At 43.0% G+C, this 133120-nt stretch overlaps 1 protein-coding gene across 1 annotated transcript; it reads left to right on the top strand.

The window, feature by feature from the left end:
• The first annotated feature begins 32438 nt into the window (after positions 1 to 32438).
• Positions 32439 to 97461, top strand: LOC135215097 (protein farnesyltransferase/geranylgeranyltransferase type-1 subunit alpha-like). Its single transcript, XM_064249563.1, has 2 exons — positions 32439 to 32605; positions 96981 to 97461. The coding sequence occupies exons 1-2, from the start codon at positions 32479 to 32481 to the stop codon at positions 97133 to 97135; spliced, it is 282 nt and encodes a 93-aa protein (XP_064105633.1). The 5' UTR covers positions 32439 to 32478; the 3' UTR covers positions 97136 to 97461.
• Positions 97462 to 133120: the final 35659 nt, after the last annotated feature.

Below are 133120 nucleotides of genomic sequence, written 5' to 3'. Positions count from 1 at the left end.
GGTCCTTCCGGACAGGTGCAGTCGGGCCGTGTTGCTTCGGCAATAGCCCCGGCTCCGGCCTGGATGGAGGACCTGACGACTGTCCTGCGTGAGCTGACGAAGAAGAGGAAGGTGTCATCTTCATCGTCTGCTACTGCCTCTTCCCCTTCGACTTCTAAGGCCCATAAGCCGAAGAAGAAGAAGCTGCCTCCCCCCCCTAAGAAGTCTCCTTTGGGAACTTCTAAGGGCCCGTCCCACCCCGGTGGGACGGGGGGTCCTTCTGCTGGTCCTCCTGCTCCTTCGGGAGCGGGGCCCGTCTCCCCTTCCGTAAGGAAGAGATAGACGGGGACAAGAGGAGTATCGGTTAGCTCTGGTACTTCCTCGCCTGGTGCTAGCGGCGATGCCGCTACGCTAGGTTCCGGCTCGGTCTCTCGTTCGCGGGAGATCCCGAGTGTACGCTCTCCCTCGGGAGACCATGCAGCCAAAGTTTCGGCGCCAGAGTTCGCTCAGCGCCAAGACCGCGGCATGGAGCAGAAGGCTGGTGAGAGCCGCTCAGGTGACTCTCGCCAGGCCAGCGGCCGCTCTCGCAGCGACCAGCTGGTAACCCGGGTTTCCCCCCTAAGAAGACTCCTTCGGGAACTTCTAAGGGCTCGTTCCACGCCATGGGACGGGGGGGTTCTTCTGCCGGTCCTCCTGCTCTTTCGGGAACAGGGTCTCCTCTTCCACAAGGAAGAAGAAGACGGGGACCAGAGGCGTACCGACTACCACCGGTATTTCCTCGCCTGGTGTTTGCGGCGCTGCCGCTACGCCAGGTTCCGGCTCGGTCTCTCGTTCGCGAGAAATTCCGAGTATACGATCTCCCGCGGGAGAGCGTATAGCCAAAATTTTGGCGCCAGAGTTCGCTCGGCGCCAGGACCGCGGCACGGAGCAGAAGCTGGTGAGAGCTGCTCATGTGACTCTCGCCAGGCCAGCGGCCGCTCTTGCAGCGACCAGCTGGTAACCCTGGTAGACGTGACGGTCTCTGACCAGCCACGGGCTGAGGTTGGGAGTAGGTCCCCCGACCATCGGTACCCAGCCTTGGCTGGTACCGAGCGGTTTGACGCGCCTTGAGGACGCTCACCGTCTCACTGTCTGCGAAAACGAGCTCTGCAGGTCACCTGACCGCCGCTCCCACAGGGACTGCGCGGATAGGGCGACCAGCAGCAGCTCGTCTGACGCATGGGACCGGGGTCGACGTGCTCAGTCGAGCCGCTCGCCACAGGTGAGCAGCACGGCCAGGCCTGCAGATCGATTTCCACCGCGGGTTGGTGATCGGCTGCAGCCCCCCACGTACGCTGGTCCTGCCAGCAAGCGGGGGGGGGAGCGTCAGGTCTGTCTCTCCATTACCTTAAACTTCCTCGGGGTACGCCGGGAAGAGCGAGGTAGCTAGGAGTGATCGTGAGAGGTGCGCCGCTCACGATCCCGTCACGACGCCGCATGTGCCACGTATGGTCTTAGGACCAGCCAGGACGTACGCGCAAGTGATTGGAGGCGACCGTCAGGGGGGAGGGGGTAGCGTCAGGTCTGTCTCTTCGATACTTTCAACTTCCTCGGCATACGCCAGGAAGAGCGAGGTATATAGGAGTGATCGTGAGAGATGCGCCGCTCACGATCCCGTCACGACGCCGCACGTGCCAGGTATGGTCTTAGGACCAGCCAGGACGTACGCGCAAGTGATTGGAGGCAACCATCAGGGATCTGTTGCTGGTCCTTCTTCTGAAGGAGGAGGGTCTTGGCAGCTGCTCTTGTTGGAGGGACTGGACGGTCCTACTCCTCAAGACGCTGTAATTCCGAGATTCAGAGTAACTTTGCCCAGGTTATTGCACTGATTGCGTCAGCACAACGACCTGGGGAAGGATCGCCAGCTCCACGGCTCAAGTCGTTCTCGAGCCCGAGTAGGGACCAGACTGACGGTGGGCTTGCCGCGATAAGGAGCTTCTCGACTCGGTTCTGAACCAGGAGAGCCTCTCGTCTCCGGACGAGAAGGCTCGCTCAGGTCTAGCCGGTCGGGCAAGCTACTTCCCCTCCTCTGCCGCGACAGCGGCGTTTTTTCGGAGTATTGCAGCTCTCTCTCTCTCTCTCTCTCTCTCTCTCTCTCTCTCTCTCTCTCTCTCTCGCTCTCTCTTCTCTCGTCTCTCTCTCTCTCTCTTCTCTCTCTCTCTGCTCTCCCTCCCCTTCCGTCCTCCTGAGAGGTTTCGATCTCGACGAGGACTGGAATGAGTCAGAGGACGGTTTTGGCTCTCCTGTCAGGTGTCGATCAGCCCCACCCAGACGAAGTGGTGGCAGATGCTTACCTACAACACGAGTTCCTGACCCTCCTCGGGGGGGGAGGGGGGTGGGAGGAAGGCCATCGCCGCAAGGCAATGGCTGCTCCTACTCTTCTCCAACTGCTAGTTCATTGGGAGGCGAGCGAGTATCCAATTCCTCCCCCCATTCCCTCTTTCCTTATGGCTACGAGGGAAATGGGAGGGATCCTACAGAGATTTCTCTGTAGGATCCCCACGTTGGGGACGTGCGCTACCGGGGGACCTTCGGGTCCTACCTGATGTAAGTCCCGGTCGTTGAGGAGGGATCCTGCCCCATTCTCGATTTCTACGGGAATCGAGAGGACCACCAGCCGATATCGTTTGACGAATTCGGTGGGTTCGCAGAGTGCTTAGAATTTCTACGGGAATTTCTAGCGCATTCAGAGTGTTCGAGTTTTTTACGATCTCCAAACACTTAGGCGAGACCACGGTCCAAAGTGAGCGAGACGAGAATCCCCGATAATTGTTACACGATAATCGGGAACCTCGCCTATGCTCGAATTCCTGGAATTTCTAGCATTGGGAAGAAGACTGCTGCTGAAAGAAAGACTATCTCACAGTAGGCGACAACCTGGAATAGAGAACGGACGGGAACATCCAGTTTGGCTTGAACTATCATCTTAGTTATTCTGTTCACCATTGAAGCTTTCCTTCGAGGAAGACTTCTCCTTCACTCTCTTTGATAGAGATCGAAGGTGGTCGATCTCCAATCCTTATTTTGTTTTCTTGAAGGAAAGAATTTAGGATGGAGATCGTTGTTCAGAATCCTACAAATATACTACGTATATTAACCTCGCGACATGATTCTGCTAAGCAGTTGAATTGTCCGAGGGGTAGGCGCATATCCTAGTTACTCTACGGATTGCGACTTAGACGAGGAGTATTCTAATTGAACTGCAACTCGGGGTTGCCTGCAACCTCCCAGGAGTTTCCAGTTTCAATTTTATTATACTTATGGTTTTGTCACGACAACACCATTCAGCTTTTGTATTTACCGAAATTCGTTTCGCCCAAATATAATTGCTCGAGCATATCTTTTTATGCTTGGTGGTTCTAGCCGAACGCATTCCTTGGAAAGGATTACTTGGCAACTCAGGATGAGGAGTCAGCGACAGCTACTGAGTATTGAATTGCCCGAGGCATTTCAGTACCAGTTACCGCTTCTAGATGCACGGTTGGTTATGTCTTTCTCCCCTGCTTTGATTGAATACCAACCATATCTCTGCCCAAAAATCACGGACTTAAGTCTCTGATTAACGGGGATTCTCGCATACATGAATGACCATCTACTGCTGTGACGCTCGAATTCATCGCCTTCAGTATTGCGAGAGTTTACAATAGAGATATCTCTTCGACTTTCATCTTTCTGTTTACCGCACGGTAACAGAATTCTGTAATAGTCTCTTGCTGCATCGCACTGCGATAATGCGAATGATTTTTGCGGAATCTGAGTTTGTCCTCAAAATATCTCTTATTCGTAGGTGTGCAATTATTCATTGTTCACCCCGGATTAGCAGATGTATTGAAAGACATCGCCTACTCCACACCTGCCAGCTCTACTTCCAAAACGTTCAGCCATGAGAAGCGTTCTTCAGCGGCTCTCCCCTGTGTTTCATTACTGAAAGAACGCCCCTCTTTCATTGCAACTACGACTTCTCACCGGACAGCAATGAAATAGCGGTTAGCGTTTTCAGTCATTTGTAAGCACAGGTTATGAATCTTGAGAATCCTTCTCTCGATTCGTCTGTGAAGACGTAGGTTGCATTCAATGTCTACCTTCGTCTTCAACGGCACATAGTTTTGTTTCTCCTTAGCTAAGATTCAACAACTATGAGAATGTCTTGCCTTCAGGGACCTCGGTCTCTATAAGGCAATTGACTTTCGCCTGTTGGGCACATGCCTTAAGAGAATAATCACCTCACCGTCCGGCATAGGTGACATACAAATACACTATTTGTTTGGTCTCTAGGCATAACCCTTTAAAGTGCGAAAGTCACGTGACTTACTCGGATGCTTGAACAACTTGCCTCCTACCGAACGCAGTCAGTCGGCAGCTGTCAGAGCGCCCGAGTCAGTTACGAACTACGCTGTTGACTTAGTTCGGTTGTTACAGAGCAATCAGTACTTCGTCTTAATAGCTTGTCACAGTACCCATACCATCGACACCCACCATTGAGTGTCGGTGTCCTATCCACTACCGAGAACTTCGCTGCATGGGGATAGGAGGATGCGAGACTCTTCGTTGCAGATGGACAGACCAGTATGGGTACCGGACATCACCAAAGTCGAGAAGAGGGATAGGTCATGCGACTATTCCCTTCTTTTCCTCTGAGGAACTGCATGACTTCTCCTGCGAAGTCAAGCATCCAGGGGATGGGGATCCGTGACGCTCGATTTCGTACCGAACTTCGTAGCGAAGACTCAGAACCCTTCGGTCCCTGACAATCGGTTCGAGTCGTTCACAATCCCTTCCCTAATGGACTTCACCGCCTTCGATGCGAAGGAGATGCTGCTTTGTCCGCAAGAACTTTTCCGTGGCGCAGGTACTGAAGGCAGGGGTCTGGTCCAACCAGACCACATGCACCTCCTTCTACCTTCGGGATATTGCCCACAGGTCCTTGGATCTTTTTCCTTTGGACCCGTGGTGGCTGCTCAACACGTTGTGTAGCGAACCCAGACCCTCGCAGGCTGAACAGCATCGAGTCCTGGTGTGACCGTAAGAAAGGATGAGTGAATGAGAGTGTGACTGGCTCCTCTTCCCATCTTTTTCTTCCCCTCTACCTGTGGGTAGAGGGACACGGTCGTCACCCTGCTGGATAAGGACAAGATGCAGGTGAGCTACTCAACAGAGCCCCATCCTATCCCTTTCACTAGGGATAGGAGCGTATATCCACCACTTCCTCCAACAAGAGGGAGGAAGTGGATGCCAGCTTGAGACAACCCATAATTTTATGATTGTCTCTTGCAAACAGGAACAAGTTCTTGCTTGCTGGTACGAAGAGATACGCTTGCCTCTCTCTTAGTACTTGGCCCAGAGGCCTGACCATTGATCCTGCGGTGCACACCCCGATCAATCGGACAGAGGCTTGGATCCCTCCCTCGCTCTTACGACCAGGGAGGCATTCCAGGGATGGACGAACACCAGTCTGTTCATCAAAAGACTCAGATTCCTCCCACCAAGAAGTGAGTCTTCCTATTGTTAAAGGACCGATGGTTTGTATTACGTATCGGAACAAATGACAATTTGTCGAAAATTGCATTTTTCCTAACTATACAAACCTGAGGTCCTTTACATATAGTCCCTCCTCATGCCACCCCTCACTCTGCGTATTTTGCATGGGCCAAAAGCAAAAGTGATTTGTTTACCTCCTAGCCGCGCGACTGTCGGACAAGCAGTTAACTACCGTTCTCCCCTTGTTCGAAGCTTACGACCGTTCCAGCTGCCGCTAGCTACTTCCTATTGTTAAAGGACCTCAGGTTTGTATAGTTAGGAAAAATGCAATTTTCGACAAATTGTCATTTTTCGCTTGCCTCTCTCTTAGTACGCTTGCCTCTCTCTTAGTACTTGGCCCAGAGGCCTGACCATTGATCCTGCGGTGCACACCCCGATCAATCGGACAGAGGCTTGGATCCCTCCCTCGCTCTTACGACCAGGGAGGCATTCCAGGGATGGACGAACACCAGTCTGTTCATCAAAGACTCAGATTCCTCCCACCAAGAAGTGAGTCTTCCTATTGTTAAAGGACCGATGGTTTGTATTACGTATCAGAACAAATGACAATTTGTCGAAAATTGCATTTTTCCTAACTATACAAACCTGAGGTCCTTTACATATAGTCCCTCCTCATGCCACCCCTCACTCTGCGTATTTTGCATGGGCCAAAAGCAAAAGTGATTTGTTTACCTCCTAGCCGCGCGACTGTCGGACAAGCAGTTAACTACCGTTCTCCCCTTGTTCGAAGCTTACGACCGTTCCAGCTGCCGCTAGCTACTTCCTATTGTTAAAGGACCTCAGGTTTGTATAGTTAGGAAAAATGCAATTTTCGACAAATTGTCATTTTTCGTCCTCCGAGGCGCCCTCCCCGCGCAAGGGGTGGAGCGTTCTGAGAGACTCGCGTCCTTTGAAAAGGACTTTTCTGAGTGAGGACGCTTCACGTCCTCTCTCACCGTTATCGTTGCGGTCTTCACCTGCGTCGTATGACGCGTTTCCTCCGCAGAAGAGAGGTAGGACGTCATCTGAGGATGACGCTGAGAAGCGCTTCTTTCGCGCTTCGGAGAGGCAGGTAGCTGTACCTGTGAGAAGGAAGGAGGCGTCCCCTCGCCCCTCGTCTTCTCGCAGGTTCAGCCCTTCACCTCCTCTAGTTTCTTCACCAACGAAGAATATTCTTGTGTCTCTTCAAGACCAATTGTCAGCTTTAATGGCTCAAAAGACTCGCCCAGCAGCAGTCGAGCCTAAGCGTAGGAAGGACGTCAGGCTGCCTGTCAAGAGGACGAAGCAGTCCCCTTCTCCGTCTCCTCGTTCGTCTCTGTCTCCGCTTGCTTCTCCGTCGGAGCTTCCTCGATCTCGTTCTACTTGTAGGAAGTCTCGTGGACAGGACGCTTTTCTTCCCTCTTGACGTCCTAATCAGGCCGCGCGTCAGCGGCAGGACGCCTTGGAGGACGCTTTTGAGGACGCTCGGCAGGACGCTTTTGAGGACGCTCGTCGGGACGTTTTGCTAGACGCTTTGCCTTTTGAGAAGGCTTTCGAGAGCGCCCAGAAGGACGCTTTGAAAGCGAAAGCTAGACGCTTTAGCGGGAAGCGTAAGGACGCTTCTCTAGAGCGAGTTAGAGTAGCCTCTCTTGACGCCCAGCGCTGTCAAGACGCTCTTCGTTCTTCAAGCACTAAGGATCGACAGAAGGTCGGTCGCATTGAAGAAGCTGCTACACCGGAACATGGCAAAGTGGCTTCACCTCTCGAAGATACGAGTCTCCTTCTACCTAGACGACTGGCTCATACGGTCGTCGTCGAGAGCAAGGTGTCTGGAGGACCTTCAGACCACGTTACAGTTGACGAAGGCCTTAGGCCTCCTGGTCAATTCCGAAAAGTCCCATCTGACCCCGACACAGTCCATCATGTATCTGGGGATTCAGTGGCTTTTCGGGCTTTTCCGTCGCTAGAACGTCAGCGGAAAGGCTTAGGAAAAGTGTCAGCCTTCTTAGAGAAAGAAAAATGCTCGGCGAAGGAATGGATGAGTCTGCTGGGGATCATTTCATCGCTGGAGAAGTTTGTTTCTCTAGGGAGGCTGCACCTCAGGCTGCTCAAGTTTTTCTTAGTGGAAAACTGGCAAAACAAAGAAAACCTAGAAGAAATTTTGAGAATCTCTCCGTTGGTCAAGAACCACCTAGAGTGGTGGCTCGATCCCATCAAGATTTCGAAAGGAGTGTCCCTCTGTCTTCGGAGCCCCGACCTAGTGTTATTTACAGACGCGTCCATGACAGGCTGGGGAGCAACTCTGGAAAAGGAGGAAGTGTCAGGCCTCTAGAGAGAGGAACAGAGGCCTTGGCACATCAACCTCAAGGAATTGGAGGCAATTTGCTTGGCCCTTCTAGCCTTCCAGGGACGAGTCATAGGCCAAGTTGTCCAGATTAACTCGGACAGCACCACGGCCCTTTCTTATATCAAGAAACAGGGAGGGACACACTCTCGATCTCTCTTCAAAATAGTGAGAGAGATCCTGCTCTGGACGGAAGAGAGAAACATAACTCTCCTAACAAGATTCCTTTCAGGAGCCCAAAACGTCCGTGCGGACCTTCTCAGCCGTCGGAGTCAATTGATTGCAACAGAATGGACTCTGCACATAGAGGTCTGCCAAAAGTTATGGAGACTTTGGGGACGACCATTAGTGGACCTCTTCGCGACTTCGAAAACGAAGAGACTTCCTCTTTACTGCTCTCCTGTCATCGACCCGGAAGCAGTAGCTGTAGACGGCATGCTATTGGATTGGACGGGGATGGATGTATACGCCTTCCCCCCGTTCAAACTCCTGGGAGAAGTAACCAGGAAGTTGGCAGCTTCGGAAGGAACAAGGATGACACTGGTCGCCCCATTCTGGCCGGCAAGCGATTGGTTCACAGAGGTCATGTCTCTGCTGGTGGACTTCCCAAGAACCCTACCAGAAAGAATCGATCTTCTCAAACAGCCCCACTTCGAGAGGTATCACCAAAACCCCTTCGCTCTGAGTCTGACTGCATTCAGACTATCAAAAAATTGGCCAGAGCGAGAGGTTTTTCAAAGGCAGTGGCAAAAGCTATTGCCAACGCAAGAAGACCTTCCTCTCGGGCTGTTTACCAGTCGAAGTGGGCTGTCTTTAGAAGATGGTGTAGGAAGGAAGGCATTTCCTCCTCCAAGACCTCTGTGAGCCAAATCGCTGATTTCCTTTTTCATCTAAGGAATGTGGACAAGCTTGCGGTATCAACAATTAGAGGATACAAGAGTATGCTATCAACAGTCTTACGGCATAGGGGCGTAGACTTGACTAACGATAGGGATCTTCATGATCTTCTGAGATCCTTCGAAACATCAAAAGTTCCCACAGCTTAAGACTCCTTGTGGAACTTAGACATAGTTCTGAAGTTCTTAATGGCAAGCCCCTTCGAACCTTTGCACGCGGCCTCGCTAAAGGACTTAACGAGAAAGGCTCTCTTTCTAACCACCCTAGCCACAGCAAAGAGGGTTAGTGAGGTTCAAGCCATTAGCAAAAATGTGGGATTTAGGGGACACCATGCAGTTTGTTTCTGAGTCCTTCCTGTTTAGCTAAAAATGAGAATCCGTCCAATCCCTGGCCCAAGAGCTTTGATATCAAGGGATCAGCAGGGATCATTGGACAAGAGCCAGAGAGAGTCCTGTGCCCTGTCAGGGCTCTAAAATTTTATCTGGATAGAACAAAACAAAGTAGAGGTCAGTCGGACAATCTATGGTGTTCCGTGAAAGGGCCTGTGTTACCAATGTCTGAGAACGCCTTAGCGTTCTTTTTGAGAAGCACCATCAGGGAGGCCCATTCGTCCTGCCCAGATAATGATCTGAAACTTCTAAAAGTCAATGCTAACGAAGTTAGAGCTGTCGCAACTTCAATGGCATTTCAGAAAAATATGGCGCTCGGTGAAATTCTGATCACCACCTTTTGGCGAAGCAACTCTGTGTTCGCTTCACACTACCTCAGGGATGTGAAAGTGACATATGAGAACTGCTATTTGCTTGGACCATACATATCCGCAGATTCAGTTTTGGGTACGGGAAGCAGCACGAATCCTATCCTTTAGAAAATGGATAGGTGTGCTTTTTAATTATGGTTTGGTTTTTTGGTTGTATCGTCGACCGCTGGAGGCAGACTTCTCTTTATTTAGCCTTAAAGTTTCGGGGACTAACTTTTACTAGGCTAGGTCAGGTGGTGGTTTTTATTTTTGCTTCGTTGCCCATAGAGTATGGTCAATATGGTCTAGACACATTGTGGTCACGCCCCCGTTGTCAGATCATCTAGAACGCGCCAGCTATTCAGGTCACATCCATGCTGGAGACTCTAGTAAAGCAAAAGCAGACTTGGGTGACAGTAATCACGAAGTCAGCTACGCTAACAGGTAAGGAACCAAGATGTCTATCATCTGCATGTAAATTGTTTCCCAAAATCCTTTTATTCTGTCCCTCCCCACCTCCAATGGTGGGAATCAGCTATATATATATATATATCTGGCAGGTAAGTGTCATGAACAAAATGATATTCTTATGATACAATAAAGTTTGTTCATACCTACCTGGCAGATATATATATATATAATCAAATACCTGCCCAACCTTCCCTCGGGGACAGTGGCATTAGAAAATCTGAATAGAAGATGGGAATGGTTCCTGATACCCGCCTCCCAGCGGCGGGAATGGGTACTAACCACCTGGCCGACCACTGCGTGTGCCGGGAGTTTTGAAATTCTGTCGGACTTCGGAGAATACAGCTATATATATATATATATATATATATATATATATATATATATATATATATATATATATATATATATATATATATATATATATATATATATATCTATCTGCCAGGTAAGTATGAACAAACTTTATTGTATCATAGCAATATCATTTTTGTTAGAAGAAGACGACGAAGAGTACACTTCGATAATTTTTAAAATAAATAGTAAAACATCAATATTTTACATATTTATGATGATTAATTTGAAAATATTCGTTATTGAAAAAGTAACTCGATTCTGACTCAAATTCAAGTAATTATTTTTTGGAATTAGAACAATCTTTTAAGTCCTGTATTATGACGTCACGACATCTTGACTTTCGTACCTATTGTAAATAATTGCTTTACTCAACTTTCTTGCAGAACAGTTTACCAGTTATTCATGCAGGTTATCAGCTCTTCATGTAATTGGTATAATCGTAATGCGCATATATATCTTTATTATTTACTTTTTGGATATATGAAGATGTTTTACTGCCGGATTATCGCCGTAGTGTGACGCAATCGTTTTCAGTCCCTGGGCCTCTGTTTTCGCACCATAAGAAATTATGGGGCTGAATTTGCAATGACCAAAAAGTCGTTAAAAGAGGAAAGTTAGCATTGAGGGGCATATGTTTTGATTGAGAAAAATACAATTTTATACATTCAACTTACCTGTCAGATATATACTTAGCTATTTGACTCTGTCGTCCGACAGAAATTCGAATTTCGCGCACACGCTACCGGTAGGTCAGGTGATCTACTTACCTGCCGCTGGGTGGCAGGACTAGGAACCATTCCCATGTTCTATCATATTTTTTCTGTCGGCCATACTGGCAACATCGTTGTGGGTATCTCCGGCTGGATTCGTATTTTGCATCGCAATTGATCTTCGTTTGGACTTCTCGGTGACGTATTTGCATTGATTGTACTGGCATACGCGATTGTGGACCGTTTATTGGATTTGATTTGGATTGTTCAACATGATGTCTAATTCTGGAAGTGTGGTGAGAATGTGTGTGAATGTGGGGTGTAAAGTTAGGATGCCAAAGGCATCGGTTGATCCTCATACTATTTGTAAGAAATGCAGGATGTATGAATGTTCTTTTGATAACACTTGTAATGAATGCAAGGATTTGAGTGCGGAAGAATGGAAATCTCTAACTTCATATTTGAAGAAGTTGGAAAGAGACAGGGTGAGGAGGTCTTCTTCCAAAGCCTTGCCTAGTTCTGTATCTAGCGGGGTTATCAGTAATGTTATACCCTCTTCTCCTTTTACTGCCCCATCTAATGTAGTTTCTGCTCCTTTAATAGAACCAACAGATTCGGCATCAGAGATTGCTAATCTAAAAGCCGCCCTTCGAAAAATGGAAACCAAAATGGCGGCCATTGAAGGTAAGCAGTGTGAGTTAAGTGCTGTGGATAGTGATATAAGTGTCCCCAGTGCTGTGGAGGGGGCGTCTGATTGTCTCCACAACGCTCCCAGGCCCAGAGGAGAAGGAATGTCAAAAGCCGTAAGGAGGTTGTGGAGGATCCCCAACAGTCAGACGTCCCTTCGGCTTTTTCTGTTTCGCCACAGAATGCCAGAGAACGCTACAGAAAAAGCGTTCTTCGAGAGTGTTTCTCCTCTTCGGAGAATTCTTCTCCTAAAAGAGGTTGGAGATTGGCGGATCTTTCTCGCCCCCTGAAAAGATGTTGGGATGAGCCCAGGATTACATCGAGTCCTGAACGTTTTCAAGAGGATGATCCTACGGTAATTAAGAAGGCAAAGAATGTGCTTCCTTCCCCCACAGACTTGTGGGAACCGGTAAAAGACCAATCTTCTAGTCCTCTGGTGGACAAGAATGTGGAAACGAATAGAATCCTTCGTACCATGCAGGATTCCATCACTTCTCTTGTGGGAGTTCTTTCAAGAGACCCTCCTAGAAGGAAAGACGCTTTCCTGCCTATAAAGAAGTCTAGGCTGTCGAGGGGTCAGATTCGCCATCAAGATTTGTCATCTTCGGACTTGGAATCGGATTCGTCAGCCTTACATAGACCGAGCAAGATCCGTTCTCCTGTCAGGCGCAAGGCGCCAGCCAGGCGCGAGTCTCCAGTCAGACGTGAGATGCCAGCCAGGCGTGAAGCGTCAGCCAGGCGCGAAGAACCTACCAGGCGCGAGACGCCAGACAAGAGCGTCGAGCTTTCTAAGCGCGAGACGTCAGCCAGGCGCGTGACGCCAGTTTGGCGCGAGGCGCCAAACAGGCGCGAGGATCCTGTCAGGCGTGAGACGCCAGCCAGACGCGTGACGCCTCCCAGGAGCGAGGCGCCAGCCAGGCGTGAGGATACTGCTGGGCGCGAGACGTTAGCCAGGCGCGTGACGCCAGTTTTGCGAGAGGCGCCATCCTGACAGGCGCGAGACGCCAGCCAGACGCGTGACGCCTCCAAGGAATGAGGCACCAGCCAGGCGCGAGCAGCCTACCAAGCGCGAGGCGCCGACTAGGCGTGAGCCAGTCAGGCGCGAAGCGTCTACTAGTTGTAAGGACGTTGACGTACTTAGTCCTTCCCCTACTAGAAGCTTTTCTCCTAGAGAGCCTACTTCTCATGATAGAGAATCGATCAGGAGAGAGCGATCCCCGTCTATCCTTGGCCTTGAAGAGGTTTCTGAAGAAGAAGTCTCTACCAACGAGGGACTTTCTAATTACAAAGTCTTAGCCTCGTTACTTCTCAAGGAATTTGGGGACTCTCTTAGTCCTGCTGCTCCTCCTTCACCGAGATCGCTGTTTTCGAGTACGAAAACGCCGAAATCCTCTGCTTTCTTAAAGATGAAGCCTGCGATTACAATGAGGAAGGCCCTCCAGTCTTTGGATTCCTGGCTTTTGTCGAAGAAGGAGACTCTTAGAACAGTTTATTGCTCTCCTCCCTCCAAGCTGACAGGGAGGAGAGGAATATGGTATAAGACGGAAGAAGCTATGGGCTTGATGCTCCCCTCTTCTGCAGATTCAGATTTCTCTAGCTTAGTAGAGTCAGTTAGAAGACAGTCTCTAAATTCTGCAAAGGCTTCTTGGAGTATGTCTGAATTAGATCAGCACCTTAAGGGAATATTCCACGTATTAGAAGTTTTTAACTTCTTGGATTGGTCCCTTGGGGTGCTGGCTAAAAAGACAAGTGAGCCAGATTTTCTTGATCCGGAAACCTTACACAGTGTCCTATCTTGTATGGATAAGGCTGTGCAAGATGGTTCTTGTGAGTTAGCTGCCCTGTTCGGATCAGGAGTGGTAAAGAAAAAGATCTCTTTACAGTTCTTTCTGACAAAAGGAGGTTTCTTCCTTCACAGAGGTCCGCCCTGCTTTTCGCACCTTTGTCAGAGCATCTGTTTCCTTCGCCTTTAGTGAAGGATATTTCGAGATCCCTTTCGGAAAAGGCAACGCAGGATCTTCTAGTGCAATCCACGAAGAAGAATAGACCTGCAATTCCTATTCAGAAGAAGGTTTCTCGTACTCCAGTGGTGCCCTTTCGTGGAGCGTCCTCGACTCGACCTACTACGAAGAGAAAGCCCTTCGACAAGCGAGGAAGGTCTTCCTTCCGCTCTTTTAAAAAGAGCAAGTAGCAGCCATGTCCTCCAAGCACAGGTAGGGGCCAGACTTCAACACTTTGTGGAGGCCTGGTCCTTAAGAGAAGCAGATCCCTGGACTCTGTCTGTTCTACAGAAGGGTTACATCATTCCCTTCGTAGACAGACCTCCTTTAGCAACATCTCCGAAGGATTTGTCGACGAGATACAAGGACCTTGGACTGAGAGAGAGACTCCTGCAGACGGTGGTGTCGATGAGGGACAAGAATGCAATAGAGTTAGTGCGGGATCCATTCTCCCCGGGGCTTTACAACCGCCTTTTCTTAGTACCAAAGGCTTCGGGGGGATGGAGACCCGTTCTGGATGTAAGCATCCTGAACCGGTACGTGGAGAAAAAGAAGTTCTCCATGGAAACTTCAGCTTCGGTTCTGTCAGCCCTACGTCAGGGAGATTGGATGGTCTCCCTGGACCTTCAGGATGCTTACTTTCACGTTCCGATTCACCCATCGTCAAGAAAATACCTCAGATTTGTAGTACAAGGACAAATCTTCCAGTTCAGGGCCTTGTGCTTCGGCCTATCAACTGCTCCTCAGGTATTTACGTATCTGATGAGGAACGTGGCCAAATGGCTTCATTTAGAAGGGATCAACATCTCTATGTATCTCGACGATTGGCTAATCCGGGCCAAGTCGGAGAAACTATGTTTGGAGGACCTACAGACTACTTTGAACCTGACAAGGACGTTAGGATTACTCGTGAACCTTGAGAAATCTCAGATGGTCCCCAGCCAGAACTTAGTTTATTTGGGGATTCGGATGGATTCTCGGGGTTTTTGGGCTTTTCCTTCTCAGGAAAGAATTGCTCGGGGCTTACAGAAAGTCTCAAGCTTCTTAGAGAAAGAACGGAGTTCAGTGAGGGAATGGTTAAGCCTTCTGGGAACCCTTTTCTCACTAGAACAGTTCATTTCTCTAGGAAGACTCCACCTATGCCCTCTTCAGTTCTTCTTAAGAAGAATTTGGAGTTGGAAGAACGGGCAACTTTCAGACACTTTCGGAATTCCTCTGGAAGTGAAGAATCATCTAAATTGGTGGCTGATACCCTTGGAAAAGAACGAGGGCTTGTCTCTAAAGGTTCGGAACCCAAACCTAATCTTGTTCTCAGACGCTTCAGAGAAGGGATGGGGAGCGACTTTAGGGACAAAAGAAGTATCAGGCCAATGGAGGAAGGATCAACAAGACTGGCATATAAACTCCAAAGAACTTTTTGCTGTTCTCCTAGCCCTAAAAGCCTTCAAAACAGAAGTAATAGGTCAAGTGGTACAGGTCAACGCGGACAACACCACAACGTTGGCCTATAACAGGAAACAAGGGGGGACTCACTCTTTTTCTCTGTTCCAGATAACAAAAGAGCTGTTATATTGGATGAAAGACAAGAATGTGACTCTCCTCACAAGATTCGTGAAAGGAGAGAAAAATGTCAGAGCAGACAGGCTAAGCAGGTTAAACCAAGTGCTCCCCACAGAGTGGACCCTTCACATTCAGGTTTGTCAATCTCTGTGGTCCCTGTGGGGCAGTCTCAAATAGACCTATTTGCCACCTTCCTATCCAGAAGGATAGAGAACTTCTGCTCCTTAGTGGAAGACCCGAGAGCTATAGCGGTGGATGCCATGCTGCTGGACTGGGCAGGCCTAGAATCCTACGCCTTTCCCCCCTTCAAAATGTTAGGAGTGGTTTTAAAAAAGTTTGTGGCGTCAAAAGGGATGAGACTAACACTCGTCGCCCCCTTTTGGCCGTCTCAAGATTGGTTCACAGAGGTTCAGGAATGGACGGTGGACTTCCCAAGATCTCTTCCACACAGGAGAGATCTTCTCAAACAACCCCATTTCGAGAGGTACCATCAAAACCTCCCCGCTCTCGCTCTGACTGCCTTTCGACTATCGAAAGACTTGTCAGAGCGAGAGGCTTTTCAAACAAAGCTTCGAAAGCAATTGCTAGGGCCCGAAGATCCTCAACTATTCGGGTCTACCAATCCAAATGGGATGTTTTCAGAAGATGGTGTAAGAAGAATAAACTGTCCTCCTCCGATACCTCTGTGACCAACATTGCTGATTTTTTTATTTTCCTTAGGGAGGAATCTCCATTATCAGTTTCAACCATTTTAAGGGTTATCGGAGTATGCTCTCTGCTGTTTTTCGAAACAGAGTTTTGAAGATAGCAGAAGATAAGGATCTCCACGACCTTATTAGATCATTTGAAACCTCAAAAACCATTTCTCCTCATACTCCGAACTGGAACTTGGATGTGGTTCTAAAATTCCTGTCGTCAAATAGATTTGAGCCTCCTCACAACGCGTCGTTTAGGGATCTAACGAGAAAATTTATTTTCTTGTTGTCCTTAGCGACTGCGAAAAGAATTAGTGAAATACACGCTCTAGATTCTCGAGTAGGATTTAAGAGTGATGCGGCAATTTGTTCTTTCCAGACTCTGTTTCTGGCCAAGAACGAGAACCCTTCAGAACCCTGGCCAAAGAGTTTTGAAGTTAAAGGACTTTCAAATCTCGCAGGAGAGGAATTGGAAAGATCATTATGTCCAGTTAGAGCCCTGAAGTTTTATCTAAAGAAGAAGAACGAACTCAGGGGATGTAAACAAAGCCTGTGGTGTGCAGTTCGGGATCCTAGTAGACCCATGTCAAAAAATGCGTTAGCATTTTTTGTTAGGAGCATTATTACTGATGCTCATAGTAACTGCACTGAGGACTCTTTCAGGACTCTCCGAGTGAAGGCTCATGAGGTTAGAGCTGTGGCCACTTCATTAGCTTTTCATAAGAACATGTCTTTAAAAGACATTGTGGATGCGACTTACTGGAGGTGTGATTCAGTGTTCGCATCGCACTACCTTAAGGACGTTAAAGTGACATATGAAAAGTGTTTCTCTCTGGGTCCTTTTGTATCAGCGGATACAGTGCTGGGGCTGGGAACACATAACGATCCTTAAGAAAATTTTGTATTTGGTATTTTAATTTTTTATGGTACATAGATCTACCTTGTGAGATGGTTGTTGGTTTTCTGCTGACTAGAATGCTTGTTGTCGCACGGCGTACCTTGCGTTGGGTCAGTAGGGAATCAAGAGACGTCTTACTGGCTAGATTGTACAAATATTTTTTTTTTTTTTTATTTTTTTTTGTACTTTTAAGTGTACGAATGTTTGTGATTCGAGTTTGTGGTTGTTTGCAAGGAGTTAGGGGATAACTTCTTGCAATCTTAGAACTAACATGGTTAGGTTAAGGTGATCGGGATCGGTGTTGTGCTCCTTGTATAAGGTTCTTGTCAAGTAAGTGGATAAGCACCCATTGACATAGTCCTTCCAGGCTCTGCCGAGTAAGCGGATAAGACCCCTTTAAGGGCAGACCTACAAGAACTCTTAGCCATAGATCAATATCTCGCTGAGGCTCTTGAGACTGACTAGACTCCTGGATTGTATTCATGAAGTCTTCAGTCTAAACAGGTAGGAACCAAGGTTTTATTTATTTATTACCTACAACGATTGTTGTGATTCCTGTTTGAATCTGTATTTAGCTGTCTCTGACCCACCTCCAATGGTGTGAATCAGCTAAGTATATATCTGACAGGTAAGTTGAATGTATAAAAATGATATTGTTATGATACAATAAAGTTTTATACATACTTACCTGGCAGATATATACGATTTATACCCACCCTACCTCCCCTCAGGAGACAGGCGGTATAGAAAAAATATGATAGAACATGGGAATGGTTCCTAGTCCTGCCACCCAGCAGCGGCAGGTAAGTAGATCACCTGACCTACCGGTAGCGTGTGCGCGAAATTCGAATTTCTGTCGGACGACGAAGTCAAATAGCTAAGTATATATCTGCCAGGTAAGTATGTATAAAACTTTATTGTATCATAACAATATCATATTTATTCAATAGATAGCTTGTAAAAACTACTTGATTACAAAAAACTTGATTGACAACTAAGCAGCATACCTACTATGGGTTTCAGAGACAGTGCAAGCACGTTTTTGGGCAATACCTATTTCTGTAACGAACTCGTATCAGAACGAGATTTTGCTATAGTGCATTACACCCAGTGCCGTAATTTATAAGGGTATCGCGAATCACTAATCGTAAAGAATAACGACACTTGTCCTTGTACCAAGAGACAAAAACTCCATTATACAGAAATGGATACGAACATGGGTATAAAGCTCCACCTACCCTCTCCCCCCCCTCCACCGCCACCCCTTTCCTTCTTCGTTCCTTCGCCTTCCTTTCTCTCTCTCTCTCTCTCTCTCTCTCTCTCTCTCTCTCTCTCTCTCTCTCTCTCTGTTGCCATTCGGTATGTTGACCCTCCAAACTGGGTGAAATTAGGCTATGTATTGGAAGTATATATACATAAATATTAAAGCAATTTTATCATTATTGCATTACTATGACAACTAGAATTCATGGAAACAGATTATAATAATGAAACGGCGTATGTGTGAAGCCTCCACTAATGTGGCAACAATGATTTTGCCATTCTTAGCATGCAAACATTAAAGGTTACTTTTGTACATGAACTTTCCTGTCAGATATATACTTAGCTATAGCCTCCAACGTTCCCAACAGAATTTCAAATCTCGCGGCACACGCGACAGGTAGGTCAGGTGGTCTACCTTACCCGCAGCTGGGTGGCGGGAGTATGAACCAATCCCATCTTCTATTCAGATTTTCTCTGTCGCCGGGAACGACAACAACTGTTGTGGTTTCCTCTTGATAGATATTTTCGATTCTCGCTTGCCTGGAGATCATTTTGGATTTTTTGGTGACGTATTCGTTCTGTTTGGCTTGGCATACGCTGTTTGTGGACCGTTTTTTGACTTTGCGCTGGATTTTGCTTGAATCATGTCTGATTTGGATACAGTAATTAAGACTCCTGTTATGTTTAGGGTATGGTCGGTTGAAGGGTGTAAGGTGAGGTTGCTGAAAGCTTCGGTTGACCCTCACACTGTGTGTATGAAATGCAGGGGGAATGAGTGCTCGTTTAGTAACCCATGTAAGGAATGTGAGGGGCTGAATGAGGATGAATATAAGGCTCTTTCTTCCTACATAAGGAAGTTGGAGAGAGATAGAGTTTGCAAAGCTTCCTCTAGAAGCTCGAGTAGGTCTAGAGTTAGCGAGTTAGAATCTGACCTTAACCTTGATGTAGAAGTAGAACCTCCTTCCCAGGTTGCAACCCCTGCTCCCCGCGCCGAAGCCGAAGATTCGTCTTCGGAGGCGGCGGCTTTGAAGGCTACGATTCATAATATGGAGTTGAAGATTTGCTTATTAGAGCAAGGTAAGAGTGGCAGTGTTAGTGATCAGTGCAGTGCCCCCAGCCTGCACAATGCGTACCCAATTGACCCAATACGTATTTATGTAAGTTCAATGGCAGTGTTGCTAAACTAACTCATTTCACGCTAGATCTGGAGTTTTCAGATTTAATCTAGCACCATTGTTTTCCAATTTGCACGGTCGCGCAATCCTAGAGATTTTTATGATTATCTAACGTGAAATTTGGTGTGTTATCGAAGGTAATGAACAAATTATTAATAATATATTAACACAGTGGTGCTTAAAAATCTGCCCTGACGCCAATTTTATAAAAACAACTGTCACATGTGTGACACACCTTTGAATGTCTTTGAGACAAACCCTAAGGCTATAATTATAAGATTATAGGGGTTGTTTTTCATTTCCAGGTACTGCTTAAATCTCCTTCCTACATCTGCCCTACCCTTGATCTCTCTCTCTTTTCTACATCTTACAGTTATCCAAGCGAGAGTTTTTTTTTATGGGATAACATAGGCCCTCCAATTGCTTTTTCATCTGGAAAATATTTATTTTGTATACAATTGCCTTTCTCGGCTGTGAAGTTGATGTCTATCCGTGGCTGTGAGATGACCAGGAATGACATGTAAGTCAGTGTCAAAGTAACTACACTTCAGTCAGACCAAAACTTTGTTGCCATATCGTATTCAAGCAATACATATTCCGTTATTGTTTCCTATCTATCATTTTGTGAGAGAGAGAGAGATGGGTGTACGTATACGATTGTTTATTTTCTCAGTTGCCAAACTCACTGTTATGCTTTATTTCATATTATCTTGCTCACCAATTTATACCTACGATATTTTTATTCAATTCATTACATTAAGATTTAAGGAATGTCTAATAAACAGAATAACCTTATAATTATGAAATATCCTTGTACGAATAGTAAACACATAAAAATTCGCATCCGCGAATAGCCGGGAATGACCGCGAATAATTATATGTTCCACTGAGAACCCTGCGAATGGGCGAGTCCTTCCGCGAATAATTTCTAGATAGGTTCCAAAGAAAAATCCGCGAATCAGTGAGTCCGCGAATCCGGAGAATGCAAATACGGGGGGCCCACTGTATATACGCTTCCCCCTCCTCTCCTCGTGGCGCTCCGTATACGTTACGTGATGTTCGCTCTACTGCGAAACAGGATGTTGTTCAGCTTGACGCCTGGCAAGCTGCTTTGCATAGTCAAGCAGCTCGCCAAGACGCCCCTCGCTCGTCCCTAAGGGACGCTCCGAACCAGTGTCATCACTGGTTCGGCAGCTAAGCTGGACGCCAAGCGTGACGTTTTTCTTGACGCTCGCCTGGACGCCAGGCGTGACGTTTTTATGGATGCTCAGCTTGTCGCTTCTCTGCAAGCTCATCAGGACGCCAGGCGTGACGCTTGGCTGGACGCTCATCTGGACGCTCAGCGTGACGCTTCTCTGGACGCTCGTCAAGACGCCAGGCGTGACGCTTTGCTGGACGCTCGTCTGGACGCTCAGCGTGACGCTTTTCTGGACGCTCGGCAGTATGCCCAGCGTGACGCTTTTCTGGATGCTTGGTAGGACGCTCAGCATGACGCTTTTCTGGACGCTCGTCAAGACGCCCAGCATGACGCTTTCTGGACGCTCTTCACATTTGTGGACGCCCATCAGGACGCCCAGCATGACGCTTTTCTGCACGCTTTTGTGGACGCTCTTCAGTACGCTCCTCAGGAAGCTCCTTTATCGGACACTCTTCAGAACGCTCCGCAGGACGTTCCTTTACCGGAACTTTGCAAAGTTTCGGAGTTGGCTATTAAACATTTCCGACTTTCGTCCCTACTTCAAGTAGAAAACCCCCTTTTACGAGAGGAGCCTCAGAGTTTGATTGCTTCGCGGTCTGTTAAGGACCCTTCTCCTGTTCCCGTAAAGGAGATAGAGTCCTGGAGCTACTCACAACCTACGAATGAAGAAGAGACTACTTCGTCATCATCTTCATCTTTCAAGGTGTCGACCTGCCTTCTATAAGACTTGTTTGCTGACAAGTTTCGGCCCTCGGTCCCTTGCTCTCCTCTCTCGCTGTTGGTTTCCTAAACACTTTCAGATCTGCACCACCATCTGAAAGGGCTGTTCAGGACGATGGATATTTTTAACTCCTAGATTGGTGTTTCAGAGCCCTGGACCTGCAGTCTCGGGGACCTGACTCTCTTCTCCAGAATAACTATCCAACCTGCATGGATAAGGTAGTCAGGTTGGTTCTGATGAGATGGCATCTAGAAGGAGACTTTAGTAATTTTGAACATCTAATTGAAGCAGTTTTCGGTGTCATAAAACTCCTCTTCTGCGTTCTGGAAGCTGCTGCCATAGGGAAACCTTCGGGTCCTACCCACCGTAAGCCCAGTCTCTGAGCAGGAATCCTGCCCCTTCCTCGATTTCTACGGGAATCGGGAAGACTATATGCTCAAATTCCTAGATTACTTTCTGTCATATACGTGGCTTCCCCCCATTGACAAGATACTAAACGTTTTGTCAGGTAGTGGGTAAGACCCCATTGACAAAATATATAAACTTTGTCACGTAAATGTGTTAGTTCCCATTGACAAAGATCCCAATAACATTCTATCGCTACTTCGCGAAGGCTCGTCGGGCAAAGAGACTTGTAGACTATGTCCATGAAGTCTTATGTCCGATATCATAAGAAGCTTGAGTTGTCCTCGTCGGTTCTCGGTTCTCATTTGAGGATCTCCTTCGATTAATACTAATTCGTTCTCTTGGCTAAGAGAACGAAGACAGTCGATTTCCATTCTGTCCCTCCCTCGGCGAGGAAAGGATGTAGTAGGGAGGTAGCTGTCCAAGTGTCTACAATACTCTACGTTTTGTTCATGAAACTTACCTGTCAGATATATATATATCTGCCAGGTAAGTATGAACAAACGTTATTATTACTATCAAGCGATTGTATGGTTCAAGTTATTTACGCATACTGTAGTTACCCCTACGGAGGACAACCGAGAGGACGGTTATTCTTATTGCATTTAATCAGGAGTTGCAGGTTTCCCTTTTAGATATTTAAGGTATTGTTACGAAAATACTAATTCAGCCTTTTATATTTAGCAAATTCCGTTTCGTTAAATATACCAGCTTGAGAGTTTTCTTTCTGCTTGGTGATGATAACAAACCTATTCATTCGTAGAATGGAATAACTGGCAACTCAGGCAGAGTAGTGCGAGACGGCAAACGTACACTGCTGTCACTAGAGCCAGCTCAGTTCCAGCTGGTTGTCTGCCGTGCGCGGTCGGTTACGTCTCTCTCTCTCGTGCGGGATTGACTGACTAACCGTATCTCTGCCCTACAATCACGGACTTTAGCCTCGGGTTGAGGGGAATTCTAGCATGCATGAATGAACATCTTCGCTTTGCGAGAATTTTTTCAACAGAGATATATATTAGACCTTTTCGGTTCTGTTTACCGCAAGGTAAGAGAATTCTGTACGAGTCTACAGCGGCATAGCACTATAATAATGCACACCTGCTTAAGCAAATCGCAGCCTTATTAGGGAAGGAAACATGCTCGGTGAGGGAATGAATGAGTCTGCTGGGGACCATTTCCTCGCTGGAGAAGTTTGTTTCCCTGAATAGACTGCAATTCACAACTCTAGTTTTTCCTGCCGGAAAACTGGAATAGCATCGAAGATCTAAAAATGATTCTGAACATCTCTCAAAGTCAAGGATCACCTAAGAGGATAGCGAGACTGTGCCAAGGATCTGGAGAGGGGTACAGATGTCCTGGCTCATAATCTCATAGAGTTAGAAGCAATTCGGTTGACTCTCCAGTTCTTCTAAAAACGAGTTGTTTACCCAGTGGTCCAGATCAACTCGGACAATTCCACAGCTCTCGCATATCTCAAGAAGTATCGAGAAACACTCTCTCGGTCCCTGTTCGAGTTAACGAGATAGAGCCTGTTTTGAGAACAAGCACGGAACGTAACGATCCTCAAGAGGTTCATTGCACGTTGGCAGAACGTCCGTGCGTATCGTCTTGATCGACTGCAGCGAATACTTACGTCCGAGTAGAATCTTCGCTTAGAAGTATATCGGGGTTTGTGGAGACTTTAATGGCGTCCTGTGACATATCTCTTCGCAATGTTGAAGACAAAGAGGCTTCCTCTAGACTGCTCCCTTATTTTCGATCCAGGAGCGGTAGCAATATACGCCATCCTATGGGATTGAACGGGGATGGATGTTTAGTCTCTTTCCCCTATTCAAACTCTTAGGAGAAGTAATAAGATAATTTCTGGCGTCAGAGGGAGCGAGCATGGCGCTGATCGCTCCATGTTGGCCTTCGAGAGACTGGATTCACAGAGGTCACGTCCTTCCTAGCGCACTTTCCAAGGACCCTTCCCGAGAGAGTCGCTCTACTCTAACAGCCCCACTTCGAGAGGTACCACAAAACCTCTCCGTTCCGAGTCTGACTCCATTCAGACTATAGAGAAGTTGATCGGAGCGAGAGGCTTTTCAAGACTACTGGCAAGTGCTATTGCCAAGGCAAAGAAGACCTTCCTATTTTGCAGTGTACCAACCGGAGTGGGCCATTTTTGCAGATGGGGCAGGAAGATTGGCTTTTCCTCCACCTCGGCCTCTGTGAATTAAATTGCCGTCTTGCCTTTCCGTCTGAGGAATGTGGATAAGCTGGCAGTCCCGTCTATTAAAGGATACAGAAGTATGTTGTCGACGACCTTTAGACTCGGAGATTTGGCAAAGCCCGTCACGATCTTTGAGGTCTGTTGAAATCTCGAAACTGTATAGTTTGAAGCTTCCGACATGGGACTTAGACGTAGTCTAGAAGTTCCTGATGTCGAAGTCTTTCGAACCTCTCCTTTCTGCGAACTTAAAGCTCGTGACCAGAAAGGTTTATTATTATTTCTAACCGCTATAGCTACGGCAAAGAGGGTTAGTGAGGTTTAAGCCATCAGCGGACATATTGGCTTTAGAGAACATAATGCGGTGTGTTCTCTAAGCCCTTCATTCTTGACTAAGAATGGAAACCCGTCTAACCCTTGGCCCAGAAGCTTGGCGATCAAGGGGATGGCACAAATTATTGGGCAAGATCCAGAGAGAGTCCTGTGCCCTGTCAGGGCTCTCAAGTTTTATCCAGATAAAACTAAGGAAAGTCGAGGTCCTTCGGACAATCTGCGGTGTTCTGTAAAAAGGCCAGACTTGTCCATGTCAAAGAACGCCCTGGCGTTCTTTTTAAAGAGCTTTTTCAAAGAGGCTCATTCGTCATTTTTGGACAAGGATTTGAAACTTTTAAAGTAAATGCTCACGAGGTGAGGGCGCGGCCTCGGAGGCATTTCTAAAGAGCATGGCACTCAGTAACATCCTGAGTGCCACGTTTTAGCGAAGCAACTCTGTGTTCGCTTCACAATACTTGCGTGGGGGCAAGGGATGTAAAGACGACATATCGGATCTGCTGCTCGCTAGGGCCATACGTGTCCGCAGACACAATCTTAGGGGCAAGAAGTACCACTCATCCTATCCTATGGAAAATGGTTAGGAAGAGCTGTTAACTATAGTTGTTGGGTCGGCCGCAAGTGGCGGACTTCTCAATTCTTAAGCCTTAGTTAAACATCCTTAACTTTGGCTAGGTGGGTCAGGTGGTGATATATATTACTTCTTAGCCCTCATGGTATGGTCAATATGGTCTAGTCACATTGTGGTCATACTCCCGTTGACAGATCATCTAGAACTCACCAGCTATACAGGTCACTACCTTGCTGGTGACCCTAGTAAAGCAAAAGCCGACTTGGGTGACAGTAATCACGAAGTCAGCTATGCTAACAGGTATGGAACCAAGATGTCAATCATCTGCATGCAATTAGTTTCCTAAATCATTCTATTCTGTCCCTTCCCACCTCCAAAGGTGGGATTCAGCTATAGTATATATATCTGACAGGTAAGTTTCATGAACAAAATGATATTGTTATGATACAATAAAGTTTGTTCATACTTACCTGGCAGATATATATTATCAAGTACCCACCCACCTCCCCTCAGGGGACAGTGGCACTAGAAAATCTGAATAGAAAATGGGAATGGTTCCTAATACCCGCCTCCCAGCGGTGGGAATGGGTACTAACCACCTGGCCGACCACTGCGTGTGTTGTAAGTTTTGAAATTCTGTCGGACTTCGGAGAATACAGCTTTACGTATATATATCTGCCAGGTAAGTATGAACAAACTTTATTGTTTCATAACAATATCATTGTCATGTAGAATACAACAAAAAACAACCCATGGTTGTAGCTTTTATCAGTTTTGAAATATTTTCATATAAGTAACGATGTGCCAAAATTTCAACATTCGGTCAACTTTGACTCTACCGAAATGGTAGAAAAAACGCAGTTGTAAGCTAAAACTCTTACAATATAGTAATATTCAATCATTTAGCTTTATTTTTCAACAAATTGGAAGTCTCTAGCACAATATTTCGATTTATGGTGAATTTATGGAAACAACTTTTTCCTTACGTCCGCGCGGTAACTCTTCTGAAAAAATCATAAATTTTTTCGTACGATTGACATGTTTGCACCGTTTTATATTAGCCGTTACATAAAGTTTTATATATGAAAATGTGCGCAATTACATGTAGAATACAACAAAAAATAACCCTACAGTCTAGTAATATTCAATCAATTACCTTCATTTTGCAACAAACGGGAAGTCTCTAGCACAATATTTTGATTTATGGTGAATTTTTGAAAACAACTTTTGTTCATGAAACTTACCTGTCAGATATATATATATAGCTGTATTTTCCGAAGTCCGACAGAATTTAAAAACTTACGACACACATTTGGCTACTTAAGTATCCTTATTGATTTTTTGGTATTTTGACTTTGGAACGGTGGCTAGGCATACATTACTTGTGGAATTAATTGGATTTTGGCTTGATTTCTCTTAAAACTAAGATGTCTAGGTCTAGTTTGGCTAGCACCAGGTTTTGTAGTAGAAGTGAATGTAGAGGTAGGCTACTGAAAGCATCGGTAGACCCGCATACATTGTGGAAGAGTTGTAGGGGGCATGATTGTTTGTATGAGAATCGCTGCAAGGAGTGTGAATGTCTTTCGGATTTTGCGTGGAAGGCGTATGAGACCTATCTTCGTAAGCTTGAGTGTGATAGGTTGAGGAGGTCTTCCTCCAGGAGCGTTTCAGGTAAACGTCAGGAAATTCAGGTTTCTCCTAATAACCCTCCTCAAGGAGTGCTTTTCTTCTTCCGAGGCTTCCTCCCCGCGTAAGGGGTGGAGCTCGCAGTCAGATTCACGCCCATTGAAAAGGAGCGTTTGTGAACGGGACGCTTCACGTCCTGGGATATCTCCCGATCGACAATCTTCGCCTGATAGTGCCTTCGCGGCCTTCCCGCTGCAGAAGAGGAGTAGGGCGTCATCAGATGATGACTCCTTCGAGCGCCCCAGTCGCTCCAGAGGTCTCTCAGTGGCGGTTCCTGTGAGAAGGAAGAAGGCGTCCCCTCGCCTCTCGCCTTCTCACAGGATCAGCCCCTCTCCTGAGAGGGAGTCTTCTCCTACTGAGAGGATTCTTCGCTCGTTACAGCAGCAGCTTGCTTGTGTGATTTCTAAGAGAGAGACGCAACCACGTCGCCGAAGGAAGGATGACAGGCTGCCCGTCAAGAGATCTAGACAGTCTCCCTCTCCGTCTCCTCGCTCGTCTCTCTCTCCTGTATCATCGCCTTCTAGAGTTCGTACGGCTCCCCAGCGGTTCTCTAGAGGGCGCGAAGATGTTGCTTCGCGCTCTTCGCTTAAAGCGGTTTTACCTGCTCGTAAGCTTGACACCTGTCGAAAGCGTGACGCTTTTTTGGACGCTTCTGTTCAAGCTCAGCATGATCTTGACGCTCGGCCGGACGCCAGGCGAGTGCCAGTGGCCGCCAAGAGTGCGCCAGTGGACGCCAAGCGCGCGCCAGCGGACGCCAGGTGCGCTAGTGGACGGCAATCGTGCGCTAGTAGAAGCCAGGAGTGCGCCAGTGGATGCCAGGCGCGTGCCATTTGACGCTCGGGTGGACGCGGATGTGGATGCTCGTTGACGCCTGCGTGTGTTTGAGGACTCTCTTCAAGATTCTTCACGCCTTCAAGAGGTGCACCGTGTTCCGACTTCGCCTTTACCTGCTCAGGAGTCTGCTGTGCCTTCGACTTCGCAGCAACGTTCCAGTTTGAAACTTGGACCTGAGGGTCTTGTATCGGCTCTACTTCCTCCGACTTCACCTGTGTCGGAAGGTGAGGTGAGCGGGGCTTCAGAAGAGGCTGATGATGAGCAACCGCTGGCTCCTGTCTCTTCAGACTACCAGGTCTTGACCCGCCTTCTTCAGTCTGCTTTCGGGGACACCTTTCAACCTGCAGCTCCTCGCTCTCCCCCCTCTCAACTTTCGTCTTCTAAGATCAACAAAGTCTCGGGGTTTGTGAGGATGGAGAAGTCCCTTTCGACTAAGAGGGCTTTTCGTAAAGTCCACAACTGGATGGAGAGAAGGAAGGCTCAAGGAAAGACCTCTTTTGCTCTTCCGCCTTCCAGGCTGCTAAGTCAGTCTCTCCCTTGCAAAAGGCAGAGTTGCTCTTTGCTCCTCTTTCCGAACATCTCTTCCCCCAGGCTATGGTTAAGGACCTTGCTACTAGTCTCCAGGAAAAAGCTACGCAGGATCTCCTCGCCCAGTCGTCTCGGAGAACTGCGAACCCTTCGACTTCGGGAGTTTCGATTCCTAAGAAATCGAAGCCCTTTCGAGGTGGATCTTCCTCGAGACCGGCCCCTCGAGGAAGAGGCACTTCCAGAGGCAGAGCCCCTGCGCTTACAAAGGGCAAGAAATGAAACAGAAGTCCTTCAGTCACCGGTAGGAGCCAGGCTTCGGCTGTTTGCGCAAGCCTGGAGAGAAAGAGGTGCAGACAAATTGTCACTGGACATCTTGGATAAGGGTACCGGATCCCGTTCCTAAAATCACCCCCGCTGTCTACGACACCCAGGGATATGTCACCCTCGTACCGGGGGGAAAAACAACAAGTTCTTTTCGATCTGCTCGATCAGATGATCGAAAAAGAAGCAGTTGAACAGGTCTTCGACCTGGAATCCCCAGGGTTTTACAATCGACTGTTCCTGGTGCCAAAGCAGTCGGGAGGATGGTGACCGGTCCTAGATGTCAGCAGCCTCAACCTCTTTGTCATCAAGCAGAGGTTCATGATGGAGACGCCTCAGTCAGTGCTTGGGGCTTTAAGATCGGGGGATTGGATGGTGTCACTAGATCTCCAGGACGCATATTTTCATGTCCCCATCCATCCCCAGTCAAGAAAGTACCTGCGGTTTGTCCTGAAGGGGAAGGTTTTTCAATTCAGGGCACTCTGTTTCGGACTGAGCACAGCACCGATGGTCTTCACCTTTTTGATGAAGAACATTGCGAGATGGCTTCATCTTTCGAAAGTCAGGATCTCTCTCTACCTGGACGACTGGCTCATTCGAGCCTCCTCGAAAGCCCGGTGTCAGGAGGACCTTCACACGACTTTGTCTTTAACAAAGTCCCTGGGACTTCTGGTAAACTTCAAAAAGTCACATCTGACCCCTTCTCAGTCCATCGTCTATCTGGGGATTCAGATGGACTCAGTGGCTTTTCGGGCTTTTCCGTCCCAGGGGCGACAACAACAATGCCTCAGCAAAGTGTCAGCCTTTCTGGGGAAAGAATCATGCTCGGTGAGGGAATGGATGAGTCTGCTGGGGACCATTTCCTCGCTGGAGAAGTTTGTTTCCCTAGGGAGGTTGCACCTCAGACCTCTTCAGTTCTTCCTGTCGAACAACTGGAAGCACGAGAACGACCTGGAAGCGGTCTTGAAGTTATCAGAAGAGGTGAAAGAACACCTAAGATGGTGGTCCGATCCGTTGAAGCTTGCAGAGGGAGTTTCCCTCAAACTTCAGAGCCCCGACCTAGTGTTGTTCTCCGACGCGTCTTCCACGGGGTGGGGAGTGACACTAGGGGGGAAGGAAGTGTCAGGCACCTGGAGAGGGGAACAGGTGTCCTGGCACATAAACCTCAAGGAACTGGCAGCAGTTCATCTTGCGCTCCAGTTTTTTCAGGACGAAGTCTCCCACAGGATTGTGCAGATCAACTCGGACAACACCACAGCTCTGACATACCTCAAGAAACAGGGAGGAACCCACTCCCAGTCACTGTTCTACCTTGAAAAGGAAATCCTGTTGTGGGCGAGGGCACACGACGTCACTATCCTGACGAGGTTCGTCTCAGGAGTAGAAAACGTACATGCAGACCTCCTCAGTCGGCAAGGTCAGCTGCTGCCGACGGAATGGACCCTTCACCAGGACATATGCCAGAGGCTGTGGAAGTTGTGGGGATGTCCTCTCGTGGACATCTTCGCAACTTCGAGAACAAAGAGACTTCCACTGTACTGCTCACCGGTTCTAGACCCAGGAGCAGTGGCAGTAGACGCCTTTCTCTGGGACTGGACGGGACTAGACCTGTGCGCCTTTCCCCCGTTCAAGATCCTTAGGGGAAGTAATGAGAAAATTCGCAGCACCAGAAGGAGCGAGGATGACACTAATCGCCCCCTTCTGGCCTGCGACCGACTGGTTCACAGAGGTCATGTCCTTCGTAGTAGACGTTCCGAGGACTCTGCCCCCAAGGACAGATCTACTCAAACAGCCCCACTTCGAGAGGTACCACAAAAACCTCCCCGCTCTGAGTCTGACTGCGTTCAGACTATCCAGAAGTTGGCCAGAGCGAGAGGTTTTTCAAGACCTGTGGCAAGAGCGATCGCCACTGCAAGGAGAGCTTCCTCTCTTGCAGTGTACCAATCCAAGTGGGCTGTTTTCAGAAGTTGGTGCAGAAAGAAGGGCATTTCCTCCACCTCAACCTCTGTGAACCAGATAGCGGACTTCCTCCTCTACTTGAGGAAAGAAGTAAAATTGGCGGTGCCGACGATAAAGGGCTACAAGAGTGTGCTGTCGGTAGTCTTTCGGCATAGAGGGCTGGATATGGCCAATAACAGAGACCTTCATGATCTCCTAAGGTCTTTTGAGACTACGAAAGTACCATCTTGGAACTTAGACGTAGTTCTTAAGTTCCTTATGTCCAGCCATTTCGAACCGCTTCACACGGCTTCGCTTAGGAACCTGACTAGAAAAACGGTTTTCCTAACTGCTCTGGCGACGGCGAAGAGGGTTAGCGAGATCCAGGCTATAAGCAAGCATATTTGGTTTAAGAACCACAATGCCGTTTGTTCTTTGAGCCCGACGTTCTTGGCAAAGAACGAAAACCCTTCCAACCCTTGGCCTAAGACATTCGAAATTAAGGGTTTGGCAGAAATCGTGGGTCGAGAACCAGAGAGAGTCCTGTGCTCTGTCAGGGCTCTCAAATTCTACTTAGAAAAGACGAAGGACTGTAGAGGACCTTCTGGTAACTTGTGGTGCTCTGTCAAGAAGCCAGATCTTCCCATGTCTTAATCTTCTTGAGAGATACCATTAAAGAAGCTCATTCCTCGTGCAGTGATAGTGATATGAAGCTTTTAAAAGTGAACGCCCACGAAGTGAGGGCTATTTCGACCTCGGTAGCTTTTCACAAAAATATGGCACTCGGTCAGTGACATTTTGAGTGCCACCTTTTGGCGGAGCAACTCGGTGTTCGCTTCACACTACCTGCGGGAGGTGAAAGCAACATACGAACATTGCTATTTGCTTGGACCATACGTCGCCGCAGACACGGTTTTGGGGGCAGGAGGTAGCACTCATCCTATCCTTTAGTGGTTAGGTGAGTTTTTTAATATTGTGTGTTTTTGGTTGTGGGGTTGACCGCCTGAGGCGGATCTCCCTTCCTTTAGCCTAATTTAGTGGGACTAACCTTTGGTAGACTAGGCCAGGTGGTGTTTTTATTGCTTTGTTGCCCTCATTGTATGGTCAATGATCTAGTCACGTGGTCACGCCCCCTTTGACAGATCATCTAGAGCGCACCAGCTGTACAGGTCACTACCTTGCTGGCAACTCTAGTAAAGCAGAAGCAGACTTGGGTGACAGTAATCACGGAGTCAGCTATGCTAACAGGTAAAGAACCAAGATATCAATCATCTGCATGCATATGTTTCCTAAAAATTCGATTCTGTCTCTTCCCACCACCAAAGGTGGGATTCAGCTATAGTATATATATCTGACAGGTAAGTTTCATGAACAAAATGATATTGTAATGATACAATAAAGTTTGTTCATACTTACCTGGCAGATATATATAGTATTCAAAGTACCCACCCACATCCCCTCAGGAGACAGTGGAAATAAAGATATGAATAGAAAATGGGAATGGTTCCTGATACCTGCCTCCCAGCGGCGGGAATGGGTACTAACCACCTGACTCCCACTACGTGTGTCGTAAGTTTTTTAAATTCTGTCGGACTTTGGAAAATACAGCTATATATATATCTGCCAGGTAAGTATGAACAAACTTTATTGTATCATTGCAATATCATTTTTTTTATGTCCGCGCGTTACGAATTCATGCATCATATTGTGATAATATTCTCTCTATGTTGCTTTGATCATTTTACAGTTTGTTATATACCAAAATCATCGCAATTTAGTGTACAATACGTACAACGAAAAAATAATTATAACTCATTAGCTTTAACCGTTTTGCTCACAGCGCGATTTGTATACAATTATATATGAAATTTTTTTTTGTGCTGTCATATATTCCAATATTTATATATGATAATGATATTTTTTTTCATTTCTGATGTTTGCATACCAAACTTCAGGCATTGACAAAAAAAGGAGCCAAAATGAACCCTTAATCTTAAAAATTAAGCGTGCTGTGATTTTTTGAAAACTTTTTTCCGCTTCGGCGCTCACTCGCGAACGCCGGCGGCATAAGGGAGACACTTTTGGAAATGCTGGCTCAGCGTTTAAGGGCTAATTAAATTTGTTTCAATTTTTTTAACACTTCAATGGAACTATGGTTAAATTGTGGTTGGTCATAATCAAGATGTATAGATCCCACAAATGATAGTAAGCAGTTTGAGTGAGGAATACCAGCTACATATTATGACGGCTGTTGAGACCAATTTCAGTTGATTGGTTATGTGATTCTCTTGTGTTTCCATTTCAATTTATGACAAGCCTACAGTAGTATGGTTATGCAAATGTGTGAGCTTACTCTTAAATTTGTGAGTACCATATTTAGTAATTACTACTAAATTTGAGTATAAAATCATTGTTTTTACAGTTGCAGCCATGGGTTCCAATGATGTTGAAGAACCATGGGTGTTTTACAGGGATCGTGAAGAATGGACTGATGTTACTCCAGTGCCACAAGATGATGGTCCATTTGCAGTTGTAAGGATAGCATATAGTGAAGCTTGTAAGTCTTTATAGTTTTCCTGGAACTTTTAACACAAAATTGTTATGCAGTTTAATGTATTCCTTAAGATTAAAACTGAACCAGTTTTTGTTACCCTTAAAATTTTTTCATACAATAGTGCTAGCGATAAAAAAATTTTCCTTTGTAAAATTTTTGATGGCCATACATAGTAAAATTTTTTATGTCCATACATAGTAATGCCATAGTTTTTATGAGTTTTTGGCATGAGTTTGACTATTTTGGCATTCATTGTTTGTTTGGAATTGCAAACCAGAGAATATTCCTCAGTGCAATCTGTAATTTGCCAATGAGCTTTGTAACTAGGCAGTTAATTGGTGGTAAGAGTGTGTGTGTGGGGAAAGACTCCCATTTACCTGCTATTACAAAGCACTTTTTGTACATGAACTTCCCTGTCAGATATATACTTAGCTATAGTCTCCGACGTTCTCGACAGAATTTCAAATCTCGCGGCACATGTGACAGGTAGGTCAGGTGGTCTACCTTACCCGCCGCTGGGTGGCGGGTGTACGAACCAATCCCCCTTGCTTGTCAGATTTTTCTCTGTCGCGGGAACGATAACAACTGTTGTCTGTTCCTCTCGATAGTTTTTCGATTCTCGCTTGCCTGGAGTTAATTTGGACTTCTTTTGGCGACGTATTCGCTCGGTTTGGCTTGGCATACGCTAATTGTGGACCGTTTTGATTTTGATTTTGATTTTCTTTAACAATATCTGACCTAGATTCAGTAGCTAAAACTTCTGTTTTGTTTAGGGTTTGTGTGATTGAAGGATGTAAGGTGAGGTTGCCGAAAGCTTCGGTTGACCCTCACACGGTTTGCATGAAATGCAGGGGGAATGAATGTTCTTTTGCTAAGCCTTGTAGTGAATGTAAGGTGTTGAATGAAGAAGAATATAAGGCTCTCTCTTCTTATGTTAGGAAGTTGGAACGTGATAGAGTACGTAAGGCTTCCTCTAGAAGTTCTAGTAGGTCTAGAATGAGTGAGTTGGATGTGGATCCTAATACTAATGTAGAAGTAGAACCTTCTCTCCAAGTTGCAGCCCCTGCTCCCCGCACCGAAGCCGAAGATTCGTCTTCGGAGGTGGCGGCTTTAAGAGCCATGATTCTATCTATGGATCAGAAGATTCGTCAGTTGGAAGGTAAGGAGAGTGTTAGTGATCAGTGCAGTGTCCCCAGTGTTGTGGAAGGTGCGTCTGACCGGCTCCTTAGTGCCTCTAGGCCTAGACCTCTTCCAGACTCCCAGTTCCAGTAGAGTAGGAAAGTCGAAAGCCGCAAGAGGGCTAGGGAGAACCCCCACCAGTCAGGCGTCCCCTCGGCAGATCCTGAAGTACGCTCTCAGGCTGCCTCGGATCGCTACAAGAAGGAGCTCCTACGCCAATGCTTCTCCTCTTCGTCGTCTCCCTCTCCGAAGAGAGGTTGGAACTCCCCGGATGCGTCGCGCCCATTGAAGAGGACTTGGAAGGCTCCCTGCAGTCCTTTGGCTTCTAGTCCAGAGGTTTTCCCGGAAGAATTGTCGTTGGAGGCGAAGAAACCCAAGAGATCCTGCGATCGTTCTTCTTCTCGCGCCCCTTGTTCTGCGCCTGGTTCCGAGGAAGAACAGCAAGATTCGCTTACTAGAGTACTTGCGGGACTTCAAGCTCAGATCACGGCGCTGGCAGACTCTCTAGCCTTTAGATCGCGTAGGAAGAAAGACGTTTCTCTTCCGATCAAGAGATCTAGGCGCCGCTCTTCAGAGGATCGTTCTCCTCTTTTTAGGCGGTCTCCTTCATATGGGGAGTTTTCGTATGAAGGTAGGGGCTCACATGAGCGCCCCCACTCTCCTGGCTCTCTTTCGGCTTCAAGGCGCCAAACATCAGTCGGACGCTCTATGGAGAAAGAAGTTTTTTCTCCAGATTGGATTCCCGCTTCCGGTAAGCACTCTGCGCCTGCACATCACGCTATTTCTTCGACTCCCTCGCGTGGGACTTCTCCTCAGCAGCCTCAAGAACCTAGAAGGCGCCCTTCTACAAGTAGGCGTTCTTCTTCTGGATGTCGCTCTCCTCGAGTTTCGGATAGACGTTTTTCTCCTGATCGTGACTTCTCTCCCTACAGACGTCAAGAGTCTGGTAGGAGCCGTGCGCCTGATAGGCGTCCAGCTGTTAGCCGCTCCCCGCAAGGCAGGCGCCAAGAGCCTACTGCACGTCGATCTCCTAGTAGGCGCTCGTCGCTTTTAAGGCGTCCTACTCCTGATTATTCTCCTCGGGGGAGACAACAAGAGTCTTTTAAGCGCCCTTCTCCGTGTAGGCGCTCTCCCTCTTCTAGACGCACTACTCCTGACCGTTCGTCTCTTGGTAGGCACCAAGAACCTCGCAAGCGCCCTTCTCCAATAGGCTTCTCGTAGCTTTGAAGCGCCCTTCTCCTGATTGTATCCACTTTGTCAGAGGTCAAGAAGTCTCGCAAGCAGCCTTCTCCTAGTAGGGCTTTTCTTTTCCCCTCCTTCCAGTCGAACTTCCGTTGATCGTGCTCAACTGGACAAGAATAGAGAGCCGCGCAAGCGCTCTGCTCCCGATAGGCGCTCTTCTCCTGGCAGTCCCCCTGATCCCAACTCCTTGACGAGGTGGGGGGCTTAGGGATCCACTGCAGAGAGAGTATGCCCCTTTACGCCTACTCTCTCTGCTGTGGATCCAACTGAACATTGGGACCTTTAACTCCTTTACTCCTCCTCCTTATAAATTTTCCCCTTTTCCTTCTTCTTCTTTTGTTGACGACCCTGGCATGGTTTTGGACTATTGAATTGACAGCTCTTTTAACTTGATGGAGGGTGGAGTTGGATGGCATGCCTCTCCACCCGTAAAACTAGAGTACCTGACGGATGGCATGCCTCTCCACCCGTAAAACTAGAGTACCTGACGTGGTTGAGCGAGGGGAAATTTTTAAGTCAAGCCATGCCCACAATGCTGGGTCCGATCTCATGGGACTGACGACCCTTAAGGCACTGTGGGTATGGCGTATATCCAGGTGAGGGACCCAGGGCAGTTACCAGTGTGTGTAACGGCATTGCCCCTCCCCCGGTTTGGGGCCTCCTGGTGAGAGGGACTCATCCTGGATGAAATTTTTTATTACTATATATGGAGAAAAAAATTAACCTCACAACGACTTATGGCATGGCAATGGACTGTTCTCAGGATAACTCAAATAATGAAAATCAGAGTGGTATTAAGACATTATTACCATACAATAAACCCAAAAGAAATAGATATCGCCAGGACCCAACCTTGATTCACTTTGATTCTCTCTTTGGGGAGTCAAACTGGTCAAGGTTTTTGAACTTAGAAGCTGACAAAGATATATCTTTATTAAAATTAGAAAATTACCTATTGAATCGATGCCCATCGCAAGAGATGAGCATAAGACAAATTAAAAAAAAAGGGAATGGTTGGTTGAAACAACACCAAAACCAATCGGAAAATTATCAATGTATAAAAAATATAGATAACATAAATATTAAAGGTTACAAGGCATGATACAATGAACAGTGTGCAAGGCACAGTAGTAGTACCAAATCTTGAGGATGAAACATTAGCTAGATTAATACTTTTAGATTCATTAAAGAAAAGGTACAATAATGTTGAAGACTGCGAAGTATATGAGGTCCCAAGCAGGAAAGACAAAAGTCAAACTATCAAAATAGCCAAGATAAAGTTCAGTGGCCAAACCTTACCCTTAAAATTAAAATGCTAGGATTAAATAGGGAACTAAGACCTTATGTTCCTAAACCTATGCAATGCAAGAACTGTTGCAAATATGGTCATACAGCAATTAAGTGCAGGAATATTTATAGATGTGCCTTTTGCAGCTCGCAGGACCATAAAACACGCTGGGACTGTGGCCAACCCAAATGCGTAAATTGTGGATTAGAACATCATGCCAGATCTAAATTGTGTGCGTTCTATATCTACAATACAGGAACTTAAATTACTACAAGAACGAACTGGAATGACGATAAGAGAAGCAAAGTTAGAACTGAAAGTGAGAGGATTAAATGACCCAGCTAAGAAATTTAGGTATGCAGACACCTCAAAGTCAAGCAATACCAGAACTGAGACAAATGATAATAATAGAAATAAAGAAATGCCACCACAAAAAATACAAGATGAAAAGAACTCTTCAAACATACATAATATTACGACTGTGGAAAATCGATTTAGCTCTTTATCGGAAATTGAAATAGATAATGACATAGAGGAAAACAAAGAAGAATTAAAATCACAAGAATGTGAAAAAACAGATAATACTACTCGAAAGAGGCAACTGGATAAGACCCCACCTAATTCCACCAAACAAGTCTGTAAAAAGATAAATAACCCACCAATCTCGCCGAAAGCTAAAGTTCAGAAACAAAACACTAATATTCCACTGTCTCCCATAGTAACAATAGTACCTCTAGGAACCGAATCACAAAATTCAGATGAAATGGAAAACCAAAATACAGGTCACTACAGTGAAAACGAAGAAATTCAACCATCACCAATTATAGGCGCCACAGGAAAAAACAAGAAACAACAACAAACTGAGAAACATGAAGATACATGCGCTGCAGTAAATGCTTTATAGCAATGTGCCACAAAAATAAGACTATAACTACTAAAGACAGCCTAACCAAACACCATAAGAAATTTCATGAGAATAGGAGTAAGGAAAAAACAAACATCAAATCTCATGAAGAAGGTTGTACGTATGTGTATTGAACACTTAGAATATTACAAAGAGAAACACATCAGTGTTGTAGATAATATTCTAAAGAAAATCAAAATGGAAAAATCAAATCAAGATAGTAAAAAGTAACAGTTAGCGAAAAGTAAGATTCAAACTACAACAAAAAATGAATCAAGACCTACAAAAATACAAATTAACTTATAAAAAATTTTAAGAAAATATCAGCTTTAATAATCTAGGGTAATTTGACCACTTATATTACACCATTCAATCTTTATATAATTCAATGGAATATAAATGGATTATTAACAAGAATGCACTTAGGGGAAGTCCAACGACTTATTAGCGAACATGAACCATGATTATATGTATACACACATAGGAAAACGTGTTCCAAAAATAGGTAAATATCTATTAGCTACAACATCACAGGAAAATGAAAATAATTTAGGAACAGCAATATATGTCCATAATAAATTATATACGACAAATTAGATATAGATTACACTGAAATTGCAAATTTCAGCAATAACAGTGAAAAATAGAAATAATGTGTTTGATATAATTAACTTATACAATCAGCCTAATAAAAAGTATGATTTAAACAAATTACAGAAAATAATAAAAGAGTTTAAGAATCCAATATTAATTGTAGGAGATTTCAATGCGCATAACTCAATATGGGACTATAACAACATTACTCCAGATAAAGATGGAGCAAAAATAGAAAACTTAATGAACGCTAATAATCTTTGTTGTCTGAATGACAGCGAAGTAAATACATATTATTCCAGAACCCATGGAACATTTTCCACAGTAGATGGTCACCCTTTGTTCAACAAATATAGTTGACAGACTAGATGGAACTATATGTGATGATTACACTGAATTGCAAATTTCAGCAATAACAGTGAAAATAAGAAAAAAATATAATTGTGTTTTTTTTTGATAGGGATATAATTGAACCTTCTTTAATACAATCCAGCCTAATAAAAAAGTATGGAATTTAAACAAAAAAGTTACAGAAAAATCAATAAAAGAGTTTTTTTAAGAATCCAAATATTTAATTTGTTAGGAGAATTTTTCCAATGCGCATAACTCAATATGGGACTATAACAACATTACTCCAGATAAAGATGGAGCAAAATATAAAAACTTAATGAACGCTGAATAATCTTTGTTGTCTGAAATGACAGCGAAGTTAAATACATATTATTCCAGGAACCCATGGACATTTTCCACAGTAGATGTCACCCTTTGTTCAACAAATATAGTTGACAGACTAGATTGGAATATATGTGATGATTACACTGAATTGCAAATTTCAGCAATAACAGTGAAAATAGAAAATAATGTGTTTGATATAATTAACTTATACAATCAGCCTAATAAAAAGTATGATTTAAACAAATTACAGAAAATAATAAAATAGTTTAAGAATCCAATATAATTGTAGGAGATTTCAATGCGCATAACTCAATATGGGACTATAACAACATTACTCCAGATAAAGATGGAGCAAAAATAGAAACTTAATGAACGCTAATAATCTTGTTGTCTGAATGACAGCGAAGTAAATACATATTATTCCAGAACCCATGGAACATTTTCCACAGTAGATGTCACCCTTTGTTCAACAAATATAGTTGACAGACTAGATTGGAATATATGTGATGACTCCTACTCAAGTGACCATTTTCCCATAATAATATCCTTATTAAATAATGAACCAAAACCATATTCTCCACATTACAACATGCAAAAAGCAGATTGGACATTTTTTACTTTCATACCGATAAAATACCGCCTATGATTATTTGAGAAATCACAATGAGACGAACGATTTCATTGTGTCCTTCATTAAAAAGGCAGCAGACAAAGCTATTCCTCATTCAAAAACCCCATAATAAAAAACTTAAAGTCCCCTGGTGTCAGATGATCTAACTGAATTAGTACGAGAAAAACACTCTCTAGCAAGAAGGTTAGATACTCTAAACAGAAGATTCAATAAAGTTTAATAAATCAAAACCATTCACAGAAGAAAATATATTAAAATGACAATTTTACTATTAGAAATAGATGTATTAAAACCTTTATATAATAAAATATCAGCCAAATTTAGAAAAGAAGTAATAAAAGGTAAAATAATATCTTGGAGGTCCTATGTGTCAGAAATAACAAGCGAAACATCCATTCAAAAAGTCTGGAAAAAATTATTCAGAAAAATAAATGGAACAAACATTAGACCACCCAGACAAGCTATATTAGATAATGGAAATAAAATTTTAGATCCCTTCGAAATAAGTAACATACTTGGGGCAAGTTTTGCCAAAATAAGTAGTGACGAAAATCTAGACAAACATTTGAAAAAAGTAAAAAACAAAGCAGAGTCTATTATACTTAATTTTGAGACAAAGGAAGATATATATTATAATAAAAAGTTCAATATGGAAGAGTTAGAATATGCTCTCTTGAACAGTAATAATCTGCCCCTGGAGGAGATGATGTTTGCTTTGAGATGATTTGCCACCTAGCACCTTTGGCAAAATCATACTTATTAAAATTTTTAACATCATTTATGGCTCCAGAACTTGTTTCCAGACAAATGGCAAAATGCAATAATAATTCCTATACCCAAACCAGGAAAAGATGACTAGTAATGTGAATAATTATAGACCTATCTCATTAACAAGTTTGTATATGCAAGTTATTGGAGAAAATGGTAAATGCACGACTTACATGGCACATTCGTGAAATAAAAATTTTAAGTCCTACACAGTTGGTTCACAACGTAATAGGTCTACATTAGATTCTCTGTGTAGTTTGGAAGACCATATACGTAGAGGATTTGAAAGTAAACAAATTACAATAGCTGTCTTTTTTGACATTCAAAAGGCATACGACACTACATGGAGGTATGCAATATTAAAATCTTTACATAATAATAACATCCGCGGCCATCTTCCTAAATTTATTAAAAACTTTATGACTGACCGCACTTTTCAGGTGAGAATAGATAATGTTTTTTCACGTATTTCCACTTGAAAATGGAGTAGCCACAAGGTAGCGTCCTTAGTGGTACTTTGTTCACATTGGCAATTAACAACATCAGATAACATGCTACCGGTGGAATTAAGAGTAATTGTGGATATGGATGATTTTGCAATATATACACAGCATCACGCATAAAACATGCAGAAAGAATGATTAATAAAACTATAATAAAAATAGATGAGTGGGCCTCATCAGTAGGATTTAGATTTTCCATAGAAAAAACCCAAGCAGTCATTTTTTATAAAAGTAAAATTTGGAAAAAAGGTGAAGAAGCAGAATTAAAAATGAGAAACCATAATATAACAATTAGCCAAACTGCAAAATTTTTACACATGCAACTTACCCGGCAGATATATACTTAGCTTATGTCTCTGACGTCCGACAGAATTCAAAACTCGCGGCACACGCTACAGGTAGGTCAGGTGATCACCCCCTACCGCCGCTGGGTGCGGTACTAGGAATCATTCCCGTTTTTCTGACAGAATTTTTCTGTCGCCGGTGCTGACAACAACTTTGTTGGTAGCTCCTGCTTAGAATTTCTTGCTTGCTTCGCCGAGGATTATTTGGGAAGTATTTGATCTTTGGTTGTTGGCATACGCTGTGTTTTGGATTTAGTTGGTTAATATGTCCGATTTAACACCTGGAACTCTGTTTAGAGTATGTGTAAATGAGGGAGACAAGGTGAGGTTGCCTAAGCTACTTTGGACCCTCACACTGTTTGTGTAAAATGTAGGGGGAGGGATTGTTCGGTTAAGGATACATGTGATGTATGTGAGAGCTTAACTGAATTACAATGGAAAGAACTAACTTCGTATGTTAGAAAGTTAGAAAAGGATAGGATTAGAAAAGCTTCAGCTAGAAGTTCAAGTAGATCCTGTTCTGCGGAACAGGATAGTATTTCTAACCCTGCAGTAGCTTCGCCATCTTCCTTTTTGGTTTCAGCTCCTTCCCCCCGCAGCAAACCCGCAGATGTGTCTGCTGAGAGAGCCGCTGTGGAAGCTTCAATCCGCAATTTGCAACAGCAATTGCGAGATATAAACCAAGGTAAGGGTGAAGTGTCTAAGGTCAGTGATAAGTGCAGTGTCCCCAGGTGCAGTGGAGGGGGCGTCTGACCGACTCCGCATCGCTCCTAGGCCTAGACCTCTTTTCAGGGACTCCCATGACCAGGGGAGGGAGGAATGTCTTTGAAAAGCCGCTAATGGGGGATGTAGAGTATCCCACCCAACCGGTCAGGGCGTCCCTTCAGCAGGTCCTGTAGACTCGTCCCAGGCTGCTATAGAGAGCTATAGGAAAAGCCTCTTAAGGAAGTGTTTTTCCGACTCTGATTCGTCCTCTCCTAAACGAGGATGGAGCTCATCTTCCAAATCGCGCCCTCTCAAGAGAGCCTGGAAACCTCCAGGAGAAGGCGCTCTTGACTCCAGCCCGGAGCCTTTTCCGGAGTATTCTCCTGCCCCTAAGAAGGCTATGAAGGATCAGGAATCCTCTCCAGAAGGGATTCGGTCCTCTACTAAGAGATTCCTGTTGGACCTCCAAGAGAATCTCTCTTCTTTAGTAGGCGCAAGGAGCCTTCTCGCAGGAAGGACGCCTCTCTTCCAGTCAAGAGGTCTGTTAGGAAGGAGGAGTATAATAGGCGATCTTCTCCCAGTAAGAAACCTATTTCACCCCAAGAGTAGACGACTCCTTTGAAACTTCGTCGAGACAGGGAAGATGGTATTCTCCGCGTAGAAGCTCTGAGGATAGGAGTCATAGCGCAAAGCGCCAAGAAGTAGGCGCTAGATTCTCTCCTTGTAGGAGTAAGGAGAAAGTCTCCTTGCGAGAAGACAGCGATCGGTTCGTATCTGTTGAACGATCTCCTAGGAGTAGGATCTCCTCTGCAAGTGGAAGGAAGGAACGAGAGCGCTCTGCTCAGAGAGATAGAAGCGAGAAAGGCTCTCCTTCTAAGGATGATTTTTCTAGAAGGCGCCAACGTTCGATAGGACTCCTGGATGATCGAATCTCGTTAAGTTACTCGAGACCTTATGATAGGCTTTCTTCAAGGGAGTCAAGCGCCTCTCCTAGCAGGTTCCAAGATTCTACGAAGAACCTAAACAGGGGTTCGCTCCCTACTCCTGGAAGAGTATCTAGAATGGACGCTTACCGTTCTCCTAGCAGGCGTCAAGAGCCTGAAAGGAGCCTAATCGTGGATCTGCGCCCTACTCCTGTAAGACGATCAAGAGTAGGCGCAAGCTCTTCTCCTCAAAGGCAGCAAGAGCCTAAAACGAGCCTTTCCAGGGATTTGCGCCCTAATCCTGGAAGATCAGGAGTAGGCTCTGACGGCCCTCTCCCGTAAGATTCAGGAGCCTGAAAGGAGCCTTTTGTCAGGCGCGCTGCGCCCTACTCCTAAGAGTCACAGAAGAGTAGCCGCAAGCGGGCCCTCTCCTCACAGGCACCAAGAGCCTGAAAGGATCCTGACTTTGGATTCGCGCCCTACTCATAGTAGGCGCTCGAGAATTAGGAAACGAGATGTTTCTCCGGATAGGCGCAATAGCCTATGAGGCAGGCTCTAGATCCTCCCCGCCTCGAGGTATCAGAACCTGGGAGCGGAGAAAAGCGGAGTTTTGTTCGTTACCGAGGAAACATATCTCGGGTATTGAACTGGCGGCTTCTTCTGACGAGCTCTTGAAGGATAAGAGTCGCATACCTGCCAGGACTTCTTCACCTAAGAAGTCTCCCTCTCCGAATGTAACCTTGGAGGAAGTCTCAGAGGAGAAGACGAAAGAAGTAGGAGTCTCGATTATAAGAGACTTTCTGCATTACTTCTTCAGGAGCTTTGGGGACTCGCTGTGTTTCGGGCTGATCCCTCCTTCTCCGGGATCTCTGCTATCGAGTACTAAGTTGGCAAAATCCCCCTCTTTTGTCAAGATGCGGCCAACTCTATCTATGAGAAAGGCCATCAAGAATCTGGAGAACTGGCTCCTGGTTAAGAAGGAGCAGGTAAGACGGTGTTTTTGTGTCCTCCGTCTAGATTGACAGGTAAGCCGGGTGTCTGGTACGACACGAAGGAACCCATGGGGTTAGGCCTTCCGGCTTCCGCAAACGCGGATTTTTCTGCTCTAAGTAGAATCATCTAGAAGATGCTCTCTATTTCTTTCGGCTAAAGCGTCTTGGGGAATGTGCGAGATGGACCATTTACTCAAGGGTCTATTTCGCACACTAGAAGTCTTCAACTTCATGGATTGGGCCTTAGGAGCTCTAGCCAACAAAAGAGCGCAAGATCCGGAGTTTGTGACTATGGAGGTGTTATCAAGTGTCCTTTCATGCTTGGACAAGGCAGTCATGGATGGATCCACAGAAGTAGCATCTCTCTTTGGAGCAGGAGTGCTCAAAAAGAGATCAGTTTACAGCTCGTTTTCTCTTCCAAGTCTGTTTCGCCCTACAGAGAGCCTCTTTGCTTTTTTCCCACTCTCGGAATACCTTTTTCCTCAGGAGACAGTGAGGGACATTTCTAGATCACTGTCGGAGAAAGCTACGCAGGATCTTCTTGCTCAGTCCGCCAAGAGTCTTAAAATCCTGCTGTGCCGCTGGTTAAATTTATCTGAAGAGAAGAGGGAACAGCGAATAAAAGTGTCTTTCCAACAGCCCTTTCGAGGAAGAACAACCTCAACACCGCACCTAAGAGTAGGAGGCCGTTCAAGAGAGGACGATCTTCTCGAAGACCATTCTCGAAGCCGCAGTGAGACAGGAGTCCTCCAGACTCCAGTAGGAGCCAGACTTTTGAGGTTCGCGAAAGTCTGGCTCAGAGAGGGGCGGACAACTGGTCCCTCTCGATCCTCGATAGAAGGAAATACCTGATCCCCTTCAGGGAAAAACCGCCCTTAACCTCCACTCCAAGGGAGTTAGCGGCAAGATACAGAGATCCTTTAAAAAACCAAGCCACTATTACTCTGGTGCAAACAGATGCTAGAAAAGAAGGCTATAGAAATGGTTATTAGACATTCATTCTCCAGGATTTTACAATCGCCTCTTTCTGGTACCAAAAGCCTCGGGGGAGTGGAGACCAGTGCTGGACGTAAGCGCTCTGAATCACTTTGTGATCAAAACAACGTTCACGATGGAGACGACGTCGTCAGTTTCTTTCAGCGCTAAGGCAAGGAATTGGATGGTGTCATTGGATCTGCAAGATGCCTACTTTCATGTACCCATCCATCCCTCGTCCAGAAGGTATCTAAGATTTATGATACAGGGCCAAGTATTTCAGTTTCGCGCCCTTTGTTTCGGTCTGTCCACAGCTCCCAAGTTTTCACGGGATTGATGAAAAATGTAGCACATTGGCTACATTTAAAATAAGGAATAAGGATATCGCTGTATCTCGACGATTGGTTTAATTCGCTCGCATCCAGGGATCAGTGTCTGGAGGACCTAAGGTCGACGTTGGACTTGACTCAGTCTCTGGGACTGTTAGTGAACCTCGGGAAATCCCAGATGGATCCCCAGCAAAGCATTGTCTATCTGGGGATTCTGATGGATTCTCGGGGTTTTCAAGTGTTTCCGTCCATAGAAAGACAGGAACGGTGCATTCTAAAAGTGAAGACCTTCCTAGAGAAAGAACAATGTTCCGCGAGGGAATGGATGAGTCTTCTGGGGACCCTCTCCTCGTTGGAACAGTTCGTTTCTCTAGGGAGGCTTCACATAAGACCTCTTCAATTCTTCTTGAAGGAGAATTGGGACCAGAAGAATCAGGATCTGTGGGAATCTTTTCCTCTGTCCAGAGGTATAAAGGAAAGCCTCAGCTGGTGGTTAGAACCAGGCAGACTGAACGAGGGACTATCGCTGCAGTTACCGAACCCCTCCCTAGTGTTGTTTACAGACGCATCGGAGACGGGATGGGGGGCGACGTTGGGTCCGAGAGAAAGTGTCAGGCACCTGGAGTGGGAACAGGTGTCCTGGCACATCAACGAGAAAGATTAGTAGGCAGTGCATCTAGCTCTCAGGCAGTGGGAAGCCCAAGTCGCGAACTCAGTGTTGCAGGTAAATTCGGACAACAGACAGCTCTAGCCTACATAAGAAACAGGGGGGGAGACTCACTCCCTCTCACTGTACAAGAAGGCGAAAGAGCTTCTATGGTCAAAGGAGCGGAACATCACACTCTTGACGAGGTTTATACAAGGCGAGAAAAACGTCAGAGCAGACTTGTTGAGCAGGAGAGATCAAGTCATTTCCACGGAGTGGACTCTACACTCAGAGGGTCTGCAATCAAATTTGGAGCCTATGGGGAAGGTCAAACATAGACCTGTTTGCAACTCATTGGAATGCCAGGCGGAGAACTACTGCTCTCCGATTTCAGATCCAAGAGCAGTAGCGATAGACGGCCTCCTCCTAAATTGGGAAGGAATAGACGGCTACGCTTTTCCTCCTTTCAAGATCATAGGAAACGTCATAAGGAAGTTTGTTCTGACGAAAGGGAGCGAAATTGACCCTAATCGCCCCATTTTGGCCAGCTCAAGAGTGGTTTCACAGAGGTATTGGAATGGATGATAGATTTTCCAAGGTACCTTCCTTTACGGAACGATCTTCTCAGACAGCCCCACTTCGACAGATACCACAAGAAAACCTCCCCGCGTCGGTCTGACTGCCTTCAGACTGTCGAAGGACTCGTCAGAGCGAAGGGGTTTTCACGCGCGGCTGCAAAGGCAATTGCAAGGGCCAGGAGACCGTCAACTATACGCGTGTACCAGTCGAAGTGGGAAGTGTTCCGAAGGTGGGCCAGGAATCAGAATGTATCCTCTTCCAGTACCTCTGTGACAGGAAATAGCAGATTTCCATATTATATCTGAGACTAAAATGTAACCTTGCAGTCTCGACTATAAAAGGGTTATAAAGTATGCTTCTTTGGTGTTTTAGACATACAGGACTAAACATCACGGATGACAAAGAGTTTTACCACATTTGATTAAATCATTTGGAGACTTCGAAGTCCAAGACAGCCAGACCACCCAGCTGGAACCTGGATTGGTACTAAGGTTTCTCATGTCAGAGAAATGTGAACCTCCCAATAACTCATCGTTTAGAGACTTGACTAGAAAATCGATTTTCCTCTTTGCATTAGCATCAGCTAAAAGGATAAGTTGAACTCCAGGCTTTAGAAGGCACAGTGGGCTTCAGGAAGGATTCTGCAGTGTGTTCATTTAACCCCCTATTTTTTAGCAAAAAATGAGAATCCTTCTAAGCCTTGGCCAAGGGACGTTTGAAGTTAAAGGATTTGACTTCCCTGGTAGGAGAGAGATAGAGAGAACCTTGTGTCCGGTGTAAGGATCCTCAAGTTCTATCTAGAGGAAAAAAGGAAAAACAAATGGGAGGAAACTCAGAGAGCCTTTGGTGCTCGGTAAGAGATCCGGAGAAGAACGATGTCAAAGAATGCACAGGCATTCTTTATCAGAGAGATTATTAAAGAAGCACATATTGCCTGTGAAGAGGAATATCTCGGGCAGCTGAGAGTTAAAGCGCATGAGGTCAGAGCCGTAGCAACCTCATTAGCTTTCCACAAGAATATGTCGATAAACGACTTAATTGGATCCGACATATTGGAGATGCAATTCTGTGTTTGCGTCTAACTATTTGAGAGATGTACGTTGTAACTTATGATAAGTGCTTCTCTCTCGGACCTTACGTGTCTGCGGATTCGGTGCTGGGACAGGGGGCTGAAACCAATCTAGCTTAGTTTAGATAGATTAGGAATTTTAATCTTGTGGTGTTGTTTTTATGGTCGATTGAAAGTGGTCAGGGAAAAGTACCACTTTCAATTCGTAGTGTATACAAGTAGTGTGGTCAGGTGGTCGAGATTGGTTGTTTTCATGCTCCTTGTAATGTTTTGGACCTAGGCTCTGTCTTGTAAGAGGGTTAGTCCCCGTTGATACGACAAAGGTGAAGGCTCTACCATGTAAGTGGGATAGGCCCCATTGGTACGATCCAAATAAGGCTCTGTTGAGTAAGCGGGCTAGCCCCCATTGACATGATCCAGAAGTTCTCAGTGACAGGTCTCATCCTCACTGGAACTCTTGAGGCAAGCAGACTCATAGACAGTACTCATGAAGTCTTCTGCCCAATAAGGTAGGAATCAAGGTATTTAAGTTTATTTATAGTACCTACAACAAAAGTTGTTTTCCCTGTTTTTTGAATTGCTATTCATATTGAGTAACTATCTCTTACCCTCCGCCTCCAAGGGTGCCAATCAGCTAAGTATATACTGCCGGGTAAGTTGCATGTGTAAAAATGAAATTGTTAAGATACAATAAAGTTTTACACATACTTACCTGGCAGATATATACGTTTAATGGCCCACCCATCCTCCCCTCAGGAGATAGGGGGAAGAAAAATTCTGTCAGAAAACGGGAATGATTCCTATTACAGGTAAGTATGTGTAAAACTTTATTGTATCTTAACAATTTCATTTTTAGGTTTGATATTTGATGCACACCTCAACTGGAAAGCCCATATAACTTACATAAAATCGAAATGCAAAAGAGCATTAAACCTAATTAAAAAAACTCTCTCACACAAATTGGGGAGCTGATAGACATACTCTTACTATACTTTATAAAGCAACAGTGCTATCAATTATTGATTATGGAAGTGAAATATACGGGTCAGCTTCAGAAGCAGCACTGAAAATATTATACCCAATTCACAACGAAGGCCTAAGAATATGCACAGGAGCATTTAGATCCTCACCAGTCTCCTCTGTACAAGTTGAATGTGGCGAACTGCCACTATCCCTCCACAGAGAATTCATAACCTTGAAAAGTGCATTAAGAATCAAAGCAAGTGATTCACCAACTAAAAGTCTATTTGAGTTAAGGGATGTCTTTATAAACAATCATTCACCACCTTTCCCAATTAGAGCTAATAGACTGTTAGAGTCATTAAATATAAATATACAAGTACCTCCAATAGTAAGTTACCACCACCCCATTGGACTATGATTTAAGTAAAGACTTGCACTCACTTGAAATATTTATCAAAAAGTTCCGTATATACCCCAGAACACCATAAACAAAAAACCATAGAACATATAAGACAAAAAAGTTCACATTATGCAATATATACCGACGGGTCCAAATCGCAACATGGCGTAGGATATGCAGCTATATCGCAGAACAAAACATATCAATTTCTTTACCCAATCATGCCCTCAGTCTTCACAGCAGAGTTGTGTGCATTTAAAGTAGCTATCAAATTATAAAGCAAACTTCAATTAATAATTTTGTGATTTTTAGTGACTCGAGAAGTGCCATAGAAGCTCTTCAGAATTACAATCCAAAAAATAATATTGTACAGCAAATTCAATTTGAACTCCACAAATTATATAAAAATAAAAAGCAAAAATATTGAAATATGTTGGATCCCTGCTCATGTGGGGATAAAGAGGAAATGAAGAGGCTGATAAAGCAGCTAAAGAAGCAGTCCAAATGATAAAATAAAGCAAATGTAAACATCCCCACCAGTGATTATATAAGATATATAAAAACAATAATTGTAAATAAATGGCAAAACGTATGGGCTGAAGAGCCTGAAAATAATAAATTAAACAAAACAAATAAAACAGGATGTTAACAAATGGAGTTCGGCAGTAAAATCAAAGAGAGAGACATGCTCAAGTAATCCTGACACGCCTCCGTATAGGCCACACTCGTCTGACAGCCGGGCACTTGATGAGCAACCCACGCGACCCTGCTCCAGAGTGTTCAGAGTGCAAGGAGGTTGGTAACAGTTCAGGGGACATGTCTTGTCGCGAGTGTCCCAAAAAGTATGACCAGCAGAGACTGTCAACTTTTGGAAATAAAACATAAAAGAAATTTTGACAGAATCTTTTACATTTTCAGTAGTTCCAATTTTGACTTTTCTGAGGAACTGTAATTTAATTGATAAAATATAAGTTTTTTTTAGTGAATTTTAAAACAAAATTTCAAAAATTTAAAACTTAATTCCGAATTTTAATATACCGTTTTAGTATGTATGTAAGAGAACATGAGTAAATGTATTTATTGTGTGTGTGTTCTAGTATGAAAGCGTTTGCCTTTGTGCAATTTTTTTTATTTATCCTGAATGACCAATTTGGTCCCAGTTCTGGCCTAAGGGCTAGACCTGGCATTTTATCTAATCCTTCGGGCCAGCCCTAGGAGAGCTGAAAATCAGCTCAGTGGTCTGGTAAAACTACTTTTATAATAATAATAATCTCCTGGCAGCCGCTCGCCTCAGGATAGGCGCACAGAGTCTGGTAGGCGCTCGCCTCCTCGTAAGCGTCCTGTGGATGTATCCAGGTCTTCTCGGGGTAGGAGCCCTACCTCTCCTTCAGCTGAGATTCCGTCTACCTCGAAGAGGGAGTCTCATTGTAGACAATCCAGATCTTCTCATCGTTCTCCTGTGGATTTGAGCTCTTCTTCTTGAAAAGAGGGCGCTCTCCAACCTCTCGCTCAGCTCGTACTAGGACCCCTTCGTCACCTAAGGATCTTCCGCGAAAAAAAAAAAAAAAGAAAAATCCTCGACAAGACGTACTAGACGGTTCTGATGAGGAACCGAACACTTCTGCTGCTGTGTCTTCTTACAAGAAGCTTACAGAGCTGCTCTTGCAAGTATTTGGGGATTCCCTTACTCCTACGGCTCCTCCTTCTCCTCACTCACTTTTTTCAACGGCGAAGACAGCGAAGAGTTCTTCTTGTGTGAGGATGAAGCCAACTCTTTCGATGAAGAAGGCACTGAGGAGTTTTGGTTCATGGATGGCTTCCAAAGAAGAAGCAGGGAAAACGATGTTTGCTTTCCCTCCTTCGAAGTTATCAGGACGCGCTGGTTTCTGGTACGAAACAGGAGAGTCCTTGGGATTGGGTCTACCGTCTTCGGCTGATTCTGATTTTTCGGCGCTGGTAGATTCCACGAGGAGAGCTGCCCTTAACTCTGCAAAGACGACTTGGGCAATGAATGAAGTAGACCACATGCTGAAAGGCATGTTCAGGGTGCTGGAGGTCTTTAACTTCCTTGATTGGACGTTGGGAGTCCTGGCCAAGAAGATTGAAGTGCCAGAGTCTTTTTCTCCGGAGGATCTCATGTGTGTTTTGTCTTGTATGGACAAGTCTGTAAGAGACGGAGTGAGTGAAATCGCCTCCCTGTATGGGGCCGGGATCGTGAAGAAGAGGTCCGTTTATTGTGCTTTCTTAACGAAGTCTGTCTCCCACGCCCAGAGGTCTTCTTTGCTGTTTGCTCCTCTGTCCGCTCAGTTGTTCCCTAAACATCTAGTTCAGGACATTTCTAGATCGCTTTCGGCTAAAGCCACCCAGGACCTTTTGGCCCAGTCGGCAAGAAAACCTCGCCCTTCCTTCCCTACCAAGGCTAAGAAGGAGAAGTCAAGTGCTCGAGAACCCTTTCGAGGGGCTTCTTCCTCCAGAACCTCTACGTTTAGAGGTCGTAGGCCTTCAAGAAGAGGTAAGACTTTCGCCAAGTCAGTCAAAGACCCCCAAATAACCTTGCAAGTCCTTCAAACAACGGTGGGCGCCACAGACTCTTAGGATTTGCGGAAGTCTGGGCCCAGAAAGGTGCGGATCCTTGGACCCTTTCAATTTTGAGGAGAGGTTACCTCATCCCTTTCGTCACAAGACCTCCCTTGACGACCACCCCAAGGGAGTTGACGGGCAGGTACAGAGACCCCATCATGAATCAAGCTCTCCATGTAGCAGTAGAACAGATGCTGGAGAAGGAGGCTATCGAACTAGTGACAGACCATCGTTCATCAGGCTTTCTACAACCGCCTTTTCCTTTTCCTATTGTTCCAAAGTCCTCAGGGGATGGAGACCGGTGCTTTGGATGTAAGCGCCCTGAACTTCTTCGTAGAAATAGAATAAGTTCACGATGGAAGCCACCTTCATCAGTGCTGGCAGCACTCGTTCTCTAGTGGGACTGGATGGTTTCCTTGGATTTGCAGGACGCTTACTTCCATGTACCGATCCATCCTTCCTCGAGGAAGTTTCTTAGATTCATGATGGGGGGGAAAATTTTTCAGTTCAGGGCTCTGTGTTTCGGCCTCTCGACGGCCCTCTCAAGTGTTCACGGGGATCTTGAGAAACGTAGCTCAATGGCTTCATTTGAAAGGGTGAGGATATCCATGTACCTCGACGATTGGCTGATAAGGGCCAATTCAGAAGATCGTTGTTTGAAGGACTTGCAAGTAACACTAGAATTGACGAAGGCGTTGGGACTTCTCGTCAATTTCAAGAAGTCGTCGCTAATTCCCGAACAAGAGTGTGTGTATCTCGGGATACAGATGAACTCTCTGAGTTTTCGGGCTTTTCCCTCTCAGGAAAGGATAGCCCGAGGATTCGAGAGAGTAACAACCTTCTTAGGGAAAGAAGTATGCACAGCAAGGGAGTGGATGAGTCTGCTGGGGACGCTCTCCTCGCTGGAGCAATTCGTTTCCCTAGGAAGGTTGCACCTGAGACCGCTCCAATTCTTTCTTCATCAGAATTGGAGTCGTCGTTCTCAGGATTTGACGTTCTCCCTGTCGTTATCCCAGGAAGTCAAGAAACATCTCATATGGTGGACAGATCCCAACCTCTTTGCGAAGGGACTGTCTCTTCAATCCCAGACCCCCAACCTAGTGTTGTTCTCCGACGCGTCGGACACGGGGTGGGGGCGGACCTGGGGACCAACGAGGGTGTCAGGTACCTGGGTGGGGGACCAGGTAGCCTGGCACATCAACAGAAAGGAGTTGATGGCTGTGTGGTTGGCTCTGAAAGCTTTCGAGCCCAAAGTCAGAAGATCGGTAGTGCAGGTCAACGCGGACAACACTACAGCTCTGGCATATATCAGAAAACAAGGGGGGACGCATTCAAAAAAAAAAAAAAATTCTCCCTGTACGAGACAGCAAGAGACCTTCTTCTGTGGGCAGAAGAAAGGGGAATCAAGCTTCTCACCAGGTTTGTGCAGGGAGAAAGGAATGTAAGAGTAGATCTCCTCAGCAGGAAAGATCAGGTCCTTCCCACAGAGTGAACCCTTCATTTGGATGTATGCCAGAGCCTGTAGAAGTTGTGGGGCAGGCCACACACACACCTCTTTGCCACGTTGAAAAACAAGAGACTGGATCCTTACTGCTCTCCGATATCGGATCCAGAGGCATTAGCAATAGATGCTCTTCTACTAGACTGGAGCGGACTCGACGTCTACGCGGTTTGTTTTCCCCCCCTTCAAGATCCTGGGGCTAACTATCAAGAAATTCGTAGAGTCCGATTCAACGAGAATGATCTTAATCGCTCCCTTTTGGCCGGCCCAAGAATGGTTCACAGAGGTACTGGAATGGTTAGTGGACCTTCCAAGATCGCTCCCGCTAAGAAGCGATCTACTCAGACAGCCCCACTTCGACAGGTACCACAAAAATCTCCTCGCTCTCAGTCTGACTGGCTTCAGACTGTCCAAAGTCTGGTCAGAGCGAAAGGCTTTTCAGCAACAGCTGCTAAAGCAATCGCAAGAGCGAGGAGACCTTCCACCTTGCGTGTATACCAGTCAAAGTGGGATGTCTTCAGACGATGGTGCCAGAGGAAGAACATTTCCTCTTCCAGTACCTCTGTGACCCAAATTGCAGATTTCCTAATTTTTCTCAATTGCAGTTTTCGACTATATCTGACGAGTTAAAGTTGACCGAATATCAAATTTTTTTATATATTTTTTTATATGCAATTATTTCGGAAATTAGAAAAGCTACAACCTTCAAATATTTTTCCTTTTATTCTACATGAAATTGCGCACATTTTCATATATAAAACTCTATGAAATGCCTAATATGAAACGGAGCAAATATTCCGAGAATGGGACGTACGCATTTCGGAGATTTGTGGCGGAGAATCCGCGCGCAGAGGGAAGGAAAGTTTTTTTTTTAAATTCACCATAAATCTAAACTTGTGCTAGAGACTTCGAATTTGTTTCAAGATGAAGATAAATGACTGAATATTACTAGACTGTAAGAGTTTTAGCTTACAATTGCATTTTTCGACCATTTCGGTAGAGTCAAAGTTGACCGAACGTGGTTTTTTTTCTATTTATCGTGATTTATACGCAAATATTTAATAAATGAAAAAAGCTACAACCTTCAGTTATTTTTTGTTGTATTCTACATGAAATTGCGCACATTTTCATATATAAAACTTTATGTAACGGCTAATTTAAAATGGTTCAAACATTACCACAATCGCACGTATGATTTTTTTGGAAGAGTTACCGCACCGACGTAAAGAAAATGTTATTTTTTTCATAAATTCACCATAAATCGAAATATTGTGCTAGAGACTTCCAATTTGTTGCAAAATGAAGGTAAATGATTGAATATTACTAGAATATAAGCGTTTTAGCTTACAATTGCATTTTTCGACCCTTTCGGTAGAGTCAAAGTTGACCGAAGGTTGAAAATTTGTCACTTATCATTTTTTATATGAAAATATTTCAAAATTGATAGAAGCTACAACCATGGGTTGTTTTTTAGTTGTATTGTGCATGAAATTGCGCACATTTCCATATATAAAACTTTATGTAACGGCTAATTTTAAAATGGTGCAAACGTTACCACAATCGCATGTATAATTTTTTTCGGAAGAGTTACCGCGCGGACGTAAGGAAAAAGTTTTTTCATAAATTCACCATAAATCAAAATATCGTGCTAGAGACTTCCAATTAGTTGCAAAATGAAGGTAAATGATTGAATATTACTAAAATATAAGAGTTTTAGCTTACAATTGCGTTTTTCGACCATTTCAGTAGAGTCAAAGTTGACCTAAGGTTGAAATTTTGTCACTTATCGTTATTTATATAAAAATATCTCAAAACTGATAAAAGCTACAATCATGAATGTTTTTTTGTTGTATTCTACATAAAAATGCGCACATTTTCATATATAATACTCCATGTAACAGCTAATTTAAAATGTTACAAAAATTATGTCAAAGTGACGAAAACATTTCCGAGATGAGTCACAGATACTTTTTAGTGCGGCAAAAAAGGAATTCGCGCTTGCGCGCCTGCGTAACGATTGTAAACAAAACAACACCTTGATCCATGAACTTCCAGCATCCCCCAAGGCGCGTGATTCAAGAGTTTTAGGCTGGTAGGCCTAAAAGTATTTTTCCGCGAATTTTTAAAAAAACTTTTGTATGTCGACGTAAAATACGTCCAGTCGGCACCCGAGAGACAAAAAATGTCGACGTAAAATACGTCCAGTCGGCGTTTAAGGGTTAATAGTTCTTTGAAGACCGTTTACAATGTCTTAGAGGTTCTGGGAGAGAAATATGCAAAAACTAAGGCTGAAAAGTGTAATGACATTATACGAAAGTTCTTGTCTTTTCAACTGACAAATCAGAGAGTTGCGAGAAATTTCTAGATAAGTTCGAAAGTTTGATGGCTTAAATATCTAGGGAAAAAATAAATACCTGTCTTAATTACGTAATGAGTTTGTTAATGATAAAGGCAGCTTATGAAGGAGGAAAAATAACAACGGATGAAAAGACCCACCTCAAAGAAGTTATTGAAGATGAGTTGGAAAGGAAACCTGTTGATGAAGAAAATGTTGTTCATAAATTGAAGATGGAATTTAGAAAGCTAAAAATAGAAAACAATAGAGATTCGATGGCTGTTAAATCTTTTGACAGCTCTTCTACGTTTTACATGGATAATAGAAGTCATTACCAGAATTGGAAGGAGTTTAAAGAATCACCAAACTTCAACAGGTATAGGAGGTCCACTTCGAATCTTGGATATTGGAGAACAGAATCTGGTAACTATAGAAGAGGACCTTCCAGAACGCATTCTAGATCGTCTTCAAGAACGCCTTTTAGATCATATTAAAAAACGTGTAATAATTCTGCAGGAAGGTTCGATAGATCACCTAACTTTAGATCGCAGTCAGATAAGAAAGTTGATGAAAGATTAAAAAATCTTGAACAAAGCTGTAAGAAGCTTATGAAAGAAATGAATGAATTAAAAGAATTGATAAAGAATGCAAATAATGTCAGATTTGTGTCCGAAGAAAACAAGGAGGTATTGATTGGTCGTACTATGGAAGTGCACTTCACAAAAAAAGTTGAAGAAGTGGAAGCTATGATTGTTGACACTGGGTGTCCGAAAACTCTCGTAGGAAGGGAATGGTTGAATAGATATCTCAGTTCAAATAACATAACGAAAGGATTTGCTAAGTAAGTCATGTTCTCAGGATTTTAGATTTGGAGATGGACCGGTTATTCACAGCACAGAAATAATTAAGTCTTCCAGTTTCATGGAAAGAAAAAGATACTGAAGATGGTTTTGTGAAAATGTTGGTGGATGCATATGGAACGTAGATATAATGAATAATAATGTCATGGTCATTAATTTCCACAAGTCAAGAAGATTTCAATTATACGACACTGATGGAGGACATCAAGCTTTACAATTATATAAATGTGGCACATGGACAACGGACGAAACAGTTTTCTTTATAAAAAAGGAATAAGAAGTACAAATTTATAGTAAAGTCAAGAAAATCCATGAGGTAACCAACCATAAAGGAGAAGAACAGTTAATTTGGGTGTATAGAAATGCTAATTTACTGAATGCTGAGATCAGGAAAATTATAAAAAGAGTTGTAATGAACTGTAAAGTTTGTCAAAAATTTAAAAGATCTTTGGGAAGGCCGAAAGTAGTAATCCCAAAAGTAACTGATTTTAATCAGATTGTTACCATTGATTTGAAACAGAATGGAAGTAAATACATACTTTGGATGGTCTGCTCGTTCATAAGGTTTCTTCTGGTGTAGTAATTTCAAACAAGCGAATGGAAACTATAGTTGATGCTTTGAATAATGGCTGGAATTGGTGGTTTGGTTTTCCTTCAGTTGGCTTTTGGGCTGATAATGGAACTGAATTTCAGAATGAGGGGTTAAATGAATGTGCTAGTAAGGTTGGCTTTACTGTAAAATTTGGTCCACCATGCTCTCCTTGGAGTAAAGGATTAAAATGAGAGAAACCATCATTCAGCCGATATTACAGTGAACAGGATGTTAGACGCAGACAAAAAGATGGATTTAAAAATGGCAGTAAATATGGCAGCATGGACACACAATACAAATGTGAATATTCTTGGAAACGAACCTATGAGATTGGTGACTGGGAAATCAGTTATTTTTCCAGAAATTTCAATTGGAAATCTAGCCACAGAAAGTTTATTTGATAGTGAAGCAGTGTAAAAATTATGGAAAGGCACCATGAGATAACTAAAAAATTTAGGGAAAAAGGATATGGAAGTAAGTTGATTATGGCTTCCAAAGTGAGAAAAGGTAGCTTTAATGACATAAAATACAATGAGGGGGATCTTGTATTTTATCAGGAGAAAAATAATAAAAGCTGGTCTGGTCCTGTAAAAGTATTTTGTCATAGGAACAGAGATGTTTTTATTTGGACAAATGGTGATTTGAAAAAGGTTGCCGATTGTAAAGTACAGCCTTTACAGATTATATGCTCGTGAAGACGACAATAACGAGAGGCTGAATAACAAAGTCTCTGACAGTAGTCAGGAGAAATATGAAAAAAAAAAGAAAATTCCATTTTTGAAGAGAAAGACGAAGTAAAAGATGATTTAAGAAGAAACACGAGATCTCAGTCTAGAAAGGTTGAATTTTTAGAAGAGGCAGAAGATGAGGACAAAATGTACAGTGTTCCTCCCGTATTCGCGGGGGATGTGTACCAGACACCCCCGCGAATAGTTAAAACCTGCGAATAGTTAAAACCACCACTAAAAATGCTTATAACTGCCTATCTTGAAAGTTCAGATGCCAAATGTATACTTTTAATAACATCCTACTTCAAATATACCTAAAATTACTAACCTATTACGGCATTAATCTTTGAGGTTATATATTAATATCATTTTAAAGTCATCTTAAACATTTTACCATTAAAAATATATACCTACAGCAAATAACAGAGAGAGAGAGAGAGAGAGAGAGAGAGAGAGAGAGAGAGAGAGAGAGAGAGACCAATGAATGGCAACATCATATATTTGACCCTCAAGAGTGAAATTTTGAATTATTTCTGAGACAGAGAGAATAATAATGGAGAGAGAGAGAGAATAACTCCTAGACTCCGCTTCCTCCCCTCCACCAATTCGTATATCAAACTCATTTACTTCCCCGCCCATGTTCCTCCACGTGGATAAAAAGACTGGGAATCGCTATTTTTAATTAATCTTATTAATATTTGAAAATTAGTTATAAGGTAAATCATTTATTTACACTACAAAACAAATAAACATACGTGAGAGAGAGAGAGAGAGTGTTATTGTTACTGTTTAATCTCATTAAACGTAAATATTATTGTAAACTAGTACTGTATATTATTATTTTACCATAAAATGTAGTAATGTCCTTAAAGATATACTTATACATACACTTCCAGCCCAAACAGAGGGCGAGAGTTACCACTAGCGCATGCTAGTATCTCGTGTGGAGAGAGAGAGAGAGAGAGAGAGAGAGAGAGAGAGAGAGAGAGAGAGAGGGTTGTCCTTATTTAAAAGAGTGAAATGGATAGATTATTGTACTTCTTTAAAATACTATCACATGTGAATTTTGAGATTAGTTATATTATTATTATTATTATTATTATTATTATTTATTATTTTTTTTTTTTGCTCTATCACAGTCCTCCAATTCGACTGGGTGGTATTTATAGTGTGGGGTTCCGGGTTTGCATCCTGCCATCCTAAGCATGAGGCCCGGAGGTACTTCAGCCTCCTAGTTTTTCCTAGATTCCTTTTCAAGGATCTTGGGATCGTGCCTAGTGCTCCTATGATTATGGGTACGATTTCCACTGGCATATCCCATATCCTTCTTATTTCTATTTTCAGATCTTGATACTTATCCATTTTTTTCCCTTTCTTTCTCTGTAACTCTGGTGTCCCATGTATTGCGACATCAATGAGTGATACTTTCTTCTTGACTTTGTCAATCAACGTCACGTCTGGTCTGTTTGCACGTATCACCCTATCCGTCCTGATACCATAGTCCCAGAGGATCTTTGTGTGATCGTTTTCTATCACTCCCTCAGGTTGGTGCTCGTACCACTTATTACTGCAAGGTAGCTGATGTTTATTATTATTATTATTATTATTATTGCAAAAGTATTAATAAACATACACATGTACCATATAAATTATCTCATATCAGCAAAAGAGAAAGAGAGAGAGAGAATTTCAATGATCCGTAGATGATGGCAACACTGGATTTGACAGTTGGAACCCAGCCAACCAAGCTGGCTACGTAACAAGACACAGGGTTAAATGCATTTTCTTTTATTCTTACATAATTCTTTTTATTTATAAACTAAAATCTTGCTAATTCACTTTAGTATTTTTTTTAATGAATTTATATTATTGCAGTTTACATTAATATTGATATTTGAAAATTAGTAAATCATCATCCAAAAAACATACATCGCTTTAAGAGAGAGAGAGAGAGAGAGAGAGAGAGAGAGAGAGAGAGAGAGAGGAGAGAGAGAGAGATTATCGTAGTATTTGTAAAATACTTTCACATATGATTTTTATAATTACAGTTATTATTATTATTATTATTATTATTATTATTATTATTATTATTTTGAAAATATTAATAAACATATTACGCATATATGTACCATAAAAATCTCTCATCTCAGTAAAAGAGAGAGAGAGAGAGAGAGAGAGAGAGAGAGAGAGAGAGAGAGAGAGAGAGAGAGAGAGAGAGAGGGGGGGGGGGGTGGAAATTTCATGAGCACTGATGGCAGCAACAAATCAGCTCCTTCCCCTCCGGTCACTTAACTTGATACGTATATCTGAGTTTTAGTACCTGGAGTTAGAAAAAGAATCTGACTAAAATCTTACTAATTCACTATGGTATTTTCTTTAATGAATTGATATTATTGATGTATAAATTAATATTAATATTTGAAAATAGTAAATCATTTATTTATCATACAAAAAACATACATCTTTGTAGGAGAGAGAGAGAGAGAGAGAGAGAGAGAGAGAGAGAGAGAGAGAGAGAGAGAGAGAGAGAGAGAATTATTATTTTTATTATGTGATATCATTTAAACTTATTAAACTTACTAATACAGTATTAATCAAAATTAATATTTGAAAATTAGTAAATAATTTTTGTATCATAAAAATGTATTTAGTCATGAAAATAAACATCAAAATACACTAATTAGTGATTATTTTCGTCGGAAAATTCCGCGAATGGGCGAGTCCATCCGCGAATAATTTCTAGATAGGTTCCAAAGAAAAATCCGCGAATCCGGAGAACGCGAATACGGGGGGAGCACTGTACAAGGAAATTAGTAACTATGCGGAAGAGAAGAAGAAATGTAATAACGGAACCATTGATTTTGTTGACAAGAAGGATGATGCTATAGGTGCATATTGGATGAAGTCAGAAATGGCTGAATGTTTTGACTTTGATAATACAGTATATGTTAAGTATCATAAGTTGCCTGAAGTGCTTATAGCTAAAGAAAATGAATATGAAAATCTCACTGAGTACAATACTTTTGAAGAGGTGAAAGATGATGGACAACAGAGAATCAGCAATAGGTGGGTAATTACAAATAAAGAAAAACATGATGGTAAAAAAAGTTATTATATAGCCAGACTGGTTGCCAGAGGCTTCCAGGAAGAATGTAAACCTCAAGCTGATTCTCCCACAGCTATGAAAGAAAGTGTTAAAATATTTTTTAGCCATGGCAGTAAACGAAAAGTTTGATCTTCAGTCCATTGATATTAGGGCTGCCTTCTTACAATCAAGAGGCTTGGATCGAGAGGTCTTTATTGAACCTCCGAAAGACTTCAAGAAAGAAGGTGTACTTTGGAAATTGAAGAAGCCTTTGTACCGACTTGATGATACCAGCAGGAAGTTTTGGCTTAGAATAAGGATATTTTTAAGCACGAAGGATTGAAGAATGTGAGTGGCGATGAAGCATTGTGCTATCAGTATGAGGAAAATAATCTTATAGGAATGGTCATTACCCATGTTGATGATTTTAGCATTGTAGGAACAGAAAGATTTGTTAATGATATCATAGAAAAGATTAAGAGTGATTTAAGAGTGTCAAAGGTTGAGAAGAATGTATTTAGATTTACTGGTATAGATATACACAAATCAGAAAACGAGATTGTGATATCGATGTAGGATTATGCAAATAGTATTGAAGAGATACAAGATATATGTAAAGCCAGTTCTGATGATGTGTTGACAAAACAAGAAATGAAAGTCTTTCGAAAGTATGCTGGTAAAATAGGCTGGCTGGCTGGCTGTGAATACTAGACAAGATTTATCGATAACTGCTCTACTAATGTCAATGAAGAATAATGATGCGAAGATAGATCTTAAGCGAGTAAATCATGTTGTTAGGAGAGTTCATAGCAAACCAAATAAAGTCATGTTTTCAAGAATTGGTAATAAAGACGATCTCGTTGTATTTGGTCTGGGAGACGCTTTGTATCGGACTGATAACTAAAGCATTGGAGGAAATCTTGTTTTATTGGGATCAAAGGAAACATACAATGCGGTACCTATCTTTTGGAAATCAAAGTTAATACAAAAGGTGTGTCACTCTGCAAAGGCAGCTGAAACTAGGAATTTGTCTAAACTGGTTGATGATTCCGTATTCTTTCCTAAACAACTTGGACAGTTGCTCTTTGGAAAAACTCTTAAAGACTCAGTAACTCTTCCTGTCATATTGTTCACTGATTCTAGGCCTTTGTTGGATCGATAGGTAGTACAAAACAGGTGGAGGAGCGTTTACTTCAAAATACCATTACAGATTTGAAGGAAAACTTGGAAGATAATTCTGTGGACTCCTACAGCTGGCTCGATACGAAAGATATGATAGCAGATATTTTGACAAAGGAATGTAAAGATAACAAAGAAGTTCATAATATTTTTCTCAGAAATAAATTTTGTCGTGCTTAAAATAAAAAAAATATTGTCTTGTGTTGATGGAGAAATTCGCATTATAAAAGGGATTTTGATGAAGGAAAAATCTATTTCTGGGCGAGAGACCTGTGCCGCCCAGTGAAATGCATCCATTAATTACTTTCACCATATGAATTTTGATGAACTTAAAAAATATACAGGCTGGAAATCCTCAGCAGTTTTTAAATGCCACTATTTAAAACCCTTGGAAGCCCTAAAATTTGCAACAGTGGCAGCAGGGAACGTGGTTCCTCCTGAAAATTATGAACCATAATTATAATGTCTTGTATTTACTTTTTCACTTTCTCCTACCTGCCTTACTTATTATCCCTACTGTAGTTTTGTATTTCACCTGGATTGCACCCTATGTGATATTAGATTGTATATAGATATTAGCTTTATAGCATTTTGTACATCTTGTTAATTTTTGTTAATTTCTGTCATTTTCAAGAATTTTGGAACCCATTATATTTTATATAATGATGTTTATTTTCTGTCCTACATATTAAGGAAATGTTAAAGAAATTTATTTTTGAATATTGTTATATTCACACATAATATTTATATTAAATTAATTTAATTATTTCAGATTTTAATTTATTTCCTTCTTAGGTGTTGGTTTCCAAGCTTTGGGACCATTTCTCTTGTACTATTTCACGGAGCGGCACAGGTGGAGCCCAGAAAAGGGATTTTGACGAAGGAAAAATCTATTTCTGGGCGAGAGACCTGTGCCGCCCAGTGAACCCATCCACTGCTTTCCCCACCCAGAATTTGTCCAAGCTTGAGTGCTATGAGGAGTGAGTGTGATCGCGTGGGTGGAAGTAGTAGTAGTAGCAACAGTAGTGGGATGTAGAACGGCACCTCATAGTAACGGGGGAATTTGAAGGAGGAGAGATCTAAATGGCACGAGACCTCTGACAGTGGTTTTCACGCCCCATTTACTATACCGACACCTTATATAGGTGAGCGAGCTGGGTTTATCCCTAGCATTCCAATGCAACTTTTTTCTCTGGTAATGTATAGCAGTTATATACCTAAGAAATGATGCTAAAGGAGCATTTCACGGAGCGGCACAGGTGGAGCCCAGAAATAAAGTGTAAATGAAAGTATTTATTAATATTTTACTCATGTGATGTAAATTTTATATTAACTCATGTATGAATCCATTGCCTTATAGTTTTGACAGTGTGTGTTATTTATATTAGTATTTTGGTTCTCATGCTTATTTGTTTATTTAATTTTTTTTTCAAAATTTAAACAAACAGAGAAGGGCAGAAACATGTTATATATGTTTCCGGCTAAAAATGTATTTTAAATGTAATTAGTGCTCAGACCTTCAACAAGCTTGTTATGTAGTTGAGCACTTACAGTGTTTACAGAAGCTCACCTTTGTATATCTTTTGTGTACTATATGTTTAGTCGTAAATAAACCACTATATAGGAAACGTCTCTTAAGAATCCTATCTAACACCTTCATAACCTGATTTTTTTGTATCTTGAACCACATTTTACATGTAAATTGCCTGATTCATTCCAAGCCCTACAAAAACACCCCAGTAAATTTTATAATAAAGGTAAATTGACCAATAAACAATGAAATACAGAAGTACCTCAGGATATGAAATTAATCTGTTCCGAAGCGGCCTTGGTAACCTCATTTTTTCGTATCTTGAACCCCATTTTGCATGTAAATTGCCTGATTTGTTCCAAGCCCTACAAAAATAAAGCTAAATTGACCAATAAACAATGAAATACAATAATTTGGACCATTCAATACCTAACCTAACTGTGATTACCAGTAAATAAAGTTTATTAGTGTACAGGGTACAAGAAACACTGTACGTACATATGTAGTAAAATGTGGAACCTTACCTTTTGAGTGAGGCGATCTCCGAAAGTGGCAACAGAGGAGGAGGACAAAGGGCAGAAAACATGAACGCTTAACTGTACGAAACACATTAAAAAATGGCAGAAAACATTAACACTAAGCTTTACGAAACACATCAACAAATGGCAGAAAACATTAACACTTAACTTTACAAAAACTTAAACGGACTGGCATCCATTCACCGCCGAATGGATGCCAGTCCGTTTACGGAATTTATCAAACCACCCCCGAGAAGCCTTGAAGTCTTGGGTTGCCGTCGATGTCCCTTCTCCTCCGTCGTTTTCAGCCTGGGCAATCAGATCAGCGAAAATAGCGCTGGCCTTCTGTCAGATTGCCGTCTCGGTTATCGTATCGCCAGCGATTTCTTTGTCCTCGGTCCATAGAAGAAGCAGGCTCTCCATCTCATCATGCAAGTGGCTCCTCTTGTTGGACAAAATAGTCACACCCTTGGAAGGTGTAGCTGCTTTGATGGCTTCCTTCTGCTTAAGAAAAGTACCTATCGTCGACGGATTACGGCCATATTCCTTAGTGATCACACTTGACCGCATGCCAGCTTCATACTTTTTAATGATCTCCATCTTTGTCTCCATAGAAAGCATCCTCTTCTTTCCGTGAGCGTCAGCAACTTTCTTGGGACCCATGAATATACGTAATTAAGTTATGTACTAATTAAGTTCTCACACAACATGATAAAGTACAAGTGGCTCCTCTTGTTGGACAAAATAGTCACACCCTTGGAAGGTGTAGCTGCTTTGATGGCTTCCTTCTGCTTAAGAATAGTACCTATCGTCGACGGATAACAGCCGTATTCCTTAGCGATCACACTCGACCGCATGCCAGCTTCATACTTTTTAATGATCTCCTTCTTTGTCTCCATAGAAAGCATCCTCTTCTTTCTGTGAGCGTCAGCAACTTTCTTGGGACCCATGAATATATGTAATTAAGTTATGTACTAATTAAGTTCTCACACAACATGATAAAGTACAAAGCGAAATCACTAACACGAATTTACGTTAACAAACGAAATCGTGTATGTGAACAAACAAATTCTGCGTGCGTATGATAACGATGCTGCTACAGAGTGGCCCAATGACGACTTCATGTAGAGCACGATGGGGTAGATGCTGACCAATAGGAGAGCAGGATTTTACGGCAGTGACTAGCATCAGGAACCAATGGGAGAGCGGGAGGATGGTGGCGAGTCTACTCAGTTGGTGGTGCGCGAGTTTTAAAATTTTTCTCTGATCTGGACGAATCTCGGGACTTTACAGTAACACCCTTTCGTAACCTGAATTATTTTTGTATGCAGAGGCAAAAAAATCTTTGTATTTGCTTTCGTAACTTGAATTTTTCGTAAGTTGGGACTTTCATATGTCGAGGTTCCACTGTACAATAATTTGAACCATTCAATACCTAACATAACTATGACTGTACCTGTAAATAAAGTGTATTAGTGTACAGGGTACATGAAATACTGTACGTACATGTACCTACGTATGTAGTAAAATGTGGAACCTTACCTTTCGAGTGAGGCGATGTCTGAAAGTGGCAACAGAGGAGGAGGACAAATGGCAGAAATCATGAACACTTAACTTTACGAAACATTAAAAAATGGCAGAAAACATTAACACTAAACTTTACTTGCAGTACAACGAAAGCGAAATCACTAACACGAATTTATGTTAACAAATGAAATATATGTGAACGAACTAATTCCAAGTGTTTACGATAATGCTGCCGCAAAAAATGGTCAAGGAACGCCTTTACATAGAGGCATGATGGGACAGATGCTGACCAATAAGAGAGCAGGATCTTACGGCTGTGACTAGCATCAGGAACCAATGGGAGAGCGGGAGGATGGTGGCGAGTCTACTGAGTTGGCGGAGTGCCAGTTTTAAAACTGTTCTCGGTGGCCCGGGCGAATCTTGGACTTTACCCTTTCGCAACCTGAATTATTTTCGCACACAGAAGCAAAATAAAAATCTTTGTCTTTGCTTTCGTAACCTGGATTTTTCATACGTAGGGACTTTCGTACGTAGAGCTTCCACTTACATACATTATAAATGTGTATATATACATCTACACACAGAAACACTTAAATGTTTTCTAATCTGGATGGGAAACAAATATATACGGTAAAAATTGTTTGCAAACAATATTTGCAAACAAATTTGCAAACAATGTTTCCTAGTGTGGACAGGCCTTAAGGTTAACTAGAGGTTATGGTAAACATCCCAAAGGGTATGATTTTCCTACATCTAAGCCCTAACCACTCTCGACATGAGCTGAGAATAATTTTAGTGTCCCTCATTAAAAAGGTTTGGTATCCAAAAAGTAAGTATACAGTTGGCCCCAGCTATTTGCAGACATGATTTGCAGATTTTTCTATGGAAACATATACAGGCAGTCCCCAGTTTTTGGCAGGGTTCCGCTCTTGGTTGGGTGCTGATAAGCAAAAACTGCCATTAACCAAAACTCAGTAATTTGTGGCACAATAACACCGAGTTTTGGTTAATGGCGCTGATACTGGTTAGTGACGCCTCTGTTAGATATGCATGGTGCCATAACTAATATCGTCACCGTATAGCACCAATAACTGAAACTTGGCCCATTATGGCACCATAAATCACTGATTTTATGACGTTTGACAAGCGCCATTAACCGACATTTCTGATAACCAGAGACTGCATCTATACACATTATTTGCTGTATTTTTTTCTGAGAAATATTCACAAATTACTGTATTTTTATATAATTTTTGACTGAATGCACTTTTTGTGATAAAATTATTAAGATACTCAGGTAGTATAAGCATTTTTTAGAGTTTTTTTAAACTATCAAAGTAGGCAGTTCTAAGCATTTTTAGAGGGTTTTAAGCACTATTTGCAGATTTTAGCTATTCGGGGGCATGTGGTGCCCATCCCCCACGAATACGGGCCGTCCACTTGTATGTTGTTGGCTTTCTTCGGAAATGTTTCTTTCATAGAAGTGTCAGAGTGTAGAGGGTGGTCATCAGAAACAGTATTCTTAAAACTTTATTGCCGTGAGCTACAAATTCAACTACACATACAGTAATACCCCGATCTTACTCGACAGTAATACCCCGATCTTACTCGACGTTAGGTTCCAGACCCCCTCGTGCAAGGGAAATTTTTGGCATGGTCTCTAAAATTTTTGGCACGGTCTCTAAAAATGCTAATAAAAGTTTACTTTTAAACATCTAACTTACCTGGTAGTTATATATATATAGCTTAAGTCCCTGATGTCACGGCAGAATTTCAAAACTCGCGGCAATCGCCGATTGGGTAGTCAGATGCATCACCTTTGCGCCCTCTACCCAGGTACGTAGAACCGTTCCAACTATTCCCCAGATCTTCCCTGCCACCGACATCGGTGACATCGTTGGAATTTCGCTCGTTTGGCCCGTGTTTTTTCACAATTATTTGGTGAAGTACACTTTGGCTTTGGCTTTCGCTTGTTGTTGGGTGCATGTAGATCATCTTGATAATGATGATAGATCATAATGAATGATGATGATAAGAGAATGTTTGATTTAGAATATTATTGCTTTGACTTGCTTATTCTTGATCTCTCTTTTGCATTTTCCAAACATGGCTGACTCTGCTTCGAGTGCAAGAATGTGAGTGAGAGGATGTAATACTTGGCTTGCTATAGCCTTGATAGATCCTCATTCAATTTATATGAATTTAGGGGCAAGAGTGGTGAGTTGGATAATAGGAGGAAGAATGTGTCCATTTACCTGAAAATGAGTGGATAGATATTATTGCTATGTGCAAAAGCTTGAAAAGAATAAGATCAGGAGAGCGAAGAGTAGTATGTCTCGTTCTTCTAGAAATAGTCAGGGAATTGACAATTCTCTTTCCCTTGCTAGTGATCCTATTGATCCTGCTTCCGTAGTAATAGTTCCTATTCCCCCTACTGATACAGTTGTTGGTCCAACTTTAAAGGACATGATAGCGACCATTCAAGCCCTTGTTAAAGGTAGAATCCCTCGTAGAAACAGAGAGAAATCATGGTCGAATGTGAGAGATCTTAAAATCACAAGTTACAGTGCTAAAATCAGTGCAAGTGCAAATGCAGTGGAGGGTCCGACCGCTCGGATCTGTCGCGCTCCTAGTCCTAGACCTCTTCCAAGCTCACCAACCCTTGTGAGAAGGAATGTCGACCGACGAAGGGAGGCGAGAGGTTTTAGCTCCCGAGCGGCCGTCCCCTTGAGCGTACCTGTTGACGATCCCCAGGACGCTCACCCTCGCCATTGGAAAGGCGAGGTTAAAGTGTTTTCTTCGTCGTCTGACGACGCAGTACCCAGACGGGGCTGGCGTCAGAACTCGAAATCTAGACTCCTTAAAAGACAACATCCAGTAGAGCAGGACGCCAAGCGTCAAGAACTGCTAGGAAGTAGTCATTGGAGCAGCCTGGAGTGCTTCCCTTCCAGCTCCGATATTTGCACTCCTACCAAGCCAAGACGCAAGATGTCGCACAGGCGGCCGTCGTCTTTGGTAGGAGGCAAGGAAATATCGGATGGAGGGAGGCCTTCGGTGCAGGCTGCAACTCCAGAACGCTTCTCTTTCGACTCCGATGCTTGCTCTCCTACCAAACTAAGACACAAGATGTCGCACAGGCGGCCGTCGTCTTTGGTAGAAGGGAAGGAAGTATCGGACGGAGGGAGGCCTTCGGTGCGTGCTGCAACTCAACTCCTGAATGCTTCTCTTTCGACTCTGATGCTTGCTCTCTTACCAAGCCAAGACGCAAGATGTCGCACAGGCGGCCGTCGTCATTGGTAGGAGGAAAGGAAGTATCGGACAATTGGATGCCTTCAGTTCATGCTCCAGCTCCTCCTGCGGTGTGGCATTTGTCTTCAGGACGTTCGTCTCTAGCCGAACAGGATGAAGAGAGAGATATTGATGTTGCGGCTTCCCCAGTTTGTCCCCAGCAGCAAGAAGCTCCGCAGATTTCCTTACAGCAAGATTTGCAGCAGAAGCTCTCCTCATTAATGTAGTCTTATCAGCCTGCTACAAGCAAAGACAGCATAAGTCAAAAGCTTGGACGAAAAGCTGGACGCCAGGACATAAAGCATCAAGGTTCTCAACACCTAGACGACAAGCGTCAAGATTCTGGACGCCAGGATGCCGAGCGTTGAGAGGCTGGACGCCAGGCATCAAGAGGCTGGACACCAAGATGCCAGGCGTCAAGAAACTGAAAGCCAGGACGCTGATCGTCAAGATTCTTGACGACAGAGCACCAAGGGTCAAGAAGCTGGACGCCAGGACGCCAGGTGTCAAGAGGCTGGATGCCAAGATGCCGAACGTCAAGTATTTGAGCAGCAGGACGCCAAATGTCAAGAAGTTCGACACCAGGAAGCCGAGCGTCAGGATTCTCGATGCCAGGACACCAGGCGTCAAGAACATTCTGTGGAAGCACCAACGAAGCATGACATCGCTACGTTGGTGATGGGATGATCGGAAGAAGGGAAGGATGACTCCCCCCCTTCTTTTCATTTAATGGAAGACTTTTCCGACGAAGAGAATAAAAAAGATGGTGTTATCACGCTCTTTGAAGAGAGCGTTGAAAATTATGAATGAATGGATGGATACGAAGAGAGACCAAGGAAAGACAGCTTTCTCATTACCTCCGGCCAGATTAGCGTCCAGATCTAGCATCTGGTATGATACTGGAGAAGCTCTCGGTATGGGAGTTCCTGCTTCTTCCCAAAGGGACTTCTCGAGTCTTGTGGACTCTTCTCGTCGGACGGCCATGGGAAAGACGAAGGTTTTTTGGTCTACCTCTGAAATGGATCACCTTCTCAAAGGGATTTTTTAGAGCCTTCGAGGTATTTAATTTCTTAGACTGGACTCTGGGATCTTTGGGGAAGAAAATAGAAACCTTCAAGTCTGCTGATACGGAAGAGCTTATTCACCTGATGTCTTGCATTGACAAAGCTCTTCGAGACGGGTCGAACGAGCTAGCTGCTCTTTTCTCTGCGGGAATCCTGAAGAAAAGGGGCCAAATGTGTTCTTTCCTTTCGAATGGGGTCACATCCATTCAAAAAGCGGAACTGCTGTTTGCTCCCCTTTCCACACATCTTTCCCACAAGATTAAGTGAAGGAAGTCTCCTCTGCCTTAGCCCAAAAGGCTACGCAGGATCTAATGACAAGGCAGCAAGGAAAGTCCTACCTACAAGTTTTGAAGCACAGAAACTCCAGGAAACTACTCCTCTGCCTCAAATTTCTCGGCCCTTTGGAGGAAGATCCCTCAGTAGAGGGAACACAAGACCGGTGGCTAGAAATTCGTAGAAAAGAGGCTTCAGACAAGGGCGGAACACTTAGAGATGGTTCCAAAGAGTTGGCGGCATTTTTTCTCAGCAGGAATGCTTAAGAAAAGAGTCCAAATTTATTTTTTCCTTGCTTATGAGGTCACGCCCATTCATCGGACCTGCTTTATGCGCCTCTTTCAACACAAGAGTTGGTGAATGAGGTCTCCTCTGCCTTAACCCAAAAGGCCACGCAGGACGTGATATCGAGAATCCCCGATAATTGTTTTTACGATAATCGAGAACCTCACCGAATGCTCGAATTCCTGGAATTTCTAGTGTTTGCAAGAAGAACTGCTACTGAAGTAAGAATATCTCTCAGTAGACGGCCAACCCTGGAATACAGAAGCGAACATCGAGTTTGGCTTGAACTTTCGTCTTCGGGTTTTCTGTTTTCATTATTGGAGCTTTCCTTAAGGGAAGACCTCCTTCATTCTCTTGACTAGAGAAGGAAGGGTTTAGATTTCCAATCCTTATTCTCGTTCCTTGAAGGGAAAAGAATTTAGGATGGAAGGCGTTGTACAGAAACTTACAAATATACGACGTATATTACCCCCGAGACATGATTCTGTTAAGTAGTTGAATTGTCCAGGGGGTAGTCGCATACCGTAGTTAATTCTACGATTTGTGACGAAATGATTTTTACCCTAATGGAACTGCAACTCGGGACTGTCTGCATCTTCCCAGGAGTTACCAGTTTCGATTTTAAGATACTTATGGTATGCTCACGACAACTCCACCTCAGTTTTTTGTATTTACCGAAATCCGTTTTGTTTAAATATAATTGCTCGAGCATAATAGATCCCTTTTTTAACACTCGATTATTCTAGCTGAACGCATTCCTTCGAGGAATGGATTACCTGGCAACTCAGGATAGCGAGTGAGCAAGAACTGACTGAGTAGGCCGAGATTGCAGAAAGACAACCCAGTACCAGATGGTTCTCCGAGATGCACGGTCGGTTTATGGCTCTCTCCCCTCCCTACAATGATTAAATACCGAACCTTTTGTCTATCCAACAATATCGGACTTACGTCTCTGATTAATGCGGATTCTCGCGTACATGATTGACATCTTCTGCATCCCCTTGGAAATTGCGAGAATTTTCAACAGAGATATATATTCTGGACTCTTTCATCTTTATGTTTACCGCACGGTAACAGAAGTCTTTACTAGTCTCCTGCTGTATCGCATTGCGATAATGCGGAATGTTTTTCTTCAGACCTCTAAGTTTGTCTTCAAAATATCTCATATTCGGAAAGGTGCAATTGTTCAGTGTTCACCCCGAATTGACAGATATATACGGAAGACATCGCCTGCTCCCCGAACTGCCAGCTCTACTTCCAAATGATCAGCCCATGAGAAGTAGTACTTCCCTGTGTTTTTCATTACTGGAAACCGCCCCACTTTCATTGCAACTACAACCCCTCACCTTACAGCAATGAAATAGCTGTTAGCGTTTTCAGTCCTTTGTAAGCACAGGTTCGGAACCTTGAGAATCCTTCTCTCAATTCGGTTGTGAAGACGTAGGTTGCATTCACTTTCCACCTTTGTCTTCAATGGAACATAGTGTTGTTTTCTTCTTAGCTGAGATTCAACTACTATGGGAATGTCTTGCCATAAAGGACCTAGATCTCTAGAGAGCAATTGACTTTCGCCTATTGGGCACATGCCTTAAGAGAATCATCACCTCGTTAAGAGATTCACCACCTTGCCGTCCAGCATCAGTGACAAACAAATAGACAATTTGTATGGTCTCTCGGCATAACCCTTTAAAAGGCAAAGATCACGTGACTTGCTCGGATGCTTGGACAGCTTGCCTTACTACCGAACGCAGTCAGTAGGCAGCTGTCAGAGCGCCCGAGTCAGTTACGGTCTACGCTGTGGACTTAGTAGGTTGTTTCAGAACAATCATTACTTCATCCTAATAGATTGTCCCAGTACCCATACCATGGACACCCACCATGGAGTGTCGCTGTGCTATCCATTGCCAAGAAGAAGAATCTTCGCTGCAATGGGATAGGAGAATGAGAGACTCTTCGCTGCAAACTTTAAGAGAAGTCATAACGTTTCGACCTCGACCATTAAGCGATACATAGGCATGTTCGCAGATGTCTTCAATGACAGGAACTTAGACGTGTCTGAATATAAAGATCTCCAAGACCTTCTCAGATCCTTCGACACTACTAATGAGAGACTACAGTCCCCTCCAGCATGGAATCTGGACGTAGTCCTGAAGTTTATCATGAGTGATAGGTTCGAGCCTTTACAGGAAACATCATTTAAGGACCTCACCATGAAAACTCTCTTCTTACTTAATTTAGCGACAGCGAAAAGAGTCGGTGAAATCCATGCCTTCCGCAAAGCTGTAGTTTTCAGACAGGGCAATGCTATCTGCTCTCTACATCTGGGATTTCTAGCGAAGAACGAACGCCCTTCTCAGCCCTGGCCCAAATCGTTTGAGATTCCAAACCTGTCGGATCTCACAGGTAAGGAAGTAGAGACAGTTCTTTGTCCGGTAAGGGCCCTGAGGCATTACCTGAAAAGAATGAAGCAATTATGTGGCAATTCAGAGGGGCTTTGGTGTTCTGTCAGAAAGCCCTCTGCAAATGTCAAAGAATGCACTATTCTTTTTTATAATGCCTTTAATCAAGGAAGCACAATCAGCATGTAATGAAATGGATCTTAGGCTATTGAAAAGTGAAGACTCATGAGGTTAGGCCCGTAGCAACCTCTGTAGCTTTTAAACAGAATAGATCCCTTCAAAATATCCTGGACACAACCTTTTGGAGAAGCAAATCAGTGTTTGCGTCGCATCTGGGGCAAGTGCAAACTCTGTATGAAGACTGCTACATGCTGGGACCGTTCGTAGCAGCTCATCCAGTAGTGGGACAAGGGACTATCCCTAAATTCCCATAACCCAATACCATTTTTCTTACCTTGGAATTATTGAATTTTATGGTTGTTTGTGGAGACTGGACGCAGTCTCCCACAATCAGGTGGTCAACTTGTTCCTTGGTAGCGCCCGGAACAAGGGTATTGGATGAGGTCCTGTCACATAGAGGTTATGCACTGGTTTGACAGCTCCTTGAGGTCTTCAGGCCCCTGGGTGGATCGCTGGATCTCTTAAGGAAAGTAGACATAATGAGGCTGGAGATCATTAAAGTCAGCTTCCTTAAACAGGTACGAACCCGTAAGTTTGTTTATTAACTCTTATGTCAATTCCAACGAGGTTGGCTGTCTCTGACCCTCCACCAAAGGTGTCAATCAGCTATATATATAACTACACCAGGTAAGTTAGATGTTTAAAAATGATATTTTCATAATAAAATAAATTTTTGAACATACTTATCTGGTAGTTATATATTATTTTATTCCCACCTTCCTCCCCTCTAGAGACTAGGGTCATGGAAGATCTGAGGAATAGTTGGAACGGTTCTACGTACCTGGGTAGAGGGCGCTCAGGTGGTGCACCTGACTACCCGATTGGCGATTGCCGCGAGTTTTGAAATTCTGCCGTGACGTCAGGGACTTAAGCTATATACAGTACTAGTACCTCGAGATACGAAATTAATCTGTTCTGAGGCACCTTTCGTATCATGAGGTTTTCGTATCTTGGACCACATTTTACATGTAAAGTTGCTAATCCGTTCCAAGCCCTCCAAAAACACCCCTGTAAATTTCATGATAAAGCTAAATTGACCTATAAACAATGAAATACTACAACAATTTGGACCATTCAATACCTAAATTAATAAAAAAATGCAAAATATAACCTGTAAATAAAGTGTATATTAGTGTACATGGTAACAAGAAATATACTGTACGTAAAATGTGGAAGCTTACCTTTCGAGTGAGGCTATCTCCGTAAGTGGCGGCAGAGGAGGAGGAGGACAAACGGCAGGTAACGTACGTACGTACATACACTTAACTTTACGAAAACACATAAAAATTTAAGGAAAACTATAAAACTAAAATTTACGAAACACATTAACAAAACTGTAACACTTACTGTATATTTCGGCGTATAAGTCGACCCTTTAGCCCCAAAAAATCATGCCAAAATTAGGTGGTTGACTTATCTAACGGTAACAAAAAGTGAATCTTTATTATTTTGGCATATCGGTACAGGAATCCAGGCTTTACAGTTGGCTAATAACAATGACAGCCTTGTTGAGGTAACTATGTATGTAAATACCAGTATTAAAAACATTTCACACTGTAATACGACAATAATAATACATTAGAACATCCATTACCCTAAATAAAATTAAACAAATCAAAGTAACTTGAAGAAACCCCAATCGCACAGCAAGTGTAAACATTGCGTAGCCATTTGTAGTACAGTAATTGAGAAGGATGCGTTCACTGACAGTTTTGTATTTACCGGGGTATTGTTCAAAAACATTTATGGTATGAAATCTTTATTTATCACTAAATAAAATATAAAAAAATTTGTATTTAATAGTAAATATGTATTTAAAATCCTTCAAAATTACTTGAGTCATCGTCACTTTAATTAAAACAAATTCATCAAAAACAAAATTATCCATTCAACTCACGGTTTTGATCCATGATCAGGATCCCAGTTTGAATCTGGTGAATCATCTGCAGGTTTGTTTTCCCTCAAATGAGCCTGTTTATGCCATAGAAGAACCAATGGTCAAGGAATATTCCAACATAATAATAAAATACCGGCACGTCGTTTTAACAACCCAATCAAAACATTAACTTGAGTGGCAGTTTGTACATACATATATACGTAGGCTGTTATGCAGCGTTACTTAGCGCTTTGTTTGTTTACATTATACTCGAGTAACGTATCTTTCGTTTCGTCATTTCTAATCATTTTTGCCGGTATATTCATCTTTTATATATTACGTAAGATTTGTTATATACCGAGTATATTACCTGTATTCTTATGATAAGTAGAGCAACATATGTACCGTAATAACATTCAGGTTATTTTATATGATACGTTTTACCCTGCTGCTTATTTTGAGTGTACGGCTGGCCTCACATTTTATAGGTCGACTAATATACCCAATATTAGTTAAAATCATAAAAATTTACTCAGAATTGGGGGGTCGACTTATCTTCCGGTCGACTTATACGCCGAAATATACAGTAACTTTACAAAAAACTAAAAAAGGGATTTTGACGTAGGAAAAATCTATTTCTGGGGTTAGACCTGTGTCGCCCTATGAAAAATGCCTGTTATTCATTTTTCCCAGCATAAATAGCTCTATCATATACCAGAGAAAAAAGCTAACATAGTTAAGCTGAGGTTACTACCCCCAGCACGATCACCCAAGGGTGTTGGTATAATATAGGGGCGATGTGTTACCACAAACCACAGGGCTTCTGCCATTTAGAAGATTCCCTTCAAAATCCCTCTCTTTTGGTGGGAGCCGTCACAACGGAATCTCACTACTCATCCCGGCTCGCCACTACTACTACTACCGAAGCGCCATCTTGCATTCCTGATTAGATCTATAAACTTGGATTAGTCAGGGTGGGAAGAAATGTTAATAGGGCTAGGGTTCATAGGGCGACACAGGTCTTCCCCCAGAAATAGATTTTTCCTACGTCAAAATCCCTTTTCTGGTGTCGACCTGTGTCGCCCTATGAAAATATACCAGCGAATGCTACAAGTTTTTAGTGTAAAATTATATGTAAAACCAGGTTAATGACATTCAGAGTAAAGAATTATAAATAGTTTTACTATTTAATCTTAACTTACTATCTGTAAGAAATGATTTCTTAATATATTCTTAACCATAATAGTAATACTTATATAATACTTAAAATTGTACATAATATGAAGTTATTGGTCTTAATTATGTGTCATACAGACCAATCAAGGCAATACACTAATACTTAATAGCCATATATACATATTGTGCAATCTTATATACTAATTCGGTAACGGGATCGACAACAAACGTTTCGCCCGGTCCGGCAAACAAGGTATGGTGGAGAGTGTGAGTGAGTCATGCAGGTAGAAGGGTCATGCAGAGGGAGATAGTTAAAGGAATAGTCTATTCAAAGGTTTCTAAGGAGAACCGTTAGTATGTTCTTCAGGAACCACCACAGTACCAGCTGCCACTGCTAAAAAATTTTGGGGCCTGTAAATTTTTGAGATAGTGGTGCTTAACACTGTTGGGGACTTCCAACCTGTACGTCTTTTTAGGTCTTCAGACTTTATATTTTGAAAATAATTAGTTGATGTGGCAACTGCCCGGATATCATGGACATGTGGAACTGGATCTGGGTTTGGCTTGTTTAATAAAATAAAGAATATGTTGCCTCATTCCTCTTGAAGTTATCGTGCCCCCTTTTTCTCTAATAAAAAAGAGAGCCCGTTGTTATTTGAGATGTTCTGGTCATAAAGGTTTCAAGTGTATGAACAGGACATCATGATTCGTCTTCTAGAAGAGGAATAATTTCCCAAGGAGTCCACCTATTTTGTGGATCGTCATTTTTTGTTAAAAATTGTCTATCTGGTGAAAGTAAAACTTTCCCAGATTGAAGGAATTCCACATGCCCTGGATTTCTAGAAAGTGCTGATAATTCAGATATTCTAGCGTCCGAGGCTAGTGCTACAAAAAAACAATGTTTTTCTTAATAGTGCTGAAGAAGAACAATTATTGAAACCTATTTGAGAAATCTTTCTTAGGGCAGATTTAATCGTGGTAATAGTACTGGCAGCTAGGCCTTTGTCATGTAATGATCTAAAGAAAGAAATGGTAAGATTAGTATCCATCTCTTGTACATTTATATCATTTAAAAACATAGCTAGTTTCTTAACTGCTTAGTCATACTGTCTAATTGTAGAATCTCTCTCATCCGATTCTACAAATAGAATGTTTAACGGATATATTTTTGCTTCCTTTTGTGCCGCGAACTTCATGAAGTCCATAAAGTTAGGACATTCAGAATTCTTGAGGAAGCTGACACAGTTTGGGTTTGTACTGTTTGTGTTAATTTCGGGGATGGAATCTTCTGAGGTTTGAGTTTCATCTCCATGATAAGTGGATACCAATTGTTCTTCGGCCAATTGGGTGCCACTAGTGCCAACTGGCCTCTGAATAATCGTAGTTTGTGAAGCACCTTCAAGAGGAGGTTCACTGGTGGAAATAGATATATTCTTTCCTATTTGTTCCAATCTAAAGACATTGCATCGATCGCAAAGGCAATGTTGTCTATATTGAGAGCTACATAGCAGGCTAGTTTGTGGTTGGACTCCGAGGCAAAGAGGTCTACCTGGAGGTCCGAAATCTGATTCATAATCCATTTGAATGAATTGTTGTCCAGTGACCATTCCAATTTCAATGGGGTCATTCTGGACAAAGAGTCTGCTATTACATTCCTTACTCCTGCCAGATGAGTTGCTGACAGATGCCAGTGGTTCATTTCCGCTAATAGGAATATTGCTATCATTACATGATTTACTTTGTTTGATTTGGATCCTCTTCTGTTTATGCAATGGACGACTGTAGAGCTGTCCGATACGATTTGGATGTGGATCTTCTTGGACGGTTGTAATTTTCTCAATGTCAGGAACACTGCCATCGCTTCCAATACATTTATGTGGAATTGACTGAATGTTTGTGACCATGTCCCTTGAACTTTCTTGAGGGGTGAATATCCCCCCCAGCCGCTCAGGGATGCATCTGTGTGGATGATCAGAGATGGGGGAGGAAATTGTAGCGGAACTGATTGGATAGGTTCCGTTGTTTCGTCCATGGAATAAGTCTCTTTTTCAGAATATCTGGAATTCTTGAAACTTTGTTTCTGAATTTGAGATTGCTCTTGATCTCCAAACCTGATTGATATCTTTTAATCTGGTTTCTAGTTGAACATCTGTCACTGATGCAATTTGAAGGGAGCCTAGGATTCTCTCCTGTTCCCTTCGAGATGACCGTCGTTTTCCAACAAAGCGTTTTGTAGCTACTGTTTCCTTTGGTATTTTGTCTATTCTGACTAGCGCATGTTGTGCTAGTCTCACAAAACCCGGGAACGGAAACTTCAATCCGGCTGGGAATAGCTCGTAGTCCTCTATTGGTCTTGTTCCACACCCTTCTATAGTCAATCTTCCTTCTACGAAGGGAGCATTTAAGGCCAACCTCCAAGGGTTTTCCTTATCGAAGGGGGGAAGCTTTGAAGTATCCGGAACCATCATTGATAGAGCTGGTGTTCCGGATCTAAAAGAGGCCTGAGAGCATCCTCAATGGGCTTGATTCTCTCAGTCAATGACGAGAGAGCCTGGTTTGAGATGTTCGGTGTTGATCTGAGGTGTGCATCTATCCTCTGATCTACTACTCCACTAATCCTAGCTAGCAGCTGGTTAGTAATGGTTTCAGGGTCGAAGAACTGTTCCGCCGCCCTTGGGACTGACCCTGTACCTTCGGTAGGGGAAGGATTTGTGGCAGCAGGCTGAATGACAGATGATGTCGACGGTTGTGACACCGAAGACGACTCATTCGCCGCTGGCGGAACAGAGTTGCTTTTCTTTTTTAAAGTCTTCTTGACTTTAGGAATAACCGACGGCATTCCTTGTTCTTTAATGGGTTTCGAAAAACCCTTAAAGGATGGAGTTGAAGACAGGGAAGGAGAAGGAGAAGGATGGGAACTCGCCCCACTTACCTCCCCACCTACCTGGTCCTCTGTGACCATCGGCTCGATGTTGAGGTCGATCGCCGCTACTTCCTCCGTAAAAGTCCCTGCTTCTCTAAAAGCGGCCGTCGTCTCAATGCAGATAGCTTCAATGAGGGGTCCGGCAACGTCCCTGGGCACCGCAGTTGTGAAGGTGGCGCCTGGAAAGATCTTCTTGCAAAGGCCAGCATCCAAAACATGGGGCCGGCCTTTTGGTGCGTATCTGCCGAACCCCGCCACCCACTTGCGTAGGGACGCCCTCGTGCCGTGGACGATCGACTTGTCCGCCTGTAAGGCAATCTTTGTTTTAGTGGCGGACCAGAACAGTATACAAATTACCTTACTATATTCTCAGTATATAAGATAATTATGTAACATCCTTACCTGTTCATCAGTCAACAACAAAACAAGCTCGTAACAGACGGTACAAGCGTCCGGGTGCCAGGCCACGTAGTCATCCAAGGCTACTGCACAATTGGAGTGCGAACGACATACTACGTGGCCATAGTCGTTGCCTAGAGACGCGTGGCATCCCTCAGCTTGGCAACGGACCACCTGTAATGCGAAATACTCAATGAGTAATCTTCCTTTTGATGGTTTATTGTTAGACCATCGACGAAATATTTCGTGGCCGAAATATTTCTTTTTAGAGATACAGGACAGGTATTTTCTAGAAAAATCATGCATTTTATTTATTGGCGAAGTATTTCGTTGCCGAAACATTTCGGCATATCGAACTATTCCGTTGTCAACTGAATAGTAATTATTAATAATCAGATCATAAAACTTGTAAGTTTTGTAAGCGGAATATTTCGTTCCCGAAATATTCCGTTGTCGACTGAATAGTAATTATTAATAATCAGATCATAAAACTCGTAAGTTTTGTAAGCGGAATATTTCGTTCCCGAAATATTCCGTGTCGACGTATATGCCTTAATTTTTCCAGATGTTCTTAATTAGATTGTCTAGAAATACTTCGTTGCCGAAGTATTCCGGTATCGACTATCTTATAATATTAGCTTAGTCTAATAATGCTTATATTAAATATATGCTTATCTAGGTTATCGGAGAAATACTTCGTTGCCGAAGTATTCCATTATCGACTTATTACTAAGTAGTTTAGTACTAAATAATAATGCTTATATTAAATATATGCTTATCTAGGTTGTCGGGGAAATACTTCGTTGCCGAAGTATTCCATTATCGACTTATCACTAAGTAGCTCACTACTAAATAATAAAGCTTATACATATACACTTCATTAAGTTGTCGGTGAAGTACTTCGTTGCCGAAGTAATTCGGTACCGACCTATGTAATAAAGCTAATAAGTTTTCAAGTATAATAGTATAGACTGAAAATTCCTTTCAGAGGCATGTTTATGCCGAAACGCCGAACTTCGCCGATGTCGGAGAAAAGACGTGGCGTACCACTGTAATTGCCAAAGTTAGGAATTGTTCAGTCTGAATTCCGGCAATGCCGAACTTCGAGTACTATCATATTCTACCCTGCCTCCAATCACAGTGATTAGAAGTAGTCTCTGTTCGCCGAGGCTCCAGAGATCATATAGTAGAGATATTATCGAAATAATATATTTTATTCAATCTCTGAGATTTAGAGGTTTGCAAGCAATAGTTTATGTTGTTTGGCTCTACCCCTGATCTAAAGTAGATCCACTTTTAGGCTAAATAGCCTAGAACTTTCGCTGACTGGCCGTGGCTCGTCGCGATCGAAAGTGGTCCAACCCAGTAAGGAGGTTATCCAGGTAGGCCAAGCACACAATACTATTACTTTGGGTATTTATTGATCTAAATACAACAATATATCACAAAATGCATAGAAATTATCTCTTAATATCTAGTACTAATCTACGTAACCGACATTATCACTTAAATTCCCATTCGTAAATGGGCAATTTCCCCGATCGTATTAGTAAAGTCATTTATAGACCTAACTTACAATAACGAGAAAAAATAGATGTAAGGTTACTAGGCTTAATAATTTAAGCTAACTAGAGATAATGAACCATGTATCCGTTAAGGATCAAATATGGTTACCTCAATAAGACTAGCCTAGATTCGAAAATGTTCTCCAGCACCGAGACATTGTTGTATCAATACCTAAGCCTTATTATTATGAAATGTAAGTAGTATCTGTTTTAACAGAAATAACACCTTTTGATCATCTTATAAGCAAAGCTAAGCCTATATATATAATTTTACATATGCCGTGCGTAATTTGTTGTTGCTATGCCGACGCACAAAATGGCTGCCCAGTCGTCGGCGTCCCCAATTCATATTTCGAGGCGCCTTGACTGATAGCATAATTAATATAACTTAAATATGTTAAAAAACCAAATTGGGGTACTCAACTTCGAAGTAGCAGAAGATTGGGCGCTCATAATGGTTATTTAATTGCGAATACAATCAAAAAAAAGGGATAGCAAAAATTTCTGTTTTGAAGCGCACGGCTCTATAACAGGAATGCAAGATGGCGCTTCGGTAGTAGTAGTAGTGGCGAGCCGGGATGAGTAGTGAGATTCCGTTGTGACGGCTCCCACCAAAAGAGAGGGATTTTGAAGGGAATCTTCTAAATGGCAGAAGCCCTGTGGTTTGTGGTAACACATCGCCCTTATACTATACCGACACCTTTGGGTGATCGCGCTGGGGGTAGTAACCTCAGCTTAACTATGTTAGCTTTTTTCTCTTGTATATGATAGAGCTATTTATACTGGGAAAAATGAATGACAGGCATTTTTCATAGGGCGACACAGGTCGACACCAGAAATTAAATTTTTTTAAAATTTTTTTGAATTTTAACCCTCTTACGCCGAAGCGGTAAAAAAAAAATGTCTCCCGTGTGTAGGAGGTGTTTCAGAGTGAGCGCGGAAGCGGAAAAAATATTTTTTTTTAAAAATCACAGCGCGCTTAGTTTTCAAGATTAAGAGTTCATTTTTGGCTCCTTTTTTTGTCATTGGCTGAAGTTTAGTATGCAACCATCAGAAATGAAAAAAATTATCGTTATCATATATTGTGTAAATAATGCAATATATGATAGCGCAAAAACGAAATTTCATATATAATTGTATTCAAATCGCGCTGTGCGTAAAATGGTTAAAGGTAACAAGTTACTTTTTTTTTCGTTGTAATGTACACTAAATTGCGATCATTTTGGTATATAACACATTGTAAAACGATAAAAGCAACACAGAGAAAATATTATCACAAAATAATGCATGAATTCGTAACGCGCGGACGTAAACAAATATTTTTTTCAAAAATTCACCATAAATCTAAATATGGTCCTAGAGACTTCCAATTTCTTTCAAAATGAAGACAAATGATTGAATATTACTATACTGTAAGAGTATTAGCTTACAATTGCAGTTTTCAACCATATCTGACGAGTTAAAGTTGACCGAATGTCGAATTTTTTTATATATTTTTATATGCAATTATTTCGGAAATAAGAAAAGCTACAACCTTCAAATATTTTTTGTTTTATTCTACATGAAATTGCACTTATTTTCATATATAAAACTATGAAATGCCTAATATGAAACTGAGCAAATATTCCGAGAATGGGACGTACGCATTTCGGATATTTGTGGCAGAGAATCCGCACGCGGAGGGAAGGAAAGATTTTTTTTTAAATTCACCATAAATCTAAATATTTTGCTAGAGACTTTGAATTTGTTTCAAGATGAAGATAAATGACTGAATATTACTAGACTGTAAGAGTTTTAGCTTTCAATTGCGTTTTTCGACCATTTCGGTAGAGTCAAAGTTGACCAAACGTGGTTTTTTTTCTATTTATTGTGATTTATATGCAAATATTTTTAAAATGAGAAAAGCTACAACCTTCAATTATTTGTTGTTGTATTTTACATGAAATTGCGCACATTTTCATATATAAAACTTTATGTAATGGCTAATTTAAAATGGTGCAAACATTACCACAATCGCACATATGATTTTTTCGGAAGAGTTACCGCGCGGACATAAAGAGAATGTTATTTTTTTCATAAATTCACCATAAATCGAAATATTGTGCTAGAGACTTCCAATTTGTTGCAAAATGAAGGTAAAGGATTGAATATTACTAGAATATAAGTGTTTTAGCTTATAATTGCGTTTTTCGACCATTTCGGTAGAGTCAAAGTTGACCGAAGGTTGAAATTTTGGCAATTATCGTTATTTATATGAAAATATCTCAAAACTGATAAAAGCTACAACCATGGGTTGTTTTTAGTTGTATTGTGCATGAAATTGCGCACATTTCCATATATAAAACTTTATGTAACGGCTAATTTTAAAATGGTGCAAACATTACCACAATCGCATGTATGATTTTTTCCGGAAGAGTTACCGCGCGGACATAAGGAAAAAGTTTTTTCATAAATTCACCATAAATCAAAATATTGTGCTAGAGACTTCCAATTAGTTGCAAAATTAAGGTAAATGATTGAATATTACTAAAATATAAGAGTTTTAGCTTACAATTGTGTTTTTCAACCATTTCGGTGGAGTCAAAGTTGACCGAAGGTTGAAATTTTGGCAATTATCGTTATTTATATGAAAATATCTCAAAACTGATAAAAGCTACAATCATGAGTATTTTATTGTTGTATTCTACATAAAAATGCGCACATTTTCATATATAATACTTCATGTAACGGCTAATTTACAATGGTACAAAAATTATGTCAAAGTGACGAAATAATTTCCGAGATGTGTCACAGATATTTTTTAGTGCGGCAAGAAAGAAATTCGCGCTTGCGCGCCTGCGTAACGATTGTAAACAAAACAACACCTTGATCCGACTTTTGTAAGTCGACGTAAAATATGTCCAGTCGGCACACGGGAGACAAAAAATGTCGACGTAAAATACGTCCAGTCGGCGTAAGAGGGTTAACTTTTTTTTTTTTGCTTTTTTTTTTTTTTTTTTTTTTTACTTTTTTTTTTTTTTTTTTTTTTTTTTTTTTTATACAGAATTTCAACTTCATCACCACTTTCAACGTTCTGTTTATCACTTGGTTTTTCCTTTTTGCTTTCAACTTTGTTTTTTATCACTTGGTTCTTCCCTTTTGCTTACTACTGCTAATGCTGAAGGCCTCTTTAAAAAATAACGATCCAAGGAAGATTGCTTCTGCCTACTTTTCACAATGTTCCTGAAACGACTCAGGCAAACGTCATTGAACTGCGCAAGCATACGACCTGTGTGAGCCTTTTTGGGGTGTCTTTTTTTTCGATAAACGATTGCACTTTATGAAAAGCGGCTAGGACATCCTTAATTTCTGCCGTTGTCATAGGGTCGTCGTCCTCCTCCTTGCCGCTGCTAGAGAACTCCTCTTGAATGACGTTATGCTGCATGGCCTCCAACTCCTTCAGGTCATCCGTCGTAAGCTCCTCTTGGTGCTCCTCGAGAAGGTCGTTGATGTCGTCCTCGTCGACGACCAGCCCCATGGACTTGCCGAGTGCAACGTCTCGTCAAGATCTGGTTCCAAAACAGTTTCGGGATCGCCAACTGTTTCGGACTCTGCAGCACCAGCTTCGCCCACATCGAATCCCTCGAAGTCTCGGGCGGATACGGCATCAGGCCAGTGTTTCCTCCACAAGGAATTCAAGGTTCGCCTCGAAACCTCCTGCCAAGCTTGGTCGATGAGTCGGATACAAATGATGATGTCGAAATGCTCCTTCCAAAATTGACGCAAAGTGAGGTTTGTGGTATCGGTGATGTCGAAACATCTCTTGAAAAGATGTTTCGTGTACAGCTTCTTAAAGTTCGCTATTACTTGCTGGTCCATGGGTTGGAGGAGAGGGGTAGTGTTGGGCGGAAGAAAAAGAATATTAACGAAGGAATACTCCGCTAGGATATCTTCCTCGAGGCCAGGAGGGTGGGGAGGGGCATTGTCCAACACCAGCAGACATTTCAGAGGGAGGCGCTTCTCTTCCAAAAATTTCTTCACTGTCAGGCCGAAACACAGATTTACCCACTTGGTGAACAAAAGCCTCGTTACCCAGGCTTTTGCATTAGCCCTCTACATCACTGGAAGCTTCTCCTTCAGCACTTTGTGGGCCTTGAAGGCTCGAGGAGCCTCGGAATGATAGACCAGTAGGGGCTTCACCTTGCAATCCCCACTGGCGTTTGAACAAAGTGCGAGCGTAAGCCTGTCTTTCATAGGCTTGTGCCCGGGTAGCTTCTTCTCTTCCTCCGTGATGTACGTCTGACGAGGCATTTTTTTCCAAAAAAGGCCAGTCTCATCACAGTTGAAAACCTGCTGAGAACTGTAGCCTTCTTTGGTCATCTCGTCGAAAGTTTTCTTAAATGCTTCGGCCGCTTTCGTGTCCGAGCTGGCAGCCTCCCCATGATGCACCACCGAATGGATGCCAGTCCGTTTATGGAATTTCTGGAACCAGCCATGTGAAGCCTTGAACTCTGGGGTTGGCATTGAAGTCCCTTCCCCTCCGTCATCTTCCGCCTGCGCAATCAAATCGAAAATAGCGCTGGCCTTGTGGGCGATTGCTGTCTCCGTTACCATATCGCCAGCGATTTCTTTGTCTTTTATCCAGACGAGGAGCAGCCGTTCCATCTCGTCGTGCACGTGGGTCCTCTTGCTGGACAAAATAGTGATGCCCTTCGATGGTGTAGCTGCTTTGATGGCATCCTTCTGTTTAAGGATGGTGCCTATTGTCAACGGATTACAGCCGTATTCCTTTGCGATCATACTCAATCACATACCAGCTTCGTACTTCTTGATGATCTCCATCTTTGTCTCCAAAGAGAGCATGAGCTTCTTTCCGTGAATTTCAACTTTCTTGGGACCCATGACTACGTTATCTTGTACGTAATTTACGTATAAGTTACACAATAAAGTTTTCGCACAACACGATAATAGTACTGCAACGAAATCACTAACGAATTTACGTTACTAAACGAAATCGTTGGACCGAATGAATGCCGTGTGCGTACGATAAAGATGTTGGTACGAAGAGGCCGAGATAGGTACGCCACCATGTATACGTATAAGATGTATGATGGGAGGGATGCTGTCCAATAGGAGAGAAGGATCTCATGGTGGTGACTAGCATCAGGAACCAATGGGAGAGCAGGAGGATGGTGGCGAGTCTACTAGTACTAAGATGGCGGCGCGCGGTGCGAGTTTCAAAATTGTTATCCGGACAAATCTCGGACTTTCAGAAACCTTTCGTATCTTGAAAACTTTTCATATGTAGAGCCATTAAATTTTTCGCATTGGCTTTCGTATCTCGAGTTTTTCGTAAGTAGAGTTTTTCGTATCTTGAGGTACCACTATATATAACTACCAGGTAAGTATGTTCAAAAATTTATTTTATTATGAAAATATCATTTCTAGAGTTTGAACACAAAATATAACCCTACTCATGCTCACTAAGTATTAAGCTATCTTTTGAATAAAATTAAAGTTAATTTAATTTCATTTAAAAGTTAGCTTAATATATTACCCTTAAAAAAAGAAATAAATGATTGGTAAAAATATAGGAGTGTGTGAAGATTAGATATGTATTACTATTTCTCTCTTCTTTCCCCTTTCTGACTGATATGTTTTTAGACGTCTTCTCAAACTCAATTTTAAGAAATTCTTTATTCTGTCTCTTACTCTGTTCTGAAATTCCTTTTCATGAACAAACAAATGCAATACAACTCTTAGTTATGTGTCTGTGTTTTAGAACAGTGCATTTACAGTTCTAGACAGTAAATGTAAGAGAGAGAGAGAGAGAGAGAGAGAGAGAGAGAGAGAGAGAGAGAGAGAGAGAGAGAGAGAGAGAGAGATTGTCCTTACTTGAGAGAGTGAAATTATTTATGAATTATTATGGAGAGAGAGAGAGAGAGAGAGAGAGAGAGAGAGAGAGAGAGAGAGAGAGAGAGAGAGAGAGAGAGAGAATTACGTAAAAATCATTGATCTGCTAATCGCAACACTCCCCTCACCTGTCACATTACCTTTACATGTTTGACAGCTCTGGCTTCAAGCTTCTATTTGAGTTAAACACAAGATGATGGAAAGGATATTTTCATATGCATTTTGTAATTACATACTGTTACATTATTATTATTATTATTATTATTAGTATGTATTAGTATTATTTTTATTAATATCTGAAAATATTAATAAACATATACATACATGTATACCATAAAAATTCACTCATGCCAGTAAGAGAGAGAGAGAGAGAGAGAGAGAGAGAGAGAGAGAGAGAGAGAGAGAGAGAGAGAGAGAGAGAGAGAGAGAGAGAGCTGTCCTTACTGTAAAAAGCGAAAATGTTATTTTATTTCTTTACAATACTATCGGATACAAACTTTGTACTTACAGTTACTATATAGTTAATATTATTATTATTATTATTGATATTTGAAAATATTCATAAACATACATATATACATACTATCATTAAAATTTGTTCATCTCTGTAAAAGAGAGAGAATCATTATTTCTATTATTCAGTGTTATTTAATTTACACATTAAAGCTTGAAAACCTATAAATTACATAAAAAATTAAACAAACACATTTGCAGGGTTTCTCAAAGGTTTGAAAATGTTGGGTTTGCACTCATGTGTGTGTTAAAAACTTCCACATGATAATTAATTAGGTTCCAATGAAAAGTTTGCGCTATTTTGAATTCACACAACTCGAATTGCGTAAGACTGAGGTATTACTGTACACTGTGTGTCAGTAGGTGGTATGGTAAGTCCTGACCCTATAGGTGCTACGGCAGAAAACTGGGCCTCTTTGATGTGGTGGGTATGCTAAGATATTGCTGAGAAGGATGCAACAACACCATTACCAAATCCAGCATACAGTGGACCCCCTGTATTCGCGTTCTCGACATTCGCTGACTCATTCACAGGTTTCTCTATGGACCATGTCTACCCAATATTTGCAGGAAATTTGTGCATTCACTGTATTTTTTTATGAGAAATATCCACAAATTCCAGTTTTTTATCAATTTCATCATAAAATGCACTTTTAATGATAAAACTATAAAAAAAAACCGTTTATAAACATTTTTAGTGGGGTTTTCTTAAGTTTCGGCTAACAAAATAGGCAGTTTCAAGTGTTTTTTAGGGGTTTCAACTATTCGCGGATTCAAGCTATTCTGTGATTCTAGCGATTTGTGGCGGGGTCTGGTATGCATCCCCCGTGTATATGGGGGGACACTGAATTTAGGTAAGTGACTTTAAAACTACATCCTAATATTTGTTAGTTTGTGTTAGTTCATGTATTTTGTTGCCAAACCCTATGGGTGTCTGGAATAAAGAATGTGGTTGATAACTTGTGCCTTAACCCCAAGACCAAAATTTTATCTGGGTTGTTAAGATCAAAATTCAAGAGCTTAAGCCATTTTGTCACCTGTCCATTTCTTTGGTAAGCTCTTTTGAGGATGAGAAGCAGCTGTGCTATAAAAAAAAAACAGGGTTTGACATAAGAAAAACTTGTTTTTGGTAGCTACTGTGAGTCCTCAAACCCAAAAACTTTCACTGGCAAAAAGGCATGGGATTTGGGGGAATAGTTATCCTGCATAGACCTGAAAGAGAATACTTATGAGTAAACAGTCTTGAGCAGAGTGTGTGGCTGACAATAATAGCTGTGTGATGCATTGTTGCCATGGCAGGTTAAGGTTAAGAATAGGAATTGAACCTATGCAGTCACTTTAGACAATAGAAAGAGCCCTCTTGTCTTGAGTCCTATACTCTTTCAGTGTCAACAAACACTATACTGACTGTGACCAACTACAAGAGAATTCTTTGAAATTGATTGGTCTATCTTATGGAGCCAGCTAGGGACCATTAGAGTAACTCATTGAGGACTCACAGCAGCTACCAAAAAAGGGATTTTGACGAAGGAAAAATCTATTTCTGGGTGATTGGCTCGTGTCGCCCTATGAAAGTAATCCTTAACATCATTCTTTCTAGGTAAAATTAGCCTAAAATTACCAGAGAAAAACAAAATTAAGAAAATGTCAGTAAAACTGACTCGCTCACTCTTAAAAAGAAGTGTCGGTATGATATAGGGGCGAGTGTGGAACACTACCACGAGACAAACACCAATTAGAACTTCCCTATCAGAATCCCCCCAAGAGAGAGCCGAATACCAACGGGCGATGCAGCCTCTACTACTACTACTAGAGGACGCCACGGACAGCAGGGCCCCGCCCTAGCTGGTCAATCCTTAATTAAAACATAAATACATCTTGTCCTGCAAGGGGGGGGAAAACAAAAACCATAAAAAAAGGGATGGGTTTCATAGGGCGACACGAGCCAATCACCCAGAAATAGATTTTTCCTTCGTCAAAATCCCTTTTCTGGGCTCAGCTCGTGTCGGCCTATGAAAGAGTACCAGAGAAAACAGACAAGATGGAAAAGGAAATAATGAAAAACAGATTAAAATGATGATATAATATAAGTAAATCAAATACAGCATACAAATAAGCACTTAAAACTAACTTATTACAATAATCAATAACAGAATGTTAGTAAACTTAAAGTACTTAAATGGTAGATAATAAAAATTATAAATATGCATGTAAAATAAGGAAATTTTTGGATTTACTTAATTAGAATATATAATTACAATTATATACATACATGTGTCCTACCTAGCATAAAAATAAAAGGGTAAGAGGTACACTCAAGTCCATCATTAATACAATTAATACAATTAATTCAAATATATACAAACACATTGTGACTGAAACTTATCACAACGCAATGGAGAATTTATACAAACATATTGTGGCTACCCTAGCATAAAAATAAGGGTAGGAACACTGAAGTACATATCAGTACAAGGGTGGTTGTCCCTAGCAAAAAAATAAGGGACAAACCACTATAAGGGGGGACACAACGGCTAAGGCTATGATGTTGAGTAGCCTGACGATAGGTTGAGGCATGTTGGTTGAAGTAGGTAGAAAGGAGACCTGGATCAATACTACAACTACTAAGCAGTATCAAGGGGAAACTATGTTTCCCGCTGCTACTGCTGAAAAAACTTTAAAGATTCCAAGGACTTTAAATAATGCCGTTTAAAGACTGTCGGGGATTTCCAATCCAGTTATACTTTCTAAGATCCTCAAAGTTCATATGTTGGAAATAATTAATTGAGTGGCTACTCCCCTGATATCATGTGCTTTTGGGAATGACTCAGGGTTGGCTTGTTTAATGAAGTAAAGGATTTGCTGTCTAATGCCTTTAACTGATAAAGTACCACCTTTTTCTCTCATGAAGAGAGCACCCGAGGATCTAGAAGAAGTACGAGATAGAAAGGCTCTAAGAGTTGATACTGGGCAGAGAGAAGGATCCTGTGGAAGTGGGATAACCTTCCAAGGAGCCCACCTTGCAAGAGGATCTTCATTTTTGGCTAAAAAGCTACGATCCGGAGCAAGTAGAACTTCTCCGATGGGAGGAATTCCACATGACCCGCATCCCTGGATAGAGCCGACAGTTCTGAAATTCTAGCTCCTGAGGCTAGGCTTAATAAGAATAATGTCTTCCTCAGGAGCATTATGAATGTACAAGATGAAAGTTGTCAGTATTATGAATAGCTAGTTTGAGGACATCATTTGTAAGAACCATGAAACTGTAGTAGGCCTCTGAGAAGGTCTAAGTCTAGCACAGGCTTTAGGGATAGATGTGAAATAAGATTCAGTCAAATCTATCTGAAAACCTACCTGAAAGATTTTCTTCAAAGCCGACTTATGAGTGGTATCGTGCTAGCTGCTAAACCTTTTTCAAATAAGGATCTGAAAAAGGATATAGCCAAATTAACTGTCATGGTTGTAGTGTTCGATTCTCTCAAGAAAGATGCTAATTTTTTTTTTAACAGCTGAGTCATATTGTCTAAATGGTTGACTCTCTTTCTTATGATTCTAGGAAGAGAATATTCTGTGGATCAATGTCAGCATCTTTATTAGCCGCAAACTTCATGAAGTCCATAAAGTTAGGGTCTGGAGAGTTCCTGAGGAAGCGAACACAGTCCTCATTTGTACTGATTGTGATAGTTTGGGATTGGGGATCCGTTGAGGTGGCGGAGACCCAATTCCAAAAGAAGAGGATACCAGTTGCTCTTGGGCCAGTCCGGTGCAATCAGAGCTACTATCCCTTTGAAAGACCTTAGTTTGTCTAGGACTTTCAAGAGAAGATTCACTGGAGGAAAAACATAAATTCTCCTCCACTGATTCCAATCCAACGACAGGGCGTCCGTGGCATAAGCCAGAGGGTCCAGGTTGGGGGCCACATAGCAAGGGAGCTTGTGGTTCGCTTGTGAGGCGAAGAGATCCACTTGGAGACCTGGGGACTCTCCGGCTTACCCACTGGAATGACCCGACGTCCAGAGACCACTCTGATTCCAGAGGAACTGACCGGGACAGGGCGTCTGCTATCACATTTTCTACTCCTGCCAGGTGAGTGGCAGACAGATGCCATTTGTGTTTGCTTGCTAATGCAAAGATGGCTATCATGACATGGTTCACATGCTTGGATTTGGACCCTCCTCTGTTGATGCAATGAACTAACCACTGCCACTGTCCAAAACTAGCCTTAGATGAGATTCTTCGGGGGAAGCAGTCTCTTCAGAGTAAGAAAATACTGCCATTGCTTCCAACACGTTTAATGTGGAGCTGGCGAAATTGAACTGACCAAGTCCCCTGAACCTGTTTGAACTGAGAGTATCCCCCCACCCGGACAGGGATGCATCCGTGTGAATGGTTAACACTGGGAGGGGATATTGAAGGGTACTTTCTTGGCTAAGTTTCTTTACTTTTGACCAAGGCCGTAGTTGGTAGTTGGCGGAGGATCTGTGGAATTACTGACAACTTGTCTCGATATTTGGAGTTTGCTTTTGACCGCCAAATTCGATTATATCTTTCAGCCTTGCTTTCAGAAGGATATCTGTTACCGAAGCAAACTGAAGAGACCCTAGGATTCTCTCCTGGTTTTCTTCTTGACGTTTGTTTGCATTTGAGAAATTGCCTGACAGATTTTGCTATTTCCTTCCGTTTGACCACTGGAATTGATAGATTGTGGGAGGACAAATCCCATTGGATTCCTAGCCACTGAAAACGAGATTCCGGAATAAGTCTGGATTTCGTTTTGTTTATCTGGAACCCCAGATGTTCCAGAAAGTGAACTACCTTTTTGGTAGCTTTGAGACATTCCTCGACTGTTGGTGCCCAGATCAACCAATCGTCGAGGTATGCCGCTACCATGATTCCCTGAGCTCTCAATTGTTGTACAACCACTTCTGCTATCTTTGTGAATACCCTGGGGGCTACATTCAGACCGAAGGGCATCACTTTGAATGAGAATGTCTGATTTCCTAGCCTGAATCCTAGGAATGGGCGGAAGTGCCTGGCTATAGGGATATGATAGTATGCGTCTGTAAGATCGATGGAGCATGTGACGGCTCCACGCGGAAGTAAGGTCCTTACTTGCGAGAGGGTAGCATCTTGAACTTGTCGCAGCGAATGAAAGAGTTTAGCTTTGACAAGTCTAAGATTACCCTTCTTTTTGTTGAGCCTTTCTTTGGCAACGCTGAATAAGCGACCTTGAAATTTTAGATGTTTGACTCTCGCAATAGCTCCTTTCTGAAGGAGTTCTTCCGCGTAATCTATCAATTCCTTTGACGGTATCTGATGAAATGATTTGATTGGAGGAGGATCTTGGATCCAGCTCCAGCCTAATCCTTTGGACACTATGCTCTGTGCCCAACTGCTGAACCCCCACCTGTGGCGAAGAGGAACAGCCTCCCTCCTACCTGGGGAGCCTCATTGCTGATGGGCGGGTTGGCCAACCACGCCCTCCTCTGAACTGCTTACTCCTTGTTGGGCCCCTTCCTGCGCCACGGTGACGAAAGTAAAACCTCTCGCCCTACCCCTGGTTGAGAGTAGCCTTGAGCCATCATAAGCAGGGTTAAAGGCAGGCGACGATATCGGTAGGAAGTCGAAGGTTGCGATTGCTGGGGCACCAGGAGAAAGGCTGGGTTTGCTTAGATGTAGCAGGTTGTGTCTGTTGGGTAACTGGGACTGCCTGCACAAACTGCTGCTGATGCTGGAGTTTTTTATATGGCTGGAACCTCTTACCAGCCTTCTTTGGTTTCTTGCCAGCAGTGGGAACGGATTCCTGTTTCCTCTTAGAGGAAATACCCCCACCTAGCTCTAAAGGCTCTTGTTGAGTCTAGCAGCTTCGTGGTGGACTTCGTTCACTGCGGACTCTGGGAGAAGATCCGCTCCCCACATGCTAGCAGCCAAGAGTCTATTAGGCTCGTGCCTGATAGTGCACTCTTGAAGAACATGCTTCCGACAGTTCCTCCTTGGCTTGGAAGAAGTCAAAGGCGTCTAACAGAACCGTCTGAAACTGCGATTTCGCCAGGATCTTGAACAGCGGTTCGTTAGCGTATGAAAGAGCAGCCATTTCCGTAACGATAAGAGAGTTAAGGGACCTGCCAAACCTAGTTCGCGTCATCAAGAACTCTGCCTGGATTAGGGAATCCGGCAGCCTAGGTAACTTCTCACCGAACTGGTCCATAGCGCAGTCCGGCTTGAGTTTACCCAGCGTGAAAGTAGCTGGCAGGTTTTCCATAACTCTCCGAAGGCGGGGAAGAGTGGAGAAGTAGACTCCGACTCTCTCAACTGTGGTAACGGGCTCATCCTTGAGGACTGCCTGAAGAGCCTTCTCCACCAATTTCGTGGCGAACGGAAGAGAGACCTCCTCTTCCGTCGCGAAAATAGTGAAGGGGCTCTTATAGGCCTGGAGTCTAGTGTTAGTACACTCCCAGTCCTCAAGGCAGTGAACCCATTCCCGTTGGGCGTGATCTCTACTGTAGAGGACTGACTCCTTCGAGATCTTGTCCTCTCTCGTAAGAGCCGTTGGCGTCAGCCTAGCATACCCCGATGAAAGGCTGTGACAGACCGGAGGATAGAACTCGAAGTCCTCAATCCTTCGAGTGCCAAACTCCGGGATCGAAATCATCCCGTCCTTAAAAGGAAAAGGACGTAGGCCGACTCTCCATGGATTCTCCATAGAGAAAGCTGGCAAGGAGTCGTAATAAGGCGGGTAAGTTGGAGAATCCCCGTGGCTCGAAGCAAGGCGGAGGGGAACTGGGGGAGGAAGCCTGAGATAGCCCAGCATACCCCGATCCTCATTCTCTCTCATTCTATTAGAGAGTTCCTGGACCGTCTGTCCAGTTTGAGACAGACTGCTCGACAATTGCTTGCGAACATCTGCTCAAACAAAATGTTCCCCAAGCTGAAATTTGGGAACCTACCATCACTCCTACCTGCTCCATCATTCCTGGTGAGACAGGAGAGGGAACGCAGGAGCTGGTGCTTGCCACCTGCCGGCATAGCCGGAGAGGGGGCAGCGGAGGCGGGCAGAAGGCAGCGGACTCGGAGGTAGCGCGAGCCTTTCTCCTTCGAAAGCCTTGCTTCTGGAGCTCTTCGTACTGGGAACGAGCTCGGCTTAGCCCTTCACCGCGTCGGCGTATGAAGTCGGATGACTCCCTGGCCGAAGAAGACGAAGACGACTTCCTAGAAGTCGTCTTAGACAAGGTCTTCGGTTCTCTCTTTCCCTTCTCCTTAGGAGGTACAGAGAGAGCGGGTTTGGTTGAGTGCGGCTAGGGATCTCGGATCCAGGGAAAGCCTTTGGAAAGAGGCGGAAGAGAAGAAGGGACAGGAGAAGATCCATGAGCGCCCAAGGAAAGGACCTTGGGGCTGCGCCTACAAACCTACCTCAACCAACAAATCCTCACTTACTACCCGCCATTCGGCTCGAGATTCAGGTCCAGGGCGGGCGACGTCCGGAACTGGAATCAGTCCTGGGGGTGGGAGCTACGGACCCCAAACGAATTGCTGGCGTTTTGTTTTGGAATGGCGGCTATCACCCGGGTGGGCGGCGGGAAAACGAAGGGGTCGACGTAGCCCGGTGAAACTTTGCCCGCAGGGACAGATCTCGGATGGCCAGCTTCCTATCCAATATGTAGGGCTGGCCCTTGGCGGCGTTTTTCCCAAAGCCGCCCACCCACGCTTTCAGGGTGGCGAGGGCGACTTCCCTCACACCGCTAGCCTGAAAGAAAGCTGGATTAGCTAACCAATTGCGGACAGGGTTAACAAACTTACGAACTAGAAGTTGTTAGTAAATTCATAAGTAACCTCATAATGGACTTACCCCATCCCCAGCTGAGCGACCAGGTCGTAGCATATAGCGCAGGCCTCGGGGTGCCAGACGATCGACTCGTTGTACGAAAGTGGCTCACACGGGGCGTGAGACCTGCACTCGTCATGTCCACAGGGGTCATACAGCGTCGCATTACAGGCGAGGACCTGGCAGCTTGGGGTAGCCTGTAGTGAAAAACGTACATGAGTACAGAGTAAACACTTACAGCCTAACATATGCTCGCTGGTGCCGGAGCGATAAAGTTAGATAAAACCAGAGCCCCGCTAAAATACGTGTGGTAACCAGGTGGAAGATAGGCTATGGCTCCGCCAATGGCGGGAGGCACAAGAATCAACCAACTAGAGTGGTGGTGGTAATGGAAACCACGACGGATAATGGCGGGGATGGTTGATAAAATGAATATAATAATACACAATTCATTGTAAAATATCTATAATAGGGTATATATCCTTAAAGTAGCAAAATAACAACATTAAAAACAACTTCTCTCCACCCGTCTACTAGAAGAGGGTGCGTAGGTAAGGGTAAGCTCCCTTCCGGTAGCGGGGGGAGAGATATAGGATATAGTAGGCAAGCAATCGACCATCCATAGCACCACCCTGCCGCTAGCGGAGCCAATATCCTATAACCAAAGGGGCCCCGGCTGCGACGGAAAAGGCTCCTTTCGTATCGTAAGGGAGGTGGCTGAGTAATGGGGAGGGGGGGGGAGGGGGATGGGAGGTCCCGGCGAAACACGGCGGGAGCGAGGAAAGGGGGGAGGGAGGGATGGCCTACTCCTCCCCACCTCACCAACTACCCGTATGGAGACCCGGTACCTCATAGTGGTCGCCCTATACCCCCTGCTGGCGGAACCCCCCCGGTCACCTCCGAGAGTGTGAGAGAAGGCGATGAGGTTGTTATGACAACCAAGGGGTCCCCCAGCTCCTCCCTACATCAGAGAGGGAGGGAAGGGGCAGGGTAAGGTGCTATAGTACACGTGACCGCAAGTGGCCTAGCCTGCGAGCAACACAACCGTGGTAGGGCCACGTGAACCAAGCTGTACCAACATGTGGAACAAGCACCTAGGCTAGCCTAACACCCTAAATAAAATCATACATCGAAAAGGGGGAAGAGACACTTTTAGTAAAAGAGAAAGAAGCCCAGGAGGAGGCAGACTGTTCCGAGAAACAGAAGCCTACTCGGAGCCAGCGATAGCCGATGTAGAGCAAGAGCCGGGATGCTGGGCCGAAAATAATAATAATAATAGCCCTAAATACCAAGCTAAGAGAATGGTAGGAGGGCTGAACTAGCTAAAACTCGATGTAAACAATGAATGTGAAAAAGTAAGCCCATAAGCATAAGAAGTCCCAGTATGGAGGACCGGGAATTCTTACGAGGCGGCATGGCCGCCACGAGACAACCGAGGAACCGTATTTGACCTATAAAAAGGAAAATACTGGTACCCGGAAGATAAAATTACAGTAAAATGTTACTTATGAGTTACTTAACTTAGCCGTGGCGATAGCAGAGCGTTCCATGATTCCAAAGCGGATAATCCCAAGAAAAAACACGAGCACAAGAAAATGGCGACTTGTCGCTGGTGCTAAAAATTAAGGATGACCGCTAGGGGCGCTGCTGTCCGTGGCGTCCTCTAGTAGTAGTAGTAGAGGCTGCATCGCCCGTTGGTATCGGCTCTCTCTTGGGGGGATTCTGATAGGGAAGTTCTAATTGGTGTTTGTCTCGTGGTAGTGTTCCACACTCGCCCCTATATCATACCGACACTTCCCCCCCCCCCCCCCCTTTTTTTTTTAAGAAGTGAGCGAGTCAGTTTTACTGACATTTCTTAATTTTGTTTTTCTCTGGTAATTTTAGGCTAATTTTACCTAGAAAGAATGATGTTAAGGATTACTTTCATAGGCCGACACGAGCTGAGCCCAGAAATAGGTTTTGCCAACATCAAAACCTGTTTTATTATGAAGTCCATATGGTTTCCATAATAATACTGCCATTTCTAATATGATTAACATATATACAGGCAGATTCAAGGAGATAATTTTGTATTTGTGCTCGGCGACTGCAACCTTTAAAATCTTAGATATATACACTGGACCCCATTATTCACGTTCTACAGATTGGCGGGCTCACGGATTCGTGGATTTCTCTGTGGACCAGATCTACCCATTATTCGTGGGAAATTTGCCTATTTGCAGTATATTTCTATGAGAAATATACAGAAATTCCCAGTTTTTTCATCAATTTCATCATAAAATGCACTTTTTGTGATAAAAGTTAAAAAAAAAAAGTTAAAAAAACAGGTATAAAAGTTTGTGTGGGTTTTTCTTGAGTTTTAACCAACAAAATGGGCCGTTTTCAGGGTTTTTATAGAGGTCCCAACTATTCGCAGATTCTATACATTTTCAGGGGGGTCTGGTACACACACCCCACAAATACGGGGGGACCACTGTAGACAATACATATTGTATTAGCACACAGCCTTATTGCTTATCTTTTAATTTGATTGTTAAATGCTTTTTAATTTGGCTTACAAAAGATTTTTTTGTTTTAGTTACAGATGTCTTTGACTACTTCCGAGCCATTATGAGTAAGGGAGAACTTTCTCAGCGTGCTCTTGAACTTACGGAGGATGCACTTAACATGAACGCTGCTAATTATACAGTCTGGCAGTACAGGTATGATAGTGAATCATATTCAAAAGTTTAGTTGTGGACCTTAGTATATTTCAAGTGATGTGTGTGGACATAGTATATTTCTATTTCAAGTGATGTGTGTGGACACATAGTATGTTTCAAATGATGTGCTAAGTATAGTATGCAGACGGCAGCAGTGTATATAAACATTAAGCTCATGGTGAATGCCATTTCCTTGAAAACAAACCATTGTTTTAACAGAGAATGTGTGTACGTAATAGAAAGTAGTGTACCAGATAGATTATCTGGGATGAATCTTACCCAATGTTAAAGTTGCTCAAATCTTTGTGCCATAGATGCAATTCACAGTAAAAAAAAAAAAAAAAAAAAAAAAAAAAAGAGAGAGAGAGAGAGAATTCTAAGCTGACCTAAATGGACTGTCTGATTCACCTGTTCCCTACCAGGTATGTGTAGGATGTTCATTTTAGTCAGAATTCTCCTTGTCATCTTGAAGGCTGGTGCATTTGTGCATTTGAAAAATATTTTGACTGTTGTTTGCTGATTTTCACAGACATATTTTTCGGGATTTTACTGAAGTGATGACTGTCAAACCCTATAAAGTTTTTAGGCCAGTAGTTTGCGATAGAGGCTGTTGTCTCCCTTCCCACTCACCCTCTCTTCTAAGTCTTCCTGTTAGCTGTGTACTGTTGTCCCTTTCACCCTCTCTTCTGAGTCTTCCTGTTAGCTATCTGCTGTTGTGTCACTCTTCCAGCTGCCTCCTGTTACCTTAGGTATTGCACAACAGGTTATAGTTAAACCTAGCCCACTGCCACCCTGCCTCATCTGCTGCTTTGCTTCAGGAACACTGCATGCCAAACTGGCTTCTTTTCTTTTTGTGGGCTTGAACAATGAGACAGGAAAGTTGTCTTCTGTTGTCAGTGTGCATCACTTTATCTACAGTTATATGAGGAAACAAGTTTGAAAAGAACAAGGTCATTGTTTTCATCTAGCACTTTGGATCTGGTATTGCCTGATTCAGTTAAAGCATGCCTGGCTGAAATTACTGCATCCTGGCACCCAGTGTTCATGCTAAGGATGCTGCTATTCTAGCTTTCTCCTTTGAAGTTGTGTAGGGCCACTTTTCATAATAGTACAGGGCTGATTTTTCATGCTGGGAAAGCTTTAGAGACAGCCAAGGATCTGTGGCCAACCAGTGAAACAGAGCCTAATGCAGTTGTTATACTGCTTTATCAAGGTGTCATTTGTAAAACTCAGTTAATGCTATCACATAGTATTTATTACTTTCTGTTACTTCTTTCAAATAATACCATATTCTGGGGCAGTTTAACAAATAAGTCAATGGCCCATATGAGCTTGTTCCATATGAAAAGGATTCATGTTCTGAATAATAATAAGTGATCCCTCAATTATGTGGATCACCTTAAATATTAAAAATGTGAAAAAAACTGCACTCCAATGGTTGGCAATGGTGTGCAGCCTCACAAAAATATTGCTAACACTGCTTACACTAAAGAAAGGGTTTTAGGGAATGGGGAGGCCTTCAGAAGTTTCTGAGGTGGGGGGATTTCTGTAGGATGGCTGGGCGCCATGAGAGAGGAGGGGATGTGGTGAGAGAGGGAGAGAGAACAGTTAATTTAACTGTTAAAGATAACCTATAACTCTGCATCAATTTGCGAGTCAGCATTCAAGCAGAAAATTGAATGGCTGCCCAGATAACTGTCAAGTACACCTGTTTTCCACCAAGTGTGTTTTGAATGTTTTCACTCTTGTTTGAATTCTCCTTTCTGCCACTGTGTATAGACACTTGTTGGCATTCATGGCTGTTTGTTGCTATCTCGGTTACTGTGCATTTATTTTCCACAGGATGGCTCCACTGGAATCAATGCTGAGAACATCAGGTTCTGTAAGAATGATTACTGTGTTAGCAAGATGCTGATTATTTAGGAGATGCACACTGTTTGCACCGACAGCAATGGTATAAAGTGTGATCTTGGGAATAGATGTGAGGAAGTAGGGATTTTCAAAGGAATTTCTGCTTAAGTTTGTTAACCCTTTAATGCCGAAGGGGTATAAAAAAAAATCGTCTCCCATATGTCGAGGGGGGTCTCGGAGTGAGCGCCGAAGCGGAAAAAATATTTTTTTATACATTCAACTTCCCTGCCAGATATATACTTAGCTATAGACTCCGTCGTCCCCGACAGAAATTCAAATTTCGCGGCACACGCTACCGGTAGGTCAGGTGATCTACCGCCCTGTCCTGGGTGGCAGGACTAGGGACCATTCCCGTTTTCTAATCAGATTTCTTCTGTCGCCCGGACCATCAACATTGTTGTTGATTCCTCTTGACTGGATTTTCTTTTTTCATCGACAATTGATCTTCTTGACCGACTTTTGGTGACGTATCTGGATTGTTGGATTGGCATACGCTTTTGTGGACTGTTTTTGTGGACTTGCTTTGGATTTTTCTTATAATGTCTGACGCCGGAATGGTTGTGAGGCGTTGTGTGAATGTAGGCTGTAAGGTGAGGTTGCCGAGAGTATGAATGTTCTTTTACTAATATTTGCCGAGAGTATGAATGTTCTTTTACTAATACTTGCAAGGAATGTGAGAATTTGAGTGAGAGAGAGTGGAAGAATCTAACTACGTATTTGAAGAAGTTAGAGAGAGAGAGAGTGAGGAAAGCTTCCTCTAGAAGTTTGAGTGTTCTAGATTCAATGAGCTAGTTCCTAGTTTGGGATCTTCCCCTCTTGTAAGAATTGCTACTTCTCCTTCCTTTTCAGCCTCTTCACCTATTGCAGATCCTGTAGATTCGGCAAAAGAACTTGCGGATCTAAAAGCAGCCTTCAAGATCATGGAAAACAAAATGGCTGCTCTGCAAGGTAAGGCTAGTGATTTTACAGTGGACAGTATGTGGAGTTCCCCAGTGTGGGGAGGGGCATCTGGTCGGTTCTCCACAACGCCCCAGGTCTAGACCTCTTCCAAGCTCCCATGCCCAGAGGAGAGGAATGTCAAAAACCGTAAGGAGGTTGTGGAGATTCCCCACCGATCAGGTGTCCCTCCGGCAGGCTCTGTGACACCCCAGACTGCCAGGGATCGCTATTGCAAAAGCGTCCTGCGTGAGTGTTTCTCATCGTCGGGGTCTTCGTCTCCTAGACGCGATTGGAGGGATTCTGATCGCTCGCGATCATTGAAGAGGAGTTGGAAGGCGCCGACTCTTAACTCGAGCCCGGAGCGCTTCCCTGAGGAGTCTCCTTCGGATGTTAAGAGGGCAAAGAGAGCCCTATTGTCACCCGTAGTTGGAGTGGAGCCCATGGACTCCTCCCCTCCTCTCCTTCTCCTCCTCCCGAAGAGGATAAAGAGGAGGCTACTAAGAGATTTCTTCGTATCTATGCAATAGCAGATATCGTCGTTGTAGATAGTGCTTTCAAAGGAACCTCCTCAAAGGAAAGATACTTCCCTTCCCATCAAGAGGTCCTCAGACGTGTGGAGGTCCCTGCCGCCAGGAGCGAGGCTCCATATTAGGATGTGGGGGCCTCCTAGCAAGAGCGAGGAGCCAACCAAACGTAAGGCTCCTACTAGGTAGTGAAGAGTCGTTCGGAATACGTACGGCACCTTCCAGGAGTAAGGAGTCAACCAAGCGCAAGACTCCTACCAGGTGCGAGGAGCCGATCAGGCGTGTGGCGCCAGCCAGGAGTGAAGAGTCACCCAGGAGGCAGGAGCCAAGAGCCAGGAGTGAGGAGTCACCCAGGAGGCAGGAGCCAAGAGCCAGGAGTGAGGAGTCACCCAGGAGGCAGGAGGCAAGGAGTCAGGAGCCAGGTGGAGGGCAGGAGGCCAAGGAGCCAGGAGTCGGAGTCAGAGGTCAGGAGTCAGGAGTCAGGGAGTCAGGAGTCAGGAGTCAGGAGTCCAGGAGCCAGGGGGAGTCCAGGAGTCGGGGATTCTTCCAGAGGCAAGATTGACTTAGGCTCGTATCCGGAAATTGATGACTCTTCTCCAGACAGAAGCTCCTCTCCTTCGGATCGTAGGAGGTCTTGGAAAGACTCTTCCTCCAAACGAGAACGTTCTCCCTCTTCTGATCGAGTTTTAGAAGAAGTGTCAGAAGACGAGCTCCCTACAAATGAGGGGCTCTCTAACTATAAGACATTAGCCTCCTTATTACTGCAAGAGTATGGAGACACTCTTAGTCCAGCCGCTCCTCCTTCTCCTCGTTCGCTCTTTTCGAGTACTGCTACAGTAAAGTCCTCTGCTTTCCTGAAAATGAAACCAGCGATTTCTATGAAGAAGGCCCTCCAGTCTTTGGATTCATGGATGGGCACTAAGAAAGAGTTGGGCAAAACAGTGTTCTGCATGCCTCCTTCCAAACTCCTCGGAAAGAGAGGTATTTGGTACGGGACAGGAGAGACTATGGGTCTTTCTCTCCCTGCATCAGCAGACGCGGACTTCTCCTAATTGGTTGATGCGCCTCCAGACGACACTCTTTAGGGTCGGCCAGATCTACATGGAGCATTTCAGAATTGAATCACTTTCTTAAAGGATTATTCATCATATTAGAAGTGTTCAATTTTCAGGATTGGTCTCTCGGAGTTCTGGCTAAGAAGTCTCAGGACTCAGAGTTTCTTAAGAACCCAGAAGTTCTCCATAGCGTCCTGGCATGCATGGACAAGGGGGCACAAGACGGTTCGGGAGAGGTTTCTTCCCTATTTGGAGCTGGTTTGCTGAAAAAGAGATCAGTTTATGGATCCCTTTTGTCAAAAGCTTTTTTCTCCTAGTCAGAGGACCGCGTTATTGTTCGCCCCTCTGTCAGATCATCTGTTTCCTTCTCAGTTGGTGAAAGATATATCTCACTCACTAACTGAGAAGGCGACACAAGACCTCCTTGTTCAGACTTCGAAGAAGAGTCACCCTGTAGTGTCTACGAGTAAGAAGGACTCTCGTCCTCCTCAGCAGCCCTTTCGTGGAGGTGCAATGGCTCGTCCCCCTTCCAGAAAGAAGAGCTCTGATAAGAGAGGAAGGTCTTCCTTCAGGCCCTTCAAGAAAGGAAAATGACTTGATGATCCTCCAAGCACCAGTAGGCGCCAGACTGCTGAACTTTGCAGGAGCCTGGGTGCAGAGAGGAGCCGACTCTTGGTCGGTTTCAGTTCTAAAGAAGGGATACATCATCCCCTTCGAAGACAGTCCTCCCCTAACCTCTACTCCTTGGGAACTGTCAGTGAGATACAGAGACCCTGTAATGAAAAATACTCTCCTTCAAATGGTGGATCAAATGTGGGAAAAGGAGGCCATCGAACTTGTAAAGGATCCACTCTCCCCGGGATTTTACAATCGCCTTTTCCTAGTACCAAAGGCATCGGGGGGGTGGAGACCGGTACTGGACGTAAGCGCGCTGAACCGTTTTGTTCAGAAGAAGTAGTTCCGAATGAAAACGTCCGCCTCGGTGATGTCAGCACTACGTCCAGGAGATTGGATGGTCTCTCTGGACTTACAAGACGCATATTTCCACGTTCCCATTCACCACTCATCAAAGAAATATCTTCGGTTTATGCTAGGGGGCAAGATTTTTCAATTCAGGGCTCTGTGTTTCGGCCTGTCTACAGCTCCACTGGTCTTCACCAACCTGATGGCGAATGTAGCAAAATGGCTTCACCTAGAGGGAATAAACATCTCCCTCTACTTAGACGACTGGCTGATCAGGGCCAAGTCGGAGAACCAGTGCTTGGAGGACCTGATGATAACACGGAATATGATACAATCTCTGGGATTATTTTGTACTTGTGAACCTCGAGAAGTCGCAACTGATCCCCAGCCAGAACTTGGTCTATCTGGGGATTCAGATGGATTCTTGGGGTTTTCGGGTATTTCCTTCGCAAGAGAGAATCACTCGAGGCTTGTCAAGAATCTCGAGCTTCTTAGAGAGAGAACACAGTTCAGCGAGGGAGTATTTGAGCCTTTTAGGGACTCTGTCCTCGCTAGAAAAGTTCTTCTCTCTGGAGCGACTTCACCTTCGCCCTCTTCAGTTTTTCCTGAAAAAGGTTTGGAATCGGAAGACGGGGCAACTCTCAGACTCTTTCCTGATTCCACAGGAGGTGAAGAATCACTTAAAGTGGTGGATCCTTCCTCTAAAGAAGAACGAAGGCGTGTCACTTGCCTTGCAGAACCCCAACCAAGTGTTATTTTCCGACGCTTCGGAGTCGGGATGGGGAGCGACGCTAGGAGCAAGGGAGGTGTCAGGCACCTGGACAAAGGAGCAGGTGTCCTGGCACATCAATTGCAAAGAACTAGTAGCCATACACCTGGCCTTAAGATTCTTCGAGGAGGTAGTCAGAGGCGGGGTGGTTCAGATAAACTCGGACAACACCACGGCTCTGGCTTACATACGCAAGCAAGGAGGGACTCATTCATTCTCCCTCTATCAGCTAACAAAAGATCTGTTAACCTGGACAGAGGAAAGAGGTATAACTCTCCTCACAAGATTTGTGCAAGGCATACGAAATGTGAGAGCAGACAGGCTAAGCAGGAGGAATCAGGTCCTCCCCACAGAGTGGACTCTACACGCAGAAGTGTGCCGAAGTCTGTGGTCCCTGTGGGGGAGGCCTCACATAGACCTATTTGCTACGTTCCTCTCCAAAAGAGTAGAGATCTTTTGTTCTCTAGTAGAAGATCCAAGAGCCTTTGCAATCGACGCGTTTTTCCTCCTGGATTGGTCGGGCCTAACGCCTACGCCTTTCCCCCATTCAAGATCCTGGGGGAAGTACTCAGGAAATTCGTGGCTTCATAGCCCCATTTTGGCCAGCCCAAGAATGGTTCACGGAGGTACTGGAGTGGATAGTGGACTTCCCCAGGTCTCTGCCAAGCAGAACAGATCTACTCAGACAACCCCACTTCGAGAGGTTTCATCACAACCTCCCAGGTCTCGCTCTGACTGCCTTTTGACTATCGAAAGACTCATCAGAGCGAGGGGATTTTCTCGCAAAGCTGCAAGCGCTATCGCTAGAGCCTGCAGATCTTCAACGAGAAGAGTATACCAATCGAAGTGGGAAGTCTTTAGGAGATGGTGTAAGAATAAGAAGCTGTCCTCCTCCAGTACCTCTATAACTAACATTGCCGATTTCCTCCTTTTTCTTAGAGAGGAATCGCACCTTTCTGTGTCTACCATCAAAGGATACAGGAGTATGCTGTCTTCAGTATTCAGGAATCGAGGGCTAGAGATTGCAGAGAACAAGGATCTCCACGATTTGATTCGGTCCTTCGAGTCTTCAAAATCAGGGACTCCGAGAACACCTAGCTGGAATCTGGACGTGGTCCTGAAATTCCTTGCCTCGGACAAATTCGAACCTCTACATCTTGCTTCCTTCCGCGACGTCACTAGGAAATGTTTATTCCTGTTGTCTCTCGCGACAGCCAAGAGGACGAGCGAATTGCACGCTCTGGACTCTAAAGTGGGGTTTAAAGGAGATGCGGCTATCTGTTCGTTCCAGACATTATTTCTGGCGAAAAATGAAAACCCATCAAAACCTTGGCCCAGGAGCTTTGAGGTAAAAGGCCTATCTAACCTGGTAGGCAGAGAGATAGAGAGGTCTCTCTGTCTGGTTAGAGCTCTTAAATTTTATTTAGAGAAAAAGAAGCAGATGGGAGGCTGTCAACAAGGTTGTCTTTGGGTGTGCTGTGGGAAGAACCCCAAAAGACTCATGTCTAAAAACGCCTTAGCCTTCTTTGTGAGAAGCGTGATTACTGATGCGCAGAAGAACTGCCCGGATGAATCCTTCGGTCTTCTACGGGTTAAGACTCATGAAGTAAGGGCAATAGCAATGTCGCTGGCGTTTCAAAAGAATATGTCTCTAAGGGATATCATTGAGACTACATATTGGAGATGCAATTCAGTTTTTGCGTCTCATTACCTGAAGGATGTGAAAGTGACCTATGAGAAATGCTTCTCTCGGTCCATTTGTATCAGCAGATACAGTTCTGGGACTTAGAGCAAAGACTGATCCTTAAATATTTTATCTTTATTGTACATAAACCCTCTTGTCAGATATGTGCTTGGTTTCCTATTAGCAAGCGTACTGATGTCGCACGGGCGGCTGGGGTCATTTGCTGGTAGGGGACCAGGGGTATATATGGGCTAAGTAGGGGGAGGGGGTAACAAAATTTTTTTTTGGTTTTTTTGTTTTTGTTTTGTTATAAATGTACGTGTATTTATGTTTCGAGTTATTGGTTGTTTGTAGGGAGTTTGGGGATAACTCCTTGCAATCTTAGAACTAACATGGATGTTAGGATCAGGTGATCGGGATCGGTGTTGTGCTCCTTGAACAAGGTGTATTGTCTGTTTTAGTGGAAGTTATCACCCAATGACAAAGGGCCTTTAGGGGCTCTGCCGAGTAAGTGGATAAGACCCATTGGCAGACCCACAAGAACTCTTAGGCCATAGATCAATATCTCGCTGAGGCTCTTGAAGGGTTCGAAAGCAGACTCCTGGTCGCAGTAGCCACGAAGTCTTCCGCCTAATCAGGTAGGAACCAAGGTTTATTAATACCTACAACATATGTTGTTTACCTGTCTATTTCAGTAGTTAGCTGTCTCTTACCCACCACCAATGGGTGCTAATCAGCTAAGTATATATCTGGCAGGGAAGTTGAATGTATAAAAATGATATTGTCATGATACAAGAAAGTTTTATACATACTTACCTGACAGATATATACGATTAATGGCTCACCCAGCCTCCCCGCAGGCAGACAGGGTGGGAAGAGAACGAAAATTCTGCTTAGAAAACAAGGAAAGTAATGGTTTTCCTAGTTCCTGACCCCCATCCCAGGGCATGGGCGGTAGATCACCTGACCTACCGGTAGCGTGTGCCGCGAAATTTGAATTTCTGTCGGGGACGACGGAGTCTATAGCTAAGTATATATCTGTCAGGTAAGTATGTATAAAACTTTATTGTATCATGACAATATCATTATTCAAAAAATCACAGCGCGCTTAATTTTCAAGATTAAGAGTTCATTTTTTGGCTCCTTTAATTGTCATTGCCTGAAGTTTAGTATGCAACCATCAGAAATGAAAAAAATATCATTATCATATATAAATAATGCAATATTTGATAGCGCGAAAACAAAATTTCATATATACAGTGGACCCCCCGTATTCGCGTTCTCCGGATTCGCGGACTCACACATTCGCGGATTTCTCTCGGGAATGTTTCCCTGCATTATTCGCGGAAAATTCGCGCATTCGCGCTATTTTTCTATGAGAAATATCCACAAATTTCTGGTTTTTTTTATTAATTTCATCATAAAATGCACTTTTTGTGATAAAACTATTAAAAAAACCAAGTATGAAAATTTTTAGTAGTTTTTCTTAAGTTTTAACTAACAAAATAGGCTGTTTTTAGCGTTTTTATAGGGGTTCCAAACATTTGCGGATTTAACTATTCACGGGGGGGTCTGGTACGCATCCCCCGCGAATACGGGGGGACCACTGTAATTGTATTCAAATCGCGCTGTGAGCAAAACGGTTAAAGCTAACAAGTTAATTTTTTTTCATTGTATTGTACACTAAATTGCGATCAGTTTGGTATATAACACATTGTAAAATTATCAAAGCAACACAGAGAAAATATTATCACAAAATGATACATGAATTCGTAACGAGCGGACGTAAAAAAATGTTTTTTTCAAAAATTCATCATAAATCTAAATATTGTTCTAGAGACTTCCAATTTGTTTCAAAATGAAGATAAATGATTGAATATTACTATACTGTAAGAGGTTTAGCTTACAATTGCAGTTTTAGACCATTTCGGATGAGTTAAAGTTGACCAAATGTAGAGTTTTTTTATATATTTTTTTTATATGCAAATATTTCAAAAATGAGAAAAGCTACAACCTTCAATTATTTTTTTGTTGTATTCTACATGAAATTGAGCACATTTTTATATTTAAAACTCTATGAAACGCCTAATATGAAACAGAGCAAATATTACGAGAATGCGACATACGCATTTCGGAGATTTGTGGCGGAGAATCCGCGTGGGAGGGGAAGGAAAGTTTTTTTTTTTTTTTAAATTCACCATAAATCTAAATATTGTGCTAGAAACTTTGAATTTGTTTCAAATTGAAGATAAATGACTGAATATTACTAGACTGTAAGAGTTTTAGCTTACAATTGCGTTTTTCGACCATTTCGGTAAGTCCAAGTTGACCGAATGTGGTTTTTTTTCTATTTATCGTGATTTATATGCAATATTTTGAAAATGAGAAAAGCTACAACCTTTAATTATTATTTGTTGTATTCTACATGAAGTTGCGCACATTTTCATATATAAAACTTTATGTAACAACTAATTTAAAATGGTGCAAACATTACGACAATCGGACAAAAAAATGTCTGATTTTTTTCGGAAGAGTTACCGCGCCGACGTAAGGAAAAAGTTTTGTTTTTTTCATAAATTCACCATAAATCAAAAGATTGTGCTAGAGACTTCCAATTTGTTGCCAAAAAGGTAAAGGATTGAATATTACTAGAATATAAGAGTTTTAGCTTACAATTGCATTTTTTTACCATTTTGGTAAAGTCAAAGTTGACCGAAGGTTGAAATTTTGGCACTTATCGTTATTTATATGAAAATATTTCAAAACTGATAAAAGCTACAACCATGGGTTGTTTTTAGTTGTATTGTGCATGAAATTTTGCACATTGCCATATATAAAACTTTATATAACGGCTAATTTAAAATGGTGCAAACATTACGACAATCGCACGAAAAAATTTATGATTTTTTCGGAAGAGTTGCCGCGATGACGTAAGGAAAAAGTTTTTGTCATAAATTCACCATAAATCAAAATATTGTGCTAGAGACTTCCAATTTGTTGCAAAATGAAGGTAAATGATTTAATATTACTAGAATATAAGAATTTTAGCTTACAATTGCGTTTTTCGACCATTTCTGTAGAGTCAAAGTTGAGTGAAGGTTGAAATTTTGGCACTTATCGTTATTTATATGAAAATATTTCAAAACTGATAAAAGCTACAATCATGAGTTTTTTTTGTTGTATTCTACATGAAATTGCACACATTTTCATATATAATACTCCTTGTAACGGCTAATTTAAAATGGTGCAAAAATTATGTCAAAGTAATGAAATAATTTCTGAGATGTGTCACTGATACTTTTTAGTGCGATAAGAAAGAAATTTGCGCTTGCGCGCCTGTGTAACGATTGTAAACAAAACACTGCCTTGATCTGTGAGCTCCCAGCATCCCCAAGGCGCGTGATTAAAAAGTTTTCGGCTGGTAGGCCTATAAGTATTTTTCCGCGAATTAAAATAAAGATAAATTTTATCGACGTACCATACGTCCAATCGGCACCCGACAGACAATTTATGTTAACGTTTAATACGGTCAATCGGCGTTAAAGGGTTAATATAAGACAAGAAGGGAAGCAATTAGTTAGGTTAGGTTATTAACCTGTCTTTTCTCTTCCTTCTTCATATCCATCTGTAGTTATCCAAACTCAGTCTAGGCTTTTCCTTTGCTAATGTTTTAGTTAGTACTGAGATTTCCTCGTTAGCTCTGCCTTCCCCTCCCTTTTTGGTTCTGGTAAAGCATATTTAGAATTTAGAAGGATGTAAACCTTATTTGGTTTGTACAAGGTTATCTGATTTGGTTAGGGAATCACTCCATGTCCCCCCATAGTGTGTAATCATTTTCATGATCCCTTATAATAATAGTAAAGGTAATAACAAGTACAAGTGCTCCCCCACTTTTACACAGGAATAGGTTCCAGAACCTGCTGCAGAAATGCAAAATCTGCAGAAATGCGAAAATCTTATCTAAAAATGCGTATAACTGGCTTATAACTGCCAAATACCCAGTACCCTATAAACTAAAATGCTTATAACTAATTTAACATTTCACTGCTTGATTTGATGGTTCAAACAAAAATATACCCTAAATTATCCTACTAAAACAATTTAATATCATTTCAAACAAAAATACACCCCAAACCCTCATCCCAAAACGTCCTAAGATTATTACCCTTTTACAACTATTACTCTCAAGTACATACAGTGGTACCTCGAAATACGAATTTAATCCGTTCCGAGGCGGCCTTCGTATCATGAGCTTTTCGTATCTTGGACCGCATTTTACATGTAAAATGGCTAATCTGTTCCAAGCCCTCCAAAAACACCCCAGTAAATTTCATAATAAAGCTAAATTGACCTATAAACAATGAAATACTACAACAATTTGGACCATTCAATACCTAACTTAATAACGTACTGCTAATTACCTGTAAATAAAGTGTATTAGTGTACATGGTATACAAGAAATACTGTACGTATGTAGTAAAATGTGGAAGCTTACCTTTCGAGTGAGGCTATCTCCGAAAGTGACGACAGAGGAGGACAAACGGCAGATACGTACATACGTACGTACACTTAACTTTACGAAACACATAAAAAAATGTAAGGAAAACATACATAAACTAAAATTTACGAAACACATTAACAAAACTGTAACACTTAACTTTACAAAAAACTAAAATAAAAAAAAAATTTTTTTGTCTTTTTTTATTTTTTATTTTTTTTTACATTATTATACTTTACGTAGGTTTTTTTTTTTTTTTTTTTTTTTTAAACAAAATTTCAACTTCATCACCACTTTCAACTTTCTGTTTTTTAGTATCACTTGGTTCTTCCTTTTTGCTTACTCCTGCTAATACTAAAGGCTTCTTTAAAAAATAACTATCCAAGGAAGATTGCTTCTGCCTACTTTTCACAATGTTCCTGAAACGACTCAGGCAAACGTCATTGAACCACGCAAGCATACGACCTGTGTGAGCCTTTTCGAGGAGTCTTTTTTTCTACAAATGATTGCACTTTATGAAAAGCGGCTGGAACATCCTTAATTTCTGCCGTTGTCATAGGGTTGTCCTCCTCCTCCTCGCCGCTGCTAGAGAACTCCTCTTGAACGACGTTATGTTGCATGGCCTCCAACTCCTACAGGTCATCCGTCGTAAGCTCCTCTTGGTGCTCCTCGAGAAGGTCGTTGATGTCATCCTTGTCGACGACCAGCCCCATGGACTTGCCGAGTGCAACGATCTCGTCAAGATCTGGTTCCAAAACAGTTTCAGGATCGTCAACTGTTTCTGAATCTGCAGCACCAGCTTTGCCCACGTCGAATCCCTCGAAGTCTCGGGCGGATACAGCATCAGGCCAGAGTTTCCTCCACGAGGAATTCAAGGTTCGCCTCGAAACCTCCTGCCAAGCTTGGTCGATGAGTCGGATGCATATGACGATGTCGAAATGCTCCTTCCAAAATTGATGCAAGGTGAGGTTTGTGGTATCGGTGATGTCGAAACATCTCTTGAAAAGATGTTTCGTATACAGCTTCTTAAAGTTCGCTATCACTTGCTGGTCCATGGGTTGGAGGAGAGGGGTAGTGTTAGGCGGAAGATAAAGAACCTTGATGAAGGAATACTCCGCTAGGATGTCTTCCTTGAGGCCAGGAGGGTGGGGAGGGGCATTGTCCAACACCAGCAGACATTTCAGAGGGAGGCGCTTCTCTTCCAAGAATTTCTTCACTGCGGGCCGAAACACAGATTTACCCACTTGGTGAACAAAAGCCTCGTTACCCAGGCTTTTGCATTAGCCCTCCACATCACTGGAAGCTTCTCCTTAAGCACTTTGTGGGCCTTGAAGGCTCAAGGAGTCTCTGAATGATAGACCAGTATGAATGATAGACCAGTAGGGGCTTCACCTTGCAATCCCCACTGGCGTTTGAACAAAGTGCGAGCATAAGCCTGTCTTTCATAGGCTTATGCCCGGGTAGCTTCTTCTCTTCCTCCGTGATGTACGTCCGACGAGGCATTTTTTTTTTCCAAAAAAGGCCAGTCTCATCACAGTTGAAGACTTGCTGAGAACTGTAGCTTTCCTTGGTCATCATCTCGTCGAACGTCTTTTTAAGGGGGCTGGCTGGAACCCCTATATATGGTGGTATAGGGCGAAAAATGCAAAGTCATGAAAAAATTCATGGAGCTTCATATGGCATTTGAGAATATGTATACGAAATATTTCGTCAAAATTCCTCTTACTTTCGTAGTTACAGGGTAATTAGTAAACATAACTCAATAAGCCTAAAACATTCATCCGTACAAGAAAATGCGATATTTCTTCTGTTATCGTAAATTTTGAATTTACGATGATTATTGTCAAAGAAATTGTTATAAATGGCATCTGTAGAGATTCCGTGGGTCGCAGAAGCGAGTATCTGGCTCAACCATGATCAGTAGGACCACACACTTCAAGTAGACTACACGTTCGAGTTTCACCTCATGACATTCGCTTGTTTTTACATATGCTTATCTATGTTTCGGCAAGAATTTCATCATGCCAATGAGGAAAAGACAAGGAAAACATCTCGCTAACATAAAGATGAAGAAAATTTGCTCTAATATGATTACAGAATATGATAATATATGCGATATTAGCGTAGTTAGTGAAGAGAGAGAGGGAGGGTTGGTAGTAAGTAAACGCGCCCGTCTTGCCTGAAGCACACGTCACACTGTCCCCAAGGCTACAATCTTTGAGCAAAGGGATCTTAATTTATAATAAATAACATAGTTTTGGTTTATTAATACCCAAAAAGGAATATGAAATTCATAATAATCATGATTTATTAACAATGTCTTTGTAAAAAGAGAGTACAACTTCGAATTTCACCTCTTGACATTCTCTTGCATTTACGTTTGTTTATTTTTGTTTCGGCAAGAATTTCATCATGCCAAAACGGAAAATGCTAGGAAAACATCTAGGTAACTTACAGAAGAAGAAAATTTGCTGTAATAAGCCGAGTTAGTGAAGGAGAGAGAGAGAGTTGCGTAGGAAGAAGTGCCCCATCTTGCTTGACGCAGTGCCCCAAGCTACGATATATGAGCAAAGGGATCATCATTTATGATTAAATTATGATAAATAAAATAGTTTTGGTTTATTAATACACAAAAAAGAAATATACATTCATAATAATCATTATTTATTAACATTGTCGTTATAAAAATACAAAGAAAAACTTTGAACACCCGTATCTCAAAACTATACTTATTGACCTTCAAAATCTATCTTCTCACTTAGTTTTAAAGCTATAACTTTAGAATTTGGTATATAACTCAGAAAGACATTATAGAACAATCAAATAGAGCCCTTTTTTCCAATTTTTGTTTCATCCTTTTTTTATAAATTTTTTTCTCCTGATTTATAGGGTTTATTTTTTTTTTTTACCATATTGAAAAATTCATATCTAGCAAAAAAAATGACTTTTAGAATAAATCTCCCCATTCAATTGGAGGTCTACATCAGGTCTTATATATGGTAGTAATCCTAGGTCTTAATATTAGATATCATGGGAGGCGATAGAATTTGAAAAATGGTTATTTTCGGGATAAATTGCCCTGGCATCACAAAACCGAAGGTCAGAGGCAAAAATCAAATGCGGTTTGGAGATGTCCCAAGTCACCTTATTAAGTGGTATGAATATCAAAGTCCTGTCCTTAAAAAATGGCATTAGCCGGCCGGCCCCCTTAAAGGCTTCGGCCGCTTTCGTGTCCGAACTGGCAGCCTCCCCATGCCGCACCACCGAATGGATACCAGTCCGTTTACGGAATTTCTCGAACCACCCATGCGAAAATAGCGATGGCCTTGTGGCAGATTGCCGTCTCCGTTATCGTATTTATTTGTCTTTTATCCAGACAAGAAGCAGCCGTTCCATCTCTTCGTGCATGTGGGTCCTCTTGCTGGACAAAATAGTGATGCCCTTGGAAGGTGTAGCTGCTTTGATGACATCCTTCTGCTTAAGGATGGTGCCTGTTGTCGATGGATTTCTCCATCTTTGTCTCCAAACAGAGTATTCTCTTCTTTCCGTGAATTTCAGCTTTCTTGGGACCCATGACTACGTATATACTGTACGTAATTTACGTATAAGTAGAGTAAAGTTCTCACACAACACCATAAAGTACTTGTATACTGCAACGAAATCACTAACGAATTTACGTTAATAAACGAAATCGTTAGAATGAACGAATATCGCGCGCGTACGATAACGATGCTGGTACCGAGTGGCTGAGGCACGCTGCTACGTAGTAAGATGCATGATGGGAAGGATGCTGACCAATAGGAGAGAAGGATCTCATGGCGGTGACTAGCATCAGGAACCAATGGGAGAGCAGGAGGATGGTGGCGAGTCTACTCAGTTGGCGGCGCGAGCGAGTTTCAAAATTGTTATCGGTGGTCTGGGCGAATCTCGGACTTTCCAGCAACAACCTTTCGTATCTTGAAAAATTTTCGTATGTAGAGCTGTGAATTTTTTCGTGTTAGCTTTCGTATCTCGAGTTTTTCGTAAGTTGAGCCTTTCGTATCATGAGGTACCACTGTATATGGCTCCTAAAATGCTTATAACAATGATTTACTCATTTTAAAATACCAATATTAGTGTAAACAGCAAAATATCTAAAAAATGTTTAATTCAATACAAATTACCATATATTTCTGCGTATAAGACGACCTTTAGATAAGACGAGGTAAAAAATCATGGCAAATTTTCATTAATTTATCTCATATCTGTAGTATAGGAGAACTTCTAAATTACAAAACCAAAATGTTATTTGGAGGAAATTGATTATTTGCAAAAGGTAAACAGTACAACTGCATTTATGATAATGATAACTTAAATAAAGGTTGTTTTGCTTGTTGTATCCAATTACAATATACGTATTACTATTATCATATTGTTACTGTATTACAGATAACATTGTCATGTATAGTCAGCCCACGAAGAATTGGTGTAGTTTCTTAATTCATTGTTCGTAATGGAAATATTGCCATATGCAGGTGTCAGATTATTTACTTAACAATAAATACTCTTTCCTTTCAAAGGTGCCTTAGTGATCCACACAGATGCATCACTAACAGGTTGGGGAGGGTACTCACAGTACAAAAAGGTACAAGGAACATGGTCCCTTCAATTCCGCCAGCTTCATATCAATGTGCTAGAAGCCATGGCAGTGTTCCTCACCCTGAAGAAACTTCGCCCAGCCAAGAAATATTACATCAAGCTGGTGCTCGACAGTGCAGTGGTAGTACACTGCATCAACAGGGGAGGTTCCAAATCAAGCCACGTGAACCATGTCATGATAGCCATCTTTTCACTAGCAGGCAAAAACAAGTGACAACTATCAGCCACTCACCTTGCCGGAATGAGGAACGTGGTGGCGGATGCGCTATCACGTTCAGTCCCACTGGAGTCCAAATGGTCCCTGGACAAGAAGTCATTCAGTTGGGTCTGTCAGCTAGTACCAGGGCTTCAGGTGGATCTCTTTGCCACGGAGTGAACCACAAACTCCCTTGTTATGTGGCCCCCAACCTGGACCCTCTGGCTTATGCCACGGACGCGCTGGCTATAGATTGGAATTAATGGAACAAGATTTACCTTTTTCCTCCGGTGAATCTTCTCATGAAAGTTCTGAATAAGCCCAGGACCTTCAAGGGTCACGTCGCTCTGATAGCTCCCAATTGGCCCAAGAGCACTTGGTTCCCTCTTCTGCTGGAGTTGGGCCTCCGCCCTCAACGGATTCCCAACCCCAGACTATCACAGCTGGTGCAAACGCGGACTGTGTTCGCTTCCTCAGGAATTCAGAAAGCCCTAACTTTATGGACTTCATGAAGTTTGCAGCACAGAGGGATGCCGATATCGATCCTCAGAACATCATGTTCTTAGAATCTGATAAACGTGAATCAACCCTTCATCAATATGATTCAGCAGTTAAAAAACTGGCTGCATTCCTGAAGGAATCTCATGCACAAGCTATGACCACAGATCTTGCAATCTCATTTTTCAGGTCATTATTTGAAAAAGGTTTGGCAGCTAGTACCATCACTAACTACCAAATCAGCTCTGATAAAGATTTTCCAATTCGGATTCAAGATAGATTTAACGGATTCATACTTTACATCTATCCCCAGAGCTTGCGCCAGGCTCAGACCTTCTGAGAGGCCCAAGTCAGTGTCATGGTTCTTAAATGATGTACTTAAGTTAGCCTCAGATACTAACAATACCTCGTGCGACTATCTAGCCCTATTGAGGAAAACACTATTCCTCATAAGTTTAGCCTCAGGAGCTAGAATTTTAGAACTGTTGGCCTTATCTAGAGACCCAGGTCATATAGAGTTTCTCCCTTCAGGAGAAGTGTTACTTTCTCCAGATCGTCAATTTCTTGCCAAAAATGAGGATCCATTAGATAGGTGGGCCACCTGGAAAATTGTTCCGCTTCCACAGGACCCATCCTTATGTCCAGTCACTTCATTGAAAACTTACTTAGACAGGACAACCTTGAAATCTTCTGGACCTCTGTTTATTAGAGAAAAAGGTGGCACTATTTCCCTAAAAGGCATCAGGGAACAAATTTTATATTTTATCAAACAAGCCAACCTGCAGTCCTTCCCACGGGTACATGATATTAGGGCTATAGCTACCTCAATAAACTTTTTCCAACATATGAAATTCGAAGATCAGAAGAAGTACACTGGCTGGAAATCTCAGACAGTATTCAAATGCCATTATCTTAAGTCCTTAGAAGCCCTTAAGTATCCAGCAGTAGCGGCGGGAAACACAGTTTCCCCCGATACTGCTGGAGATAGTAGTAAGTAGTCCAGCTTATGTCTCTCCTTTGCCTTCTCCTTCCTACCGGCCTCATTAGCATTCTTGCCTTAGCCCAGTTACGTCACAGCCGTACTGGTCCTTGGATGTAACATATTGTACATATTAATTAGTTCATAAGTACCTTTCATCTAAATGTATATTTACTATGATGACTTAAGTTTTATCTAGTTTTAAGGTTGTATAGTCATTATGTTACCTGTTTGTAACTTAATCTAGATTATAATCAACTAACCTTAATTGTTTTTCATTTGCCCTCTTGAAAATATTTTGTGTACTTCTTCCCAAGCTTGGCATTTTCTCTGGTACTATTTCACGGAGCGACACTGGCTGGGCCCAGAAAAGGGATTTTGACATAGGAAAAATCTATTTCTGGGCAAAGGACCTGTGTTGCCCAGTGAAATCCCACCCTTACCTTTCCCCCCCCCCTGTGTAGACCAAGCTTGGGTGCTATCTGCAGGAATGACGTCAGTGGCGCTAGCTGTAACGGTAGCGAGTAGTGAGCCTTAGGTCGGCTCCTCTCTTTTTGAGGTTTTTTGATGTAGGGAGAGGCTAAATGGAAAAGGACCTGTGGTAGTGGTTTCACTCGCCCCAGAAACCATACCGACACCTTATAATAAAGGTGAGCGAGCCAGAATAATCTGGCATTTCCAATTTAGCTGTTCTCTGGTATTATAGCAATATTTTACCTTAGAAATAGTACTAAAGGAACCTATTTCACTGGGCGACACAGGTCCTTTGCCCAGAAATAGATTTTTCCTACGTCAAAATCCCTTTGTTCCTCCATAATACCTCCCCCAATTCCATTTGACAAAGTTTCCTTTCACTCGCAACATCCACACTAAATCGCCTTACGCCACACCCAAGGATGCTCGGAGGCAGGCCCCCTGGATCTCGATCGAGGCCCCTCATACATTCTCTCAGTTATATTACCATTCACTTCTTCTAAACCACTTTCATTCAAACTCCCATTATCTCCCTCATTACTATCCTTCCAAATCTCATTCACTATTTCATCGACATCTTCTAGCTCTGGTCTCAATATCTCTCCTATTTCTGCTACAAAACCACTCAGTTCATCCATACTTCTGTCAAACTTTTGTAAAGATTTATCCATCCTATCAACTACTTCCCTAATACTCGTTCCCTTCCCACTAAAATCTCACTCACTCCTGCTAATTCAAACCCACACATGCTATACGTAACATTTATCCCTCAAAGTCATCCGTATTACATGCCTCATCAACCGTTTGCACTTTTAACACTAGCATCTTATCATGCAGTTCACGCTTCTCCCTCTCATTCCCTTTTCTTACACTCTTTCGCTTACTTCTATACCTGACCAATACCAACTGCCGATCTTTCAGAACCATTTGTTCACTGACACTGCTCATACTGATTCATTTTCAACCACTCACTCATCGCATTCTCCTGAATATACTGTTGCATACTAGAGGACCCACCCAACTGAATCCCCTTAACACCTAGTTTCCTCTTTTGCCTACACACACTCGCTACATGACCTTCCATTCCAGATTTGACACATTTCGTTCACGGTTCTCTACACATCCTCGCATAATGTCCATTCTTCCCGCAATTACTGCAAATCACATTCACACGGGTACCCCCACATCAACTCGCTATGTGCCCTACCTGTCCACGCCTGTAACACTTAATATCCCTATCTTTCCTACACTCACTCACTAAATGGCCCATTTGCCCACGCCCGAAGCATGCTTCTAACGCCCACCGACACTCATTCTTCTTGTGTCCTGGCTTTCCACATCTGTAACACTGGTGCTCTCGTTCATGACTAAGTGATCCTACTCTTCCAACACTTGGACTCAGATCTCTCTTAGGTTTTACTCCACTCACATTACTTACTCTCATACTCCTATCAACCACTTGCTCAGATCTCTCTTAGGTTTTACTCCACTCACATTACTTACTCTCATACTCCTATCAACCACTTGCTCTGCCATTCGCCTCGGCCCTTCTAAAACTGCCTCCCTATAGCTCTTAAACTCTGGTATACCCTCAGCTACTTAGTCCTTATATTCATAAACTTGTATATGCTCTCTGGTACAGTGGCCAACAACTTTCACACTAACTCCTCACACTCATTTATCCCCACATCCCCAAACTTTTTCCTAGCTAATGTTTCCAACCTGCACACATACATTGACAACAACTCACAAACATTCATTCTCTCCTCTTCCAAATCATGTTTTCTCCTATATCAAACTCTACTCTTTATCCTCTTTGCCTGTTCTACAATCCTGGCTTTCACACTCTCATACAGCACATTCCCTTCACTCTTCATTACTCCATACATGCTCCAACAAAAGTCCCGTCAAAAAGGTACCTACTCTTTTTCCCAAGTGTTATTGTTATCCCCATACTTAGCCACACAATACTTTTCATATTCCTTAAAAAAGTCCCCTATATCCCTACTACCATATTCCTTGTATCATGCACATTGGGGTACCTCTCTCATATACACAGCCTTTTGTACTTCCTGCTCATTCTCACTCTCACTTTCGCTACTTCCATTCTGATCCCTCTTAACCTCTTCCGAATACAACGAATCAACTTCCATACTAACATCCATGCTCTTGATTACTATCTTCTTACCCTTTTTTCTACCTTCCTGTTTCCATTCATCACTATCTAAATCACTCTCAGCCCTTTCCCCAAGGTATTCAGTACTAGTCTCATCCTGTCCGTCATCCTTACTAGCCTTCTTTCCCTTAGTTACTTCTTTTCCTGAGCCCCCTTCTTATTCTTATCCTCAGGTTTATCCCTATCCTGTGTCTTCCCCTTCTTTCTCTTACTTATCACAACCAAATCACCTTTGTTACTCGTACTCTCATCCACTTGTTCTTTCACTTTCTTAATTGCTCCTGGCCCACCAAAAGATCCAGAAGGCCTACCTCCTACTGCTCCCTCTCCCATGAATCCCTTCATCATCTCCTGCACTGCATTCGTCATTATCCTGAATTTTTCGTCCATTTTCTCAACCATTCTCTCTTCCACTCCTTTCACTTCTTCTTTCATTTCCACTTTCACACTCCTTAGCATTCCTCTTGTTTCCTCTAACTCGCTCTTCAGCTCCTCACACTCTACCCTCAGCCTCTCATTCTCTACTTCCATTTGTCCTCTCACTTCTCTCTCCAGCCTCTCCACTTCAGTCAAACCTTCCATACTCATTTTCCTTCACCAATCACACAACCCACCATACCAACTGTCCTGCAGCTGCCACACCAGCAGCCCCACGTTGAGCGCAAATAAATAATGTGGTGGGATCACAAGCTAAAAAAACAAAAACTCTCAAAACACATATACTCACCATATACTTGCCACACTCAGGGCGAGGAGCTACGCTGTTCTGGATATGAGCGTCATAACACAACACATTAACAACCCAACAAGGACTAAAACCATACAAAAATAAAAAAACAACAACAACAAAAGACCACTGCACAAACAACCACTAACAACATAAACATGACAAGTTAATACAAACACAACCCCCCAACAACTTCTGGAACACAAAACTACAACAGTTCATACACAACAGAAACTCACAAGCACAACAATTTTAACAATACAGGCACAACCTTCAAACATACAAAATCAACAATAACTAAAGAAACACACCATATAATTGACCATCAATGCCTTCACTACTGACCATCCCAGGCTCTGATCACAGACTGACTGACTGCCCAGAGCTCTGTCCATAAACTGACTCTCTGACTGACACAGCAACCGCACCAGCAGACTACCCAGAACTCACCAACAAGCAATTTAATCGTTAACCATCCATCCACCAATCTCTCTCTCTCTCTCTCTCTCTCTCTCCTCTCTCTCTCTCTCTCTCTCTCTCTCTCTCTCTTGTCTGGGAAACCAAAAAGACAAACACACACTACATGATCTTAACAGCGATACCAACTGCGAAACCACTCTCTCTCTCTCTCTCTCTCTCTCTCTCTCTCTCTCTCTCTCTCTCTCTCTCTCTCTCTCTCTCTCTCTCTCTGATGTTGTCAAATGGAACAAACAAAGACTAGGGGATTGAGCTTGCAGAGTATGACAAGAGAAAAGCTCTCTGTCCTTGATGTCCTCCCCGCGACCACCGTAGCACAGACGGGGAGAGGGGGCCTAAGAGGTAGAGGGGTAGGGGCACCTGGCCTACCTTCCAAAACCTAGCCTAGGCCTGGTCGGGTAAGCCAGGGAAGGAAAGCAAAACTTCCAACCTCACAGTGATATGAAAATCATAAACGTGCATAAAATCAAGTACCTATCTGGTTCACATTGAAACAATAATGCATGCATACATCACATCGCGAGAGAGAGAGAGAGAGAGAGAGAGAGAGAGAGAGAGGAGAGAGACGAGAAGAGAAGAGAAGATAGTGAGGAGAGAGAGGACTCACTCTTTCTACAATGCTAAGTACGGTAGGCTAACTGGAAGCCCAAAAAATTATGCACATATGCAATACAAGATAAGGAATACGAACGAAGGGGCGCGAACATGCTCCTGAGGGGCTGAGGCGAAGCCAAAGGCTAAACATGAAATAAACAATAACTTTTCTGGGTTCGACCTGTGTTCGCCGGTGAAAAGGATCCTGCTACTCACTTTTCTAGTATAAATAGGTTCTAAATATACCAGAGAAAAAAGCTAGCATGGTATGTTGAGGTTACTACCCTCGCGCGAGCACCCTAAGGGCGTCGGGTATTAAGTACAAGGCGAGTGGAAGCCACTATTCACAGGTCTTCTGACAATTAGAGATTTCCTTTCCAAAATCCCTCTCATGGGGAGAGCCGTGGCAGCAGCTACTCCTTCCCCCTCGCTATCGCTACTACTACCCGACCCGAGTGCCATCTTCAATCCTGTTTTAGATTGTGAACTAAGCGGCATGCTTTTTTCTTGCTCTAAGATTTTTTGTGATTTAGTGATTAATTTGGGATGGCCTCTGCAGATATTACTCCTGCATCGAAGTTGAGTACCCCAATTTACGTTTTTCGTAACTTATAAGGTTGCGGGACTTCCAAAATTAGCCTTCGGCCCCGTAGAAAGCATTGTGGGGAAGTTGGTGTAACCCGCCATTTTATAATCATGAGCAAGAACGCGTGGGAATTAGGTATGCAGTTTTAGTCGAAGCATGATTTTGCATTAAATGTACCAAATTCATGAGTTCACCTGTTATTATTATTAAAGTTGTTTGGTCGTAGAAGTGCCGATTGCGCTCATGACATACCCTGGGGTAAGTCTGGGGGCTAGGCAGGGGTACTCAAAGTAATTCCCCCCCCCCCCCCCCCCCACCCCCCCCCCCCCCCCCCCCCCCCCCCCCCCCCCCCCCCCCCCCCCCCCCCCCCCCCCCAGCTCAAGAGCGCGTTCGAGCTCATCTCGACATAATATTAGAATATCATGTTTCTATGGGCTATTAGTAGCCTGTTATATAGCGGGAAGAGAGAGAGAGAGTTAAAAACTCTTTCTCTCTTCCTAACGTGAATTAGCATGAATTATTCTTTCAAAATAAATATATTTAAATATCTCAGTTAATTCACTGAAGAGGTGGAAGAGTTGCCACCCATAGCCCAAGTGAACTAATAAGGTAGGCTAACTGTCCTTAGCCATTACCCTTATGCCTCTTCCCCTGATAGAGTTAAGGCTCTTCAAGTGGGATATCAATGATAAGAGAGCCCCCTCTCTCTTTTCATATTATGGGATCTTGGCCTAGCCTCCTTCGGTTTAACCTTTAGTAGTAGGCTACGCCTCATGGACCAAGAGGTGAGACACCGAATTCAGGCAGGATGGAATAACTGGAGGTCTGCATCAGGGGTACTCTGTGACAAGAAGGTCCCTCTGAAATTGAAAGGAAAGTTCCATAGGACGGTGGTCAGACCAGCAATGTTATATGGAACAGAAACGGCAAGAATGAGGAAAACAGAGGAGAAGAAGATGGATGTAGCAGAAATGAGAATGTTGAGATGGATGTCGGGAGTAACAAGGGAAGATAGGATTAGAAATGAGTATATAAGAGGATCGACAAAGGTAGCTGAAATATCGAAGAAAATACAGGAAGGAAGACTTCGATGGTATGGACACCTGTTACGAAGGGAGGAACGTCATGTTGGAAGACATACGATGGAAATGGAAGTGCAGGGTAGAAGGAAGAAGGGAAGACCAAGAAAGAGATGGCGTGATTGTGTAAGGGAAGATATGGAATTGAAAGGTATAAATGAGAACGAGGCACAAGACAGAAATCGATGGAGACGACTCATTCGCAATGGCGACCCCATATAAAAATGGGTTTAAGCTAGGAAGAAGAAGAGTAGGCTACGCCTCTCGATCGAGGGCCACATCAACCGGTTGCTGTGCCAATCACGACGGGCCATAGGCCCAGTCACACTACCGCCCCTACAATGGTAGCCCACACAACCGTCAATAGGTGGCCACCTCTGATCGGGCAGGTGGCCAGGCAATCACGACCGACCGCTGCCCCCCCCCCCCCCCCCCCCCCCCCACCCCCCACCCCCCACTCACCACTAGGTTCAGCTCAGCCGAACCGTTATAACTCGCGGTACTAGTACGGCTGCTTGAGTTTCATATAAGTGGAAGGAGGGGGATGAGGTTGGGGGAGGAGATGGGTACTAGAGTTCCCAGCTTATAGTCCCTCGGCTCCGTCGGATGACGGACATAGCTTCGGGTCGTACATATGTAGCTCCGCCGCTTCGTTGTCTCTTTCTCCGGCCCTCCCTATCCGTGGAATGGGGGTGGGAGTCTTGCTCCCGCCCTCCCATCCTTAGTAGAGGTAGGCAATGTCAGATATGGAATTAATTTCCCCTGATTCGCCACCTCGGTTTGTTCCACGGGCAGTGGCGAGGGCAAGGAGAAACGAGACCGCAAGTGAGCTGAGCTTCGAGGGACCGTACAGTGAACTGCTCTGGACCCTTGTGGTACCGATGGAGAATGACTCACCCTCACATCCGCCACCGGAGTGTTAAATTAAACCTATCATAGCTCAGTCCTCAATCCTTGGAGATCATGTAGGCGCCTATGTTAACACGTAGCCTTCTGGTCCGGCCAACCATACAGAGTTGAGGCCCGTCCTCCTCCCAGGTACGGCGGGTATCAGATCTCAAATACTAGACTTACATCGAACCCTGGAGCGGGATCGAGAGCAGGCAGTTATATATCTAAAGATATGAATTGAAGTTATTCAGTGAATTGAATATATATTAACTAAAGTTAGTCAGTGAATTGAATATGTTAAGGGGATCGGCTGCCTAAAAAACCCAAAAAATATGAAACATATTCGATTTGCTGAAAAAAAATTCTATGGCTTCGTAGAGCATTCAAGAATGTGTCCACGAAGTATTATGCTAAAATTCGCCTTACTTTTCTAGTTATGGCCTGAAATGTAACAATAACTTTATACCCACAAAACACCAGTAGCGCAAATGATTTAGTCTGGTATAGTTTTTGTGATATATGTTACGAAAACTTCCTTTGAAATGAAATATATAATGTCAATAATAGCCTAATTGGTACCATCTTAGTTATTCCTAGACAAGACAAAGCACGCATCATGAGTCATGAGGCTCAGCGCGTGGTGGCCCACTGGCCAACAGTTGCCTATAAAACTTGCATGTTATAAGGTCGCATTTTTTCCCGCTCGCTAGCATTGACTGAACTCTGTGTTTTCTGCGGTGTTTTTAGTTTTTCACCATGCCTAAAAGGTCCAAGACTTCACTTCATGCCTCTAGAATGCGGAAAAGCCAATTGGATATGCCCATCGAAGAAGTAGAACAGAGAATTCAAGAAACTAGTGCCATAGAGGGGAATGAAGCGACGACGGGAGAGAGAGAGGCCGCGTAGCAAATGGCGCACGCTATGATCTCTGCTGACCAGAGACCAACCACATCCACCCCTAATCGTCTCTTTATTCGTTCATCGCTGCTAAAGGGCAATGATATTTTAGAAGAAGAAAGCAGTAGATCGGAAGGTGATATTATCAATGATAGTGAAAATAAAATGATAATAATAAGTGAAGCAAGACTTGAAAAATTACTTGAATCACGAATACCGAATTGTGGATGCAAAGTAATTCCGAGGATCCATTTGGCAAGTGATGGATTTGAGACACTAGTAAAAAAGATATGTCCTAAATGCAGAGGGAAAATTATTTCAGAACCCGCAAAATGCCCACCGAATTCTATAGAAGGAAGGAAGGCTCCAATTTACAAAACCAATGTGGCAATAATCTATCATTCTTTGTTGGAAGATTATGGATTTGCGGGACTGAAGAGATTACAAGGAATGCTTGGTATAAAACCAATGGGAAATAGCAAGTATTCACGCCATCTTAGATATCTTTATGATAAAATGGATACATATTTTCAGATGAAACAAGAGAAAATCTTTGAAAATATAAGAACATACTACAGGAAATATATGGGAATTGTGCCTGATGAAAATGGAATACTTAATATTGATGTATCCTACGATGGGACATGGATGAAAAGAGGCCATGTTTCTAATGTAGGTATGGGAGTCATAATAGAAGTGTGCACAGGATATGTGATAGACTTTGAAGTGATGAATAAAGTCTGCAAAGCATGTGCCGCTAAAACGACTGAACTAAAAGAAATGAAAATAACAGAAGAAGATTTCAACGTGTGGAGAACCCTTCATGATGAAGATTGTAATATAAACTATGAAGGTACATCAGGAGGGGTGGAAACAGAAGGCGCCATAAGGATGTTTTCAAGGTCGCAAGATTTGGGATTCCGCTACGCCAGCTTTGTTGGAGACGGAGATTCCAGCGCTTATAATAGTGTTTTAGCAGTGAACGGTGGAAATGGACCGTATGAAAATTTAAAAGTGGCGAAAGTAGAATGCATCAACCATGTAAAGAAAAGAATGACTAACAGAATGAAGAGACTAAGAGAAGATGAAAAAGAAGAGAGAGTAACAAGAACTGGAAAAAGAAGAAAATTTAGTGCTCTAAGTGGAAAGAATAAATTGTTGGATACAAACATTAGCATAATGACTAATTATTATGGCAGGGCAATCCACCGTAATATTGGTAAATCATGGATTGATATGAAGAAGGATATAATGGCATCATTCAACCATATATTCAGTCCCAAAGAAAATCAACGTCATGGACTTTGTCCAAAAGGGGAAGATTCTTGGTGCTATTTTAAGCGCAGGCATAGCAATTGGGTAAAACAGAAAGAGAGAAAATAGAGTTCAAGAGATCTTCAACAGTTATCAATTTAGATGCTGAGAGTGAAAGGAAAATAAAGGCTGTGTATGAAGCACTGTCTGAGAAAGAATTGCTTGAACGCTGCGTTCGCGGTCTTACACAAAACGCGAATGAAAGTTTTCATTCAAAAATTTGGAACAGAGCACACAAGGCTAAGTTTGCTGGAGCACAAAGAGTAAAGTTTGTAGCACAAACTACTGTGCTTGACCATAACTTTGGATACAGAAACGCAACACTCTTCCAAGAATTTGGCATATCTTCTGCTCTTCAACGAAGCCTAGAACTTCAAGATAAAGAAAGAAGAAGATTGAGTGCCAGAAAGAAGAAATTCCCAGAAAGAAAGAAAATACACAAGAAAATTCAAGAATATGAAGCTGGAGGATTTTAAATAACCACATAACCTGGCGACAATGAGTAGTGTAGGCAACTATAATACCCTAGAGTAATACCTTATGACAAGATCAGACAAGGGGGGGCCAGGAGCCTAAAATTTATAATAATGTGTCTTAGGCACAAAGATAATCAATTAATTAATATTCCTATTCATAATAATTTTGCATTAATACTCAAAAATAAAAACTAAAACCATAAAATTAATGGTAACACAGTCTTTTACCTTTTTTTATGTACCTAAAACTTTGAAGGCCTGTTTCTCAAAACACAAGTTTTTCACCTTCAAAAGGTATCTTCTCCCTTAGTATTGGACCAATCTAAATGAAATTTCATATATAATATGGGGAAACATGGTAGATTAAATAAAAGCCGGGGAATTTTAATATTTTGAATTTCTGATTTATGGCAATTTTTTTCCTGTAATTTTTCCGGGGAAATTTCATAAAAAAAATTCATATCTCGAAAAATAATTGAAAAATCAAAAATCCTCGGTTTTATATCGAAGGTCCATATGTGTTTTATACGTTGTTCAAATCTCATCCCTTAAAACCAAAAAGCAAAGGAGGAGATGCATTTTGAAAATGGCCATTTTTGGCTGAAAAATGCTCTGGCGTCACAAAACCTAAGGTCACTGAACAAAAATTTTTTCCCCAAAAGTTCCACACAATATCCTTTAACAAACCCCCTATATATCAACAACCAGTTGTTAAAAAAGTCTGAAACCGGCCAGTCCCCTTAATGAGTAAAACTTGAACATTGTCTAGTTTAAGTTGCATGCCTTCGTCGAAGGAGCTCTGGCCCTCCTTGAGGCTGAGACTCATTAACAATTACTATTACAGAAGGTGCGCTGCCAGTCAATGGGGTGCTCCGCCTCCCTAGGTGAGACCGTTGGGCACGAGGTGTGTCGCTCTCACGCCAATTGCTCGGTGCCCTTCAAAGTCAAGAAGGGGCAGCCTCCTTACATGGTTTGGCACCCGGAGGCGTGCACCATCTGTTATGAGATGGTGATGCTCCTCATGAACGAGCAGACGGCTGAGGAAACCCGCCAGAACGTGAGGATGGACCTGAGGCGCTGGGTCTCCGGGTATGAAAGGAACACGCCATCAGGTCACGCCTACATCTTAGATACCAGCCTGGGAGCCCTGTTGTTAAGGGGCCCCCCTCGGCATCAGTTCAACCTCATCTGGCGGTTCCCATCATCAACGCCATCCGGGCAGAGACGGCACCCCTGCCAGATGACCAAGAGGATTTTATGGCGGACATGGCGGCCATCAACATCCATATGGAGCCTATGGCCCTGGAGGAAGTAAGTGGTGAGGTAAGTGAGTCAGGTAGTCTCCTTAGTCCGACTCCTTCTTCTTCCTCTTCTTTCCAGGGCTTCTCCAAGCCCGCCCCTACTTGGGACAGCTCACGGCCGGTTCGTCCCAAGGAAAAATCAGTGAGACCTAAATCCCTGCCCAAGGGATCAAAGCCGACTCCGTCAGCGGCGACTGAGTCATCTCCGGCCCCACGGCCGTCAACATCCTATGACAAGTCGCCTGCTGCCAAACCCAAGGCAACGGAGTCCGGTGTAGACCACGAATTGCTCGCTAACCTTCTATTGTCGAAGGTTAGGGAAGCAGTAGACGAGAGGTTTGAGTTGTTGCGACGCGCCTCCGGATCTGAAATCTCCGGCCAGTCAGTTTCTGACATAGTGGCCGAGAAGATCAAACCGCTGCAGGAGATGATGACTGGATTTCTCCACCCCGGATCTCCGGCGCTGGCAATGGCGGTGCCGGATGCCTCCAAGCTTCCCCCCTTCAATAAGAACAATCAATGGAGGCTTGCTATGCATGCCCCATACATAGATGGGAAATTAACCATCGAAGGGTGTGGGACTCGGCCTCTGGAGGGCTTTGAGCTTTTCCCGAAAGGCCTCCAGTTCCCCTTCCCCAGGATTGTCAGACTAGCGGAGCACGCTCTAGTGAGAGTTGACAAGGTCCCAAAAGAAACGGTGATCTTCCAGAGGGAACAAGCCCAAGCTGTCTGGGCACGCACCATGGCCGAGTGGGAGTGCGTTAACACCAGGTTAACGCCTCACAAGGGCACGTATACCATGTTTGTGACCCCAGAGCAAGTTCCGTCACCCCACACCAACAAGGTGGTGGAGCTAACTCTGCAAGCCATAGCGGAAGATAAACCTATCCCGGCTTTGATAGAAACAGAGGCTACCTCCCTTCTCTTCCCTGCGAGTAGGGAGTTTTGGAATGAAGCCCCGGCCACGTTTACGGCAGGTAAACTGGACATGGACTGTGCCTCCACCTTATTCTCCGAGAAGCTGCCCAAACTTCTGGAGAACCTGATTAAGTCTGAATTCGAGGCAAGGTCGAGACTAGCAAGGTCTATCAACTCCGTCACCTCTGCGGAGTTGGTAGCCACCACATACAGGGACGAGCAAGTATTCCAGGTCCTGACGAAAAGTCTATTACAGACTTTTCAGTCAGACCCATATGACTTTGGAATAGCAAGGCGAACTTGCAGAAAATATGTCCTAGCGGAGGCTTCCATCAGACATGAGCCAAACAGATTGATAAAAGCATCAATCTGGGGAGAGAAGTTGTTCCCTCAGGCAGAGGTGCATAATGTCATGTGGGAAGCCTCCAGGGCCAACCAGAGCCTCCGGGTCAGGTGGGGACTTCCCTCTAAACGGAAGTTTGAAGCACCCGGCCAGCAAGCTAGAGCAAAGAAGAGGCCGAGGAGGTACAATCCATATAAGGCCTCTCGACCTCAGACAATTTTCAGGCATTCCCAATATCACAAGTAGGGAAGCCTTCAACATCAAAGGCCCAGCCACAGCAGCAGTTGGTTTTGCTATAGACTCTGCCTGCTCAACAACCCTCAACCTCCAAAGCCATCATAACCTCCCCCGCCTATGAAGCTAGGGAATCTTTTCGTAGCTACCATAAGCATGCGGGTAGCAGCAGAGCAAGAGGTAGCTCCCAGCTACGAAGCGGCTCAGGGGTAGAGGTTTCCGAGGAGGCAGAGGGTACAAACCTGTAGCCAACCAGTGAGAGCCCGCAGGTAGGAGGGAGATTATATCTATCGAGACCACTGGACCTTCAGTCCATGGGCCCACAGTATAATCTCTAAGGGCCTGGGATGGAAATGGAAGAAAGGGCCCCCACCACCTATAAACTTCTTCCAGATCCCAACAACGGACCTGATAGAATACACCAAAGATCTACAAAAGAAAGCCATAAAGAAAGTAAGGAGACTAAAATTTCAAGGACGTCTGTTTACTGTTCCAAAGAAGGAATCAGACAAAAGAAGAGTGATTCTGGACTTGTCAACGCTCAATTCATACATTCTTTCGACAAGTTCCGTATGCTGACAGTCTCGCAGGTGCGGACCTTACTTCCCTGTGGGGCCGTCACCACCTTACTATCATGTTCCAATAGCAAGGAACTTCTCTCCGTACCTAGGCTTCAGGCTAGGGAACAAAGCTTACTCATTCAGAGTGATGCTGTTCGGGCTCAACATTGCGCCCAGGATATTCACCAAGCTAGGAGAGACTATAATCCAAGAACTAAGAGCCAAGGGGATCATGTTGGTAGCCTACCTAGACGACTGGCTCATCTGGGCAGCCAGCGTCGAGGAATGCCACAGGTCGGCAGCCAGAGTAATAGAACTCCTGGAGTTTCTGGGTTTCCAGAGAAACAGAGAGAAATCACGGCTGGAACTGGCTTCCCACTTTCAATGGTTGGGGATCCAATGGGACCTAATAAAACACAAGCTATCCCTTCCACCCAGGAAGGCCAAGCAGATAGCGGCAGCTACAAAACAGTTCCTCAGGAACAAGAGGGCCTCTCGTCATACCCAAGAGAGAATCCTCGGTTTGCTACAATTTGCATCAATAACAGACGTCCTACTAAGAGCCAGATGGAAGGATATCAATCGAGTCTGGAGTAAGAGAGCCAACAGCAATCTCAGAGACAAAGTTTCAGTAATTCCACCCATTCTAGCAAAGAGGCTTCGCCCATGGACGAAGCACAGGAACTTGTCCAAGGCAGTACCACTGCAATTCCCTCCGCCGCCTTTGACAATCATACAGACGCGTCACTGAGTGGCTGGGGGGAATACTCCCAGTTCAAGAAGACTCAGGGAATATGGTCGGATATGTTCCGTCAGTTCCACATCAATGTGCTAGAAGCTATGGCAGTTTTCCTAACCTTAAAGCGACTAACTCCGGCCAGGAACAGCCATGTGAGGATAGTCTCGGACAGCCTAGTGGTGGTACACTGCATAAACAGAGGAGGTTCCAGGTCAAGCAAACTGAATCATGTGCTGATTGCAATATTTTCGTTAGCAGCGAAAAATCGTTGGCACCTGTCAGCAACCCATCTGGCAGGGGTCAAGAATGTGATTGCGGACGCACTCTCCAGGACTACTCCACTAGAATCAGAGTAGTCCCTGGACAAAGAACTCATTCCAGTGGAATTGCAACCAAATCCCGGACCTCCAAGTGGACTTATTCGCCACAGAATCCAACCACAAGCTGCCTTGTTACGTAGCACCCAACCTGGACCCTCTAGCCTAGGCCACAGACGTGATGACCATAGATTGGAACAATTGGTAGAAGATTTATCTATTTCCTCCGGTGAATCTTCTGATGAAGGTCTTGCACAAGCTACGATCTTTCACAGGTCAAGTAGCATTAGTGGCACCCAATTGGCCGAAAAGCAACTGGTTTCCGCTTCCTCTAGAACTGAAGCTCCGACCCAAACAGATCCCTCACCCAAAACTGATACAGGTAGTACAAACTCAAACTGTGTCAGCTTCCTCAAGAATTCTGAATGCCCTAACTTTATGGACTTCATGAAGTTTGCAGCCCAAAAAGACGCGAGTATCGATCCATGTAACATTGTATTTGTAGAATCAGATAAAAGAGATTCAACTCTCAGGCAATATGATTCGGCTGTCAAAAAGTTGGCCAAATTCCTGAAGGAATCAGAGGCCCACAAAATGATTACTAACCTGGCAATTTCATTCTTTAGAACCCTGTTCGAGAAAGGCCTAGCCGCCAGTACTATTACAACAATCAAGTCAGCTTTGAAGAAAATTTTTCAGGTCGACTTTAATATTAACTTGTCAGATACATACTTCTCCTCCATTCTGAGAGCATGTGCCCGCCTAAGACCAACTGACCGCCCACATATGGTCACTTGGTTCTTGAATGATGTACTCAAACTGGCCTCAGACACTAACAATGAAACATGCTCATAAATAACCCTACTAAGAAAAACTTTATTCCTAATGGCTATGGCCTCAGGTGCTAGAATATCTGAACTCTTGGCTCTCTCACGAAATCCAGACCACATAGAATTCCTCCCGTCAGGGGAAGTACTACCATCCCCAGACCGGAGCTTCCTGGGTAGGAATGAGGACCCACAAAATAGATGGGTTCCATGGGAAATCATCCCTTTGACACAGGACACATCATTATGCCCTGTCACTAACCTTAGATCCTCCTTAGCCAGAACCTCCACAACATCGTCAGGTCCTCTTTTCATTAGAGAAAAAGGCGGCACTATTTCTGTTAAAGGTATTAGACAACAAATACTCTACTTTATCAAACAAGCCAACCCGGATTCAGTTCCACATGTCCATGATATCTGGGTGGTGTCTACCTCTATTAACCCTTAAACGCCGAAGCGGTAAAATAAAAATCGTCTTCCGTGTGCTGGGGGGGTTTCGGAGTGAGCGCGGAAGCGGAAAAAATATTTTTTTCAAAAAATCACAGCGCGCTTAGTTTTCAAGATTAAGAGTTCATTTTGGCTCCTTTTTTTGTCATTGGCTGAAGTTTAGTATGCAACCATCAGAAATGAAAAAAATTATCATTATCATATATAAATAATGCGATATATGATAGCGCAAAAACGAAATTTCATATATAATTGTATTCAAATCGCGCTGTGCGCAAAACGGTTAAAGGTAACGAGTTACTTTTTTTCGTTGTAATGTACACTAAATTGCGATCATTTTGGTATATAACACATTGTAAAACGATAAAAGCAACACAGAGAAAATATTATCACAAAATGATGCATGAATTCGTAATGCGCAGACGTAAAAAAATTTTTTTTTTTTAAATTTACCATAAATCTACATATTGTGCTAGAGACTTCGAATTTGTTTCAAGATGAAGATAAATGATGGAATATTACGATACTGTAAGAGTTTTAGCTTACAATTGCAGTTTTCGACCATTTCGGACGAGTTAAAGTTGACCGAATGTCGAGATTTTTTATATATTTTTTTTCATATGCAAATATTTCGAAAATGAGAAATGCTACAACCTTCAAATATTTTTTTGTTGTATTCTGCATGTTTTTGCGCACATTTTCATATATGAAACTCTATAAAACGCCTAATATGAAAAGGCACAAATATTAGGAGAATGCGACCTACGCATTTCTGAGATTTGCGGCCGAGAATTGGCGTGCAGAGCGAAGAAAATAGTTTTTTTTCAAAAATTCGCCATAAACCTAAATATATTTCTAGAGATTTCCAATTTGTTTTAAAGTTAAGGTAAATGATTGAATATTACTATACTGTAAGAGTTTTATGTTACAAATGCGTTTTTCGACCATTTCGGTTGAGTCAAAGTTGACCGAACGTAGTTTTTTTCCTATTTATTGTAATTTATATGCAACTATTTCGAAAATGAGAAATGCTACAACCTTCAAATATTTTTTGTTGTATTCTGCATGGAATTGCGCACATTTTCATATATGAAACTCTGTAAAATGCCTACTATGAAAAGGCACAAATATTAGGAGAATGCGACCTACGCATTTCTGAGATTTGCAGCCGAGAATCGGCGCGTGGAGGGAAGAAAATAGTTTTTTTTTTAAATTCACCATAAACCTAAATATTGTTCTAGAGACTTCCAATTTGTTTTAAAGTGAAGATAAATGATTGAATATTACTATACTGTAAGAGTTTTATGTTACAAATGCTTTTTTCTACCATTTCGGTTGAGTCAAAGTTGACCAAATGTAGTTTTTTTCCTATTTATTGTAATTTATATGCAAATATTTCAAAAATGAGAAATGCTACAACCTTCAGATATTTTTTGTTGTATTCTGCATGTTTTTGCGCACATTTCCATATATGAAACTCTATAAAACGCCTAATATGAAAAGGCACAAATATTTAGGAGAATGCGACCTACGCATTTCGTAGATTTGCGGCCGAGAATCGGCCCGCGGAGGGAAGAAAATAGTTTTTTTCAAAAATTCACCATAAATCTAAAACTTTGTACATGCAACTTCCCCGGCAGATATATACTTAGCTATAGTCTCCGACGTCCAGACAGAATTTCAAATTTCGCAGCACACGCTACAGGTAGGTCAGGTGATCTACCCTCCCGCCGCTGGGTGGCGGGACTAGGAACCATTCCCATTTCCTAATCAGATTTTCTCTGTCGCCGGTTCCGACAACGTCTGTTGTTGGTTCCTCCTGATTGGATTTTGTTTTTCACTTGCCGTGGATCTTTTGACTGTCTTTTGGTGACGTATTGGATCGTTGGCTTGGCATACGCTTTTGTTTACTTTTTATGATTCTCTAATGCGTCAGACGCTAGTACTGAGTTAAGAATATGCGCGATGAATGTGTGACGTAAGAC

The sequence above is a fragment of the Macrobrachium nipponense genome, chromosome 5 (assembly GCF_015104395.2).
Source record: "Macrobrachium nipponense isolate FS-2020 chromosome 5, ASM1510439v2, whole genome shotgun sequence".
NCBI lineage: Eukaryota > Metazoa > Arthropoda > Malacostraca > Decapoda > Palaemonidae > Macrobrachium > Macrobrachium nipponense.
Note: the sequence above shows the minus strand (reverse complement) of the source record. Positions and strands in the feature narration are given on the sequence as shown.

Coding starts and splice junctions, on each gene's coding strand:
- LOC135215097 (XM_064249563.1), top strand. CDS start 32,479: ATGGGTTCCAATGATGTTGAAGAACCATGGGTGTTTTACAGGGATCGT. Junction 32,606..96,980: donor GATAGCATATAGTGAAGCTT/GTAAGTCTTTAT, acceptor TTTTTGTTTTAG/TTACAGATGTCTTTGACTAC.